Source organism: Thermochaetoides thermophila (genome assembly GCF_000221225.1).
Source record: "Thermochaetoides thermophila DSM 1495 unplaced genomic scaffold scf7180000011815, whole genome shotgun sequence".
Lineage (NCBI taxonomy): Eukaryota > Fungi > Ascomycota > Sordariomycetes > Sordariales > Chaetomiaceae > Thermochaetoides > Thermochaetoides thermophila.
In genome coordinates, this window is record NW_006383031.1 from 323,243 (window position 1) to 459,705 (window position 136,463).

Below are 136,463 nucleotides of genomic sequence, written 5' to 3' on the forward strand. Positions count from 1 at the left end.
ACTTTTCATCTGGAACATGACTCTCGAGTCTTCTGCTCGCTTTTGGCATGGCTGCCGAGGACGTGAGCCGGGCATCGAGGTCGATCATCTGACTCGGTTCGCTGGAGGTGACACTTCCAGAAGCCAGAAGACGGTGGTCAGGGGCCAACACGCCCAAAGTCATGCTCATCCAGACGAGGTCTTGGCGTCATCCAGTCCCAATCGTCGAGTCTCACATCAGCGGTGGCTTGGGGCTTGGCCTGGGGTTCCGCGGCTCCTTGGCCTTGGGATCAGTGGATCACAGCCGATTTGAGTCGTCGCGCGGTTATGCTTTTTTCCCGAAAATTTACAGAGACCAGTTTTGTGCCCACGAGGAACCGTGCTAATCTATCCTTCCACGTCAGAGTTTCTGTTTGTCAACGAGCGCAGGCGCCTGCTGAATCACACCTTCCGTCCTGGCGCATGCCAAGTTTCCAGAACCACGCCTGCTGTCCCAAACCGAAAATGAGCCTCGATCGGAAAGTTGCCGCCCGTCCCCGTTGGTCGTGCTTGGCGTCCAACTTGGGTCGTAATGGCACCGTCTTGGTCATAACCGTACAGCTTTTCCATACCAAGACGGGCATATTTGGAGGCTCTGGCCACTTCTATTCCCCCGGATGTCTCTCGGGATAAGTCCGACGGTTTGTGTATGCCTCATTGACACATCTGTTTTTCAGAAATTGGTTGTGTTTCCATTTCGAATCTCCCAGCGCGTAGTAAATCTTGTAATTGCCCGTATCGTGATTTACAGCATGAGTCGTACCAAAGGTTCGGAAACCGTACACACACGGTGCTCGTCGATTTCGGTGCCTATGTGCTTCCCACGCTGTTGGCAGACAAACCGCAACTTCTCCCGCAGTCCATCGAGTCTTCACTACACAATAACACTGGGCAAACGGGCCGAAACTTGCATGGCAAACACGTCCAGGTGCAGCAGAACCAGATGTTCGCATGTAGATGATGTCGATGGGCTGTCAAAATCCGCTGGCTGCTGTCCCGTACAAGAGTAAATAACATACTAACAATACCAACAGCATCTTTTTTGTTTTCTTTTAAAAAATTCAGGAAAGGTGCGTATTTCTCTCCAATAGCTTCGATATGTTCGACTGCAAGCCATGTCTCAAGCAGAGCCCGGTTACACCAGCCAGGAATCATCAAATTTCCTGCGATGTGCAAAAGATTCGCAAGTAGTGGGCGACGTGCTGCTTTTCGAAACAATAGAATCGGGCTCGGAAGGGTTGCGAGACCCGATCTACCAGGGGCTCGACGCCCATTAAGACGCGAATACGACTCAGTGGGCGCGCTAGCTGCAGAGAATCTGACTAAAGAACAAGCCGGGAATGGAAATCAGCAGTTGCTGAGCGTCATAGCTCCGGCTGACTACACAGTAGTGCCATCCCATTACATGAACCACCACCAGTAAGAGCTGTGTTATGGCAATGGTTCGCTGTCAACATCTCGGCTTGCATATTGTTACAGGCTCTGGGGCGACGAGAATGGGAAAATTCGCCGGGCCCTTCATTCCCCAGTGCTCAGCCCTCTCGCCACAGTATTGGCTGCTGAAAAGTTGCCTACCGGGATCGATTGAAGCTGAGCCCCCATACCAGTAGTGTGGCATAGCCATTCAGCAGCTCCCAATATCCCCGGATCTATCATCGGCGAGACACTAGACCCAATATTTTGGTCAGCATATCGAGGAGCTGACTCGAGCCTATGAAGCAAAGGAGCACAGGAACGGGGTTTGGAACAAGCTTAATCCCGAGCCCCGCCACATGGCACGGGGCCAAGGCTTGCCAATACCGCGCTAAGGCGGGCGATGGCGCCGTGAAATAAGCTTGAAATTCTATCAAAATGCCCCATGACGCTGCCGTTGGTCAGATGCAGGGATCGTGGTCCGCTTCCGTAGACCAGGGCCAAGCCTTCAATTTCTCTCCATTTTTTCCATGCTGCCTGCCCTCTCTCGCCTTAGTTGTAACGTACGGAGGACAAATGGAAAAGTCGATGATACTGTTCGCGTGATGCTAACAAAAAAAAAGCGGGGGTCTTGGAAAAGCCATGATTGTTGGTGGGTTATGGTCAGGGATTGATGCGTTGTTGACCCGGCTTCCGGGCGAAGCACAGGTGTAGCAAACCGCAAGGCTGACCGAAATGAAGGTCCCTCGAGTGTTTCTGTTTTCTCTGTAGCACCGGGATTCCCCGTCTCACTTCATAACATCAGCGACAAACAGAGGGGGTTTGTCGCCAACTTTCCTCCAAGGCATTTTGGCTTTGCTCGGAAAAAAAGCCGTGTCTAGTTCTTTATCCAATAACGGGAAAACAGGACCTGGACTAACCGAATCCTGACAAGTGTTTGCAAGTCGTGCATATTATGGTCTCTGACCGTTGCAGTATATGCTCCAGGTAGTGCTATACGCCTGAGCTGTCACCGTATCGGAAGATAATCTCAAACCTCCGGCTGAGGCAGGCCATATGAACAAGACATATTCTGTGTTGCAGTTTGACTCGTCTCACAAATATCTCCGTCATCAAACAGGCAGCCAGAAGCCCACTTCAATCAGGCTCTGCGATCAACCAAAAAGGTCTTTTTATCCCAAAATGTTATGTAGCCGTCTGACGGATCAGCGGGCTTACGACAGTTGGTGGAGTCGCGAACAAGGTGAAGCTAGTGTGCGTTTAAGGGGCTTTTTTGGGGACCAGCGAACCAGCTGCTTGGCTGCCTGGGCCAGGTTTTTGGGTCATTTTTCCCTGCTGCCGTCGGCAGGCGAAAAAGGAGCAGATCGGCCCAGGCAATGGAATCTCCGTCGGGAATCGATCCATCATCCCCCCCTCCTTCTGACTGACCATCCAGCCATCCTTCCATCAGTCGACCTGGACGTGATTTCTTCCCCTTCCTTCCCCCCCCCCAACCCCCCCCCCCTTTCCCCCAAAATTTCCCCCCTTGCCTCGCCCGGGTTCGACTGTCTGCTAGTCTCATCAAGTATACAAACGGCCCATTATGCCGTCGAGATAGGATCTAGCATCTAGTGAGAACAACCTGGACGACGTTTCAGACGAAAGCCGAACCGGCCGAAGATCTGATGCTCTCACCCCTCCCCTACCAGATTGGCACAATCGGGGGGTTGTCGCAATTGTTCGTCGACTCCACTGCGTTATACTGGCAACCCTTGCACCAACAGAGCTCGGCTGGGGCTCATTGCCCCACTGGCATATCGTTTGGGGCCGGCAAGTGTGAACGGCGAGCGAAAGGGCGTGAAGGCTGCAGCGATGGTCGGTTGTCGGGCTCGCGATTTGCGTGGAGCGTTTGTATCTGGGAAGTGGACACTTAAACACGAAGCGATGGCAGAAAAACAATGCCGATCCTCACAAATATCATGCCGGCAGTGAGATTGCATGCTGCGCACTCTGTGGCACAAAGTGATGAGGCGAAGGACAGCCGTACAGCCGGTACGCCTGTGTAACATGTAATTACTGATTATGTAATGTAAATTACCGTTTCAGGGCACAGTGCAGGTGCTCCCGCTGAGCGGCAGCTGAGGTCGGTCGCTCAACACGACAGGCAATGGGAAAGGTAGACACACCCCTGGTGGATCCCTGCGCGCAGGCCTGGCCGAACTTTAGCTTAGTCTCCCACATCCCGAGACACAATACACGCGAAGACATGCCATGGGAATGCTTGGCGCCCTTTTTTCTGGCTCTTTTTGATGGAGTGCATCGTCATCGACCCGCAGCCGATCCCCACCTAACCAGCCACGAACCGTGGTCCTCTCTTGGAGTCTTGGCCTCGAACCAGCAGGAGAGGGTGTGTGGATTTTGCTGAGTGCTGACTCCGATGGGTGTGGGCGCCAGTGGGTTGGCTGTGGATTTCCAGTGGGAGCTGTGGCTGCCAGCGGGTGCCCGGTGGTTGAGACTGGCAGCGACTGGCCAGCTGTTTGCCTTAATTCCAGGTCTGGGTGAACTTGTATCGCATTTTTCTACCTTTTCGGCCAAACTTTAACCTCAATCCTTTAAATCTCGACCTCACGTCTTCTGCCGCATACACCTCGGACGACTTAGACTGCATGAGCGGGCAGATCCGTAGGGGACGCACTAAGCAACGCAACACCAGTGAGCAGCACAACAACGAGCCAGCAGCGAGCCAGCGAGCCTTGAGCCAACAAGCCAGCCTCCAGGCCGCCAAACCAACCTTTTTGATCCGGGGTTTTAGACAACCCAGTTGGACCTCGACCACATCGGGACGGGTCGCATCGCGAGGTCACATTCAGCAATTCAATCATTGTACCACGAGGCAGCCGCCAACCTCGACCACCCTACAGCTCTCTCTGAGGACGGCCAGAACAAAAAAAAAAAAAACATAGGACTGCTTTCTATCGACTTGGAGCTTTCTAGTCCACAGCTTGCATCTTCCGAGACGACGTCGTTGCGTTGAAAAAGGCTGCAGATCCAGCAGAGAACTACTGCTCGGTATCTTCCTCATACAGGAACTCTTAGGTATGTGTACATCAATCCTTTCCCGTCATGACCCCTCAAATCACCACTCAACACCATAACCTATACACACACTCGTGTTCCCCGCACATCGCATACCCGCAGACAGTTGACCACGACGTCAACCACCACGGCATGAGAGCACCGTCGAACAGTTTCAGATCCTCAGTCCCGAGTGGGGGAGAGCCCAGCAGTTGCGCAAATCACCGATCTCCGATCCTTCCGGCCAAGGCACAAACTCACCTCCACTTGGCCTTACCATGTCGTGTCCCAGTGGATATACAACGTGGCTGTGAGTGCGCCGTGGGAATGTCACCGGGAAAGACCAGAAAAGGAGAAAGAAAACCAGCGCAACAGCAGCAGCAGCCAGCGCCCGCTTCACGCTTTGGTCTCAGGATGCCGCATCAGACGGCTCCACAGCATCCGTGCTGTGACCCTTTGCGTCTCGCAAACATGTCTGCTTTCGATTCGGGCGAGAGGGCAGTCTGCGTGTGCCGGCGGGGCCGTAGGTATGCAGTTGGGGTTGAGAGGAATGCATGGGCGATGGAAGTGAGCCTGTCGTCGAGATCTGGCTGTTCTGCAAGATGTTTTTAATGGGGTGCCAAGGCTGTCAACTTCCCTCTCCCCCAGAACCATGTCCTTGATCTACTGGATCTCCCTCATGCAGTTCATGATCAGTCTTCCGTTTTTTCATGGGTCCAAGAACAGGGTCTGACTCAAGTGCGCAGGTTCTTATTTGCCTCGTCTACATCCCGAGGCTCCTCTTGATCTGATCACTACTACTGTCACTCATCAGGCCCACAGCGTGTTGGCCTGAATGGTGTAGCAGTTCTCGAACTACCGAGAAAAAGGAGGGTTGTACGAAACATAACAGTTTACACACCACTATGGGGGATAGCCTAACATATCAATCCGGTACTCATGGCCGGACGATGATGGAAACCTACTACGGCATCGTCAGGACACCCGTCGATGCCATCAAGCTCTTCGAAGCCTGCCGGCAGGGCGTTCTGCCACGAGTACAACGGCGACTCTCCGAGAAGGAGCGCCAGGCGATTCGGTCGGGATCAGTGTTTGTGTGGGACGAACGCGAGGCGGGCATGAGGAGATGGACGGATGGCAAGTCATGGAGCGCTAGCCGCGTGTCGGGCAGCTTCTTGACATATCGTGAGATGGAGGGCAAAAGGGGTTCTGGCTTCGGCAGCAGCAGGAGAGGAGCCGGGAAGACGCCAGAGTCAGGAAGGGGGAGCGACGAGGACAGGGACGATGGGGAGCCAGACGGATACCGGTATAAGGCTGACGGGCTTATGAAGCAATCCTTCAGCATCACCACCTCCCAGGGTCAGCATCTCCATCTGATTGCCTACTACTCGAGGGGTTCAACAGACCTGCCGCAGCCCAGCACAGATCCAGCCCTCCGACACATCATTCCAGCCAAGGGCATGTATCCCGAATCGAGCCTAAACGACACGCCGTTACCTGCTTTGACGAGAGCGCCGATGCAGCCGCCGCCGCCGTATCCCCATCATTATCCTCCTCCCCCGTATCACGTTAACTACCCTCATTGGCCCCCGTCGCCGATCAGCACACCTCCCTATGGCCACGGCCAACATCCTTACCCGCAACCGCCGCCGCATCACTTACCCTATCCAATTCATCCGAGCTATTCGCATCCGCACGCTCAACCCCCTCATCACAGCTCACCGTATGACCGGCCGCCGTTAGCATTACCCCCTCCTCATCAGACACCGCAACTTCCTCCTCCTCCTCCTCCTCCGCCGCCACCACAGTCGAAGGTCACCCTACCCGAGCCATATCCGCAGAGCCAGCATCACTCATCACAGACGACTCTGCCCCCGCCCCGTCCATCCCTGCTCGACTCGCCCCGAGCACAGCAATTACAAGCCCAAGCTCGCGAGGCGGTCCGGATCGAAGCCCGCTTCGAGTATAGCACCAGCCCTTCGCGCTCGACCGTCCCAACCACCCTCCCACCCCTCCCCATTCCCCGCACTCAAACCAACGGCACCTCTCATCACCCGCCGCCCCCTCCCCCCCCTCTCATCACCACAAGCCCACGCGTCCGCGAGCTTTCGCAATCACCCCCAGCCCAGCCCCGCAGCGGCGTCTCTGACAGCTCGAGGAGTGACCGCACCCCAACAACAGCCAACACCAACACCAACAAAGCCAGCCTTTCTGCTCTGCTCCTGCACGATCCTTCCACAACGTCGACCTCCGCAAGCGCGACGACACCGTCGTCGACAGAACTAGCTAGCGCGAACCCGTTCTCTGCGCCCACGACATCGGCTCCACCGACATCATCACAGGGGTATACATACACCAATACGACGGGGACGTCGCCGAGGGCGTTAGAGCCTGCCCCGACGTTGGTGCCGCCTTTGCCGGCGACATTGCAGCCTGCGGTCGGGACGGTGGGTGCAGTGAATGGGGTGACGGGAGCGGGACAGACGTTAGAGGATGTTAGGGCTATTGGGGCGTTGAATAAGAATTTTTGTGGGTGAGTTAGTTCTTTGTTGACTGGTTAAGAGGGGTTGGTACAGGATCTTGGGAAGGGGGGGGGTGTCCCATAGAGATAGAGAGGCATGGATGGAATAGTGTGGCCAGGGGAGGAAACAGAGAGGAGATGGGGAAAATTTCTGTCATCTCCCTTGTTGATTACGGCACACATCGCATAACAACATCACACCAACTACATCGCACAGCGTAGGCGTTACGGGAATATCTCAATATGTTTGGGATTGGGCTAGGCGTTCAGGATTTTTTTTTTTTATCTGTGGGATTTAGTTTGTTCACTTATTTGTTGTCATCATGTACCTACGGAAGAGGTTAGGGGTGTGGGTTAAAAAAGAGTTAGGAGCATATGGCAGAGTTCATTAGCATTATCACGGGGTGATGGAGATAAAGAAGATACAGAGGGAGATGATACATATGGTAGCATGAATGAGATATGTTGATTTGGTCAATTACCCAAGTTTTCCGGTCGTTTTTTTTTGGTGTGTTTTTCTCCAATATGAATTGTTTGAACTACCAGTCCGAGATCTAAGTTTTTTTTGTTCTTGGAAAGAGGTGCTCCTTTGCGTTTGATCAAATGGTAAGATGGCTATTGTATGTGTCTAACATTGTAATGAACACCTGGAAGATTGAAAAGAAAACAGGGTTCAGGAGACTTAGTGTTTGTTGTTCAGAGCTTGACTTGGGAAGCCGGATAGCACAATCGACTCCAGTTGATCATAGCATAAAAATTTCTTACGACATGTTATAGAATAAGATCCCGAGCTTCGGAGCTCTCGTTTGAGACCGGAGAGTGACTGAGACAGGTCCTACAAGATCAATGACATCCGAGAAATGCATCGTGTTGGGCACAACTACAGTTTAATGCAGTGATACAATGATGCATCATCTCCACGCATATACCTATCTCTAGAAGAGCTATGCGCGGCTACGTTGTATATGCTTCTGGCTCAAGTGTAATGAGTCGATACCATACTATCACGTCCTTTAACATTGGAATGGCCAAACAGTTCCGAAACGGAGGGTGCCTTGGTGCTTGCTCTTAAGTGGCGCGGTTCATTCCCAATCCACCATTAGGTATTATGTGTACGAGGTGCAACAGATGTACGTGCAGCCCAGCTTGTCCAAGTCGTTAATATATGCAAGGACTCTTTGACCATACGATATTCCATGCTACGGCTGAGAAAAAAAAAAAACTTTACACACAGCTGAGCGAGAGGGCGTCAAATTGAACTTAGCATGTCTCTGTGGTTGTGTTTTCCTGTCGAGCCGCCTGCGCAACACCAAGGGGGACTGCCTGAATCCTCACCTAAATAAAGGCTTAGTATCTATCCTGGAGCCGACAGTTGCTAAAGAAGCTCGCGCCCAATTGCCGAGCGCGAAGCCTTGCGAGGAACTTCTGAACAGGAGATTGTCGGAGGTCTTGCCAGCAGCAAGCCTTTCCTTCGGTGAAGTGCTCGGCGCTGCACACTTTCATTTGAGCTGGGGAATCTGCTTATCACTACGTTCCTCGCTCCTAGGGAGGGTTCGCAGTGATGGAACTTGCCAAGCCAGAGTCTTGCAGGATCAAAGCTGGGAGAAACACCTGCGAGTACCCCTTTTGGAAGGGAATCCTGCAAGGCGCTAACAAACTGGGAACGGTCCTTGGGTATGGACCGGGACTTATGGCTTAACTGTGACTAGCCTGCTGCGAGCCTAGGGTAATTATAAGCAATTCCAGTATTTTGACGCCCATTTGTTTGGACCCGCCTAGGAATTTGGCTGAGAAATACATCCACATCCCCGTCTCGGCAGCAGGAGCCAGCAAGCATGGAGCTTGCACATAAACCAAGACAGCTGTCTGTTGGTGTAGAGAACACCAAACACTTCTATTCTCAGCTCTTCCCGAACTAAGTTCTTCGAGAACCATGCGTGCTGGAACATTCTCTCACTGTATAAAAAAAAGTGACGATTCCGTAACCTCCTGAGGTGGGTTCGAAGGTAGCAAACAGGTTGTAAAACCTGTGAAACTGGGGTCCTCACACAGTAGAGTATATATGGTTTCCTGCGGTTACCAGTTTGTTGGTTGACCACTGCTTCTATTGCTGACTGAGGAGGCTTCATCGTGGCTCTGGGGATGAGCGATCCTATATATTATCTATCTATATTCGAGGGTTGTTGATATGCCTTGCCCTGGCATGTAAGTTATCACTGAGCACTTCCTCAATGATCAACAAATGTTTAGCCCGATTATCATCAGTATTTCCTTGGCGCTGATAGTTTTCCAGCCTCCTAATTGGCTACCATCCTGGTCGTAACAGCTGTCTCTCACCGTAGGGTTGCGTTGTGATGGAGGCACGATCGCACGTGTGCCTGTGTCTGCTACCGCAGGCGACACTGATGAGGAATGAGCCGTTAATGATTAGGGGGACGACGTATTCAGTGCGAGGCGAAAGCGACTACTCCCAAGTCGTCTTCGATTTTGCAGCGTTCGGCATTGTCGTTGCAATGTGTATACGCCGTGTGCGGAGGGGGAAAGGGAACGAAAGTTATTCAAGCCCGTTGTTGAAGGTGTTTAAATGAGCGCAGGTCATCCGCGATATCATCGAGATGTTACTGTTGCCCAGGACCTCAAAGCCTTGCCTCAGATCCAAAATGGACAAGATAGTTAAGCAGCTTCTGCCGTTTCTTTCAAGATGGAGTTTGTCGTGGTTCTCTCTCTGTCAGCCGCTGCTGTTTCGGCCGCCCCTGCGCCGCAGCCGACTTCTGTACGTGGAGACCAGGCTAACTTTCACCATTTCCTTCTGTCATTCTTTCCTTTTTTTTCCTTCTCATCTATTAGGGATTACTGGTTGGCAGAGTAACAGCACACATCCATGTATCCCAACCAAGTCGGCTGCTCAAACCTATCTCAACTCTCTAACTGTTGCCACTTCGTACGACGACGGGAATTACAACCGTAATTTATTCCCCCACTGGAACACTGTTAGCAGTACCTGGAATACTCGGTATGTCACCTTTGTTGCGGGAATAATTGGGCCGACGATGGTAGCATGTTGCAGAATGATGGTGGTAAGAGTGAACATGCAAAAAGCTCAAACCCGCAATTGGAGACTTGCATGGCGCAAGGCTGAAAGCAAGGTGGTGGGGCCAATCAAGTAAATGCTCCACTTTACTTCAGCCTTACGCATATTTGCTCGTTGCTCAGCTCCAACTGTCTTAAAAGCGATGAGCGCCACTTGTGGTTGTGTTTGCTACACTTCGCCTATCTGGGTCGCAAATGCCAAGCTCAAGGGTCCTGCTCTCCAATCTTTGATTCGTCACTAACTCTCGACTCAGCGAGAATATGCTCAAGCACGATGGCACCAATGTCGTGGCGAACTTGGCCTGCCAGGCTATTTCTGGCACCTGATACAGCCTGTATGATGGTGCGGCCTTGACTGCAGCCTCTGATGTCAATATCGATCATATGGTGCCCCTGAAGAATGCTTGGACTGTAGGTCTCTCAAAACTTAAAAAATGTGATGGTCGTGATGTGTCCCGCTTAGACCCTGATAGTTATCGCATGTACAGTTTGGCGCCAACACCAGGTTATCCTCGAAGCGGACATCGTTTGCCAACGACATTAACAGCCCACAGCTCTGAGCTGCTACTGATAGCGGCAACCAGTCCAAGAGCAACAAGACCCCTGGCAAGTGGAAGCCTCCTCTCACCTCGTTCTACTGCACCTATGCCGAGAGCTGGATCACGGTCAAGTATAACCACAATCTGATTATCACCTCTGCGATATCAGGATGTGATACGGTTGTGTGCCTGCTGAAGCGGGCTTCTGCCCCACTATGCGGGGTGCCTAGTTTGGAGGGGCACTGGGCCTCACTTGAACTGCTTGCGCTTCAAACTTAACGTACGAAAATGTTTAGCTTTTCTTGAACACCCCTTATGCATGCTGTTACATTTAAGGTGCATGTTTCATGTTCTCATCAAAAAAACTACATCTATGCCTGCAAAGTCTCCTCTATAATCTTCACTTTTGTTAGCGGATGCCCAGAGATAGGGCGGGGCTTGAAGGCTGCTGCTTGCATGGATTGTGCAAACGTCTTGATTTGTCCAACTCTTCTGCAGGACTGTGCCCAGAGCATACTGGGGGAAATGCGGGGATTTGCCTCTCAGACTTGCTCCAATCCAAAGAGCTGACGTTTTGAGAAAGATGTTATGGATGCGCCCAACCTGCAAAACGGGGTTATGTTGTGGATGGCTTGTCATCACATTGTTGGTGTTCGAGCACGCCCAGTTGCGGCATTTCTGCAGCTGTGTGGGCAGTTTCAAGGATTAGTCGCTAGCAGCAGGGGTTTCAAGGCTCTGAATGACAGCAATTGATCTCCAGACACTGCAATGGCCATGTCTCGTTAACAAGACATCCAGCTTTCAGGCCATCTGGAGCATGAGATCACAATCTTATAAACATTTGCTCAAATGAGAAAAGAGAAAAGGAAAGAAAGAAAGAGAAAGAGAGGAAAAAGAAGAAGAAAAGAATAACAAAGAAAATCCTGTATAGTGCTTGGATAGGGCAGACCTCAAAGGAAAAATAGGAAGTAAAATAAAGGGGTATGTTAGTCTCGTATGATCCAGCCATGTGTTCCCGTTAGCTCCGTTCTTTCAAAAACCTCAGAGCCGAAAACCTATTGTAGTAAGATGTATGTGGTTTAACGAACAGAAGACGGATGCGACTGTCTCAAACAGGCCAAAGGCAGGAGCAGGGAACACAGAAGTGCATCACAAACCAGGACCATAAATGCTATCGCACAAGCTCATCAATTCAGCTCATCTACTAGCTGCGAGTCTCGAACAACTCAAAAGCTTGGCCACATATAGCCAATTTTTTCTGCCTTCAACCCAAGCGATGATACTACCCAGAGTTCCAAAAATCCGAACTACAGGTGTTGAGCCATACATTCCAATTGTATATAGTTTCCCCATATTATATCTCAGAGAAGAGGGGAAAAGGAAAAATAGTGCCGGTATCCCAATGCTTAGTTGAACGGCAAACCAGACAAGGATACAGAAAAAAAAAGAGCAAAAGAACCCAGTCTATTCCACCACCTGTCAACCTCAAGCTCAACCCCTCTTTGTTTTACACAACCGGTGCGGCCCTCTTGACATTCTCAGTAGCCTCGCTCTCATAATTTTTTGAAGTTCTCCAGGAACAGCTTGCCGAGCTTCCAGACCTCAGTCTCGAAGCTCTGGGCACCAGTAGTCCAGGCATTCTTGGGGTTGAGTAGTTCCAAGGGCACACCAGGCCAAGTCTTGGGCACCTGGAGGTTGAAGAAGTCATAGGTCTCGTGCTCGACCTTGGCCAGCTCGCCCGAGTGGATGGCGTCAAGGATGGCACGAGTGGACTTGAGCGGGCAGCGCTTGCAGACTCAGCCGGTGTTGAGCAGCCAGGCGTTTGCGTTGTGCTGCTCGATCTTGTCGGTAGACCGCTTGGTGATGGTCGGTTCCAGCCGATAGCAGGTAGTTTAGCATCAGCATAGCTCTGCCCGCCTGGATGTAGTGATGATTGTACTGCTGCGCTTTCCAAAGTGGGATGGATACCCCGGAAAAGACTGTCATCTGGTTCGAGTGAATCTGGCGGCGAACTCTTTAGGGACCAGTAACAAGTCTTGATGTCTTTCCTCATGTGTTTTTCTAAGTGGCACATCCCTTCCTGTTGCCGACAAAAAAAATTCAGAGCTCGAACATGATTAAACCCGGCCAAGCGGATAAGTTACGATATATCGCTGCGACGGAGTGCCAGGTGACCGGTTGCGTGAATGCATCCGGCCTGAACACCCACCACCCGACAGCTGTGCTCGGCAACCGTTCCATCATGGCGAAAGTTTCTTCATCAATTATACATCCATGATCAGGTGGACCAACTCCCTTAAACATTGTTTCCCTCCAAAATGACATCGCGCCTTTCCAATGGTCCTTGTCTTCAGCAAGTAGATAGGCCAGTTCTTCCCGCGATCCCGGGGTAAAGTTTCTTATCCGTAGCGAACTGGCATCAGTCCAATCAACGGAAGGACATATGTAGAAATCGAAACTCTGTCGTTTGGCTCGTTCCTCAATGCCAAAGGCTCGCTCGATATTCTTCCAGTCAACGGCATATCCGGCTGGGTTGTGGTGGAAAAATACTTGGGTGAGATCATGTTCAACTCCTGGTCTTGGATCAGCCTCAAACCAACGAAATCCCCCAGTTGGGGATCCCGAGCGGACGACTCGGACAGGGTAAGTATGGGCAAAATGGAGCGATGTCGGGCTTAGCCGCGTCATCAACTCGGTCCACCCCCTGAAGTGATAGTAAAACCTCACAACAAAGAACAAGGACCGGAGATGGTTTAGTAGGATATCTCGAAAAGAAGCTGCCGCAATAGGATGAAGTTTATCAGGAGTCAAGCTAGCAGGGCAGGACACTGGCACTTCCTGATCAGTCGCTGGGTCTTTTTCAAAATGATAACCAGGAAAGAAGTGCCAATGGTGTTCTTTGAGAGCAAGATGGGCAATGCTATTGATTGAAATCAGCTTGATCTGTAACCCAATCACTTGTGTCCGAAACTTGGGAGATCTTACCCCTGATCCAGAGGATCATAAGCCTTGACATCGTGTAGAAAGGCAACGAATAGCCGGTAATGCTGGGTTTTAGACAAAGGAGGCCCTGACCAGTCTTGTTGCAAGTAAATTATATCGTAGTCGGGGTTTAAGTACAGGATGTCAACCCCGTCTGGGTGAGGAAGTGGAAGGCGCACACGGTAAAACGAAAGTGCCACCTCCCGAGCTTCGTGATTGACGGCAAAAAGAGGACTGGGCACCGTAGGGTGTTGACCATAACCTAGGCGCAACCAATAGCCGTCACCGCTGATGATACGACCTAGTTCATTTCGCTTTGTATAAGAGCGTGTGTCTGAGGCTGCGTCGAAATCCTCTGGCTCCTGGATGGCTGGATATATTACCAAATCAATCATGCGGTACCGTTCGAGGGTTGAACGCCATATCTTGATGCGTAACTCTGTGGGTAGAGAGGAGAACTGTGGCCAGGATGCAAATGGTAGGCCGTTGACGCTCTCATATTTGAGGTACGCGTTGTTGAAAAGCTTGATGGGGACTGTCCGCATCTTCCCAGGCTGGTTCCAGTCGGGAATGGTAACATGTTGCTCCACACCATCGATGCTGTCTAAGAAAAGGGGACGCGGTGTCATTTTTTTTCTGTTCTTTTTTGTTCTTTTTTTTTTTGAGGAGAGATATTTGTTTTGGGGAGAGGTCGAGCCTTGGTATTCTCACACAAACACTGGTCAAGTGCTTGAGCACATAATATATAGACATATCACATCGAGTATGCTTCAAGCTGCAGTCTCAAGGAACATTGGGTGCCTGGCAGGCTTACAGTAGGCAGGTGGGGCTTTTTCAGCCTTCCATTGGCTGATGTTTCCGCTACGGCCGCAGGAACAAACACGGGGACATCAGTGGCAATTTCATGCAAGGTTGAGCATCAGCAGCCTAGGCCATTTATTGCTACCTGGCCCTTTTCCCGACTTCTATGATTCTAACACTTCTTGGATCACACCAACCACAGATCATTGCAATATGGCTTTTTACTCCAGGTATTTTCCCAAGCTTTGTGTACCTTATTCGAGAGCATGACCTCAAGGTTTGGGGGATAGCTCCTCAGTCTACCGAACTTGTTGGATGTATAAAAAAGATGTAATGGGGATAGGATTATTTACTTGGTCATTGCCCTGCAGAACACGCGGCCTTGAGGATCTGTCAAGCACAATGAGGTGCTGCAGAATAACTACGCTCTGCCTTCTAAACTACACACGCGCGAGGGCGGATGAGCATGGCTCTTATAAAAGGTCAATCGTGCACCTGACCTTAGTGGAGCCGGGGCTGACCGAGGTAGGGGTCAGCGGTGACCACACCGTGGTCACTTGCAGCTAACAGGACTCAAAGCTCAACATATCTGACGTGAAGCCTGATGAGGTGTTAAAGGAGGAGATTTTGGCACTCAAGGATCCCGTCTCCGAAAAACCTTCCTATTTCTCCAGTGCTGTGATGATCGGGTTCCTTGACAAGCGAAGAAAAAAAAACTCACAAACGGTCATTAGTTAAGGCAAATACTCATCTTGAAATATTTGTCAATAAGCTGAGAAGGGCTTCCCCGGTCCCCAATGGATATGGGTTTGATATGTGAATGCGGGATAGAACTAAACAGTTCACTGAAGCGTGGTCACACAACACTTTTCATGCAACAGCTAGCCCCGGGGGTAGAGTCTGGGCAAATGCCTTCCCCTGGCTCAAGATCCCTAACAATTGCAGTGCTTTGGCTATGCACATGTCGCCATCTCTCACCTCTAGAAGCGATTCAGTACCAGGCTTTGGCAACAACAGTCAGGAAGACCACAGCGGGGAAGTCAGGTCATCCACGTGTGCTACTCAAAACTAATTGTTTTTCTCGATATAGTTTTCCTCAATACAGTTCTGTAAGACCTCCCACAAATGACAACAAAAGATTCCTCTCCTCATGGGAGTAAGAAGACGAGCGGTAAACGAGGCAAGTTGCATCGGCAGGCCAGTCTCGCTAAGATCCAACCCCGCAAAGATCTCTGTCCTACCTTCGCTTAGAGACCCATGATATACTCAACTTAGGCAGATGGAATGGAAATAAGGCGGATTGTTCAAAGTCCCTGTCAGGAATTGTGTTATGGTTCAATTATATAGTTCCATCAATCGTTGTTACTTGTTGCCAGTGCGAATCCGATACTCGGTGCTAATCCTTGAGCCGGCGCCCGCAAAGCAACAGCCTGGTTCAATGCCGACAGTTCGTGTAGGTTACTGAAGTTAACTGGCCTTAAATGCGGTTAGGTTGATTAATGGGTCAACCCCAGACTGCGTAAGTTGCATCTTTGGTGATAGGGATAAGGGTCTGTTAGCCAAGTGTTGTACCAGGCCGCTCACTTTAGGCTTACACTGGTCTGAGCTGGTGGTGGCTTTAGGAGTTGTGTCGATCAGACAACCATTTTCTCAAAGGCCAACAATTGAAGCTCATGAACTATACTCTAGAGGTGTCAGTCGATGTTGATAATGAGCAATTCTCTGCACTCACTAGCTATGGAAGAATGACATCAGGACTGGCACTAAGATGGCCAACAAGTCGGCATTTCAGATGGCCTGATTAATCAAGGCCACCTCCTTTACATGGTCTTGGACAACCGGACGACCATGGCCAACAGGTCGAAGGATCTGGACCAATGTGTGACAGGGTGGCACTCAACCACTGATGTACCCACCCGCCGCCTACGCCCTATGCTTGCTCAGCTGACGTTTGAAGGTTAGCCAATAAACACCACCCGGGTTGCCCATGGCATCCTACAGTAGTGGGATCAATTCAAGATGTCATCGTTGCTGAACCAAAGACGATATTGGCGAAGAAAACGACCATTCCCGAGGCCGCTTTCGATGGTTTCATGATAATGCTCAGCAACCGTGTTAGACCCGATGCTGAAACACCATCATCTCACTTTCAGCCGTCAAGGATATGGAGGATGACAGGTTCATAGTGTAATGACACTTGAAAATCTTTCAGCAGAATAGGTACCTAGGATCTTGATGTAGAGAGTCTCTGGACTATATAATGCAGATCTCCCATTCATCAAAAGAATGCTGTGGCAGCATCAATAATTTGAATACAGAGAGGATTAAGAAATTTTGTGGTTCCAGTTGCACAACAAAGTCTTACACCTACCATATTCACGTTCGCGGTATAATTGGAGACACGACGGCGCAGATTGATATTCGCTTTCGGTCTGAACATGGCTTCAACAGGCTCAACACCAGGTGTACCACATCGTGCACCTAATGAATCTGAGAGTGTGGTCTTCGTCAATATTAATAAGGTGAAATCGGCTAAACAGAACCAGGATATCTACACGATGGCGCTGTTTACCTGCGTTGGTATTATTGCATATGGCAAGCCAGCACCAGATGGAACGAACAAAGTACTGGCTCATTTCTCAGCCAACGACATTTTGAAGCTAAATAAGTTGGAAGATTTCGAAAGACAACTAGCAAACTCTCGAATCATCCCAACAGCCATTGTTGCCAGTCTTCCATCTCGCTCTCTCTATAATTGCGTCCCGGATGCACAGTTGGAACCAGGCGCTGCAATGACATCCGGACAACCAGTCGATCAATCAATCAAACAGCAAATTGCAGAGCAGAAGCGAATGTGGACCCAAATAATTGCAGATCAAAACCAGAGGGTCGAATATTTTGTGAGGACGCTCGGAAACAAACATGAGGCCAGTGTGAGAGTGATAGAGCGAGAGAAAACACTGGGCACATGCATGGGTGCCGCACCGTGGCCTTTGGAGACCATTTATGCCACACGGAGTCCCAATGGCAAAGTATTTGTGGATGGCAAACTTGTTGGTACGATTCCTGATCCGATTCCAGGTTTCATAAGCACGTCTTCCGGTGGGCGCGATGCTACTCCAGGTTCTGGCAGCTATGGGGGCGGTTCTTACGACTACACGCCAGGCATACAAAGCGGCCAGCTGTCAAACATCGGGGCGAGCTACCTGAAGACAGGCATGGGCGGAGAGTATGGGGGCGCTGGTACCCCAGGAGGATACAGCAATTCCCAACGTGGCAGCAGCAACAATCAAGGTGGCCGAGGAGGGCGACTCGTCCCCGACAAGGCCGTTGTGCCTGCAGCCACAAACAAAGTTACTGCCACGAAAGCTACGAAAAAGCCTGGTGCTAGCAATGACCTCGCTGCTGGGCTCGCAAACTTGAAGCTTGCGCCGTCTCACTCGCCTGGCAGCGCCAAGGCAAAACCTCTGTCTCCAGTGGCCAACGGTGCTTCAGGCTCAGCTGCTCTCGCGAAGAAGATTCCGCCCGAAGCCAGCAAGGGCGCAGCGTCTGGGAGCGCAAAGGTTAGTGCTGCAGGCAGCAGCGCCTCCTCTTCGAAGAAAATCCGTCCTTGATGGCCCGTGAGTCGTTCGGAGAGGGCGGGCCCTTGACTCCGACGTTGTCTTCCACGTCCTGACTACATTACAGTGCCGCTGGCCGGTCCTATACATCATTCGGTTATTAGATACGATATCGGATGGGTTGAGTGTTGGTGTGGCGTTAAGGGGCACTTGACAGGTGTCACACCGACGGAGATAGCGACTCATCAGCGAGTCGAATTTGAGAAGCTGAGAGTTGAAGTGGGCCCTCCCCAGTCGCTCGTTAGTATTAGGCACTCTATGCAGCTAGATGAGAATATAACGGCTCGACCGGTTTTCCAGATCTTTTCTCAAGTGATAAATTGACAATTGTTAAGTTGACCTATCCTGCCCAAAGCCGCAACGAAGGGCAAGCCTGTCAAGACCCGGAAATATCTACATTTCTCAGCATTTAGGCTATTGGAACGCCAGACCTTAGAAGCATGAAGAGATAGATACTTCGTGACGAATATTGCCCTAGCATAGGAGCACGGAGGAACAGGGGCAAGGGGGCTGGTCATGTGTCTGAGGACTGGACGTACCGCACTAATTCCCACGGTTAACGTGGACCGGCCTGTCAGCTCTTTGCCTTCTCTAACGTCTTCAAGCTTTTCTATTAACACCTTATTCATCGCCCGCAACCGCATCGTCATGTTCTTCTGCCACGCCGAGATTCTCTCGTCCACTGAAAATCCCCCTCCCTTAGGAGCGTTCGGTTGTGTCCGAACCGGGGCAGCTGTTGTCGTAGCTGAACGGTGTGCACCGTTTCCTGCTGTGACAACACAGAGGTCTTGATGGGCTGGTGTTGCTGGTACGGATGTCGTTAGCGTTGCCCTACTCATTTGTATCTTCCCCCCCGCCGCCAGCGCAGCAACATAACTAGGATTCAACGACGCCGGCACGGGCTTGGTCACCGTCTCGGGTGCTGTCGGAGTCTCCGACGCCGTCATATCCGTCTGCCCGATCCCAGAAGGCTGCCCGATCCCTATGCCCGGCAGGCTTAAACATCGGCGCTGGCATAACCTTGACACTCTCACCCCCGACGGCGGGATTCCGAGACGAACACTTCCATGCCTGCCTGTAGTACCAACAATTGGCGCACGCTCCCCCCGTGCCCTTAAGAGTGTGCCCATCATCTTGCACGCGCACACACTCCGTGTAAATGGTGTCCGACCCTTATAAGGCAGCGATCACAGCGTTTATCCGCAGGCATGAGGCCACCCGAGGTTTGCATGAGTAAGGAAAAGATATTTTGTAGATGAGCATCGTTGAAGGATTTGTCCTAGACGAGGATGGGGAGACGTTTTACCGGGCGGAGGGCGTGTTGGATTGGCCGCGGTTCGGGTGGGAGTTGGGGAAAATTTGGTGGTAAGATTCGATGGCGGCTGCGGGGAGTCAGCGCCTAGGTACTCATGACTGAGTGAGTTTGAAGGAAACTCACTTTTTGGGAAGCGTGGGAAGGTTGATGATGTATAAGCCAGGGGTGATTCTTCTGGGACGGTGAATTTCTGCTTCACATATCCTGTCCGAGCCGGCTGGTCATCTTCGTCGTCAACCACATCTTCATCCCCCCCTTTGCCTTCATCTTCTTTCTTACTCCGAACTATTGGACTCTGTCCAAGAAATCTTTGCTGGGTAACAGCCATTATCACCACTAGGAGATCCTTCCCTCTTGGCACCCCCAGGCCGGTTCTATGTTTGGCTGGAATTGCTCGTTTCCACCTGGGAGCCTGTTGGCATATTCGAAATGGTCTGAACAGACTCGGAGTCGGAGTCATCCTCGTACTGAGAGCCAGCTTCTGAGTCGGACTGTGGATGCAAAGGAGGAGGCATTGTAATGCGTGTTCTGCGGATACGAGAATGGCTTTTTTTTTCTTATATCGGATTTTTGTCTTCGATTGTGAGCTTCAAGTTTCCCAACCCTAAGACGTATGATGAGGAGATGAGACGGAAAGTCGAGTTTACTGGTGTAAATGTTGTCTTGACGAGCTGAAGAGGTGGCTAATCACAGGACAAACTGTACAAGATGAAAAGGTAGAATATTGAACGAATTCCCCCCCCCCATCGGCTGGAATTTATAAAGGCATTTGGTCGAATAATTTGAAGAACGCCAATCCGGCGATGGTTGAGCCTTCACGCTGTGACAAGGCCCATGAGACTGGTCGCCACGCGCGTGCGGTTGGACCGCAAAGAATGTTCATGCGCAGACAGGGATCTGGGAAAGTTGCGATGAAGTGAAGGTGAGCGTTATGTCGTCTTGCCACTCAAGCCCCTGGGAACTCCAAGGGGCTACTAGGAACAGCTCGGGGGTTGCTGGTTGGGAAGGCTGATCATGCTTTGTAACGTTTTGATGTTCTCCGACTGAGTATGTAATCGTCAGAGAACTCCAGTGACTGCCAATACCCAGCTTCTGAGCTATCATTTGAGTCATCCGTCGAGAAGCGTTCTTGCAACGGCTGAATTCCCGGGAGACGGGTTGCCTTCGTTGTCTGTCTGGATCAACTCGGTCACCAGATAACAGGCTTTAACAACCTCGGTCTCGCCATTCCACGCAGCCCAACTCAACGGCGTTCGGCCTTGGCTGTCTCGTCGGTTTGAATCAACTCGGCCATCAGATAACAGAGTATAACAACCCACGTGTGGCCATATTCTACAGCACAACTTAGCGGCGTTCGGCCTTTCTTGTCTTATCGGTCTGGATCGATTCTCTCTATTTCGTCGTCATATGTTCAGGTGATAGGGCAAGGTTCGGCTCCTTTTCCTTAGAGTCGCTTTTTAGCTCGTTGAGTGTTTTATGAATAAGCTTTGCGCGTACTTTATCCTTCGAGGACTCTATGAAGAGGTGAGCGAGCAGGAACCTAATTTTGTAGGTAAACATATACTCAACTGGATCATTAACTCATGGTTTATAGGATAGTGTGACTTTACATGCTATCTGCGACACTGACAATGTAGCTGATGATCTCATGTTTAAGCTCAGGGTACTTTGAGACAGTGCACCAATTAGACATCTGATTGCGCATGTACCTCTCGATGTCCTTCTTTGGGGTTAAGACTTCAAGGCGGGAGAGCCCATTGAAAGCTTCCACAATATCAAGGTACAGGGCAGGATGTAGCCAGGAGATTGACATTACTTTCCTTCGATTGAAGGCGCAGTAATGCTTCAATGAACTTGAAACGAACATTGTCACCCATTTGACACTCGTCCAGAGCATCAACAATAACGAAGACCCCATCCTTGTAAAGTGCGGCAATAGAATGGAATATCTCGTGATCGTCCAACAATGGATGTGGTCTTTGCTTCTTGTACTGATTATAGGCATCCATGACTGCGGATGGCGGTGGAAGCTTGCTCCTGAGTAGTTGCTTTACGAGGTTGTTAATGAGCCGCTCTACTGTTTGATCGTCTACGCGCCGGAGGATATAGTGTGGGTACGCGATTTTGAAGTCATGGTCTTTCAAGTTACTTTGCAAACAATCGATGACGATGGATACAATGATAGTCTTCTCGGCACCAGGTATGCCGAGACAGAAGAGAGCTACTGAATTTCTGGACAGCCTGTTGGACTGATTAGCCTAAGGGAAAAATAGGAACAAAACAGGCATGAAGGAAACAAGGACTGTACCATTCCTGACACGAGGAGAGTGTAGGAACAACTACCCTGTGCCTTCTTGTGTCTGGAATAGAAAGTCGTTTTGTTGTTTCGAATAGTCTCCTTCGGGCAGGGAAGAGAGCCAGCTGAGGATATCTGAATCTTTTTGCTCCCGTGGAACAGATGTCAACTCTAGATCGGCCACCAGACGACTACTCGCAAACTAGCTATATCAAGGCTCAGACAAACCTGCTTGGTGATAGTTGGTCACCTGCGATTGAATGTAACCAAAAACGGTTTCAGAACCAATGTGCTGGATGTTACCATTGAACTGAATAATAACACTAGGGTAGTGCCAGGGGAGCCAATGGTGTTGACAGCAGAGCCGGTGTTGTTGTTGGCAGCAGTAGAGCCAATGTTATTGGGCGCAGGAGAGTCAATATTGCTCATGGTGGGTGGGGGGGGGGCCTGGTGTTGTTGACAGCAAGGGAACCAGTGACGTTGGCAACAAGGCACCAGTGTTAACGGCAGGGGGGGGGGCCAGTGTTGGTAAGACCAAAGTATTGCTCGGCCTGGATACTAGTGTCCTTCAGGTCTTCGAGTAGGATGTCTTAGAGAGTGAGAGCTTTTCAAGTATTTCGCTTTCCACTCCCGAGCCTAGTGTTGTGGCACCAAAGCACGAGAGCTTAGAGTTGCAGCTGTTTTCCCTAGGCTCAAAAAGAAGCAGGATTTCGAAAGTTGGTTCTGGTCTAGGTAGGATGTACTGTCGTGATGAAGGGTAGAAGCACGATGAAAAGGGAATAAGGAAGGAGAGTTATGGAGAATGTTCGCTCATCGAGTAAGGGCGTTGGCAAATAGGACATCTAGCATGAACAAAGACAAGAAGAAAATCTCGGCTCCAAAACAAAGAGGATGCAAGAATGTCTGAAAACGATACAGCCTAAGGGGCTGTTCAAAAGAGTGATACATTCCCAACAACCCGACATAGTGACAACGGGGGGTAAAGCTGAGTCATAGGCCCAGCATGCATCACAGCTGCGACAGAGAGTTCTTGTGCAGTTGTGTGACTTAAACAATGCTATGACTTACGACAGATGCACCCTCGCTACAACTTGATCCAGCTTCTTGCAGCTGGGCAGTTGATCTATATCGGTGGCATACTACAGAATGAGAGGTAAACGTGTTCAGAATGATTAGGCTGCAATCGGCGGTTGTACGGCCCGGCTGTGGTCGCCCGACATGACAATGTTGTCCTGGCGGTGTTGGGGGCGGTAGGGTTGCCAGCCATTTTGCCACTATGTTGATGTTGGCTTTGCTTATGATAATTTTTTATTCTGCCGTGATGACGATTGGAATATCTTCCAGCGGATGGGTAGTCAATGTCAGTAGTGGCCTCAGTTGAGAAGTGGAAATCCGTGTGCTGTTTGATGCGAGGGAACGAAAGTTTTATCAATTGTCTGCTCAAGCGATTTGTGATAAAAGAAGGTGTGTGTGGGTGGGGGGGGGGGGAAGGCGGTGGTGTGGTGATGAGTATGGGCGCCGTCTAACGATTGAAGCCGGAGATTGGCCCAACATTTCTGGCTGGCTGATTGTTTACGGTGAGCGGCGCAGCACGAGTGATGCAGGAACAAGTCCAACACAGTTCGAGAAACGCTGCAAAACGGTCGGCGACTGCATTGCAGTCATCGCAGGCACAGCGCATCATTTTCGTGAGGGATGCGACGCTTGTCAAGGTTGTCTTGGGCGCAAGCAGTCCAGCTGCGCGCTCAGTTGGAAATTGGGAGATAATGCAGACCGCTCCCATCAGACAAGGCAACGAATAGCAGATAAGAATGAGCAGGCATTGACAACAGGTCAGTCTGCATGCAATCGAGGAACACGCAAGCCAGGCGCGTTGCGTGGTTCAGACAAGGACGGCCGGCCAATCCCATAGGGATGGGTGGCAGACACATCGACGCAACATCATGGCTGCTGGCAGACGCCGATGCCCAATTTGCGGTACCCCTGGCGAGGACCCGCACAAAAATTGATGAAAAAACAGAGCTCTGTGAGACGCTGACACGATTGACACAGTTTTAATGCCTGTGAGAGACTGGATTGTGCGTGGTTGGGGTAGTTGAAACACGACACTGGGTGAGGTGCGGATAGCTTCATCTCCAAGGAGCTCGGCGCAAGGTCGGGCCCCGCACACCATCAGGAGTGACTTTGGAAGTACGTGAGCCGACCACAACACCAACCTAGAATTATGGCAAAAATGAGAACTTATAAAATAGCGCCGACACGCGGGAAGCAGAATAACTTAATTTGATATGGCGATGCAGGGGTTATTGGGAAGCTATGGCGGATGCGCCAGACAGTGTCGCGGAGGCCGATGGCATCGCGACCGGGCAGAACGCGTCGATGGCAGCATGTCGACGACGAGTCGGCACGCCGGGGGCGACAGCGATTTGGCCGGGTCGGGTGCGGCCGGAGCGAGGCGGGAAAATTGAGCAAAAAATGGCAGGACAAAGAGCAATGGCAAAAGCACCGATATCAGCGCACAGAGAGGGGCGGGAAAAGAGAGAGAGGGAGAGAACGGAGAAGAGGACGAGGACAAAGGGGGGGGCACGTTGAGGGATCGAGGGCAGACCGCGATCAGAGAGACAGATGTCCGCGGGGTGCGCATGATTGACAACGGGAGGTACAAAGTGGATGGCCTGCGGTTAGCCCGGCCAATCAGAAATTAGGGTCGCTGCCGGTTTTTCGATGTTTCCGATTTAACGTGCCGCCCAAACAGGGAAAGCGCGAGACGTAGCAGTGGCAAGTGATCCAGATGTGCTCGCAGCAGAGCTGCCGAATGCTCGCAGAGAGCAAGAGCAACAGAGCTTTCTTCCCCTCAACGACTCACTTCGCCCACCTTACCACCTCACACCTCACACCTCACACCTCACACCTCATACCTCATACCGTCCACCGAGCTGGCGCCATCCATCCCAGCTGCTCATGCTGCCCCGCGGATGTCGAGGTGTCAGCTGACGCCGGACGGCCGCGATGACGACACCTAGCAGTCAGATAGAAATGATGATAGAGATTCAAAGCTTGAGAGCTCTAGTTGTGAAAAACATAAAACTTCTGTAACGACGACAATAGCTCTATAGCTCTACCTTGAGTCGAACTAAAGACAAGTGAAACAAAACAATGGCCCAAAGTGCGTCGGGCAGCGAAACGGCCGGGCTATGTGTGAGGTTGGGCGATGAGATCAGAGAGATGAAATCACACGGAAAAGTGTGATGAGAGGGAAACGCAAAGCCCTGGACCTGGGGGGGCTCCCCTCGGGCTGTGCTACCCGACCCGAAAGGCAGAGAGGTACCAATGACACAACAAAATCAGGGTTAAAAGCGTGCTGGCCAGCAAAAAATCGGACGGGTGCACGGGCCAAGTACCAGCCCAGGGCCGGGGTACCGGGCACAATCAGCGCAATCACTCGAGCTTGGAGTCGACGCCCCGCTGCCCATATATAAACACGGGGCATGCCCTCCCCCCCCCCGAGCGCGACGCCCTCCCACCCCCCATTCCCGCTTTGCTCGCCCATCTCGAGTTCTCGCGTTTCGCTGTAGACGATCAGGTCCCAGCTTTCATCCGATCCTCAATCCAACGCCCTGATTCAAGAAAAAGCTCGCGCTCCTATCCCATTTAATAACAGTCATCTCAACATCAATCGCAATGGCTCCCAAGAAGGCTGCTGCTGAGACGAAGAGTGAGAGCGCGCCCGCCGCCGCTGCTCCTGCCACCAAGGAGACCAAGGATACCAAGGACACCAGCGCTCCGTCTAAGAAGACTAAGAAGACGCCGAACCATCCTACCTATCTTGTATGCGACTCTTGAATTTTTCGCGCAGTGTCAATGTGCAGTCACTAACGCGTCGTAGGACATGATTACGGATGCCATTATCGCGGTAATTATCCCCGCCCCCTCAATCAGCGCTTTTGGTGTCGCCATGCGGTCGGCATCACGACGCGACGCGACACTCGGCGCCATGTCGCCTTTTCGTTTCTCTTGACGCATTTTTACTCGAATGAATGTACTGACACGCGTTATCTTTACCCGCACAGCTCAAAGATCGCAATGGCTCCAGGTAAGCCTCACTCGCCCACATAGGTGGCCGCGACTCATCTCGTGACACAACAATGACTAACATGCTCCAGCCGGCAATCCCTGAAGAAGTATGTCAAGGCCAACAACAACATCACTGTGTCGGACAGCATGTTCGACTCCTTGTTTAACAAGGCCCTCAAGGCCGGCGTGAAGAAAGGCATCTTTGAGCAGCCCAAGGGTATGTTCCTAACTCATATGTGCACTCTGTGACTCATGTCTAACTTGAACAGGCCCCTCTGGCGGCACCAAGCTCGCCAAGAAGCAGCCCGCTCCTAAGAAGGCTGCCAAGAAGGAGGGAGAGAAGAAGGAGGGCGAGAAGAAGAAGGCTGCCCCCAAGAAGGCCGCCCCCAAGAAGGAGGGTGAGAAGAAGGAGGCCAAGGAGAAGAAGGAGACGAAGAAGGCAGCTCCCAAGAAGGCCGCCCCGAAGAAGGTGAGTTGATGTCATCACTATCGAGACTGTCTAGTCACGCCTAACACTATACAGGCCGCCGCTGAGAAGAAGGAGGACAACTTGACCAAGACCAAGTCTGGTCGCGTTACCAAGGCCGCCCCCAAGACTGCCGGCAAGAAGGCCGCGCCAAAGAAGGCTGCTGCCGGCAAGAAGAAGGAGCCCAAGAAGGCGGCGGAGAAGGCTGAGAAGCCCGCTGAGGCGCCGGCCGCTTCGTCGTAAACTCACCATCTCTTCACCCTTTTCTCGCACCCACCCTTAGTCATGACGGCATCCTGCTTTTCTCTTTCTGTGTGATGTGATGGATGGGTTTCTTGGGTTTTTCTGTTTGGCGTTCCGGGGAAATGGTCTATCAGGGAAATTCTTGTCTTGATCCTCTGGCTTTTGGCTTATTCATTAGGCGGCAGGCAAAGGAGAAGGGAGCATCTTCGGGCTCTTCTGTTTTGGTCTAGGCTCCAAAGGAAGAAGGGACGGAGGGGAGATGGGCTTGGCTGGTTGGCGATACTGGCTGTGCTTGAGTATTGCTGGCGGGCGGTTTTGCTTAGTGGTTTTTAGTATCTTTATTCTGCACATTCTCAATGGGAGGTCAAGTTGAGCGAAGAGCGGATTGACTCATCTTGAGACCCTGAGAGCGAGCTTATGAACTGCCAAATTGGCCCTGCTCTAGCCGGAGCTGAGTGGAGGGGTGGGATGAGCGACGCGTGAGCGCGACTTCTTTGTTTACGTTGTGATGGACCCTGTCGACGGGCGTTGCCGGTTTCGGCAATATACGGACTTATATGTAATGTTATGTAATTACTGCTAACGAGCGAACTACTGTGACGTCGCCAACTGACTTGCAAACCCAAAAAGTTGGATCAAGATTACCGCAAGAGACAATTGCATTGTGTCTGCAATAAATAAGCACCGATAACTTTTTTTCCAATTTCATCCATTCTCATTTTCCCCCTTCGACCACTTCTTTGTCCGACTATCTTGAAACCCACCCCACCGTTACACCCTCCTCCACCGTACTGATACGATGCGATGGAATAAAATAAGAGGCAGCACAAGACCCTGGGATTGATCCGTGCACGATGATAACAAACAGTCTCTTGCCTCGCATCAGTACGGTGCATCATTGTTGTGTGTGGGGCTGGCCCAGCAGCACCTTAAGTTCTGGAACTGGAACGGCGGATCCTGACCCCCTGTCATGGCAACTGTTTGTCTAGCGGAGGGGCACGGTCCAATGCTTGGCTTGGCTTGGCGGGGTGAGATTTGAGGTGACCCCACCTTCGTCGGGTGGGTCTCGGTCAGTCGGTCGCGGTCTCAGATGATTGATGGGAGGGTGACTCCGGATCGATTGCGCTGCCTGCCTGAATGCGTGCCTGAGCTGCTTGCTGCTGGGAGGGGATTTGAGTTGCTGTCTGGCGCGCGCTGTGAGCGAAGCTAGCTTGAGCCACAAATACTTAAAGTTTTTTTTTTTTTTTTTTTTTTTTTCGGGGGATTGCATCCATCGCCCTGACTGCTTGTACCTCTTACCACTTTTGATGATCCACAGCGCTGCTGTCAGCGAATCCCCTTCCTAGCAATTGACGATCTTCGCCCATCGCCCGCCCTATCCCCCATCCATTTCGCCGACCGACCAACTACTGTCCGTTGTTTGGTCCCCCTCACGAATGCAATACTTAGCCCAAGCCAGCCCACCAACCCGTTGCCCTTACGACGTATCGTCGCCAGCTCTCGGTCTATCGTTCGCTCGGCATCTCGGAGCATCATATGCCCCGCCGCTGACAGGCCAACCCGCCAACCCTCCCGACGGGATCGAAGCCATCGTCGCCGAAGTGACGCGCATGTTCCAACATCGTCCCTAGTGCTCAGATTCAGCAAGCAAGTGCTCAGATGAAGCATGAACTTTGACGTTCACATTCTTGAGAGACACGATAATAAGTCCAGACTACGAGCAGAACAAGAGAGCGTCGCCGGATTCATAGAATGCTCCGCCGACGCGGAACTCGACTTCGACACACCCCATACCCATACCCATACCCAACACTTGTACCGCTGTTATCGTCAGAGCCATGACCTCACGAGACCACCAACAACAATCACAGGGTCACGCCCGAACGCCGTCAGTTAATACCAATAACCCCTTTAGACGCCGCGCTGCTGGGGGCTCTACATCCGCGCCGCTCACGGTGACAGTCCCGGTTGCGGCGGGGGTTTTTGATGAGTGGGATAAGGAGCCGGAAGTAACATCGTCTATACCGACGACGACAGAGCCATATCGATTTCCCTCTGCCGCAGCGCAAGGTACAGCAGATGGCCATCCCGTTCGATCCAACGCCCCGCCTGCTCCTCCTCCTCCTCCTCCTCCTCCTTCATCGAGTTTCCGCAAGGAAGGAAAGGTCGTGAAGAAGGTTAGGGTGCAGTCACCGCCGCCTTCGTCGCGTGAGGATTCGGAGGGGGAGGATGCAGGGCCGAGCGAGGGACATAAATCACAAGGGAGGAATGTAACATTGGACGAAAGGGGAGAGGAAGATCCATTCGAATCTGCGGACAACGAAGGTGATCAAGTATACTGCTCAGACTACGATAAGGAAGATGGGACCAAGCCGCCGCCAAATCCGTTCCAAAGGACATTACAAGATTTAGAAAGAGAGACGGTGAAGAAAGAGGGGGTGAATAATACGCTGGGGCAAGAAAAGAAGGCTACTTTGGATGTCCAGGCATTCAAGAAGTTGTTGCTGACTGGGAAGGTTGACATCCCTGAGTCTGAGACGGCACAACAGCAACAGGGGCCGGGAATGCCACCGCGTAACCTGGCCAGTCATGATACAACACTGTCGATTGCCCACGACTCACCACGGGCTTCGCTCGAGGGGACAGGAGAGGGGGATGAGCGCCGGGGTCTCGTCAGCCAGTCACCCGTACCACAGCCCCACCCGACACCAACCGCACCGCCGAAAAAGAAGCCCCCTCCCCCGAGCTCACGACATGGGAGGTTAATACGTCCTGGGACAGAATCAGAACCATCGCCGACTGGACCGGAGTCTACCCTTGGGACAGTTAAATCTCCCCCGCGCCCACGACTCGGTACCTCGGCGGGGCCAGACGTCTACGTCAACAAGTCCCCGCTGCCGCCACCAAAGCGCTCTCCTGCTGAGGAGGAATCAGAGAGCGCGTACAACCGGCGGGCTGCCGGGAAGGTACCTGAACCGGTTGTCGAAGGCGGCCTGGGTATTACGCAGATTACGCAGAGCCCAGCTCCGGCTACACCCAGTCCTGGGGTGCCAACGTCGCTATCGCATCAACAAACGCAGGCCCTGAATACGAGCTCCAACGCGAAGAAGCCCGCTCCTCCTCCACGCCGACAACCGGGACATTCTCGCTCAGAAAGCCGTACCACATCAACGTTGCCCATCTCACCTACCACACTCGTACCAGGGCCGCAGGCTCAGCAGCAGGATGATGCCGGCGACAGTCTACGCCGCGCATCAATGGACTCCATCCTCTCACGCTCGTCCAGTCTACGCGTGAGTGTCAGCGGCGCAGCACCGCCTGCCCCGCCTCCACCTCGGAGAGCGAGTCACGTCCCAAAGGGGTCGGTATCTCTCTCCGTACCCGGGACTGCCCCAGGCGCCGGGCTAGATGGCACAGCAGATGCTCCGCTAACACCCGGAGGACTGGCCGAGGCCCCATCCATCGTCGCCGGTTTAAACACCAACCTCGCTCCTGTAGGAGTCCCCCCTCGGCCGCCGTCAAGACAACAACACCTCCGTGCCCCGAGCATAGCCATCAGCCCTACTTCTACCATCACCAACAACGGAAAATCGGCTCCTACGCCACCGCCTCCCCCTCCGACGAGGCATTCCTCGGTGAGGGCCAAACGCCCGGGGAGTAGTAGCTCCAATGCTGCGACCCCCGGTCCACAGGTGACAGAGAGGAAGGGAAGTACAGCAGGATTGCCGATGACCCCGCCACCTCCCCCACCACCGCCGTCGAGGAGGAGAGGGACCGCCTTGGGGTCTGTGTCGTCAATTGGGGGAATGGTTTCTCCGACGTCGGGGATTGCACTTACGCCGAAGACACCGCCTGGTGCCGTGCCGGGAGCAACGACGACACCTCCGACGGGTGCTGCGACCGGCGTCCCGGGAGCGGGTACGACAGGGGTGAACGGTGTCGCGGTGGAGGAGGCCAGTTCGAGGTTAGCTGTTTCAACAGCACGAGGTGAAGTAGAAACGGGCAGCGTGGATTTTGAAGTGCCGGAGTCGGTTGCGGGGGATTTGCTGGCAGATTTGAGTGAGTTGCAGAGGGAGGTTGATGCGTTGAGGGGGAAGTTGGGGACTTGAAGGGAGATTGCCTGGAGAAAGGTTGTGTATAGGACTAGCTTGGAGTACACATGCTTACATTGGGTTGTTTTGATTCGGCGACGTCCGTGTCAAGTGATGGTAGGTGTTTTGAGTACTGGTATCAGAATCGTCGGCATAAATGCTGTATCCATTGGCTCGGAAGCCTGTTTTGGACCCTGTATAGCTTAGAACCATGGTGTATGAAAGGTCGACTGATGGGGTTTACGAGTGGCTTAAGATGGCAGATATATCGTTAAGAGGTAGATAACCACGGCAGACGATAGATACTGAGCTGAACTGGAGGCCCATTCCATGGCTTTCCCTTACTCAATCGGCGCTGATTGTGATCTTACAGCTCATCATAATCCGACCTGTGTCCCATCTTGCAATGATAAAAAAAATGCTAGGCATAATCAAGCTGGACGCATTTGACATAAGGGAGGAAAACTCGAGGAACAATCAACCGGATTATCCTGGGTTGCTTGATCCACGAGCAACAGCGCTCCACGACATGGTACAAGAGGGAGCTTCTTCAAGCGACACTAGCCAAGTATGATATCTCGTAAGCAACAGTGGTGACGTCCTAAGATATCCCTATTATAATTAGGTGGAAATGCTTTTACCAGCCATAGGTACCTATCCTCTATCCCACATATACATCTTTAAAAACAAGTAGAGAGCACACCCGAACGCCAATCCACGCGCCATCGCTATGTCGAACAAGTCTTCATGCTTTCGAGATTAAATCAAACCCATACATCGTCCAGCAAAGTCAATCTCCAGTTATCTGCCCGCCCTCACCCCAACCACAGCCCCCAACTCCTTCTGACGTCCCGTCACAACCTGCCGCATCTGCACCACCGCTTTCGCACTACGACTCTTCCTCCCCTCCCCCGTCGACAAATAGTCGTTCAACCATTTCTCCTCCACACCCGTCAGCGGCAAGCTAACCAGTTCCTTTGCCCGCGAAGCGGACCTTCCTGCGACCTGACCGCTGCCATGTTCCTCCAGCACGCTAGCGACCAGCCTCTCAAACAACAGCTGACGTGCGCCGTGGTCGGGGTAGGTACGTGAGAAGGCCAGCGCGTCGGTGACGCTGGTGCGCGCGAGGGCTGCGAAGAGGTTTTCTAAGGCAGACGATGTTTGGAGCACGGGGCGAACCGCGTGGTAGTAGGCTAGCGGCAGCGAGTAGTCGCCTGTGGTGTGGCCGTCCCGGACCAGGACGGTGATGATCTCGTCGGCAAATTCGGCGGGGAGGGAGGGATGGGCTAGATGTTCGAGGGCGAACTGGATTATCAGTTAGCGAAGGGGTCAATTTGGGTAAGTATAGTAGTTTTTTTTTTTTTTTTTGTTTGTTGTTGTTGTTGTTGTTGTTTTGGTTGGTGGTTGGGGGGGAGGGGGAGGGGAAGCACCTTAAACTCCTTCCGATCCATATGCCACAGCCCGCGCATCAGAATCTGATAATTTGCTGGTAGGCCTACCTCCTCGGCCAGGGCATCCGCCAGCTGGGAACGCGAGCCGCGGTGTTCGTCGTGATCGAGCAAAAGGTAGTACAGCACGGAGAGCTTCGCGTGGGCCGACACCTTTGCAGAGCACACCTGTTGGTGCAGCGCGCGCAGGCCGGCGTCGCCGCGCGGTGGATAGGCTTTGGCGGCGTCCGGTAGGCCGAGGGCGCCTAGGACGCGGTCGATGAAGAGCACGCCATCGAGAGACTTGCGGAAGGTTTCGGTCTGGCGGACGAAGTGCTGGTCATACGGCCGCGGGCCATCGGTGGGGAAGACCTCGGGAAAGTGCGTGAAGTCGAGCATAGTGGTGGTGGGTGGTTATGATGAGCTCGAGTGTTGGTGTCGCGAGTGAAGCTTGGGATTCGTCAATTCGGTGATGCTTGGAATGTTGATGTTGATCACTGTATCGGGGTCTTGGCATAATGATAAGGGCTTATCGCTTGTTAGATAAAAGTGAGTGGATCCGCTAGGCTGAGACAGCGGGGCTTGGCACGTGCGACGGATTGTTTACAATCAAATCAAAAGTCAACACCCGTCGGCGGGGCCACACAGCGAAGACAGCACAACAGCAGTGGCCTTGACGCGCTGAGATACCTTACGCGGCGACTTCCAGCAACCCTATTCGACCAACGAGGATATTTATCAATTCATTCATTGTTCTTTTTTTTTCAATTTCATCTAACAGCAGGACTGTCGCTCATCGACACTCACCATGTCGACGCGCCCAACACGGCGTGCGGCTGCTGCCCGCCGTAAAGTTGTTGAGTCCTCTGACGAAGAGATGGCCGACGCACCGGCTGTCCAAGAGGAGAGCGGCGACGACTACACACCAGCCCCAGAGCCCGCACCGCGCGCGACGCGCCGCAGGAGAGCGACCTCCAACGAGACGCCCGCCCAGACGACGCCGCCTAAGAGGCCGCGAGGACGTCCGAAGAAGACCGCCACTACAGCCGCCGCGAGCACCTCCTCTGCTGCCGATACCAGCGAAGCCATTGATCCCGACCAGACCGCCGCATCTGTCGCGTCGGCCGCCACAACAGCGACCAATGCCGCTGATGCCGACGAGTCAGTAGCCCCTGCGCCGAAGAGGCGCGGTCGTCCGCGAAAGACGCCTCTGCCAACCAAGCCTACTGCATCCCAGCCGGCTCCTCAACCGGCTCCTCAACCAGCGCCTCAGCCAACGCCCCAGCCCGAGGCTCAACCTGAGCCCCAACCTGCTCCCCAGCCCACACCACAACCCAAGGACCGGCCTAAGTCTCCCGAACCCGCTCCTGAGCCCGAGGATGCGCCAACACCCAAGCCGAAACCGCCGCAGACCCCGGCCCCGAGTCGCGCGCTGAACGACATCACTTACGCCACGGTCAACACGCAGCGGTTCAAGGGCCCCGACGAGAACGACCTGCTCGCGACGGCGGTCAAACCGGTCAAGGCGATGGACGCGATCCTGGAGAAGCCAATGGACATCATGCTCAAGTCGCGGAGCTTAGGCGTCCCGCAGCCGCCGGTTGAGGATACGGGGCCGAAGCCGCGCATCGTGATTACGCACCTGGTGCTGACTAACTTCAAGAGTTACGCGGGCAGGCAAGAGGTTGGGCCGTTTCATCCTTCGTTTACGTCCGTTGTTGGGCCGAACGGGTCTGGCAAGTCGAATGTTATTGATTCGCTGTTGTTTGTGTTCGGTTTTAGGGCCAGCAAGATGCGCCAGGGAAAAATTTCGGCGTTGATTCATAACTCGGCGCAGTACCCGAACCTGGACTACTGCGAGGTCGCTGTGCACTTCCATGAGGTGCTGGATCTGCCTGGCGGAGGCCACGAGGTCGTACCGAATTCGGAGCTGGTCATCTCGCGCAAAGCCTTCAAGAACAACTCGAGTTCATACTTTATCAACGGCAAGCCGTCCAACTTCACGACCGTCACAACCCTACTGCGTGAGCGCGGCGTCGACCTGGACCACAAGCGTTTCCTCATCTTGCAGGGTGAGGTCGAGTCTATCGCGCAGATGAAGCCTAAGGCGGCCAATGAACACGAGGACGGTCTGCTTGAGTATCTGGAGGACATCATCGGCACTTCGAAGTACAAGGGGCCCATCGAGGAGGCGGCGGCCGAAGTTGAGGCACTCAACGAGATCTGCCTCGAGAAGAGCGGCCGCGTCCAGCACGTCGAGAAGGAGAAGAACAGTCTCGAGGACAAGAAGAATAAAGCGCTAGCTTATGTGCGCGACGAGAACGAGCTCGCCATGAAGAAGAACGCCCTCTACCAGATTTACGTCAGCGAGTGCCAGGACAATATTACTGTCACCGAGGAGGCCATCAGCCAGATGCAGGCCGAGCTGGACGCTGAGCTGGAGAAGCATCATGGCAGCGAGCAGGTCATCAAGCAGCTAGAGAAGGCGTATGCCCGGGGTAGCCGCGAGGTCGAAGCCTTCGAGAAGGAGACGCAGGCCCTGATAAAGGAGATGACGCGCTTTGATCAGGAACGGGTTAAGTTTGATGAGAAGCGCAAGTTTTTGGCAGATAAGCGCAAGAAGCTCGAGAAGACCATCGCCAATGCTGAGCGGTCTGCTGAAGAGGGAGAGGAGACCATTGCCCAATGCACCAAGGAGATTGAGCGGCGCACGCAGGAGATTGCCGAGCTCGAGGAGCAGGTCAAACAGGAGGAGGCCGAACTCGCTAGGATCAGGGAGAGCCTCAAGGGCAAGACGCAGCACCTGTCCGATCAGATCGCTGCGAAGCAAAAGTCTCTTGAGCCCTGGAAGGAGAAGATCAACCAAAAGCAGTCGGCTATTGCTGTCGCGGAGTCTGAGATGGCCATCTTGCGCGAGAAGGCTAATGCCGGTGCTGTGGCTCTCGAGGAGATGCAGGCCAAGATTGCCGCCATCGAGAAGAGCCAGCAGGCTAAGCATGAGGAGCTGCAGAAGCTCCAGGTCGAGAAGGCCGCCCTGCAGAAGGAAGGTCGCCGTGCCGTAGCCGAGCTGGAGCGTTTGTCCCAGGAAGAGCCTAAGCTGCGCGCTCAGCTGTCGAACGCGCGGCAGAAAGCTGACGAGGCACGCTCGAACTTGGCCGCCCAGCAGACGCAGAGCAGCGTGCTTCAGGCGCTGATGCGCATGAAGGAGTCCGGCCGTATCGAAGGCTTCCATGGGCGCCTGGGTAACCTCGGTACCATCGACCAGATGTACGATGTGGCTATTTCGACCGCCTGCCCGCAGCTTGACAACTTCGTCACCGAGACGGTCGAGGCCGGTCAACAATGTATCGAGTACCTGCGCAAGACGAATCTCGGCCGTGGTAACTTCATCTGCCTGGACAAGCTGCGCGTGCGGGACATGTCGCCGATCCAGACTCCTGAGAACGCCCCCCGCCTCTTCGACCTCGTCAAGCCCAAGGATCCCAAGTTCCGGCCCGCCTTCTACCATGCCCTGCAAGACACTCTTGTAGCCAAGGACCTCGCCCAAGCAAACCGCATTGCCTATGGTGCCAAGCGCTGGCGCGTTGTGACCCTCGCCGGCGAACTGATCGACAAGTCGGGCACCATGTCCGGCGGTGGCACGACAGTCAAGCGCGGACTGATGTCCTCGCGTCTGGTGGCCGACACCACCAAGGAGCAAGTCACCAAACTGGAGGCCGACCGTGATACCCTCGAACAAGCCTTCCAGGAGCACCAGGACCGCATGCGCGAGCTGGAGAACCGCATCCGCTCGCTCAAGGAGCAGATCCCGGAAATTGATACGCGCATGCAGAAGATTAACCTCGAGATCGAGAGTTCGGAGAGGAATCTGGCTGATGCCCAGCGCCGGATCAAGGAGCTTGCGCGCGAGCACCAGCCGTCGCAGAGCGATGATACTCGGATGGCGGTGCTGGAACGGGAGATTGCTAAGCTAAGGAGGGAGGTTGAGAAGTTGCATGGAGAGACGCAGAGCGTGGAGGATGAGATCAAAGAGCTGCAGGACCGGATCATGGAGGTCGGTGGCGAGAAGCTGCGGGCCAAGCGCGCGAGGATCGATGAGCTCAAGGCCGAGATTGCCGAGCAGAACGAGGCTGTTTCCGAGGCCGAGGTGCGCAAGGCTAAGGCCGAGAAGCAGAGAGTTAAGCTCGAGAGGGACCACGCCAAGGCGTCTAAGGAGCTGGAGGCGGCCATTCGCGAGTCAGAGAGGCTCGAGGAGGAGATCCAGAGTCAGGGCGATCGGGCGGAGTCGTTGAAGAGCAAGGTTGAGGAGGCCAAGGAGGCGCTCGCGGCTAAGAAGAAGGAGCTCGCGCAGGTCAAGGCTGAGTTGGATGAGAAGACGGCTGAGCTGAATGCTACTCGTGCTGTTGAGATCGAGATGCGCAACAAGCTCGAGGAGAGTCATAAGATTCTGGCGGATAACCAGAAGAAGCTCAAGCACTGGGAGCACATGCTCTCAAAGCTGACCCTCACTAACATTGAGGATCTCGAGGGCGGTAGCAGCCAGCCTACTCAACCTGCTCAGCCTCCAGCCCCTGCTCAACAAGAGCCTCCGCAATCGCAACGAAGCCAGGACGAGGACTCTGACGTGGAGATGACTGACGTCGACCTTGAAGAGGAACAAGCCCAGGGAGCCGAGCCCGAAGGCAACTCTGTCGTCAACGAAACAACCATTGGCCCGGGCCGCGCCGCCCCTCTGCAGTTCCCGCGCTACACCAAGGACGAGCTGGCCGACATGGACAAGGAACGTCTCAAGGGCGAGATTGCCGCGCTCGAGGAAAAGACGCAGAACACACAGGTCGACCTCAGCGTGCTGGCCGAGTATCGTCGGCGTGTCGAGGAATATGCCGCGCGCTCGTCCGACCTGGCTACAGCCGTTGCCCAGCGTGACGCCGCCAAGAAGAGGTGTGATGAGCTCCGGAGGATGAGGCTGGAGGGCTTCATGGAGGGGTTCAGCACTATTTCGTTGAGGCTCAAGGAGATGTATCAGATGATTACCATGGGTGGCAATGCTGAGCTCGAGCTGGTTGACTCGCTCGATCCGTTCAGCGAGGGTATCCTTTTCAGTGTCATGCCGCCCAAGAAGAGCTGGAAGAATATCAGCAACCTCAGTGGTGGTGAGAAGACGCTCAGCTCGTTGGCGCTGGTGTTTGCCCTGCACCATTACAAGCCCACGCCGTTATACGTCATGGACGAGATTGATGCGGCGTTGGATTTCCGCAATGTGAGTATTTGCTTCTATCCTCGGAGTTTGAACAATCCTGACAGCCATAGGTGTCCATCGTGGCCAACTACATCAAGGAACGCACGCGCAACGCGCAGTTTATCGTCATCTCGCTGCGCAACAACATGTTCGAGCTCGCCTCCCGCCTCGTCGGTGTCTACAAGGTCAACCACATGACCAAGAGCGTCACCATCGACAACAAGGACTACGTCATTGGCCGGGCGCCCCCTCGCGACCAACAACAACAACAACAACAACAGCAGCAGCAGCAGCAGCAGAAGGCTTACGGTCCGCATCCGCCCCCGAGCCAGATCGGCATGACACCTGCCCCACATAGGATGATGATGATCCCGCCGTCCACGGTTAAGCCGCCGTTATCGTCGATGTTTTTCCGTTTCTTTGGTGGTGGCGGGAGTCAGCAGCCGCAGCCAAGTCGGTCTCAGCAGCAACATCAGCAGAATTTGCTACAGGTTCGTAGTCGTCACCCAGATCCCTTGAGTACTCCGTCAGCAACACCCCGACCGCATCAACCCATCCAGAGAGGGAACAACGGCACCTCTGATAATGATGACTCAAGTGATGTTACTGTTCTGACGCACCGTCCGAGATGATCCATCCGGACGTTCTGGCTCGTTTTTTCCTTTCTGTTTCCCCTTTCCCCTCTCATGTCACTACATAATTATCCACCCATTTTCTTTGAAGGAACAAGTATTAATCATATGTGTTTGTGTTTTTTGCGTTATAGAGTCCATCTGCTGCGGTTCAGTCGAATCGGTTTGGCCAGTCTTGAGCGAGTCTTGAATGATCAGTCACCCAGGTTTGTTTGATGGGCATGAGGGACTAAGGTTGTTCATAACCATGATATGGGTTCGGTTTCGGAATGACACGGGAGATTGCTTGAGTTGGGTCTGGCACTGGTGCCGATTCAGGATGATGGTGTTGTGTACCTAAAGCCATGATGGACATTTCTCGGTTGTGTACCTGCCTACCTTGGTGTTTGGGTCAGAAGGAGAGGGAGATTAGGGCCGATGATTGGTTGGTTGGCTAAGAAGTGCTTGACCTTGTTTGTTTATTTCTGTCATGCTGTCTATGTCTATTCTGCGTATGATGAGTTGATGTGTTTGTAGGTGGCTGAGGCTGCATGGCGGTGTGCGAGTTATCCCTCAAGGCGTTGATACTGTCGCGTCGATAATGATCTGTTTTCACTGCTTCAGCCATCGCCTTGCCAAGGGTGACGATGCTTTAGGGTCGTTTCGGCTTGACCTTGGTTCTTGAGTTCGACGACTAGCTCGTGTGGCTTAGCCCCGGTATACAACAGTTCGCGAGCAGTGTGGAGGAAACTGTGCATATAACCTTGGTTTCAATAACTGCGACCTTGACATGCGGACGCATCCCTATAAGTTGGAATGGCCCAAACACTTTCGAAACGGAGGGTGCCTTGGTGCTTGCTGTCAAGTGACACGGCTCCTTTTAGTCCGCCATTAGGGATCGTGTGTGTGAGGTATAACACAGTAACGCAGCGTATTTTCGAATCTCTTATAAAAATATTGAAGCATAATCATCCCCAGCGCGAGATTTCTCATAAAAGTCTTCTGCGTCTGCTGAATGGACTCGCCGCAGTCAACAAAGCTATCTCGGTACCGTAAGTTGATTCCGTTGGGCTTAGCGTCCGCCTCCTGGACCACTCTCGATCCAGCCGTTAGTAAGCAAGTAGGTATTCCAGATTTACCTAACTCTTTCGTAGGTCGCCAACTTCATCCATCCACACAATGCCCTTTCCCGGCTATCTTACAAGACATCAACTTTTGAAGCCTTCAGGTAAACATTTTGAAACAGGACTGTACATGTTGGGCCTCGAACAGCGGCCATCTCTCCGACATAATGAGTGATGCAGCCTTTCGGAGGGCTTGGCGAGGAGTCTTGTGGCGGGTATCAGGCGGCAATCCAAGCCACATGGGTTTATTGGGGTCTTCGGCTCCAGCACCGTGTTGATGCATCTATCGCAAATCAGAGCACAAGAACTCTGCCACGGATGTGAAGCGTGCTAAGCCTACGACTCAGCCTGATTCCCACATTGTCATCATATCATATTGGTGGGGCATACATCAGGCACTCTCTTCTGAACAACCTCCTTGCTTTGGGTTCTACAACCAAAAAGCAAGTACCTGAAAGACTCTTTGGTTAACGAACCTGTGGGAGCCCTTTGAATGATCTGTCTATATTGGTTGCTGCGATTGCATTCTTGCTTCCTGACTGAGAACACTTCTCCTTCAATCCCTTAAGAGCGTTGGCTCTTTTCTGCATCATAATCTCTTTGTCAACATCATTTGCCATCCGACCCTCTCAAATACTGCTCTGCTACACTCGAGTATGCTCTCACAAAGGCATCGCCGGTGTCATCATGGTTGATTCTACGGGTATCGTCGGCGTCATCGGCGTGGCCGGCCAAGTTATTCAGTATATCTTCAAGTTTTGTTACAACTGGAGGGAGGCTAAAGAGGAGGCCGGAAGTTTCATTCAAGAAGTACGGGCCCTCAAAACCACCCTACAAAATGTTCATGATCTTCTCTCGGACCCGGATTTTGCGAACGCCTTCAAAGACATATCTTCGGCATTGCTTTCTAAGCGTAATCCCCTGCCCAATACAGGCCCTACTGACACGGGCCAAGATGAAAACGACTCAGGGAGAGCTGGAACTGGATATCAGCTCGCTCTTATCTACCTGTGAAAAGGAGTTACAACGTTTACTCTCTGACTTGAAAAGGCTGGCAGGTGGTCATCGGTTTGGATGGGAGCGCCTCAAGGCTGCACTTGTTGGCAGGAAAGCGCGCGAAGCTGTCGAAAACCTCCATCGACAATGCCAAACATTGACTTCGCTTCTCGAGTTTGACCAGCTTAAACTTCAAAATAAGATTCTAAAAGAGGCAATCGAGGCCAGAAAAGATCGGAACCGAAATCATCAGGCCCAGATCCAAAAGCTCCAGTCTATTGAGCAACGGATGGATGGGATTGAAGCGGGCGTCAATATCTTTTTTGAACAGACATATACTGCTGAAGCTCGACAAAAACATGGAGAAATGCTTGAGTGGCTCTCTTCAGTGGACTATTCGTCACAACAAGCCGACTTTCTACGCCAAAGACAAGAGGGCACAGGACAGTGGTTCCTCAATTCTCCTCAGTTTCAGGAATGGTATATTCTTGGTTTCCTTCGTATCTGTCTTATTCCTATTTTTTCCTCTTACTAATCAGTCCACCAGGCTATCCAGGAAGCCAGTAACTCTCTTCTGCCCCGGCATACCTGGTGCTGGGAAGACTATACTTGTATCTATCGTTATCGATTATCTCCAAAGGCGCTCGCGAAACCGTGACGTTGGCATCGCATACCTATACTGTAACTTCCGACGCGTAGACGACCAAACCGTGGAGCAGCTCATTGCCAATCTCGTAATATAACTGCTCAGGGACATGTTTCCACCTCCACCCGCAGTCATGGATGCTTATACTCGACACGAGAAGCACGGATCACAGCCATCGTTGAGCGAGTTCGAGGAGATGTTCCATGCTGTTGCCGCACGGTACAAGGATGGGGTCTTCGTTATTGTTGATGCGCTGGACGAGTGCCAAATGAACGACGATGTTCGTTCCAAGTTCATTGAAACACTTTTGCACCTTCAATCCAAAGGAGATAATGTCAACCTCCTGGCCACATCTCGCCCTGTACCTGATATTGTGGAAGCTTTTGATGGGCACTCCCACCTTGAGATCATGGCCCAGAAGGACGACATCGAGCGATACATACGCAACCGGATGTCCACTTTGCGCGCGGTTTCAAAGTACCCGGACCTTCAGCATGAGATCATCAGTTGTATTGCCAGTGTCGCAGATGGCATGTAAGTTATCAGTGTTCCATGAACAATGGGTCATTGATTCAATTGAGCATATGCTTACTTCAACGTTTAGGTTCCTACTCGCTCATCTCTTCTTCGAGTCCTTGAAGGATAAAGTTAGCGCAAAGCTTATCCGTAAAACACTGAAGGAGCTTCAAAAGGACTCTCAAGAAAACGAGCCAAAGCTTGCCCTGTTACGCCGGGCATATGACAACGCAATGGAACGAATCAATGGACAACCAGCTGGATTCAAGGCGCTTGGCAACCATGTGCTATCTTGGATAATCTGCGCCAAACGTCCTCTCAAAACGATAGAGGTTCAGTATGCATGGGCTGTCAAGGACAGTGAGGATGACGAGCTTGATATGACTGCGATTCCGGATGTCGAAGACATGCTTTCGGCATGTTGCGGGCTCGTTGTCATTGACAAAGAAAGCGAAATCATTCGACTTGTCCACTATACAGTTCAGGAATATTTCCAGGTTACTTTGGCTCGGTGGTTTCCGAACGCTCACCATGATATCGAAAGTGCCTGTGTATCATACCTTTTGTTTAAGGACTTTTCAGGTGGCCCTGTTAAGACATATCAGGAAGCGCGTGAACGACTTGAAGAGCCTCTCTTCACCTATGCTGTCGATTACTGGGGATATCATGCATCTGCGTGTTCAGCCTGCAATCCTAAGCTGCTTGAATTATTGACAAATCGGGAATGGGTCAGCATGGTAGTACAATTTTGTGCCAGGCTTTCCCAGATCAGAGAGCCTTGGGTCCTTAATAATCGATATATCAGTTCGAAGTACTCGAGGACATCATCGCAGAATGCATTTCACATTGTTTGTTTCTACGGGCTCAACAATATAGTCAAAGTGCTCCTTACAAGCTCCCAGGATATTGATCCTGACCAACTAGATCATCGAGGTCGAACGCCGCTGAGTTACGCTGCACAGAAGGGTCATAACGAGACTTTTCAAACTCTATTCTCCGATGGCCGAGTTGATCCGGACCGACAAGACATGTTCGGTCGAACGCCGCTGAGTTACGCTGCACAGAATGGCCATAACGAGATTTTTCAAACTCTATTCTGTGATGGCCGAGTTGATCCGGACCGACAAGACAACGAAGGTCGAACGCCGCTGAGTTACGCTGCAGAGTATTGCCGTACTGAATCATTAAATCTCTGTTATCTGATGGACGAGTTCGTTCAATGGGATAGTCAGGACTAAATTGAAATCGGCGTCATTCTTTCGAATATTATTTAGTTATTTGATTTATACAAGTCTCATATATATAGCATTCCCTTGCTCTTCCCTTCCGAATTCTATGTTGTCTTGCTCGCAATAATATTTCTATGATGAAGTGACCGCGCTGTGGTCACCGTTGACCATGCTCATCCACCCTCACGCGTTTGTAGTTTAGAAAGTAGAGCGTTGTTATTTCGCGGCACCCATTGTGCTTGACAGATTCCCTTAGGGCCGTGTGTTCTGCAGAGATTGTTATCGATTATCTCCAAAGTCACTCGGGAGACCGTGACGTTGGCATCGCATACCTATACCGTAACTTCTGGCGCGTAGACGACCAAACCGTGGAGCAGCTCATTGCCAACCTCGTAATATAACTGCTCAGGGACATGTTTCCACCTCCACCCGCAGTCATGGATGCTTATACTCGACACGAGAAGCACGGATCACAGCCATCGTTGAGCGAGTTCGAGGAGATGTTCCATGCTGTTGCCGCACGGTACAAGGATGGGGTCTTCGTTATTGTTGATGCGCTGGACGAGTGCCAAATGAACGACGATGTTCGTTCCAAGTTCATTGAAACACTTTTGCACCTTCAATTCAAAGGAAATAATGTCAGCCTCCTGGCCACGTCTCTCCCTGTACCTGATATTGTGAAAGCCTTTGATGGGTACTCCCGCCTCGAGATCGTAGAACGAAAGGATGACATCGAGCAATATCCGCGCAATCGCATGCCCAGTTTGTACTTGGTCTCAAAGCACCCAGACCTCAACATAATATCAGCTGCATTGCCAGTGTCGCAGATGGCATGTAAGTCACAGTGTTATATAAACCATGAATTATTGGTTCTGCTGAGCACATATTTACTACACAAAATTAGGTTCCTACTCGCTCACCTCTTCATTGAGTCCTTGAAGGATAAAGGTAGCGTAAAGTGCATCCGTGAAACACCGAACAAACTTCAAAACAACTCTCAAGAAAACGAGCCAAAGCTTGCCCTATTACGGCTGGCATTTAATGACGCATTGGGGAGAGTCAATGGGCAACCGGCTGGATACAGGGGCTTGCCAATCATGTGCTATCGTGGATCATCTGCGCCAAACGTCCTCTCAAAACAAGAGAAGTTCAGTATGCATGGGCTGTCAAGGATAGTGGGGATGCGATTGATGAAGCTGCAATTCCTGATGCCAAACCTATGCTTTCGGTATGTTGCGGGCTCGTTGTCATCAACAAAGAAAGCGAAATCATTCGACTTGCTCACTATACAGTCCAGGAATATTTCCCGGATACTTTGACTCAGTGGTTTCCAACCGCCGATTTTGATATCGCAAGTACTTGCGTGTTATATCTTTCGTTTAAGCACTTTTCAGGTGGCCCTGTTCAGACGTATGAGGAGGCGCATGAACGACTTAAAATACCGCTCTTCTTCTATGCTGTTGACTACTGGGGATATCATGCATTTGCATGTTCCTTCTGCGCTCCTCAGCTGCTCAACTTATTGACTAATTCGGAATGGGTTAGTATGGTGGTACAACTTTGTGACACCTTTTTCGAGGTCAGAGAGCGGCCTTGGACTTCTTTAGACTATTTATGGCCATCTCAGAATGCCATCTCAGAATGCATTTCACATTGTTGGCGTCTATGGGCCCAAGAGTTTAGTTAAGGCACTCCTCGCGCATGCCCGGGATTTTGATCCAGACCAGCAAGACAACTATGGCCGAACGCCGCTGAGTTGGGCTGCAATGATGGGTCATACGAAGGTTGTTGAAACTCTGTTATCTGATGGCCGAGTTAGGTCAGTGGCATTCGTCGTATTGTAAGCCTTGTGTAACGGGTGACTTGGTCTCGTGCAGGCAGGGATCGACAATGGGTCAAATGGGTTAGATGATGGCCACTGACAATATGGGGTGCATCAGCGAAGTCAATTACTACGTGTAATAATCTTGCTTGGTCCTGTCTCTGGTGTCCCTTGTGTTGACAGTCGGGGACATCCCTTTCCTTGGGCTGCCGTGTCCATGTGACACCTTGCACTAATTCTCATACAATTTGTTATCTATACCATTTGAAGCTGAATATTTTCTCAGTAGTTCCAATGATATTGTGTCATCTATGTAAACGAAGCTGGCTCTGAGCGAAGTGGAAATGGGTAGCAATTTTCCAGCCAACTAGGCTGAAATCACGATAAAATAGAATGCTACTTGCGATGATTCCCCAACCTCCTGAGATGGGCTCAAAGGTAGTGACCATGCTATGGAATCTAAGAGACAGAAGTTTCTCACATAGAATACTCTTGATTGTGGTCATATGTTAGGGTAACTAGCTGTTTGCATTTCTTAGTATGGAGTTCTCATGGGTATCATCGAACGGGTGGCGAGCTACATCCTTATATACAATATTGATCATTCTCCCGTGATGGTTATCACTGTTCTGTAAGTGATTCTTGTGCCTGTGTAGTCAATCAATACTCTCTTGGTTTGGCAATCATCAACGGGACATGCGAGCTCTCATGTGCGAGGCAGTTCCGGCTGTACCCCGTTAAAGCAGAGGCAAGACAAACCGTAAGGTGAAGAAAAATATTTTTCGGTCCATGTATTATGGAAATCTTGGTTCTGCAGGAACTATGTATTTTAATGAAGTCCTAAAATCGTATGGCGTCTGGCAGGGGATAGGAAAAACAGTTAAATTAACACTACAGCCTCAAATGTTAGTCCACATACACAGTGAGATGAGGTTAACATGCTATGGCTGCCTTGCTCACAGCGGCCGGTCTTGAGGATTGGCTTTACCTCTCTTTTTCTCGTTTACCGTGATTGTAGCACCGAAGCTTACTCGATTCGAATTGTTAGCCGCAAGTGACCACGGTGTGGTCACCGTTGACCTACCTCGGTCAGCCCGGGCTCCACTAAGGTCAGGTGCACACTTGACCTTATATAAGAGCCATGCTCACCCACCTTCACGCGTTCGTAGTTTAGAAGGTAGAGCGTTGTTATTCTGCGGCACCCATTGTGCTTGACAAATTCCCCTCAGGGCCGCGTGTTCTGCAGGGCAACGCCCAAGTAAATACTCCCATTCACATTCACCTTTTTCTTTTACATCCAACGCGAAATTCTCAGGGTGCCGGAGGAGTTGGGTGTGAACTTGGTCATTCCAGAAATCGATTAAAGAAGCTGCCCTGAACCAAAACCCCGCCAAATATTGTACGGAGATCAATTTGAGCCTTTACGTTAGAAGGGATATCTTTTACGCGACTCCACAGCAAGTCTCAACTGTCACTTCAATCTTATCGATGGTTAAGGTGGGATTGAACTGGATCTCTTGAGTTGCTTGTAGAAAAGGGTTCTGCCAAGTTGCAGTTAGTGGATAAATGGTATGTATAAGAATATGACAATTGCCCCTAGGTTTATGTTAGGGATATCAACCTCGGGCCGGTCCCTTTGACATGCATGGCTCCCATGTTAATCTCCATTTCTCCTGTTTCTCAGTGCGCTTCTGTCTTGTCTCCCGTAAGATCGTATTTTCAAGTAAACACCAAATTATAGTGTCCTTCACTCAGAAGGCAATTCAATATCCGACTATCTAATACAGTCAGACGCAACGAGCGAGACTGAATTCGAAGATCGATCGACTATATTGCTTGATGGAGCAATAGGCAAGTTTGTTCCGCTTGAGACCAGCGAAGCTATGGAAAGTAATAGAAAGGAGCAGGTCCGGGTTCTGGCTGGAAATCAGTTTTCCGAATGGAAAGTGATTGGGGAAAATAATGTTCCTAACTGCTTTCGGTTGAGGAGCATACCGAAAACAGACACAACGACTTCACCATCCGATCAATGTGTGGTTGTCACATGGACACGGCAGTCCAAGGAGAAGAAATATCCTTGACAGCCAACATATAGAACACCGGTGACATAAGAGCTGACAAGGGCAAAGGCATATCTGATTGGTAGAGCCCGGGGAATATGAGGGGGTGGCAAGAATGAGTTAGATAATCTTGCCACGCTGAGAAACCTCCTGAAGATCCCAGGAGACCGCGAGTTACTCACAAGGACGAAGGGATTTTATAAGGGGGGCTACTTGGACACGATGAAGGATTTCTCTTGGGCTTTCCTCTCCCCAACACAAGGACACTGAGGACCAAGAAAGATTATTACACATAGTAATTGACTTCGCTGTGCACCCCACATCGTCAGTGGCTATCATCTAACCCATTTTACCCATTGTCGATCCCTGCCTGCACCAGACCAAGTCACCCGTTACAGTGGTCCACGGCGTTGGTTCTCTCTCTGATCTCCTCTTGTGCATAGAAGACCCTGTTGCCAAACTTATCAAATTCGGCAAAAGTAGAGATGATGACGACAGAGACTTTAAAGCCTATCTTCCTGACCTGCGATTACTCCCAGAGAAGAAACCCAAAAAGCATAAAAACGAACCAGCGAATGACCACACCAAGCGGCTGCCATATGACCACATAGGGGCTGTCATTCTGCCTTGCATATTGATGCATATTGATGTCAGCTCTCTGTTTAATAGTTCAGGATTCTGAGCAGGCTTCATCATCGTGAGAGCACGATAGGGCAGCGAGTGTGAACAATATCATGGCTCATCTTTGGAAATTTTACTGGAGTTTGGAATGAGTATCTTGGATTTCGGATTTTGGCAGGACTCATCCAGAAGCATACGAAAGAAGCAAGGAAGGAGTTGGGGGAACTTCATTACACAGCCGCACGAAAACTAGAAGAGTTGCGGCTCCTCCAACAGAGAGGGCCGGGAGAACCTACAATAGACCCATCTCGGCTGGAAAAATTTGTCTCAGCAGACATGGAAATATCCGGAATACAGCATGAGTATATCGAGGCAGTCTTAGGGGGAGCTCCTGTGGTATGTTGCTCGACTCAGGGGGCTGAGAGCTGTATTAAAGCCGTTCTGGGAAGTGCCACACAGAGTAATGAGCGGCTTTGTTAGAACACGACATGGGTTAAATAGCGCTTTACTTGTGGTTTCACTTACATCGGCGATAGGAGGAATGGTGGTTGTACTGCGGATGATGTGAGAATATGGGAACTGCCCATACATTGACTACGGGTCTCCAAAGATGCTGCAATCTGAGAATACTGAGATATTTTCTTTGTACCTAGAAGAGCAGAACAAATCAGAAAGATGAAAGTGGTTCAACCTGGGCCCTGCTCAATTGCTCTTAGACAGCTGACCAAGATTGCCGCTGAAGGGGTGTTGGACGAGAATTGAGCAAGTCGTTCTTCGTAACCCCCATCGGAATCCGACCTTCAAGGGTCTGAGTGGTCAACCCTTTGACCGTTACATCCGTTACCTAATCCTCTCCTCCGATCCGATCCCGGTGCTTGTCTTCCATGGCTCAGCGGAGCGAATCGCCTTCAGAAGCTGTATGCAAGCGTGAGCTTAGAGGGGTTTCACAGACCCCCCGACCGCAACGTCACTTGTCCTCTTCTCCCACAAAATTTGCCCAATTGACCCCAATCAGCGCAAATTGATATTAATTGACCCATCACGACCCCCAAACTACCGCCATCAACAAGGCGACACAGAATCTTTGCGCACGTCGAGAAAAAATTGCCGGAGCAAATCCCCTAGAGCTCGAGACTGAACCCCGCAGCCGTTAGACCCCACGGGCATAAGGTGTGGATACACGACTGTGAGCGAGCGGGCTGTGTGAACGGGCTCTGATGCCGTCATTGGACCGTCACGTCGCACCCCCGTGGGGGTCATGATGGGCATTCTTGACAAGCTGCAGGCAGTATAGATGTGAGCCGTGGAAAGCCGGTGGAAGCCCTTCGGAAGCCGGACAAGATCGGAGCTTGGACTGAAGAATGAAAGAAGGGTATATCAAGGGGGTCTGCCCTAGTTGTTGGAGAGTATTTGTCCTCTTCCATTTTCTCCCTTGTCCGTCGTGACACAACCCATAACTTCACCTTTACCTGCCAGAGCTTGCCACACGAGTCCAGCTCGCATCAAACACCTACCACGTGCGCTGCACTTAACCCCCCCCCCTGCCTCTTAAATCCTGGCAGTCCTCTAACCACAGCCCACCAGACAGGTTTACAACCCACGTCTGTCTGGTACATACGGTGACCCTATCTTTGTTCCGAAGATGAGGAAGAAGACATGACCCCGCTGGCTCGGGGCCCTTTCGATGGTGTCCTATCCGACAATGATCAAGCAAAGCAAGATGCAAGCAGCGCGGTCACGAACATGATCCGGCTGTCGCAGTGAGATAACAGTGCATCTAACATCTTCAGAGAGGTAACTATCTGAAGACTGAAGTGCATGGGCCGGTGCCAGTCTGGTGTACTGTCGTCGCGTTTCTCCCCCTCCCTCTTGGTCTACTGAGGGTCAGTCACACACAGGGGAGAGAACCGACAACAGCACCCGGATTCGGCTGAGATTATACGGCTGAACTTGATCTGGATAATACCAGCGAAAGGATCATGCCTTCTTCTTCCCCTTCTCCCTAATCCTACGTGGACATAGCCTAACTTTCCTAGGTACCTACCTCTTAACTCGACATGGCTCCCGCGGCTGTCTCTCCTACCCAGAAGCCTGCCCAGCTGGCCGTTGCCCCCGGCCTGAAGAAGCCCTTCAACGGCCAGGACGTTGCGGTCGAGCATGACGGCACGCTGAGCAAGCCCCTGGCCGACATGCTCGGCAACTGGGAGCACTTTACCTTTGCGCCGATCCGCGAGAGCACCGTTTCGCGGGCCATGACTCGGCGGTGTATGTCCCACGCACCGTAATAGACGTTAAATGACGCCTACTGACTCCCTCAAGACTTCACCGACCTGGATACCTACGCGGAATCCGACATCGTGATCATCGGCGCAGGCTCCTGCGGTCTATCCGCGGCATACACCCTCGCCAAGCTGCGGCCCGACCTGCGCATCGCCATTGTCGAGGCGGGAGTTGCCCCCGGCGGCGGTGCGTGGCTGGGCGGCCAGCTCTTTAGCGCGATGGTGATGCGCAAGCCAGCCGACGCATTCCTGCGCGAGGTGGGCGTGCCGTACGAAGATGAGGGCGACTACGTGGTGGTCAAGCACGCGGCGCTGTTCACGAGCACCGTGCTGAGCAAGGTGCTGGCGATGCCGAACGTCAAGATGTTCAATGCGACTGCGGTCGAGGATTTGATTACTCGTACAGATGCCGAGACCGGCGAGGTGAGGGTCGCAGGTGTGGTGGTCAACTGGACGCTCGTGTCGATGCACCACCATGACCAGAGCTGCATGGACCCGAACACGATTAATGCGCCGGTGATTATCTCGACGACTGGCCATGATGGTAAGTTATCTGCGTAGTTTTTGGATGTCAAAAAAAAAGCAAAGACTGACAAGTTTACAGGCCCCTTTGGCGCCTTTTCGGTCAAGCGCCTGGTCAGCATGAAACAGATCGAGCAGCTTGAGGGCATGCGCGGTCTGGACATGCAGCGCGCTGAGGACGCCATTGTCAAGAACACCCGCGAGATTGTGCCCGGTCTAATCGTCGGCGGCATGGAGTTATCCGAGATCGACGGTGCCAACCGCATGGGTAGGCTCTTTTGTGTTCCTGTGCAACCTACCCGGGTCGGAAAGCTGACTTTTGTTTGCTATAGGCCCGACGTTCGGCGCTATGGCGCTGAGCGGTGTCAAGGCTGCCGAGGAGGCGCTCCGCGTGTTTGAGCTGCGCAAGAAGCAGAACGCTCTGTGATTGCCTGTCTTCCGGCTCGATTTCGGTGGCATTTGTTTTTTCACTTTTATGTTCTCATGAAGTAGCATTGTTGTTCCCAGATTGACCAGGATGAATCGAACCTTGTATTCCCGTTTTAAGAGAACATTATTCCATCGTGTGCTCTGTGTGTCGTAAAAAGTCAGCCAACGCTAGCCTCTCAAAACGATGGACTCACCAGATGCCGCTATCTTAGTATCACCAGCCCAACATATTATTTCCCAGAACCATGGATCAGCATTCTCGTCTATCCAAGTCATCAGACACTCATCCCCTACTCAACCTCCTTCCCAACTGCTTCCAACGCCCTAACCAACCCCTCAACAGTCCCCCTCCTCGTCTGTGCATTCACCACAACCCTAAAGAAGCTTCCCTTCTCCCCCGGCGCATAATCAACCATGTACCCCCTCTTCACTAGCCCCTCGACCATCTTCCGCGTGCGCTGGGTATTTGCCTCTTTATCCTCGCTCAGCGAGCCACCAGGGGCATGGTAGAAGCACACCTGAAGACACGGGGGAGGGTTCGTCGAGACGAGGACAAAGTCCGGATGCTTGTCGATCAGGTCGGCCAGGTGAGCGGCCACGTCGAAGGCATGATCGATCTGCGTCGCGAAGCCAGAGGCACCGTGGTAGACCCAGCTGAGGTAGAGCTTGAGCGAGTCGGCGCGACGACCACACTGCAGGGTCAGGTCGGCCAGGTCCCAGACCTCCGGGGGCTCAGGGTCGGAAAAGACGGCAGCCGCTGGTGATGAGGTGCCATTTGCCTGTGCCTGAGCATCGGGGCCGTGGAAGAGGTAGCCTGCTGGCAGGGTATTCGCCTTGTGGAAGATGGCCATGTCCGGACCGAGCAGGAACGAGCATGTGACCGGGACGTTGAGCATTTTATGCGGGTTCACCGTCAGTGAATTCGCCAGATGCGAGCCGGCCATCTTCCAACGATGTTTTTTCGAGAAGATGGCTGGGCCGCCCCAGCTGGCATCGATGTGCAACCACAGACCAAACTCACGGCACACAGCCGCAATCTCCTCGAAGGGATCGTACGACCCCAGAACCGTGGTGCCGGCTGTGGCATTGACGTACAGCGGGGTCTTGCCCTCCTCCCGAGCACGCACAACCAGTTCGCGCAGGGCTACCGGGTTCATGCGACCAGTTTTGTCAACGGGGACAGTCCAAACGGCAGCAGAGCCCATTCCGCAGATGATAGCCGCTTTCTCAACCGAGTAGTGGCCGTGCTGGCTAGTGAAGAGCACGAAGCGGCTGGAAGCACCGGCATTGCCGTTGATCTTGCATTCTGGGTACAGCGTGTTGCGTGCAATGACCAGTGAGGTGAGATTCGACGAGCTACCTCCTTGGCACGTGACACCGCCAGCACGGGGACCCGTGAAGCCAAATAGGCCGGCCAGGGTCTTGGCCGTGTGCTTCTCGATGACGGTGAGGGCGGGAGAGACTTGGTAGACGTGAACCTGTCTGGGTTAGGCGAGTCGATGAGTGAGCGAGAGGGTGGCTTACATTGGTGTTGAGCACACCCAGGAGAAGCTCGGAGACCACACCGACCTGTTTATGGAGTCAGCCGGTTGTGAGTGATGAGATGCTGTCACGGGATACCTACAGGATTGGTGCTGGCATAGAGCTTATCCATGAAGCCCTGATCCCAGGTGTTCACACTATACTTGAGTACCTGTTGGATGGCATCCAGCAGACCCCCAGCGCCACGGCCCTCTCCCGCAGGCAAAGAGAGGGCCATCTCCTGGGCAAGGTCCTCGGGCTTCCGGTAGTCGACGAGGGTATTCTCGACAACGCCATTGGCGTTAGGAAGCAGCTCACCGACAGCCCGGGATGGCACAGCCTCATCGGCCGCCCGGATGAAGGGGATGATCAGGGCTTTGACGGCATCGAGGAGCTAAAAAAGGGGGGGGGGAGTTAGCCATCACTCTGTACAACCTTGGCGATCAAAGGGCTTTTTTTCACTGACCCGGTCAACCTCATCGGCCCTATTCAGAGCCTTCGTCCCGTTGGTGATAGTCATGTTGATGTTGACTTAGCAATGACAACCCACACAGCGATCTGGGGAAGTGGTCGAAGAGCAACGGTCGGGAGCCGGGGCGTGGAGTCATCAGTCAGAAGAGGGATGGATTTTGCAGCGAGGCCCGGCTCCATTCGGCGTCCGATCCCGCAACGCTTGCAGCCGGGGGCTTAGCCACACCCAGGCCGCCCTGGCCAACAAGGTTTATCATGCTTTCGCAGCACGTCAGCCCGGCGTCCGGTGGGATGGGCCCCACTGCCGTCACAGCCGAGCAGACGGAAATGGCGCAACCCGGCAGCATGGTGCCCTGAACTGTGCGACCACGGAGACAGGATCCCCCCTGGCCGCGAGAGGGGAAGCAGAGCCACTCCAGTTGGTGCGGCTGGCCAGAATGACCTCATCGCGAGCCAATGCAATTGCGTTCAGATGGTTGTCCCAGCCGTGTGGTGTTGTCCTAAGGGAGAGACGCTGTGGGGGTGGAATTATTTTCGTAAGCGCAAGCGAGAAGTGTGAGATGCGATCCAAAAGCTGAAGATTTCGGGGTCGAGTCGATGCCTTCGAGTCGATATCGGAGGTCATGGCCATGCATTTTTGCTTTTTCTCGCATGAGAATCCCGTTGAACCAACATATCGATTTTCTTCTTTTTCCCTGGTCCCTCTCCCACTTTATTCTTCCTGGCTTCGGTCAGATCCCTCTTCAACAAACGCATCGTCATCAAGGATCGGCAGAGCCACACTCAAACAAACTTCACAGCCAATGTCGGCAAAAGCACGTGGAGGAGGGGATGGTGGAGTCGAGGTCCTGGACGATGAGGAAAAAGAAAAAAATTTGGCTTTGGGTCCTGGGCCCTGGCCCTGGAAATTTCCCCGCGTTCCAATTCTCTCATGAGTGGGGGGCACCAGGCCCCCGGAACGGTGATCGCCTGCTTATCGAGATGAGGCCATACAATGCTTTATTTTTATCTTTGATTGTGGACGAGCTTGCATGAACCGCAGGTCGTCGGGCACTCCGATCTCGAGATGCTGCGGTTATCCGCAGTCAAGACTATGCGCTGTTGCTGTTGTTGTCGTCGACGTCTTTGTTTTGCATTTTGCTTCTTCCGGCTTGCGTGTTAGGCAATTGGCGTGGGGAAGTTGAGACAAATTGCGGGTGTGATGAGATGTGATGATGGATGGACAGACAGACTTTGAGTTGGCGAGCCACTCAAATCGCTCTCCCAGAGCCGTGGGAAGCAGAGTGACCTTGCCAAGCCACAGGGCTAGGACAGGGGGGTTCCATCGGTTTGGCACAATGACTGGTCCACGGTTTGGCCCAGACCCCAGGGTTCAGCCAGCGTTGGCTCCAAGTTGGTCAGGGTTAGCAGCGGCGCTAGAACCCCGGCAGAAATTCCGTGCAAGGATTGGCGAGCTTGACCACTGAGCTTGGGAAATCCATCCGTTGTACATCGGACGATTTCTTTTCCTTCTGCTCCTCGATTCATTTTGTCCCCTGCTCTGACGTCCAGGAGAGACAATAAAGTTTTGTAGATCGAGAGTGGAGGAGCTGAAAGCTCTGCTGGTAGGTTGTTCGGATGGACGGGCTCTACCTGGCGTAAAATCATCAGCATTGCTGGCAACAGGTACAGCTGTTCACCAGCAGCATGCTTGACATCAGTTAGCGTGAAAAATCAGCAAAACAAGATCAACAAGGCGCGAAAATAAAGCAGCATAGACCAGGTGACAGCCAACCGGAAAAGCAAGCGGAAGACGGGCGCCATGGTGGCATTGCGGCATTGACTGGCTCTGGGGCCTCTGGCTTCCAGCTCTGTGACCCCTGTACGTTGCATCTGCAAGTCAACCGCTGGTCCTCTTCCAGGCGGGCGGTCTTGGTGACTTGGTCTCGCTAGCGCAAAATCGGTCCCTAGCCTCTGGACTTTTTACGTCCTGAGCTCCCGCCGCCTTTTGTCCTTCTGTTCTCCCTTAGATTCTTGAAGGTCCAAACACTTCTCGACTCAGCTGCTGTGTTTTGTTGTCGTCTATTCCTCTGCGTCTGCTGCTCTGTGCGCGCTACTATCGGCATTCCATTTCTGCTACTGCCGGCTTTGAAGAGTCTTGTTTACCACTCCGTCCAGCCCCACACTGCGCGGCTCATCCCCAACCTCGCGCAACATCTGACCGACCATTTGACCGACAACGCAACTGCGCAACACAACAATATATTCGACGAATCTCGGTTTCCTCATTCAAACGCGCTCTTGCTCCTAGCTATCCAGCGAATTTCTTTTTTAAATATCATCCTAAAATCGTCCTACCTAGCTGCGAATGCGACACCACCGCCTGACCGACTCCCACCGCTACCGCACTTCCCCTAGCAACAGCAAACACACCCACCAAAAACACCCCTCGCATTCGTCGTCAGGCACAACCACAGCCGCAGCCATGAAAAAGCTCCACTCCCCCACAAACTCCATTTCCTCTCCTCCCCCGGCCTCCGACCAGCCGCCGATCCCGATCAGCATCACTATCTGCGGCGACGGCGGTTGCGGCAAGTCCTCCATCACCCTGCGTCTGGTCCGCTCGCAATGGACGTCCGAGTACGACCCGACCATCGAAGACTCCTACTCAACAACCCGCCGCATCGACGGCGTGGTATACCACCTTTCCATCACCGACACCGCCGGCCAGGAAGAGTACCGCGGGATGTGGGCGTCCTCCTCCAACCTCTCGGCCGACGCGTTCCTGCTCGTCTACGACATCACCTCCCGCGCGTCGCTCGACGCCCTCGAGTACTTCAACGAGCTGATCGACATGGAGGCCGAGACGCGAGCGGACAACGCTGCGCGCGCAAGGAAGGCCGGCATCTTCCCCACCGTGCCGAGCTATCCCGACGCCAGTTCGCCCCAGTCCGGGGGTAAGACCGTGCCGCCCGTGAAGATGGTGGCCGGAAACAAGTGTGACCTGTCTGCGCAACGCGAGGTCCCCGCTGCCGTGGGACTGGAATGGGCGCGCCGCAGGGGCTGTGGGTTCATGGAGACTAGCGCCAAGCTCGAGGTTAACATCGAAGAGACCTTTGCGCTGCTTGTTCGTAGGGTTGAGGAAGCGAGGAGAATTGCTGCTGCCGAGGCTGCGGCCACTGCTGCTGGCGTGAAGGGCGGGCTGGCGACTCATGGTGTCACTAAGCCGCTTACTCCGCTGCCTCCTCCGGGCGATGATGAGCGGGAGGATAACAATGAGAAGAAGAGAAAGCCCCGCAAGGGAGGCCTTTTGCGTTGGCTGCGCTGCTGGTAAGGCGTACTGGTTTGGTCTTTTTATGGGGAAGGCAAGGGTGGGCCCCCCGGGGGGGGGGGAGGGGAAAGGGGGAAAGTGGAAACTGGCAACTGAGCCGCCAGCTGGAGTCCCCCAGGCGCGAGATACCACATTTGTTTGTTTATTTGTCGGTTTATTTGCTGGCTTGAGAGATTAGGGGCTCGATCTGGTCTGTGTGGGCTGAGTACGGGATCTTGGGGGAACGTGATACCACCTATACCACAGGCATTGGCGTTTGGCTGGGTCCGGTAAAGACGGGTATGGGATAATGATGGTGACGGTCAGAATGGGTGATGTAGAGTTATGTAGATCGGGAATCAAGGGCATACATCAGCTGATATATGATATTTAATCGTAATGCGGCATTAGGTCAAATACCTTCAATCTTCAGATGAACCCTTCGCGTGTCCCCGTACCTTTCGTGATATAACCCACCGATTAGCCGTTCTTCCAGCTCCAGCCGTCTAACCCAAACTCCGCACGTCTAGCTCACCTCAGTTCGCCCCCTGCTTCTCAACCCAATCCCGCCACTTCTTGAACTCCGCATATTCCAGCTTATTCTTCTTTCCCTGATACCTCACCACCTTCATCTCCACTTCCTGCCATTTATCCTTCCTCCCTCCCCAGCCCGCCTTCCTCATCAAGCTCACCACAGTCTCCTCCTTCGTCCAGCCCTGCTCAACCGCCACGTCCGGCAGATATGTCGCGCCGTACCGGCGGCCCCGGTCGACAAACGAGATCCTCAACCCATGCTTGCCCAGCTCCCAGTCGAACGCATCTGCCGCATCCTCAAAGTCTGTCAGCAGCGTCACGGCAACCTGTAGATGCGGCAGCTCTGCCTTCGAGATTGGATTGAACCGCGTGTCCTCCAGCGCCGAGATCAGCGCGTAGTCCGACAGGCCCTGGTCGAGCGGCTGCGCCTCGAATGTGCCGATACAGCCGCGCAGCGTCCACCCGTAACGTGGGTGGTTGATGTTCCAGGTGACGAAGAGGGGTGATTCGGTGACTTCGTCCTCCTTCTCTTCGTCTTCGTCTGAGGCTGGTGCTGGGGTTGTTGAGACAGAGGTGGCTGGGGTTGAAGAATCCAGGGAGAGCGTGCTGTTAGAGGCAGAGGAAGATGAGGATGAGGAGGACTCTTCGGCCAGACGACGGAGAGCCGGAGCCTGTTTTGTTGCTTTCTCGGAACTGCTGGCTTCGGCTTCATTCGCGCGGACGTACTCGGCCCATGACTTTTGGATTTCGGCGAGGGTCAGGGGCTTGCGCTTCTCCAGGTGAGCCGCGAGGGACTCGAAGCAGCAGAGGCAGTGCGGAATGGTGGCCATGTCGATGGTGAGATCGGGTTGCCCGGGTCGTGCCGCCGGCCGTGATGAGATGAGTGGTGAGAGTGATCACGAGAGCGTAGGTATGAACTCAGTGACAGAGGGAGGTGAGATGGACGTCCGTGTCAAAGATTGTCAAAACGTCGAAATGGCAGAAATGAGTGCGGCGCGACTCGAGGCAACCCCGTGGGGTGAAGGATGAATGAGTTGAGGGGGTTGATGAGGGGGTTGGAAGGTGCTGGACGAGTCACGACTCGTCGGATGGGAGTAAAAGAGGGCCTGGGACGGTGTCTGGGTGGGGTTGCGCAGCTGACAGCTGCCAGGCGGCAGCGGGCATCCGAAGCCATCAAGGGTCCATCGCTGCAGGGCGTGGCCTTAGCAGGGCAGCGGTTATTCGATAAGCCTTATCAATCAGCTTTGCCCCACTCGCCGTTTGGAGGTGGGGCTATAGTTGTGGATCTAGGAACTTTCATCACGACAGCTAAGGTCGTTCCACCTTCGTCGTCGCGTTCTCTGTCGTGGAATTTTGGTTTCTCCGATCCAGTTGATCTGCCCCGGATTCATTTCCTGCCTGAGTCCTGGCCAGGCTTCAATTCGAAAGAATAGGCTTCAATTCGAAAGAATAGCCTTCAATGCCTCCGGCTCTGCCAGCTGTCGACAGTTGCGACAGGCCGTTACAAGCTCCGTGTTTCAGGACACGAAAGCGCGCCAAAAGAAACAGACATCGTCGAGGTTCTAGACTCCATCGCTGCCAGCCCTAACTAGCCCTGCCCATGATTCAGATGCACTCGCAAAAGGCTGCGACGCAGACTCGGGATCCCCTCCCCGACTTCTCTGACAGTCAAGAGCCGGATTTGCTCATTCCGAGCGTTTGCTGAAGCCCCAAGTGCCCTGGCATGCAGCCGTTTCCAATGCGACCCCTCGCCCGTGGGGACTTCGCCGGTTTCACCCCCCTGTATCGAAAACCTTAGATCTCCCATCTGAGATGCCCAGATTCCCATCCCCGTGCGATTAAACACAGTTTAGCCTCCTCCACTCGCACTCGGGGTGTCCATCTGATGGTAACATGCCACCAAGCTTAACGCCTTGATGGCTGAGTAACATCAGCTGCTGCAGGCTCTTGGTTTTGTTGACATATGGATCGGCCAAGCTCAGAAGTCGATGCAAGGTTGGACGTCGCTGACTTGCGCCATGCTCGACGTCTCAGATATATCATCAATGTCGGTTCAACAAAGGCAGGTGTCAAGCCGATGTTTCCCCTGATCCAGCTCGGAAGAGCCCCAAGGCCGCGTAGGAAGCGCTTGGTGGCGTTGCTGCGGTTGGACGGCAGCACAGCTCCCGACATGGGATATCTGAAACGCATGTCGTCCGTCAGTCATCACGGATCCTGATCGCCAGCTTGCCACTCGGCGTACAAATACCAGTGCCTATTAGATCGTCCCATCCTCCTCCCTTCTCTTCTCAACCAATACCGTCTGTTTCCAGCCGTCTTGCCCTTTGTCTTCTCTTTGTCCTGTCGCCGGCCGACGTTATCATTTGTTCATCTGCTTCTTCATTATCTAAGTCGTAATACCAATCCTTTAAACTGCCAAAATGAAGTTCTTCGCTGCTGTCCTTGCTTTTGCCGCTGTGGCAGTTGCTTACCCCTCGGTGCCTGAGCATAATGGTGGGTTCTTCTCTGGTTAATATTACAGACAACACTGGTGCTGACCTTCTTGCAGCTCCCGTCAAGCGCCAGAACATCGTCACCAATATTGACGTCTCCGTCCCGGCCATGACCGACTCCCAAGGGAACGTTGTTCCGTTCGACGCCACTAAGGTGTACCTGGCCGCGAAGGCAAATGGTCTTTAAGTCTTTAAGACAATATCTGGATCTTTCATTTCGTACATCACAAAAGAGAACCCCTTACGATACCCACGTCGAACAACGGGCGACGCTGCCATAGGCAAGGAGGAACAGGTGGACAGAGAGCAAAGTATTGGGCATGGTTTTCGTTTACGACATAGTGAATGGGTAAATTGAACATTTGACAGCATAATCTACTTCTAATCAAGACCTGGTCACGGTTTTTGGTTCGAGAGCTGTCCTCATTCCGGGTGTTTTTTTGTGCTTGTCCATGGTCCATATTTAACCCTAACCCTTTAAATAACACAGCCCTCCAATCACCATCATTGAGCAGATAACAGCTGATCTTGACTTTTTTTTCTAGTCCTCTCAATTCACGCAGAGGAAACTGACAAAAGGGCTCCATATTTCACCAGATATTTAGATGAAGTATGATGTAGAACCTAACCTCGCGGGCTGCGAAGAAGTCGACCCGGAAGCTTTCTTCAGCTGTCGACCAAGCCTCATCGCACAACACACCAAATTTGGGAGAATAAAGCCACTGAAGGGCAACGCCCAGATTTAAGCACACTATTAGCGAGACCGAGCCGCAGCTCAACCCGCAGCTTGTCAAGCGATCCTTGGGTCCAGCCGCAAGAACCCCACACAAGCGAGCATGCATCCCACAGCGATGTTGCGTCCCAAAAAGGAAAAATGGGGGCGGTTGGGCTGAGTGTGCCCGCTTCGTGGTCCCGGGATCCCAGCTTGCTCGATGAGGGAATGAGCAAAAGAGTGGATGAAGGGGAGGAGAAGGCAAGGCTTGCTCGTACTGAGTACTGATAGGTAGAGACGGGATTTGCGGCGTTGCGCCGCACGTTGGTGCCCATTCAGCTCCCAAGCCGTTTGAAAATGACCGCATCCCAGCATCAAGTGTCCTGGAATCCTTTGCCTCCAGTTGCGCCTTTCGTGCTTTCGAGCGTATCTCTCTAGGGCTAGGGACCATCTGCTGGTCACCCGTTGCGCGTGAGGTGAACATCCCTCCGGATGCCTCGGCGCGCGCCCTACATTCATAGAGAGTGCATGCATTGAGCTGGATGACAGTATGGCGACCCCCGCAGCTATCGACCTTGACCAGGTTCTGTATGCACGCGCAAGATGGCGCAAGACGATTCTGATCCCGCTATGGACCTTCCAGATGCTCGTGTTGCTATGTCTCATGGGCCTCTTTGCCTACCGTCTGGCTGAGACTTTTGACAACTGGGAGCAGGAGATCGCAGAAGGCAAGGTTCCCGTCGTTGAGGTTGTGTACGTTTCCCCTCCTCTGTCCCATGATGATGATGATGATGAACCGACCAGCTAATGCCTCACAGATGGGAAGCCACAAACGTAGGCTTCAACACGATTGCCCTCATCCTCAACATCATCGAAATATCGCGCAAAGCCACCGAGTGCCTGACCCCCTTCCTCATGGTCTGCACGCACATCCTCAAGTTAACCCTATCCTTCGCCGTGCTCGCCCTCGACATCGTCGCCGTCAGGGAGAAGATGGATAATCACTACTCCACCATCGGCCTCTCCCTGGACTGCGGCCTGCTGGCAGCCACCCTGTCCTCCTTCGTCTACGCCGTGCACACATACCGCCGCCTACTCAAATACGAAGACTACCACCTCACCGCCAACGCGCGCCAGCAGTTATACGGCCAGCTGGCTGAAGATCGCAGCTCCACACAACTCGGGGGCAGGCGAGTATCAAAATTTTACAACCGGACCTACACTACCGAGTACCACGAGGACTACGCCGACTCCTTCTACACGCGCACCGAATACCCCTCGCAACTATCCCGGGTCTCCCGGCAGTCTTTGACATACTCCCCTTACTCCTCCTCCATCCCCCAACAAGCCCCCGACCCCGTGCCCCCCCCGTCCCTGACAGGCGAGGAACTCAAACGCCAAATCGACCGTGCGCTAGGAAGCGAATTTGGCTGGGACAGCAACACGGCCGCTGCGGCTGCCGCAGTCGCCATCGCGACACGTGAAGTCAGCCCGACCAGCAGCGACGGGCAACTGCCGCCGACGCCGAGCACGACCACGGCAGTGACAGCTACAACAACCGGTGGCACACCCGGCACAACGTCAGTGATGATTCCGACGCCGACGTCATCGGTTGCGCCGTCAATAGCCGCTGCTGGTGCGGCCTCTGGCAGTAGGAGGAGGTCTGGAAGCGTTGTAGTTGGGAGCGGGATGGCGCCGGTTAGGCATGTGCATTCGGAGAGTGTGGATGATGGGGGGGTGAGGGTGGATAAAAGTAAGAGTGCGGAGGTTGTTTTTGACCGGGGTCAGGAAGGGGGGGAAGTGAGTGAGGTGTAGAAGGTGGGAGATCATGGTTTTGGGGGGTTATTGTGTGCTCGTATTGGGATATGAGGTTTTGGATGGGGCTCATTGGGCAGGTTATGGTTGGATATTTGATGGGTAGTTGCATGGTGGACGACAATCGATGGGACTGTATTAACTCGGGTGATGAAGAGATATAGTGACGAATATCAGGGACGAATGAGGTGATGAGATATCTGAACAGGAACGTTTGTTTATTGAAGTGATATGTGACTTCATGGATGTATACCGGGACATAGCAATATACGAATATACGTTTTCTCTTCAACAGGGCGCTTTGGCCCTGTCCCTGGATGGTGTGGCTGAAAACGCACATCAAAGTCGGTTCTAAGAGGGGGCGATCGGCTATCACAACTTGTGTCGGACAGCCTCCGAATGAAATCTTGATTGACGCTGATAACGATGCTTGATTAGGTTGATACCGATTAAAAAAAGAAAAAAAAAAAGAAAGCACCCTTGAACGGGCTGCCTTTCGTACACTATGAGTCTACTCGTCTTATAGGAAGAAACCCTAGGTTGCCCGAGAATCGCCTGCTCCTTACGCCATCCGCTCTCAAAGCCATGCAGTGTACTGACTCAGCCAGCTCCGAGTCTAGTCCAATCCAACGCCTCATAATGCGTAACCGGTCTACGACCCCCTCTACGAACTCTCATCCCTCGGACTCCTCCCATTCCGATACTCCCACAACCGACTCAACTGCTTGACCTTCAGCCTCCTATCCGCACCCCCCAACTCATCATCGTCATCATAAACGATAACCTCCCCCTCCATGAATTTATTCCCCTCGCTCTCATCCAATCCCACGGGCACGCCATTTTCATCCCTTAACAACTTCCCCGTAACAGGGTCCTTCTGCAGCGGGAACATCCCATCCAGGTAGTGCTGCACGAGGAGGTGACCTGGCCTGGGATGAATAAATACGCGGCCGAGGAAGCGAGGTCTTGTAACGAGGTCGGCCTTTTGTGCATTGAGGGGGGTACTTTCTGTTGGGCTGGTGATGGGTGTCGGCATGACGAAGCGAAGGATGCCCCAGAGCGCGACGAAATCGAGGGTGTGGGCGTAATGCTCGATGTGGGAGATCGCGCGGCCGGAGGGGTGCATCTGGCAGGGCATGTGGTTGCGGATCGGGGAGGAGGGGGAATGGCTGGGGGAATGGGGATGGCCGAAGGTTTGGTCCTGCGCGGCCAGGCAGCGATGCGGGTTGTTGAAGTGGTTGGCTGCATTGCCGAAGGAGTAGACTTCGAGCTTGGCGAGCAGGTCTTGTGGGAGCTCTTGCAGAAGCCAGTCGAGGATCAGACTGCCTTCGATGGCGCCCTGAGAGTGGAGGATGAAGATGATCTTGTGGTAGCGCTGGTCGTAGAGGGTCTGCTTGATGATGCGGTAGCCGACGCGCACATCTCGAGTCGCGTAGCCCCAGTTGCGTTGGACCAGGCATTCCAGGATGTCGAAAATCATGCCAGAGCTGAAGGGTCAGCATTTGAAGGTTTTCTCGGAGGCTTATGGGGCTTACGTTTTGTTGTGAATGCCAATTACTGGCCGCTTGAAGGTCACTGCCAGACGGTTAAGGTTCATTTGCATCCAATGAGATCCAACAGACACTCCGTTGATGTAGATCCACCGCTCGCCTGCATGCTCCGGTCTCTCAGGCGCATATTTCTCTTCGCTTCGATACTCCACGCCTTCGCCGTTGAGCAGGCTAGCAACCCCCTTGTTCACTAACAGAACTCCAGTAATCACCAACCCCGCAACCCACACAGGCACAGCGACGAGAAACGGCAGGCCCAAGAGGAACGCCGACTGCAGCACTATCAGCACGGCATGGATGCCCACACACCACAAGTTCTCCTTCGTGGGCGAAAGCTCGCTCAACTCCTCGGAATCGGCCGGCACCAGAGGCCAGAGCACGTAGGGCAGCGACCACAGATAGCGGAAGAAGTAGTACGCGTCTGACAATATCAGCCGCCACGGCATGTCCGTATAGCTGTAAGTGACGGCAGTAGTGCCGCCAGGCTGGGACGCAAGGAAGCGTGTTGGCTCTAGCCGAGTGGTGTCTGCCATGTTGGCGGCGTGAGGGAGTCGTTCTCAGTTGTGATAAGGGATGGCGGGCTCGGGTCGGGACGACATGTGAGATTCCCGGATAGATTGACCACGCGAGTGTCAGGGCGGCCAAGATCTGCCTCTATATAGGTGAATAATCCCCCACCCATGGCGGATTGAAGTCCCAGCTGGCGCTTGCATGGCGGTTCTCTGGACGGTTTGAAAAGTCAGCAGGCACTTTTGTGCGTGGCTTGGCAGGTGTGAGCAAGACAAAGGAGGGAGGAGGAAACGCCGTCGTGATTGGTCCTTCTCAGCGTCGGTCAAGTCACGCAAGGAAACGGTTGTAACAGGAACCGTGTTATTGGAAACCGGGAACGGCTGCAACGTTCCAGAAACCGGGCAGTTGGTTGCGGGACACAGAGGGCAACTGACACAGCCTGGATGTTACCAAAGCTCTATCCGGCTTTACATGACCCGGGAATTTTTACACTTGGTCGATTTGGGGTTCAAATTTGCCCGCATATCACTGGCATGTGGTATCAAGATTTAGGCAACCGCCGGCTTTGGTCCAAGATCTTGTCAAAGATCGAGATGGATGATTGGATATCCCTAAGAGCACTATGTACTATGCCTGGTTGATCTTATTGAAATTGTAGAAACGACTAGACAGTATTTATTTCAACTTGAAGGGCGACATATGGGAAGTAAAGGATTCGGTCACACGGTTGAGTGACAAGTTGAAGTCAGAGTTATGTCGGCCTTGATCTTGATTTAATCGAGATCGACCCCTCGGAAGAAACGATGGGTCGTCTGATGTTGTGGGTTAGGGTTTTGTATGCATGTTGGAGCCCCACATTGCCCCACACGGGGCATGGCATCAGATAAGATAAGACGGACATTTTTGCTGGACCTCTTCCGTGCCTTCGACCCCCAACTGCACCTCTTTCGACATCAACACATTGACTGCGCATTATGGGTAAAAACAGGAAATCCAAGCGGCAATTGATCCGTGACGAGAAGCGCGCCAAGAAGCGCGAGCGTGAGCTTGCCGAGGAGGAAGAGCGTCAGGCAAAGCGCCAGCGCCGCGCTGAGCGTGACAACGCCGAAAACACCTACGATCCCAACGCTGATTATATTCCGCTCGACGATGACTTCGACTCCAGCAATGGCCCGCGCGGTGCGGGCAACTTCCAGCGCGAGTTCTTTGGTATGCTCGGGGATCAGGAACAGGAATACTTCCGCCACGCCGACGAGATGCTCGAGCTGAACGACTTCCCCACGCCCGAAGACCGTGCTCTCTTTCTGCAGAATGTGTACCGCGAAGCCCGCGGAAAAGAGCTAAAGCTCGCCAGCAGCCAGTCATGCTCGCGCCTGATGGAGCGCCTGATTCTCCTGTCGTCCACGGCCCAGAAAAAGCGGTTGTTTGGCGCCTTTGCTGGCCACTTCATGACTCTCATCACCCATCGCTTCGCCAGCCACTGCTGCGAGAAGCTGTTCCTCATGAGTGCCCCGGTCGTCACCCAGGAGTTGAGCGGATCTGAGGAAGCCAATGGCGACGTGGAGATGACCGATGCTGAGGATCCTGCGGAAGTGACCGAAGCGATGAAGACGTCCATGGAGGACTTGTTCCTGCTCACCCTCGACGAGCTGGAAGAACATCTGTCCTTCCTGCTCTCCGATCGCTATGGCTCGCACGCCCTCCGAGTGTTGTTAGTTGTGCTCTCAGGCCGCCCCCTCGACCAAGCAGGCACCAAATCCTTGCTGCAGAGCAAAAACAAAGAGCACGTCACAGTCGAAGGTGCTGCCGCTAGTCTTAGCGAGCTTACATCGCAGCCTAGGCCGGTGCCGGCATCTTTCACTGCGGCCATCGAGAAAATTATTGCCGATTCAACCGCTTCCATGGATGCGACCGCGCTCCGCGTTCTGGCAAAGCACCCGACCGGCAACCCCACATTGCAGCTTCTGCTAGAGCTGGAGCTGACCTTGCTTCTCAAGTACAAGAAGGGGAAGAAGGACGGGGATAAGGATGCGGATGAGCAGAACAATCGGCCATCGCTTCTTGAACGGCTATTACCAGGCGCGCCAGCATCGCTCAGCGATGAAAAGTCCCAAGCATGTGAGTTTGTCAACGGCATGATCTATGATCCGATCGGATCGCGTCTCCTCGAGACTCTCATCGCCCATTGTCCGGGCAAAGTCTTTAAAGGTCTCAACCATCACGTCTTCGGGCCACGCATCCAGAGCTTCTTGCGCAACGACATCGCGTCGTACCCGGCCATCAAGGTGCTCACACGCCTGGGCAAGGATGACCTCGTCAGCGCGGTCGAAAAATGTTTGCCAGAAATTCCTACCTATCTCGAACGAGGCCGTCTGAATGTCATTAAGACGTTCTTTGAGAGGTGCCACGTTCGCGGCGCTACCGCTGAACTTTCTACACTCCTGCAGGCTCTCACAAAAGCCTGCGGCAACGACTGGAAGCACATTGTGCCGAAATTATGTCTACTCGATGAGCCAGAGCCCAGCCATCAGGAAGACAAAAAGTTCCAACAACCCGACGCAAAGAACCGCAACGCGCTCATCACTCACGGCAGTCAGATCGTCTCTACTCTCCTCTCTATCCCCGGCCAGCCGTCTAAGGCCATCCAAACTTCCCTCCTCTCCCTCAACCCCGAGCATCTCCTTCGCCTTGCTACTTCCTGCCCGGCCTCCGCAGCCATCCTTTCCAAGGCTCTGTCTACCCCGGCACAAATAGCCCATTTCCACAAGCTTCTCGTCGCCAACCTCGTCCCGAACATCTTCGACATCGCCACATCCTCTTCCCATAGCAGCGCCATCGTCAACGCCATCATCTCCACGCCTTCCCGCGTTACCGTGGACGAGACCCAGCAGGAACAGCAGCAAGCGAACAAGAAGGGCAACAACAGCAACAAGAAGGACAGTAACAGCACGCCTGCTGTCCCCATCGTGCCGTTCCACCTCAAAGAAAACATCATGGCGCAGCTGGAGCGACGCCAAGGCGAGCTGCGGTCTACCTGGCTGGGACGGAACGTTTGGCGCACGTGGCGGGGTGATATATGGAGTCATAGGCGGCCTGAATGGGTGCGCTGGGCGAAGGAGACGGACCCGGAAGATGCGAGGGTGGCGGCTGTGCCGAAAAAGAAGGAGGTTGTGGAGGAGGGGAAGGGTAAGGAGAAGGGGAAGGCGAAGGAAAAGAGGGACAAAGTCCAATCGGGAGAAAAGGAGCGGGAAAAGAAGAAGAAGAGTGACGAACGGAAGAAGTCCACGGACACGAGGGACGGAGAGGAGAAGCAGGCTAATGATGAAGACCGGAAGAAGAGAGAAAAGGACAAGAAAAAGGAGAAGAAATCCTCTGGTTAGCAGAAAGTCCTCGCAGAACTCGCTGGTCAACCAACTGTGTGATGGAATAACCAGCGTATATCAAAAGCATTGAGGTACTATGCCGCACAATCGTTCCATTAAGAGCGGGCAGTTGACAGTGCTTTGTGAGACATACGGAGCTGTGTCGCATAAGACAACCAGACATATGTACGGAATGCGGCTCTCCATTAGTAATACTTATACCTAGGTACCTTGATGGGCCGCGCATCACTATGAACTCATAGAAGATAAAAGATTTGTTCCAGATCGGCCAACCTTCGCAGTTCAGATTCCTTGCCCCTACTGTGAGTAGGAAGCTGGCGCAAGGCAGCTGCAGCTTTCCGCACTGTGAGAGAGCCAGTCCCTGATCAGAACTTAGAGGGATGTTGCCCCGCATAAGTGATGATCCACTCTTGTGACCAGGCCAACTGATCTGCCCTTGGTCTTCTGAGCACGTGGACGTTACAACCTGTTTGACCAATTAACGGGGCGATATATACTTAATTGAGATAACAGCTTAGTTGTTTCAACCCATCACTTACCTCTCTGAGGCGAGCTTAAGTAAATTAATCAAACGCCCACATGTGGTAGCATTGTAGCGGAGCCCATCCTCAGTGCAGCCGTCTAAGCTATGGCGCTGATACCGGCCCGCATCCCTGGATGACACAATCTGAAGGATACCCCATTGCTGTATCGGCTATCTGTCGTTTCTTGTCGCCAAAACAACAATCTTCTGGTTGCGTAATCAAGCTCATTGTCATGTGTTAGGAGCTTCGCCCGTAATATTTTCCGAGGGTACAGTTGGTATAGAGCTACTATACATGGACCGCGTTTTGAGCCACTCGCTGCAAAGCTCACATTTAACCCTCGCCCGTTACGGCTAGACACCCGGTCCAAAGCAATACTCCAGACTCTTTTAGCAGCGTTTGGTCTATTGCGAACAGATGCTTGTCTAAGTAGCTGTCAAGAGTATCTGAGCAAGGCCAGGCCACGACGTCGCTATTTCAGGCGACACAGCCCAAAACGAAGACACCGAAAGATCAGACGCACCCTGGAGTAAGATTTAAAAAAGCTTGGCTGAAAATTTTTTTTCAAAGGATATATTTCCGATTCGTCAAACATCTTCTTGGCGTCACATCCGAACGGTTCGGATGCTGGCTGATCTACATACGGACCGGGAATGTGGAACGCCAAGAAGTAATCCCAAACCACGTAAAACTAGAACCTCCGGGCATTACACTAAAAACACATTTACATTGACTGGTATCACGCTCCACGGTATCTATCCGCAAATGATGGAAACCTTCTGCACGAATGAACAGGTTCATAATTGACTAAAGAGGTGTCAAGAATTTACCATATCCAAAATAGAGTTTGCTTCTAGGTGTAGTCCAAATCCTCGACGATGTACACACATAGTCTTCTCTCACGTGCCAGTTGGTCTGTCCGTCGTAAAGGGGAAACTATCCATGTAGAGGATTTCCAGCTTTTTGTGAATAGATACGGTATCTTTTTGTAGGCCACTAACTGTCCGCAGTATTGGCATCCAAAGGCAAAGCGCGATGCAGCAGATCATCAACTCACCATGTGGAACAGTGTTAGCGGTTGATCGCAAAAGGAGGGAGGGAGGGGGGTAAATGTTGTCCATAGGAGAACCAGTAATCTTCCCAAGTGACCATGCCAGGGTGCTCCTCTTTATTTAACAAAGTACACCGCCTTGATGAACATGTCCTCTCCTTCGAAGTAACACTACTCTTCTTTTGCCGGTCGTTGTCTCAAGTGTTGAAAACCTCTACCTTCATCTCTCTTATCAGCTTTGCCCATCCCAACCGATAACTAACTGCAGACATTGGAAGAAATTCTTGAGGATAGCAGGTATGCGTTCACTTCCGTACGGAAGACTGGCCAACGCATTATGGCACAGATTTCGGTCGCGCTGCCTTCCCTCTCTCAACTCTCAGTCTTTTTACTATTTGGCACCATGTTTATTGCCTGATACAACAAGTCAGCTAGCTGGAGAATACCCTAAACAGGGATCCCACACCCATATTCCCATCGGAGTAATCTGCCAAAATGGGTCGCTCTGGATATGAAATGACAGAATTTACCTTCCGTCTCTAACATAAGCAACTGGGGCGACGCAAGCTCTGCAATCTGCTGCCACTACTAAGGTTACTCAGAAAGTTCAAGATCTTACTGCATCTTGAGCCATGCTCATAGTGACTGTTCATACTGATCACTTTTACGATACCCCTGAAAGTCAGGTCAGTACCTGTCATGATCAGAAGGTTGCCTTTAGTATAGTCTGACGCTGTGTTCGACGTCCAGTTAAGAGCGGTGCAATCGTCCCGTTTCTTTCTGACTTCCTCTGTTTTCTTACTTTACCTTTTTTCTGCCCCCCACCCCCCCCCCTCCTCTCTCTCGCTTGTGTCATTTTTGTTCTTCTTTTAAATGTTTGGTCATGCATTCATACCATGAGGCATTATGTAAGGGAACCTAGGTTATATGTTTATTACACAAGGCTAGAGTTCATTCGTACAATCCTGTCAAAGAAGGTGCATACTCTACTTACCTGTGAGATGAACTTAAAGTTTGGCTTTTAGCATAGGGCCAACAATAGACTCTACAATCACTTATTGTTCAACTAGGTTCTTTTTTCTCGTCTGACTGCACAACACCATACATCGATGTATACTCATAGGGACACCGCTGATGAAAGACCTTTATTGGACGATTAACTGCATACAATAGGAGGAGATATCGACGCCAATGTTCCATTGTCCTTCAACCATGAACCACCCGCCTGGTTCCTCCCTGTGACGTATTAGCAAGGAACTAGATCCTAGGCCCTGGGATGCAGGAGCAATATGTATCCCTTATGGGCACCACAGTGCTTCAGGTGTTCAGTGCAATGCACTCTAGATTCTCTCGCGCACTTGTTTTGCCAGCATCACTTCTTGGGATAATCTTGACTGAAATGGAACCTGTCCACTGGGTTTCAGTTCCTCTCACATTAGAGGCATTTCAGCTACTTGGAACATGGCATGTTGCCGGCCACCACAGAGAACTTTGTGGCTTGCAGAGTCTGAGGTCAAATGACCCCGTTCGGGGCAATGATCGGGACACTCCACTGCATAGGGGACTTCCCGGAGTTTCTTGCCTTCTGCGGGCATTGCAGTCCTCATCCAGGTGGGGAGGTCCAGCTGTGACATATAGTATTTCCTCCTCAATCCAGCCATTCCATATCGAAGTCCGACTCCCATCTGTTGGGACGGTTGATGCATGGTTAGGGAAAGAGTAATATGCTGTGTCTGACTCAGAGCCGAAGCTGGCGACGGTAGATCCCAGAGGAGAAGGCAAAAGAGGAGGTTGATGCAGCGTGTCCAGGTTTGAAACTGTCGAGCGCATCTCGAGGTAAGCTTGCTCATCCGGTTTATTTTGCATTCGGGGCCAATGACACCTGTATGAGCTTCAAGGGAGTCCCTATCCATCGTCAGTCCATAACGGCTCTTTGAGACTGTTGCTTGTCGCTGGTCATTTCCTGTCCAAAGGGACGGATAAAGATTGCAGTCAGGATGTCGCTCGGCCGGAGTGTCAGTAATAATTGCAACACGCTTAGTGTCTTTGTTGGAGAGCTGTACCACCTTTCCCCTCCTTCGCCTTATTTTGCTTGCCAGCTGAGAACCGCCGACTCGAGCGGATGCCCGCAGAAGTTCTTGATTTTCCCGAACTTGTCGGTTAGTCCTGCGCCTGTTGCGCGACGGAGAAAGTGGCTCTTCATTGTCAGACACGTCTGGCACATAGGGCTGTTCAGCTGCTTGATTATTATCAAGATTCCAGCCACTTAACTAACGCGAGGGTAATTAGTTAACGCGCATGTGGACGCGCAAACCTGTTTGATGATTGGCCATTCCGCCATAGCCTTACCTTGTGACGATTCTTAGCATAAAAGCCTTACTAGAATCTGAATAACTTGCCATTTACTAAGTTGTCATTTAATAAACTTGCGCATAGAGAGATTGCCAAGTCAACACACTCTCATCAATGTGTTTGCCAAAAATAAGGCAAAAGTTTGGTTTTGGTTTGATAACGATAAATCGGAATTTTACAGCAAAACAATGGCAACATTTGTGGGTCGAGCTGGCCGGGAACAGTACCCGAGCGGCGGTCCCCACTTTCCCGTTTCATACCATTGGCTGCCCCGGGTGTAAAATACCCATTCCGTAAACTTGCCCTCCGTTTTTTCGCTGATTTTTTCCTTCAAGTAAACAGCACACAGCCCATGACTGTGCCTCGGCAACAGCGGCTTCCAAAAGGGACCCTTTGAATGTTTTGAGCTGTCTTATCAACTTTAACTTCTTGGCAAAAATATAAGTCGGTCCTGGATATAGGTGGATAAAGGCCAGGGCCATCTGACCACCCAATGTTGCAAGGTCGATATCTGACCTCGTGCAGCTATCCGTGAAACCCATTATCAAGGAGACTGCTGCGCAGTTTAGCTACGGTAGTTTTTAATATTAAGGAGACAGTCTTGTAGTGAGTATCGGGATATGAGTCAGTACGTGTAGCCGAGGCAATGACAACGGATGATAGAGCGTAGCAAGGTCTTTCATCACCATGATCGGCGCCAAGAGAGAGCCGGAGACTGCATTGTTAGCTTCTTGGAGCTCAAAAAGGTAGCGGATCAGTCCCCTGACCTCTGCGTTGCGCTTGCCAGGTATGTAGCACACCTGGTGGGAAGTGAGGGTGCTCCCTTCATCCTACACATCTAATACCACCTAGTTTTCTCCTTCCCAACCTCGTAACAGGCCACGTTAAACATGAAAAGGCGAAATTCTCTGGAAGACAAGACGTCGTAAAAAGTCGGGCTCGGCTAGTTTGTGGTGATAAACGAAGAGCCACAAGCCATGAGCAAAACCGAATGCCGAGAAAGACGATATAAGGGTAAAAATGTCGAAAAATGGCCTGTTCAGGCCGATGTCTCCTCTAAAAATAGAGAACTCCAAAATTGCCTATGACAAGTTTGCGGTGTTTTCGGAACAACTCCCGAAGGAGTCCTCACAAGACCAGGCGGAGCTGTTCAAATCGATGACCAAGTAGGTGAACTACATATATTCGACGGAGCTCAAGCACAACTTGCACAAAAGCCGGGACAATCTCTTACGTCTCCTTAATGACTTCCAGGATGTCCTTGACAAACTCCTCTGTCGTGGAATCAACCTGCCTGACGGCACGAGTCCCGTCTACAGATGATGGGATTACATGTTAAATAAGATCGAATGCCGGCACTGAGCAGGCATCCATGCTGAAATCATGGACTCGTTCTATGCATCCTTCAGCAAGAATTGGATTTACTAAGAGGGGCCTCAGCCCTCCTGCACCGATGAGCGTAAAATCATGATTTTGCCACTGAAAACAAACATAACAACGACATAGTGGTTGGGACGCGTATTTTCGTCCATGGTGGGCTAGGGCATCTCAAGTAGGTACAGCTTCTAGGAGGTAGTCCGCACAACACTCCGTATTGGTTGCTGTTATCGTGTATTCGGGTCTGCAGTGACCCCGGGAAGGGGGGGGGGGAGGGGCCCTAAAAGGAATGCACGCGTCGAACGTCCGAAGTAGTCTTCAATAAGAGTTGATCCGTGCTCATGTCTGCTTTACCGGATCAGTGCCCACATGTGCTGGTCAGCACAACTCCGAGCACCTATCCTTTGACGTCCTCGACAGGGGTGGTGATCTCATGGATCAGATGGAGGTGCATATTATCCTCAATAATAGCGTAGCATTGAGATCTGCCTGTTACTGCAGAATTCTAAGTCTGCCCAGTCTCAGTTTCAGATACATCTACGAGCGCTTTTTGCTCCTTTCCCCTGCTCCCTCGCGATCAGAAACTTTGTCCGTTTCGTCAGTCACAGCCAGTACAAAGCATCTTCGTCACTAACTGCTTCGCATCCGACTCTAATTCGATAATTTTGGTAAGACGCACCTCAACCAATCGTCTTTCCATTCCTGAACCCTCTAAACCTGCGCCGTGACTACTTCCGTGGCAACCACGATTTCGCTTCTCCCGGCAGCCGATATAGCCTCTGATCTCTTGTCCTCTTCCTTCGACCCTCCCTCACCCTTAACATCCCCTCCTCCCTCAATACCATCGAAATCGACCAGAGCAGCCCACGAATCATTACTCGGCGTCGCGGTTCCCGCCCCTACTCCCTTCGGCGAAGCCACAACCGACCGAGGGGTCTTCTCCCTACCAGCCTCCTTATTTTCCCAATGAAATGACGACAGATTCTTTGGCAAGCCATCAACGCCATCCCCATTCCCAGCACTACCCCCAGGCGCATCATCGAACGAGAATGCATCCAAAAACCCCCCAAAATCGCACGCCCCAGCCCCGTGACACTTCCCATCTGCCCCTCCTGCACTCCCTGCATCGCTTCCTTCGCGCTGCTGCTGTGGCGGTTGGCCGTTGCTGTTGTTGCTATTTTCGAGATCTCCCGTCCCGCTGCCAAACTGCAACAATTCGCGAGCCATGGCGGCAGCGGCAGCGTCGTCCCACCATTGCGGCGAGGAAGAGTCCGTGTTGGAGATGAGCGACGGCTGAAGGGACTGCATGCAGGGCCCGCCTGCTGGATCAGGGGAGAAGGTGTAGGCTGTGGCTGGGACCGTGGTGTCGAGGGAGGCGAGGTTAGGACTGGCAAGGACAGCGCTGACAAGGCTGGCTAGGACGTCGGAGTCGGAGAGATTCATGCTTAGAGGGAGGTTGTTGGAGGATGGGGCCTGGTCTTGGGAGTTTTGCTCGCCGCTTCTGGGCTCAGCTGGGGGGACGCCCGAGGCAGGTAACTCCCCTCCCGCAGAAGCATCCCACACGAGAAGAGACGGGTCGGTTGGAGGGAGTAGTTCTAGTCCTGGCACCATGCTTGCGCTGAGTGTGGGATTGAGGTCTGTTGCGGGGTTGGTCTCGCTGAGAATGCCGGCGACTGTCCAGCGGCGAGGTGCTGAGGCGGTGGATCCCTGAGACGAGTCGGCAATCTTGGAGCTGGACTGCGAGGTGGCCGATGATGAGGTCAAGGCTGAAGTGGAAGAGGCCGACGCTGATCCCGAGACCGTGTTAGAGTTAACGCTGGCTCTCCGAGAGCTCGGCCGCGCGGTAGGCGATACAGGACGCGACTGAGGGGTCGGCGCAAGGGGGTATGCAGTAGGAAGAGTCGCTGCCGTGGACCCCTGGGTACTTTGCTGGCTTAGCTGCGGCATAACCGCCGCGGCAGCAGCTTGATGCAGCCGATGATGGTGATGAAATCCCAAGGACTGCTGCGGGAGCATCTGTCCGGGCAATCTCCTTGACGAAAGCTGCAAATTTGGGAACTGCTCCGCAAACCGCCTCTCAATCTCCGCATGGTGCGCGATCCTCGCCAAATCAATACCCCCCGTACTGGCTCTACCAGCATACTTCATCCCCGCCACTGTCCCTCCCCCAGCTCCCGCTGACGACGTCGACAGCAGCTCCCCGACCCCAAAATGCGAACCAATCCCCAGTCCTAGCCCTAAAGCGGCAGCCGCCCGAAAGCTCCGCGGCAGGTCATCATCCTCTTCTTCGTACATCTCCTCGCGCATGACAATGTCACGCGAGATCTTGAGGCTCTTGCCAGTACGCTGCTTATGGATCTTGGACGCGCGACGGGCCGAGTGCAGGCGGGCCTCCGGGTCGCGGTCGGTGCGGCGTGAGGCCGCGATGAAGGCGCGCTCGACGTTTTTGAGATTACGCTGGGTCTTGAGGAGGGGGTGAGGCAACGGTAGTCAGCGAGGGTAAATTTGGGGGGAGGCTCACGGGAGGGACATGACGTGCCTTTTTCACAGGGCGGCCAGGGGATTGTTCGGGGTCTTTGGCGTCTGTGTCCATTGTGGTCGAGGCCATTAGGAGCGCTTGACGATTGATGGCGTCGTCTGAGCTGCTTCCGTGAGCTTGGTGGTCGATGAGTGGGACAATTTCAACAAATGTGCACCAGAATCTCGAAACAAGGTCCAATTTATGGATGTTACGTCTATTCTGACTGGTAGCAAGGGAAGTTGAGTGACTGAATGTGACAAACTGATAGCTGGCGTTTCAAATCTATCTGCATTCTCATCGCCGCCGGCTGTGTAATGTTCATTCTGCGAGGGGCAAGTGACGCGACAGCAGGTTGAGATCTCGATCTGGGCCATGTGCCTCCTCTGTTACGTCAGGGGCCCAGTCGCCGCCAGGTAGGAGAGTTCCTCATTTGTGGAGGGGGAACGAGCCATCCATGCAGGCCTTATCGATGGGTTATGGCGCGCAACTTGACGTCGGTTTGGGTAAGCTGTGGAAGATTTGGTCCGTTGGATCACGTAGGTGTTTCCTACGGCGACAATGGCCTTGAAGAAAGGCTGAAGGGGTACAACGGCTGGTGCCATCTAGCGGCTATTGTGGTGCGAGTTCACAGCTGAATTTTGGGCCTTCAAGCTCGTATGCAAAACTGGCCGTTTCAGTCCGGCTCCGGAGCATTTTGCCCGCAATCATACCAAGCAGTTCATGTTTTGCCTTGCCACGAGCCAAGAAGCACGTTTCAGATATTATATCCCGAAACAACAACTACTCGACCCTGTCAATGATGCGATATCCTCGTTTTCAGTCCCTTCCTTCAGCATTCGTTGGCTTGTGCAGAAGTAGGTGAGCGAAAGCCCAGCGTAACATGGCGGCAGGGTGGTTTGGCAACGTCATCTAGTGTTGGCGTCACAATGACGTACCCGTGGGGGTGAAGCAAGGTTGCAGCCAATCACTGGTGAGCTGTGTGCCGTAAACGGCAAAAGTGAGGAACTGTAAGCTTGCTGGGTGGAGACAGGCAACGGCGAAAGAGCTAGGGCTAAGAGCCACACAAAACTTGCTGGTAATTTACACGGGCTATCTGACTGAAAACAAATGAATTGAAGCACAAGGTTTCGTGCTTGCATCGGCATTGTGCTACGTTGATGCAAAATCTCCGAAAGAATCTGGTCCTTGACTGTGGCTTTATCATGCAGCCTGATCATGCGGCTGTTCCGCAGAGCTGGTATTACCAGGGTTAGGGCTGTCGGCGATCGGCTGCTAGGCCCGAAGATCGCGAAGCTTGGCAAAGCTTGGCGTATAGGTCCCGATCTGAGTGTGGCTATTGTGGCTGAAGCCTGAGCTCACGTGAGCACCCTATGGTTACACATTGGCTGTCACCAAAATGTCGAGCTTTTTGCTTTTTTGGCAGACTCCTTGTTGGTCACAATCATTCAAAAGGGCAGCTAGATCGTCGATGGGGATTGAGCCAGCATTGGAGGTCGCAGTTTCGAGATGAGGAAGATCTTTGAAGAGTCTCAGGCTCTCCCTGTTGAGCAGGATGGGCGGCGCCTAGAGGGCTGAGGCTAGGTGTTGGTCGGGTCGCTAGTTGCAACGCCGGGTTGATGGGCGATGGTGCGGCGGGACGCTTCACAGTTTCGTGAGTATGATGATGTTGTCGTCGTCAAAGGGGATGGCCAAGTTCTAACCTCTGATAAGGTTTGAGTCTTGAGGCAAAAGTCGGTGACCCCCACGTCAGGCGATCGGATGGACGAGGTGATAAAGATGGAAGAGACGGCCCGATGGCATTGGTGGCAGGCTGCCGAGCCCAAAAGATTGGGTTGGGGTGACCTCATCGTTTACTGGGTGGTGAAGTTGACAACTGACGACAAATGTCTATCATGAATGCGGCTGAGGAGCCCAACATCAAAGAACGGTGGGTGGTGTGATGCTTGACAACTACTTCCAGCCCTAGGTGTGGCGGGCAGCACAGAACAGCTCTTTCTGCAGCCAACACGAGGTGTCGACCATTGCGGAGCGCCCCTCTGTTGAGCGGCCGCTACCGATGCACCTTACTGGCCCGCCGTTGGTCTGTAGGGGCTGTTCGAGAAAACCCTAGACCTTCTGACATTTGAAAATGCTGCCCAGTATCTGGCTTCCGGGTCGTCCTCGTTCACCTGATATCAGAACATTAGAAGAAAAATGTGACATGGCGATTGCGTGCACAGGATAATATTGGGCACTGACCGACTTTTCTCACGAGAGACTCTGACAAAACTCAATGCGGCAGTCGTTAATCGCTATCATTCTTGTCGAGGCTTAGATCAGCAACTTTCTTGATGAAGGTCAAAACCTTCGACTCCGCCGAACCTGTCACGCAAGCACTAGGCCCTACTTCAGCACTGCAGATGCACGTCGACTCCGTTGATCGACGTCATTTGGTTCTCGATCGCTGGAGGGAGCGACGGAAGCATAGAGAAGCGGGACAGGACGCTGCTGTCAGGTTATGGAGGGGAGCGTTACATCGCTGATTGGCCACCGGAGCAGGCGCAGGGCCTGCCGCGCCCGCGATGACAGCAATATCAGACCACCAGTTCTGCACGGTCTGAACCTCCCTTCTCGGTTCCTGAGCGGGCCAATCCCATCCCGACCAGCATCGAGGTGTCACCTTTCCAGGGTCGCTCGGTTGCATCGGTATCGCCTGGACTCGTTGCCGGGCTGCATGTCCCCTCGAACAACAACATGCGTAATGGCTATCGCGGACGGCAGAAACAGGTATTTGCGTAACCTGCATGCCACAAGCGCACAACTGCTGTGGTATTCGAGAATGTGTCACCGCGGCGCTCGCCTGAGGTCGGATTGGAATGCAAATTTCTCGCTTGACGTATGTCAGGTCATGGTGATGCTCGTGGGAGATGGTGATGCCAGAAATATATGGGAGTCACAAATATAAAATGGGCGAAGACGTGATCCTCCCAGAGCGCCTTGTGACCAGACACTTTGGCAACCATCAAGGTGCCAGAAGTTGGCAATTGCATCAACAGCACTCTTTGTTTATATCATTCGACTGAGCACAACCACCGCTGAGAGCACGATGGGCGACTCAATCGAGTCCAGCCAAGTTGAGAGCATCAGCCCCTATGGCCCAGCCCGCTCGACTATCCAGGGGGAGCCCCTCACTGATGAGGAGCTCAAGAAGTACAACGACTGGTTCAAGGCCAGCTTGTATCTGAGTCTGGGCATGATCTATCTGCGTCAGAATCCCCTTCTCAAGGAGCCCCTATCCAAAGAACACCTCAAGGCTCGTCTGTTGGGCCACTTCGGCTCGTGCCCTGGCCAAATCTTCACCTACATGCACTTCAACCGCCTGATCAAGAAGTACGACCTCGACGCCATCTTCATCTCCGGCCCAGGCCATGGCGCTCCTGCCGTCCTGTCCCAGGCCTACCTTGAGGGAACCTACTCCGAGGTCTACCCTGAGTGCTCCGAGGACGAGGAAGGCCTGCAGAAGTTCTTCAAGCAGTTCTCCTTCCCTGGCGGCATAGGCTCGCACGCAACCCCTGAAACGCCTGGCAGTATCCACGAGGGCGGCGAGCTGGGCTACTCGCTATCCCATGCCTTCGGCGCGGTCTTCGACAACCCCAACCTGATCGCCCTGACGATGGTTGGCGATGGTGAAGCCGAGACCGGCCCGCTGGCCACCTCCTGGCACAGCACCAAGTTCCTCAACCCCATCACCGACGGCGCCGTCCTGCCGGTGCTGCACCTCAATGGCTACAAGATCAATAACCCTACCATCCTGGCCCGTATCAGCCACAAAGAACTCGAGAGCCTTTTCATCGGTTACGGCTATCAGCCGTACTTCGTCGAAGGTGACGACATCGAGACTATGCACCAAGCCATGGCTGCGACACTTGAGCATGCCGTGCTTGAGATCCGCCGCTTCCAGCAGCAGGCACGCGAATCAGGCAAGGCCTTCCGGCCGAGGTGGCCTGTCATTATCTTGCGCACTCCAAAGGGCTGGACTGGCCCGCGCAAGGTCGACGACAAATATCTCGAGGGCTACTGGCGGTCGCACCAGGTACCCATCACCGACGTCCACGAGAACGAGGAGCATCTGCAGCTGCTGGAGCAGTGGATGCGCAGCTACGAGCCAGATCGGCTGTTCCCGGATGGCAAGCTGCTGCCCGAGCTGAGGGACCTGGCTCCGACCGGCGTGCGCCGGATGAGCGCCAACCCGGTCGCGAACGGAGGGCTGCTGCGCAAGCCGTTGAAGATGCCCGACTTCCGGAAGTACGCGCTCAAGGTCGATCGGCCAGCTGGGACCAACGGGTTCAGCATGGCGAACATGGCACGGTTCCTTCGCGACATCATGACCATGAACCAGGACAACTTCCGGCTGTTTGGCCCTGATGAGACCGAGTCGAACAAGCTGGCTAGCGTCTATGAGGCGGGCAAGAAGGTCTGGCTGGGCGAGTACTTTGAGGAGGACGAGAACGGCGGCAATCTCGCGACGGAAGGCCGTGTCATGGAGATGCTCTCGGAGCATACCTGCGAGGGCTGGCTTGAGGGCTATCTTCTGACCGGCCGTCACGGCTTGCTTAACAGCTACGAGCCGTTCATCCATGTCATTGATTCGATGGTGAATCAGGTACGTTTCCCTCACTTCCTACTATCCACCCTTTATTTATCATCACCGCTAACACCCCCCGAAGCACTGCAAATGGCTCGAAAAATCCCTCGAAGTCCCCTGGCGCGCGAAAATCTCCTCTCTTAACATCCTCCTAACCGCCGTCGTCTGGCGCCAAGACCACAACGGCTTCACACACCAGGACCCCGGATTCCTCGACGTCGTCGCCAATAAATCCCCCGAGGTCGTCCGCATCTACCTGCCCCCGGACGGCAATTGCCTGCTCTCCTGCATGGACCACTGCCTGCGCTCCTCCAACTACGTCAACGTGATCGTCGCCGACAAGCAAGAACACCTGCAATTCCTCTCTATGGACGACGCAATCGTACACTGCACCAAGGGCATCGGCATCTGGCCGCAGTTCAGCACCGATCAGGGAGGCGAGCCGGACGTGGTGATGGCCTCGTGCGGCGACATCAGCACACAAGAATCCCTCGCCGCAGTCGACCTCCTCCTCTCCCACTTCCCCGACCTCAAGATCCGCTTCATCAACGTCGTCGACCTCTTCAAGCTCATCCCTTACACGGACCACCCGCACGGCCTGACCGACGAGGAATGGGTTTCCCTCTTCACAGCCGACAAGCCCATCATCTTCAACTTCCACAGCTACCCCTGGCTCGTGTACCGCCTGGCGTCCAAGCGCCCCGGCGCGAACCAGAACCTGCACGTGCGCGGGTACCGCGAGAAGGGCAACATCGACACGCCGCTGGAGCTGGCGATTCGTAATGGCACGGATCGGTTCAGTCTGGCCATTGAGGCGATTGATCACGTGCCGAGGCTGAAGAATCGGGGTGCGGCAGCTAGGGATGCGCTCAAGTCGGCGCAGATCAAGGCGAGGAACGAGGCGTTTGAGAATGGTGTCGATCCGCCGTTGCTGAAGAATTGGGTGTGGCCCCATACGGGGTTGTGGAAGCGGAGGAGCGAGTCGCCGGTGGAGATGACGGATGTGATTGGTTAGGTGTATAGTTGTGTATAGTCGGGAAGAGAGTAGGGGTATCGTTTGACAAGCTAGGATAGATAAGGTAGGAGTCACTGGATCCTGCAGTTTCGTTTTACTTTTTTGTTTTGTTTTGAGTTCATGTAATAAGAACAGACAGTTTTGTGTATATCAAGACTTGGAAATAAACACAACGGTAGCACAATACAATGAGGGTATATAAGATACATTAAACAACCACGAAGATCACCCAGCTCCACTCACCATGCCGTCACATAGTCCATCACCAGTAGCACGATCGACCCAAGCTGAAGCCCGAAAACCTCGAAACCCAAACTTTGCGTTAACTTTACGTAAGAATACAGGACAGAGTGGTATCAAGATAGAGGTCATACCATACACACACACACACAACAAAAAAAAAACAACAGGAAAGCCAAAAACTTGGAAAGATAATAAGAGGGGAAATGCGCAAGGGAAAAAAAAAAAAACCAAGAGTTTGCAACCAGAACAAGGCACAAGTCAACGAGTCAACACAAGTAAACCTTTCTTCTCCAACCATCGGAGTACATAGCTTTCCCACACACCAACAACGACCCAGGCAATAACCAAAAGTCAAAAGAGACATTACAGTGAGTGTAAGAAGGTAATCCCCTCATCTCCAAGTCCAACCCGTGCGCTGTAACCAAAATGGAGTATGATCCAAAAAAAAAAAAAACGAAGCCAACTCCAACAAACACCCAACCCGTCGCGCTAGTTCGTATCAGATAGAAGGATATGGCGGTAATATAACCGATGAAATAAATAAAGGTACCGGAGGGGGGGGGGTAAATGACAAGGGAGAAGGATAATTAAGGGAATTGGTAGATGGTAGATAGGTAAGTAGGGGTAACTTGAAGGAAAGGCAATGAAAAAAGCACGCTCATAACGTTATCCATCCATACCGACATCACACCCACGCGACACAACGGATCCAAACACCCACAGACACACACAACAAAATCACCCGCAGAGACCGCACCCGAGCGCCCAGATCGTACAAAGCAAACCCAGCCCAGTCCAGCAAGCCCGACCCAACGCGACGAGGAGGAACAACCAAAAAAAAGGGACATTACCCAGACACTGTGAGATTGAAGCAACCCAAGACGCCATTACCGTACCGAAAACCGCCCAGTTGACCAGCCAGCCCCACGTAGCCATTGAGAGAAGACGAAGGAGGCAGGAGGTATCGAGAAGAGGAAAAGAGGTGATGGGAACAGCCATGACAGGGCAGTCTACCACCCTTTTTTCCGCGCAAACCTCTTATTAAGCAGCGCCAGCACCTTGGAAACATTGAACTGGACATATTCAAGATCGAGAGTTTCCTGGCCGTCGCGTTGCATCTCGAGAAGGTCATCAAGCTTAAGGTCTAGCTCAAGGAGGCCACGGTTGCGTCCTGCGTCGGTTAGCACATGGCGAACGACAACGGGAAACGACGGCGAACCACTACTACCAAACGTACCCCTATAATGCAACGAGATCACGAAAGTCCCCGGCAACGGACTGGTAAAATTGAAGTAGATGTTTGCTCTCCGGTTATCCGGCACATTGCTCTTGGCAATGACGCCCTCGCGTTCGAGCTGCTGGTGCGTGAATTTGTACGGTCCCAAGACCTGATGCTTCTGCTGCTTGCGGCGGTTGCCCTCGCTCTGCGAGCGCACGTTGTGCAGGTAGCTCTTGTACGTCTCGAGCTGGCTGACGAGGTAGGCGTTGTGGTCGCGGATTGTCTTGTAGACCTCTTCGAGCTTCTTGATCTCGGCCAGCACGCTCTCCTTGAGCGAGCCGAGGTGCAGAAGCTCCTGCTCGACCTCATCGCGCAGCAGGGCAAATCCGTCGTTCTTGTTGATGACACCCATCTCCTGCAGTTGGCTGAGCAGCTCCATGGCGCGGATGCCCTTGCGCACCATGACCGCATCGTTCTTGGAGGTCGCGGCCGCGTCGGCGACGCGCTCAAGACGCAACGGCCGCTTAGCCACGGCCGAGTTGGCCGGGATCGCGCGCAGGATCTGCACGAAGGTGGACTTGGCTTCCATAAAGTACACTTCCTCCTGAGTGATGTCCAGCGCGGCGGTCAGGTCGTCGATGGCCGTCTCCCACTTGCTGAAAAGCGGCAGGGTAATGACGCGGTTCTCCTTGCGTGGAACGAGCGCCGGCGCGGGGCCCAGCTCGGCCATGATGATCGAAAGGTGCGAATTCTCGTCCTTGCACAGCTCGGCCGAGTGTTTCTCGATCAGCTGGTGCATCGAGTAGATTTCGTTGATCGTGATGGACAGCTCAAGGTCCTTCTTGGACAGGGCCACGTAGTTGTCCATCTCGAGGCTCTCATAGAAATCCTGCACTTCGCACAGATCGAGCATGAACTTGTTGACGCGGTCGCGGTTTTGGTAGATGAAGGGCTGCAGCTTGGCCATGTAGGGCTCCTTCGCGTACGACGGCTTGTTGGCCAGGTTCTGCAGCATCTTGGCAATCAGGGTAAGAGTTCTGCGCGGCTTTTCGGCCGGAGTGCCGTCGATGAGCATGTAGGACTTCGGGGTGACGATGGCCGGGTTGATGAAGCGGAGGAAGAAGAAGCCGCCGATGAGCGTGCAGATAACCTGGTCGTTGGCATCGGGATACTTGCGCTTGGCGAGACTGCGAATCTGCTTGCAGATCCAGCGGATGCCATAGGGCGTCTCCTCGAGGCCATCGATGATCGTAGTCAAGAAGCCGTTGGCGAGTTCCATGAGCATTGTCAGACGCGGCTCGATGATCGCCTGGACCTGGGGGTTCTCGGCAGCCTGCTCCTGGGTGATGCCGCGGGGCATCGAGGCGGGTATGCTGCCAGTATCTTGCTCGATCTGCTCCAGCATGCGCTCGTACACCTTGAGCGGGTTGATCTCCAGGTCGAGGTCCTCGAGTTCAATCAGGCTGTTGATCCGGTCCGCCAGAACGTGCTTCAAGAAGGTCTGGCCGGGGCCGCGGCGGGTATAGGTCGTCATCATACGGGAAACAGGGGTATTCGCACGGAGAAGGGACGTGTACTCGGGAGTGGTATCGAACTGGTAGGTAAGAACGGACTGTGGAGATGTCAGCATTGCCATCGCCTCACCAAGCGAGCAGACGCACCTGGAACATGGTGAGAAGCAGATGCTCTTCACGGCTCTCGTATTGGTTGCCGTAGATGGTAAACATGACGGTCTGGAGAAGCGAGTCGATCTCAGCCATCGAGACTAGGCGGCAGAGGTGAGCAATGTGGCGAGGCTCAGACTGGAGCAGGAACATCAAGTTTCCGTATTTCTGCGTCTTCTCGTCGCTAGGGAAGGATCCCTCCTGCACTTCGCCGGCGTCTTCGAGATGGCTGGCCATTTCATTTTGCTAGACACGTTAGACCGTCCACAAAACCGTTAAGATTTGTAGCATTTACCTCCTCCAGAGCCATGCGGTTCTGAATCAGCAGAGCAATGCGCGAGTCGAGGTAGCGCACATCCTTTTCGAGGACAAAGTTCTTTTTCGATTGCGAAGAGATCTTGGCCTTGAGATCGCGTAGTTGTTTTTGCGCTGCAGACAGTCAGCCATCCATAACCTCTCAGTTCCTCGCATCAACTCACCTCTGGCCAAATCATCCTCAATCACCAGATCGGTGTCGTTGGCCGACATCGACATGTACAGAGCGGACATGGAGTACCGCTTCGACTGGCGGGCGGACCGCGAACCGTCATAGGACGACATGGTGTTCTGACGGGATATCGGCTGGAACGACGATGTAGAAGCGGTTGAAGCTCTCGACGAGGCACCGAGCATGGTTGCCATGGTAAGCTATTTGATATGATAATCAGGGGGGGAAAAAAAGGTCAGGTCGGCAGGCCCGAGGCCCTGTTTCGCTGTCGAGGAGCCGGCGGCGATGGGGAGTCGACGCTGGCGACGCGCTGTCTGCCACCAGATTGATGACGAAGACGGCTTCTTTCGTGGTTTGGAGACTCGGCAGCGAAAGACAGATGCGCGCAATGCGATGATGGTGAAGGAGCGGGTACACAAGGGGTGTGGGAGTGTGGGATTGTGTCGGGAGTCCACGTCTACGGTCGCACTGCGAAGGGGGCCGTGAGTCTTGTGAGTTCTGTGCGCTCCTCTCCAATTGAGCAATACACGATGAAGAAAAAGACTAGCGTTGGCGACAAAACCCCGATGAGTGATCGAGGAAGTCGGCCAATTGCTATGATGTGATGAAAGTGGTGGTGGTGGATGAAGAGGATAACGAGGACTGATTGTGGTGGTGAACGGGTGGATGGGTGGTGGAGGATGAAAGGGTGGGTGCTGTCGGTCGGCGAGCGGGACCCAGTGTGTGAGCAGCAGAGAGCGAGTCTTTGTTTCGTGCTCTGGGGTTGCGAGGGCCGGGGAATGGTTCGTCAAAAGGGCCCTTGAAAGTGGAGAATTTTTTATGGAGACTGGACCCGCTACTCTCGTGCGGTCCCGTCCCTCGCAGTCGGTGGGGCAGGCACTGGATGCAGACAAAGTCGTCAACGGAGCGAGGGTTTTTGCAGGGAAAAAGATGTCGAGACCGACAAGAAGGATGGATGTTGGGAGAGGAAAAAAAAAAGGTTTTGGGAAAAGCTGGAAAGAAGCGGCCCGCTGTCAGCGTCCGCCTGGAATGTGCTGTTTCACTTGACAGACGTAGGCAGGGTTGGTCGGCGCCTATCCCGTCTGGGTTTCTGGTGCCTTTTTTTTGGCCGGCTGAGGTTTGTTTGGGTCATTTTGGGAGTTTGTTGTTGGCACACGAGGAGCCGGCTGTAGGATGGAGTGCTACCGGTGGAGGTGGGCAAAATGGAATGCTGGAATCCTGGTCTGCGATTGGGGAGTCTTGCCAGGTCCCGCATTGGACCGAGTGCCTGCTGGGGGGTGGGACCTGGAGCCCGCGTCAGGGCTCAGGGGCAGGTTCATGTGGGTCCCGCTCCCATGCAAACCAGGAATCTCTGGTTGGGGTTGGGGTTGACTGTGTGAATTTAGACTTGAGCATGGGTGCAGCCGACACTGTATGGAAGCAAAGCGGGTGTCGATCATCACGCCAGCAAGCTTTCGTCAGTTCGAGCGACGGCGAAAACGGCCAACGTTAAACAGCCAGCATTCGATGCTACACATGTATGTAGAGGGCAAAGTCAAAATTAGAAGAATCCTGCGACACCACGCGTCTTGCTTGGTGCGTGTATTGCAAGAGACTGGCGATGGTGGGGATATTTCGCAGGGACTCGACCCCTGCCATCAGCTCGCCTCCGTCTTGAGCTCTATCTAACGCGGCTCCACACGACTGAGATCTTATCGTGAGATACCCGTCTGTACGAGGCCCCAGGACAAGAGACCAACATGTTACCTTTTTCACAGACGCAACGGCGCAACCATCTTGATATTTTGGGCCATGTCGTTTCCCATCTCGGCATCTTATCCCGCTTGAGAGACCTGACAATGCCAGAATGAGATGGCCAAGCCCGATACCAAACGACACTGTTAGTCAGAATTACGCTGGTGGTGTGCCCTACGCTATAGACTCCGCGGCATCCGGCTTCGGCTCTGCATTGCGCTGCTACTATTGCTGCCCTGTCGATATTCTCTCGCTGTCAAATCACAGTTGCGCCGCAGAACCGTTGAAGCACCACGGCTGTTTCGTCTCAGCGTTCTGTTTGGCTGGCTGCTCCCGTTGGAGCGGGCAAACTCCCTAACTCGTGCCCTACGCCGACGGTGTGCGAGACGACCGCTGCTGCGACCACGATACGAGTTTACGATGATGGCTTTTTTTTTCCCACCATGATAGCACTTGGTGGAGAAAATTCCTTAGAGGTCATGGCAGTGGAAGTTTTGCAGGTCATCAGATCAGCTCAAACTCCGAAATCCGTTTTTCCCAGCCAACCTCGCCGTGCCATCCATCGCTTTCATCCCTTTTTCCTGAAACCAGACGAACGATCAACGAAGTGGAGTGCACAGGCTCTGGGTTGCTGGCAACTGCTGGTTCCTGCGTGAGAAGGGAACGCCGTTTCGGTTCACTCACTCACGCGTGCGCTGCGGTGCTGCCATGCATCCCGTCGCATCAGCGTCGACGCTAGCCCGGGATGTCCTTACCACATGCACAGGAAAAAATCAGGAAGTCAACCAGCAGGCTTGGCCGTAGACAACCCTCCATATGCCAACGACCTCGTCGATCAGCGTCAGATTGGGCGCTGCGTGCTCACCGCGGTTGCCGCCCACAGTACGTAGTAGCCTGAGCATCAGATATGCTTCTGCTGTCGACAACATTCAAGCAGAACGGCTGCTTCGTTGCAGTAAACCACCATCACTACCCATCGCCGGCTATAGGCTATATCAGTGCTGTTAATGTTTCGGGTTCCTTGTGGAGGTGGGGGGGAGGCGGCCAAGCCATGTGAATGCTGCCGAATCAAGACGCCCGAACAGGGGGGGCGGGCAGACCAGGGCCCAGGTGACAGGGGATGAGAGGCTTTGATTGGCCGGATCTGCACTGACCACCCACTGGGTCTACCACCAGGCTAGCCTAAGGGACAGGGGGTCAGGGGCGTTTCCTGCCCCTCCAAGAATCCCTCGTCCTCTGGCATTTTTTTTGGAGGGGTGCCGTTCATGGTAAGTGGCGTTGAGGGTGCTGCCACAGGCACCAGCCACTTTTGACTGGCTGTGAGACGATGTGTGTGTGTGTAGCAGCAAACATTATCACGCCAGAAGAGGAAGTGCGGGAAGGCCAAAAGACCTCAATGACATCTTGTAAGCCCGACACCCTGACACCCCGACACCTCGATCACATCACAAAGATAGCTAGAGCGAGACTCGGCCGGATCGGAGGCAGCACGGCCACGGCCCCTCCCATTTCGGCTCGGCGATGTGTGGCTTCAAGCTTGCCAATGTGGATGTCGCGCGCTAACACCCCGCAGTCGGGTTGCGAGCAACGACACCGTAGCGGGGTACTCGCGTGCTCGATTAATTACAACCTTTGGCGAAAAAGGATGCCGACGAGTCGGCTCAATCCGGGCACGGCAGCAGAAACAGAATCTTCCACTCGAGGACGCAAAGACGGGACGGAAACGGCAAACAACGACACAAGCGCCTCGAGGCGAGCGTTCCTGCAGGCTGCCGACGGCGAACAATGAGCGCGAGCGTTTGAACCGCCCTTCGCCCGCTCTTTACCTGCTCACTTTCATCTCCATCCACAGATCGATCGTGCCCGGATGAGATCGACGCCCGCTCTGGTTTCGCGCTGCGCCTGGCGGCTGTTTCGAATAATGATGTCCTGGATCGACAATTATGCTCGCGCGACCGGGCAGCATGAGTTTCATCCAGTCATTTAGAGCCGTTGTGTCGCGATAGATGTGTGCGGAGTATCTCAATATCCGAGGCTAGCCATTATCTGAGCCTGAGCCCGAGCCTGAGCAACTATCAACAAAGAAGCTCTCTCTGTGTTATGGTGGCACACATCCGAGATGAGGCGAAGCGCAGGATCTCTCCGTCTCGGCTACCCGTAGCACAGCGCTGTTGCATGTCACTAACAGCACGTTTTGTGCCATCATTTCTGTGTTGCCCCTTCATCATGGGGAGGGAGACGGCCATAGCTCCCAGCATTTTCGACTCTCATGCGGTCATGCATGCTGCATATGCCCCTCGGCATTCGATAATTAGACACCATTTCTGCACTCCATCTGCAAGTTCCTGCGCATCGTTATTGTAGGCGCTTTTTCTCGCCGAGAATGGCTGCACGGCACGAGCGGGTCGCAACCAATCAGCCCCCTCTACCATTCCCTGTGCGCTGCCGCAGCCCCTGTCAGCATTCATAGGTTTCCAGTCTGCTGGGTCGTTTCATGCCCACTGCAGGTCTAGATGGGAGCTGACAGGCGCCGCGGCATAGCGCGATGCTGTAATCTGGCAATACTCCATTGTTCGGACAGGTGAGCCCTCATCATCACCAATCCGCTCCTTCGGGTTCGGGAAATCGGGCTTGATGTACATGGTACATCATGAATATATACCGAGAGATTGTCGTGGTTGGCTGGAGTGCCGGGCCGAAAACTGCCGTGCTGCCTTCTATGTACTAGGAGGAAGGGGAAAGGGACAGACAAAGGCAAGCCCAATAAAGCCGCTCGCGATGCTTCAGCAAAGGCGGACCGCCTAGGGAGGGAGGAAGATTCTGTACGGTCCCGTCAGTCCAAAAGAGGGTCCTGTCTGCTGGGCGACGTTGGGACGCTTCGGTCCCGGCAGTGTCGCACAGAGTCATGCACTCGTGCTCATCCCTATCAGGGGACTTATCACTAACGTCCAATGGCTTGGTGTGGGAGTGTCAATACGACGCCTGAGGGAGGAGTCAGCTTGCTCATCATGCTTTGGCCGAGTGACACGTCTAGTAGTGAACGGCAGAGTTGTTGGCAAGAATTATGTTTAAAGTTCCTCGTCAGGATCAACCACCAAAGTTTATGGATACAAACAAGCTTTAGTTCATTGGGAGATTAGCGAGCAAACAATGCCGTTGGTTAAAATCCAGGGCTTAATGGGCGAACTTGCATGTTGTGACACGGACTAAGGACCGAGGATAGGTACAAACAGGACAATGAGCCGCCTTTGCGAACAATTTGAAGAGGTTGGCTGTCCTATGCTTAACTTAACGTTCGGTCTTTTTATTGTTGTTCAATTATGCCGTCATGTATGAATATGAAGTTTCATATCCTCAACCCCTTACCCTCGGTTCCTCCCGCCTATACCCCAGCAACAGGAAAAAAAAAGAAAAATCACGACCAAACTTTTTGCAAGATCAGCCTAACAACAAGAGGGAAGAGGGAGGGAGGGGGGGTTGGTGGGGGAAAGGAAAGAAAAGCAAAGGAAACCCCAATCCCTCACTGCTGCGGCACAATCAACGCTTCAACATCCGGCCCCCATCCCCCATTCCATCCCCTCACCACAATCTCATTCCCTCCCCCCCTCCTCAGTGGCACATGTACCACGCTACTTTGCACCTCCCCCCTCGTCCCAATAAATGCCACCCTCCCCGGTATCTCTCGTCCATTCACCACTAAGCTGGCGTACCGTGCCTGCGAATCCCCGTTATGATACCGGAACCAGATCGTCGTGAGCTCTTCCTGAGAATTAGATGACCCAGAGCCAGAGAAGTTGATGTTGTAGAAGGTCAACACCCCGTTATTTGGCCCCCCGATGTATCCCGCTGCTTTTTTGTTGGCACAGTTGTTGCAAGTGACTTGCTTTGCTGCGCCGGAGAGTCGGGCGTTGGAGCTCGACAGGGCGTTGTACGTCGTCGCGGCGGGCGCGGCAGCCCAGGTTGTGCTCGCGCCGCCGGTGGGGGGGTTCAGGTTGGGGATCCAGGAGCCGCGGTTTTTGAGGGTTACTTTGGTGCCTTCGATTGTTAAGGGTAGCCAGATGTAAGAAGATTGGTGGAGATTTCCTGGTCGCCAGCGGTCGCCTAGGTACATGAGGTTGCTTGGAGAGCCGGGGTATTGTAGGATGTAGGTTGTTTGGGAGTGATAGGTGTTGGAGCCTTTGTCGGCAAACGTTTGCCAGGACGACCAGCCTGAGGAAAGGGAGGTTGAGGTGCTGTAGACCTGAGGAAAGGTTAGTGTTAGGTGAGTGAAAGCCAGAAGCGGAGGGGACTTACGTTGTCATTCGGGTCCCAGCCGGTGAGGTGGCTGCCGAAGATGTAATAGCGGCCGTTGAGCTTGATCATGGCGGGGGACTCGATCTTTTCGGACCATTTGTAGGTTGCTTCGGCGACGTCAAGGTAGTCGGCGGTGAGTTTGTTGATGCGGAGGCCGTTTTGGCGCTGGAGGGGAAGGGGGGGGGGGATTAGGTCATGATGATGATCAAGGGAGGAGGGGGAAGGGGAGGGGGGAGGGGTAGTATGGGAGACGTACATCCTCGGTCAAAAGGTAGGCTGTCCCATCATCGTCCTTGAACAAGCCCATATCGCGGCTTTGGAAGCCCAGAGGTCTGAAGCTGCGGAGGTAGCCTACTCCTGTCAGCATCCCCTTTCCCGAAACCCCAGCCAGCCCATGCCAGTGAGACCTACGATAAGATCCACACACTTGATCCCCCACCGCAACACCAACCCTCGCGTCCTTATAATCGCTGCTATCGATATGCATCCACATCACATACTGCCTGGTACGGTCATTGTAAATCACCTTAGGCCGCTCGACAATCCTGTTCGGGCCCAGGTCACCCGACCCCTGACGACTCAACAGCCGTCCCTCGAACTTCCATTGCACCAGGTCCCTCGACGAGTAGCAGTTGATGTTTTGGAAGGCTGAGCCCTGCGCCTTGTCCTCGCCAATCAGGTAGAAGGTGTCGTTGACGCGAATGATACCGGCACCGTGGGCGTTGAGATGTTCGCCGTCAGACTGGGAAGGGGAGGGGGGAAGGACAGGGGTTAGTTGGGGGTAAGATAGATGGGCAGGGAAATAGGAAAACGTACGGCTGTCCAGCTTGCACCGGGGACGATTTGCAGGCTGGCTTGGGTCGCTGCTGGGAGAAGCAACGCAAGCAATGAGCTGCTTAGATGCATCTTAATGACTTACTCGGTCGGTCACCTCTGCTAGGTACAATCTTCCTATCAGGCTCTCACAACGCTCGTGACGCCTACGGCGATCTAACAACAGTGAGCCCAAGATAGATTTCCCCAAGACATCATGACACTTTTATTCCACCTGCTTCAACCTCCCCTCCCCCTCAAGTCCTCCAGCGCCAGTAACCCGGTCCGCGGACAATGTTTCGCCGCGGGCACGGCTTAATATCGCTCGGGTATATAGTAAACGGCTAGGTTGCATTTCCCCGCGTGGTAGAATGCCCCCTTCATTACGCTGTATCCCGCGTGCGGCGCCAGTCTGGCTCCGTGTGCCGTTTTGGGTAAGAAGGTGAAACATGAAACATCCCTCCGGCTTGTGTCCGAGAACACCGAAACGGCAGGACTGATTTGGTATTGGAGAGGCAGGGGGCTTTGGCATCGGCCTTCCGAGGGGATGAGCCAGGTCGACCGGTCTTGGCAGCCGTTACGCCGGTCCGGGGCCGAGAGAGAGCGGGGTCATTGTGCGGTTGTCGGCACTCGCCGAGGACCACTCTCTATGCCAGAGCTAGCTCCCGCCAGCTATCTTTGTGGAGCCTAACTTCAACAGATCAGGACTGAGAGACGAACTGTTTCATTTATCCTACTCACACCAGGCTTGCGATGAGCCTTACTTTTACTTTATCTGCGATGAATCATTGGTATCGCAGCTGTGACGATGACGTAGCTCACTAAATGGTCGCGTTGTACAGTTCAGTGGAGAGAAATATATTGAGAACCGCCTTATCAAGGGTGTTAGGACGAGATGGCAGCAGTTGACGCAGACGAGGACCAACGTAAATCAGGTAAAGATTGGCCCCAGCAGGATAATGTCAGCTTTGAGATCCAGCTGAAGACAACGATGGGTTGGAGCTTTGATTCTGACATCTGCAGTTGGCTCACCTTGCAGATTCCTCCGGGGTGAGCCTTGGAGGCCATCCTGCATGTCGGCCGTGGGATGTCTTGTCCCTCTAGAGACCACAAAAGCTCCGAAGAAGATCAGATGATAGAGCACAACGGCCAAGACTTAATATACTTCCTCCTTAGCATACGAGCGTGCGGCAGGCCACGCAATGCACAAATGCACTTCTGTCGCCAGGAGTGGAGCGATTTCGGTTGCCCCATGCCGATGCACCGAAGTACATCATCGACTCCGCATCGGGGCGGCGCTAGTGAGGCGGTCTGTATGCCGAATGTTGCCTGTTGCATTCCGGCGTCAGTGCTAGAGGCTAGATGAGCAGAGCCCACTCGGATTAACAATTATTTCTTTTCTACAACTCTTGTTGGTTTTTCTTTAAATTTTTTTTTTTTTTTTACTTTGATTCTGTGTTGTTATCGTCTGGGTGTGCTTGTCAGCAGAATGGTCCAGAGTCTGATGAACACTTGACCCGTCGTAATACATACTCCTTCTGATAGGCAGCGTATCAACCTCAAAATAGTCACTCATACGGCGCCCATCACTCCCCATCAGTTTCCCAGCCCTAATGGCCAGCGACACCCACAACTCAGAGCTTGAAAAACAGCTCCCACACTCCCGACCAACTCCTCCTCCTCAAGAAAGCCCCCAAACGACGACAGACGGCGCCCCCTCATCCTCATCCACAACTCTCACTCCCGAACAGCCTCAACCCGACCCCCAACGTCTCCCCATCTCCCCGAAGGATGCCTCTTCAGAAAACCCATCGCCAGACCCTTGTCTCCCTACTCCTAAGCCCCCCGAATTCGAACTACCCGCCTCCCTCGCAACTCAACCCCACCGCTGGCCACTCTGGTACCGTCTGTACTGCGTGGCGACCGTCTCCTTCGCGACGTGGATCGTCATCCTGCATAGCACAAGTTATACCGCAGCCATTCCCGGCGTGATGGAGCAGTTTGGGATCAAGTCGAAAAGTGTGGCGACGCTGGGGTTGACGAGTTATTTGCTCGGGCTGGCGGCGGGGAGTGTGGTTGTTGCGCCGGCGAGCGAGGTTGTAGGGAGGAGGGCGGTTTATTTGGTTTGTTGGGTGGGGTTTTTAGTTTTCATTTTAGGATGGTAGGTGTCTCCTGGCGTTAGCACGGTCATTTGGCGTAGCTTAGAGAGAGGTGATGAGTGTGGGCGCGTTGATATGAAAGTGGGATGTAGTTGTCTCATGGGACGAGAGTATCCGGAAGAAAGGGGGCCCTTCCCTCGTATCAGCAACAGCACTAACCTTCTGCAGTAGCCTCAGCACCTCCCTTACCCAACTCATCATCCTCCGTTTCATCGGGTATGTCCCCCTTCCCCCATCCCTCTACCCCTTATTAACCTCTCACAGCGCCCTCTTCGGCGCGGCCCTCCTAACCAACTCCCCGGGCACGATAGTCGACCTCTCCGACGCCTCCTCCAACCCCACAATGCTAGCTCGCTTCAACTCCTTATACAGCATCGCGCCCCTCAACGGGCCCGTCACAGGCCCCCTCATCGGCGGCTTCGTGTTTGAGTACCTCGGCTGGCGATGGGAGAACTGGGTGTCGCTTTCCCTGGCCGGCGTCGCGGGGGTTATGTTACTCCTTGTGAAGGAGACGTACCCTCCTGTATTGATGAGGCGGGAGGTGCTCAAAAAGAGAAAAGAAACCGGTGATGAAAGGTGGTGGTGCCGCTACGACCGCGATGAGCAGACCTGGCAGGATGTAGTCAACATGGTCGCCAGCAACCTGGCAAGACCATTCAAACTCGCCGCCACAGAGCCAATTCTCTGGTTTTTCAACATCTGGTCCGTCTTACCCCTAAACCCCCTCCCCCTCCCCCCCCCAAAAAAAATAACCCAAAAACTCTCCTCAAACATTATTATGCCCCTCCCCCCTAACAGTCTCCTGATAGGCTCTCCCTAACCTATGGCGTTCTCTACCTCTGCTTCATCGCCTACCCGATAATATTCACCTCCCACCGTCATTGGTCCCCCTCTCAAACTGGCCTCTCCTTCCTCGGCATTGGCGTCGGCACGCTCCTCTCCATCCTGCTCGAACCCATCTGGCGGAAGTATCTCATCTCACCCTCCCCGAAACGCGACCCCGATAACCCGTCCCTCCCCGCGCCCGAAGCAACCGCTCTCGTCATGTCTCTCGGCTCGGTGCTCACCGCCGTAGGACAGCTCTTGTTTGCGTGGACATGTCTGCCGAGGACGATACACCCGCTGATCCCCATCGCGGTTGCCGGGGTCCCGTTTGGGATGGGGAATACACTTAGTTTCATTTACGGGAGTAATTATTTAGCGGCTAGTTATGGCGAGTGGGCGGCGTCTGCGCTGGCGGGGAACGCGGTGGCACGGAGCGTGATGGGAGCGTTTTTGCCGCTAGCGGGGCCGAGTATGTACGGGGGAATGGGACCGAGATGGGCGGGAATGATGTTGGGGGTTTTGGAGGTGGTTTTGATACCGGTACCTGTGGGGTTTTATTTTTGGGGGGACAAGATTAGGGAGAGGAGTCGGGTTATTGAGCACATGAGGAATGAGAGGAGGAGGAGGGAAGAAAAGGAGAAGGCTAGTCAGGTATAGGGAGAGAGGTGTGAGGTTGAGAGGGGTTAATGGCGGCGATTGACTGGAGAACATCACGGAAGGCTGAAATGGGACACGAAGTAATGATACTCTGGGTATGAATGGCCATGATGTAAATTTAACTCTAGCATTAATATTTGTATTTTCAGTTAGAATCACGACAAGGTCATAAATTTTATCCTATAGCTAATATTTTAGTCTTAGACTCGGGCAGAACCACACCTATGTAGCACATTATCCCCCCCCCCCCCAAACCCTCCTCCTCCTCTACTATCGGTTCTTGAGTCCTCGGAGACACAGTCTGACAAAAAAAAACCAGGCCGGCAGTGCCCCAAACGCACAATTAACCATCAAACCACGTCCGCTTACCTTCCCTTCCACCTCTCCTTCCACCCACCCTTCTCAAACAACCACAAGGCCTCTGTGGCATACGCTTTGGCACTCAAATGCCCCTTCCCATCAGGCTGCCCAGCCTCCCACTCCAATATCTCGATTATCCTGCCTTCCTGAAACAGTCTCCACAGCGCAAACGCCAAATCATCATCCTCTCCATTCCTCCCTCCTTCTCCCGTCCCAAACTCCCCAATCCCCAACCGGTACAAAATCCTCCCCAGCGTCTGATACGCAAGACACCTCTGCCCCGGCACCGCCGACCTTGCTAGGCGGGCCAGCTCCGGGATAGTATACCCCGCCGCCTCGGGTGCCTCACCATGATGGTGCAGCCCTTTTGTCACGGGTATAGTTCGACTCACCCTCGGCGGTAACAACGCGCCGCGGAAATCGAACCGCAGCGCGGAGATCGGAAGGGAGTCCTGTCCGGGATAGTATGGGCTCTCTTTATCGGCATCTGAGTCCGGCGTTGGGATGGGCGCCATCCAGGCTAGCTTGGAGGGATCAGCGGGTAAATCGGGGAAGTACTTTTTGTGGAGGTTCTCGAGGAAGTTAGGGTCATTGGGGTCGAGGTCAGGGACGCGTGGGGGACGGGGGAAGTGGGTTTTGTGGCTGTGCGAGAGGTTATCGGCGTCGTCGAGTTGGCTGCGCTCTTCAGGGCGGGCGATTTTCTTGGTGCTGGGTTTCGTCGGGGGAGGGGGATTAGCCGCGGGGAAGAGGTCTTCTGGGGGTATCAGCGGGGCGGCGTCCTCGTCGAAGGTGACGGTTTTCTTGGGTTTTGCGGGCTCGGCAGATGAGGGCTTCGTATTTGTAGCGCTTGATGATCCCATCGGCATCGATGTCTCTGCCTGTTTCTCTGGTGCCTTTGGTGCTGTCACCTCATCTGGCGCGTCCTCAACCGTCACTTGTCTCGCTTTCGGCTGCGGGCCTGTGGCTGACGACGGCTTCGATTCTTGAGCTGCCGCGTCAATGGGCTCAGGAATAGTTGGCTCGTCGATCCGGGCACGGCGCAACAGTGACTGGATGAAGTTGGGGTCGAGCTGGCCAAATAGCTGCCTACGCGTCTCCTCGATCTGCTCGGGCGTCATCGAGTCGAGCAGCGCCTGGTTCTCCTCGTGAATTCCGCGGCGCTCGTCGAACCATGCATTGTTCCGCAATGACGACTCTGGAGACTTCGGCTGTTCCTTCGCGGCGGATGCCTTTGCCTGTCGCTGCTTGAAGGCCGACACGCGCTTTTTGTGGGGGGGATATCCTCCGACCGAAGGCGCCGACGGCTGTGGGAAGCTCGGCGGTGTGATCTCGCTAATGTCCCGTTCTTGAACGTCAAATACCTCCAGCGTTGACTCCATGATAATATGTGTCGTGGGCGTGGATGGTGGCTGTCGAGGTGTGAGGAAACAATGGTCCGAAAAAAATCGGGTCCGGCTGTCACAGGCGCGATCGGATTGCCCCCGCATGTCTGTGCCTTATCTTATCCATCTGACGTCAACCCCACCTTACCCCACAGCGCACCCTGCCCGGCGTCTTGGGTCCAGCTGACAGCCGGAATGCTGACATAATCAATTCAACGAACAACAACACACGTTCTGGCAAAACCGCCGCCGTGAACGGGGCCATTCCAGCGCAGGACAGCGGGATGAGCTCCTTTTGACATGCAGTTCCATTGCTTGGGTTTGTGTGACACAAAGGGGGGGGGGGCCAGTGGGCGGACAATTTCAGTTAATCAACGGCCGGGCTCTGAAATTGAACTCTCGTCAATGTTGTGGCGAATCAGTGCGGGCAGCCAGTTCGCCGTTCATGCCATGCGGGCTGCCGCATACCTACCTTCGTAACAATTTGATTACTATTCAACTGAGTGAGAGATTCTAAATAGATAATAGTACGCCTAAAAAGACATCGACATCATCAAGCTGCCTCAAGTGCTTGCATGAGGTCTGCAGGTGGTGACGTGCGGCTCGCTACCGTGTGGGGCGGTTTCTGCTCCGATGTGGCGTCGGCCTCAGGCGTGAAGCCAAAAATGTCACACCTAGATTCAAAACGGCGGTGGGGTGCTCTGCTGGTGCCAGCGTGGGGCCTGTCCCCGTCGGCGGTCGGTACGTACCAGGTACCTGACCGGGGCTCATGCTCTTCTCCAAGCCCACCTCATCTCCATGATTTGCATCTCTCGGCGCCCGATGCACAGTGCCGCACAGTAACGGCGGCAGACGCGGGGTTGTTCGCACTGTAACACACACGCGAGCATGCTTCGCTGCTTCTTCTGCGAGCGAAGAACACTACGGACGGACCCAGTGGTGAGGTGGGGTGTGGGAACAGCCGAACTGAGCCTTGGCGGTCTTGGCAGCCTTGTGTAATGCAGACAGAAGCGCAGCCGCTATATCCTCACTGCCAGCGTTGGCCGGGTCCTGCATCTTCGTGAGGGACAAAGTACTCCTGTGCGGTGGTACCTCTGGGCTGTATCAGGATAAGGTATTATATTGTGCTTACCCCGTGTAGCGTGACCGTAGAGATTTAGGTTATTGTTTTTCTCTGCTGCTCCAACCTGGTCCAAAACCTGGCTCCAACGCAGCCCCAGCTCCATGCCAAGTCCCGCGTTTTGATGCTTTGTTCGGGTTTGTTCGATTTCCCCATTGGACCCAATCCACACACCCCTCTCTTCCGCTCGCTAGGTCCCATGTTCCCATCGGTTCCCATGCAGCAGCATGCTCCCTTGTTCCCCTGTTGCGGCCTGCTTGGATCTCCCTATTCCTACACTATCCGCGGATTTGCCTTTTACTTACAAAATGAAATCATTTCCATTCCCTTGCGTCCGTGACGGTCTACGATTACGGTTAGCTTTACTTTACGGGTCATGACCACGGCCGCCCGGGCCACTGGACACTGGACACTGAACGGATTACAGTTTACCGCTGTAATCCATAGAGCCACCTAGGCCCCAATTTTCCTTTCACGTTCTTCGCCTTTTTCGCTTTTCCCCTACCCCCCTTTCCAGTGTCCTAACTCAGATCGCTTTGCAAGCACGCAGGGCAGGCAGCTGGCAAAGCGTTGGAACCGTGAACCGTTCCAAAAACGAGCCCATTCCCCGTCATCTTGTTGCCCCTTTGCATGCGCTCCCTCACCCCCCAATTTTTCCCGTTTCCTCGTCGTCTTTTCGCTCCTTTTTTTTTCTCCCAACCCAACTTCACCCTCGATCCTCAACCTCTTTTCTCTCAACAACCACGCTTCTACACCCACCGACTTTTCGCCCGCAAACTGCAAATCCATCAAATCCTCATCGTCGCCCGCGCGCCGGCATCCCCAAAACCCGATTTTCGGAAACTGCGTGATTCTCACAATTGACGGCTGCACTTTTGACGCTGACATCCTGCACGCGCAGGGCAGTGCGGTGGCATTTTTTGCATCGTCGTCTGGTGTCGGCCACGGGGGCTTTCAACGTGGTGCAGGTGAAGGTATTCCCAGCCGGGAGCTCCACTCTGCACAGGTGAAGCCAAAAAGTCAGCTCGCACTTCAGTCACGGGCTCGGCTGTCTCTTTTCTTGGTCTATTCCCGCCCTGGCACCACCCGACGCACGGGCCATATTTGGGCGGACCCCCTCATACAACATCACGCCTCTATCTTATAGCCCCACTTCCAGCTAGACCGCAGCTGCCAAGCTCAGCCTGCCATCAGGCTGTCAGTGCCTGACAGGTGAAGGCGACGGAAGGCAGCCTATCAGAGACTAGGCTGCTTTCCGCCAGCAGCCTATCCCGTTGCTGCAGCGCCTCATTTCGAAATACTCCCGTTTGGATCATTGGGACGGGCGCGACGAAAGAGGCCATTTCTTTACCCACTGAGGTGAAGTGACGGCGTAGCGGTCTTTGACAGTCACAACATCTCTTTCAATTGTTGGTCGTTCTTTGAGGGACGCTGATTTTCTGCGCAACATCGCAGTACACGAACCCTCAAAAGTTATTCCGCATCTTGCCGCCCTCCCTTCAGCAGGTTCGTCCGCTGGAGCAGCGACAGCATGCAACACTACAGCCCCGCGCCATCGTCATCGTCGGCATTGTCGGAGCCTGGCTCCCCCACTGCCCGTGTCATCAGCGCTGGCCGGGCCAACATTGAGATGGACGAGATCATTGTCGACCCCAGCTCGGCACAGCGCTACAGCATCATGCAGCGCGAACAACCCGCCGAGGAAGCTCCCAATGTGCCCCTGACCGCGGCCGGGCTGCCGAGAAAGAAGCCCGGTCGCAAGCCTGGCAGCACAGTGAAGCCAAAACCACCGGCCGATCCGAATGCCCCCGAGCAGCAGAAGCAGCGCCGTCCGCGTAAGCCTAAGGACCCTAATGCCCCTACGGTGCAGCGCAAGAGGAAGGCTGCCGCCTCTGATGCTGGCGATGCGACCAACTCGGAAATGGACGCACGGTCGGCTTCCGGTCCGGCCCGTGAACCCAAGATCACCGAGCTCCCCTCCATGAGAGGCCTGGCTGCCGAGGCCCGTTCCGTTCCGACAGAGAAGACGACTCCGACGACCAGTTTTAGCCATTCCGCGCAGAAGCCGATGCAGATGCAGAACATCCTAAACGAGGAACCGCCGAAACCGCAACCTCCCCCGCCTACTCGGCAGATGTTTGACCCTGTCCGTGGCAACTATGACCCCATCCGCGAGTCGGCTAACTCCCTGGGCTCTCCCCGTGCCCCAACTTCCCAGAGCGCCACAGCAATTAATCGCGCCAGCGCATCCCCTTCTATTGCGAGCCTGGTTGATCCCCAGCCCGGCTTTTCGCCGGCGCCTAATCAGTCATTCACCAACCACTCGACGCAGTCCCGTTTCCATGAGCCTTCCTCGATGCCCACTTCGCCCTCGAATGGTATTCGGACTACGACCCAGACAACGAGTGCTCTGCCCAAACCTGCCCTTGCCGATGCCCGAAGACCGCCACCGCCACCTCCTGCTCCTGCTCCTGCTCCCAAGCCCGAGTCGAAGCCCACCTCTTCATTCACCAGCTTGACCTCAGTTTCTGCCTCTTTGTCAGCATCGGCCACACAAACCCCTGCACCCACATCAGCCCCTGCCCTGGCACCGCCTCCGGCGCCGGCTCAGGTTAATAAGAAGGTCGCTGCCGTCGCCGAGCAGGAGCGCGAGTCGCGCAAGAAACCTCGCAGCAGTGTCGCGTCATCGTCGCCCAAATTTGCCTCTCTCAAGGACGCGCTGCCCCCCTTGCCCGGCGAAGGCCGTTCCATCCTCGACTTCGGTAAGGCCCGTCCGGGTGAAGAGATCCAAGCGCCCAACATCACACTGCACATCCCGCTCAAGCCGGGAGAGAACAACGTCTACGTCAACTTCATGCGCATGGCCGAGGAGCGCTACGGCTGGGATGCCCTGCACCCGCGACTCGCAGCCAGCCGCGAGCGCAAAGCCCGTATCGCGGCCGCCACTGCCGCTCTTGAGCGCGAGAAATATGGCAAGGAGACCGCCGACGGCGATGAGGAGATGGTCGATAGCGATCTTGGCGGCGACAGCAATGTCGAGATGGTCGACGCGCCGCCCGTCAAGCCCCGCAAGAAGCGCCATTGGCGCGAGGACGAGTATGATTTGGACGACGATTTCGTGGATGACTCGGAGCTGCTGTGGGAGGAACAGGCGGCGGCTAGTCGGGACGGTTTTTTTGTTTATAGTGGCCCGCTGATTCCAGAGATTGAGAAGCCTGCTGTACAGGAGGATAGACCTAGGCGGGGTAGGGGGGGCAGGGGGAGGGGAGGCAGAGGGGGTGGTGGGCGCGGGGGAAGGAGTAATAGTGCTAATAATACCGAGAATAATGGTGAAGAAGGGGAGGAGCAGCAGCAGCAGCAGCAGCAGCAGCAGCAACAACAACAGCAGCAACAGCAGCAACAGCAACAGCAGCAGCCGGCGAAAACGTCGGGCAGGGGAAGAGGTCGTGGCAGTGGGCCTGGTTCGCGTGGAGGAACTGTAAGGAAGCCTAGGGCGACAAAAGCCGAGAAGGAAATGAAGGAGAAGGAGAAGGTGGGGCTTTTGGCGGCGGCTGCTACGACGAATGGCGGTGGCTTGTTGGGATTAGGTGCTGCGCCAGGGAGTGCGTTGTCTACTGTGACGATGTGAAATCTTTGTGGGGGTTTACGTTTGGTTGGCTCGTCCGTCCGTCTTGAGTTTCTGCCTTGGTTTGGTATGGTATGGTCTGGTTTTTTTTTTTATTTTTCTGAGGGATGGGGAGATAAGGGGATACATCACATACGGCGCATGCACGTTTGACGTTTTGTCTCGTACATGTCAAGTTTCTTCTGTTGTACGGGTTACTCTCATACTCATTCAGGTTCATACATACAGACATACATTTTACCGGGACTATTGATACTTATTGCTACAGTGCTACTAGGAGGATCGGGTTGTTGGTATGGTATGTATTGATGGTTAGGGTGTCGTCTATTAGGTATCATAGCATAACGTAATACGCCGATGCACTGTTTGGAATTGGGGTGACCACGGTGATTTAAAGGTGATATGAGATGTGGTTGGGATAGGGATAACTAGTTAGCGGGTAAGGCAATGGGATAGGAGTTTCTACCTTAACGGCGCGTTGCTTGATGGGTTTGACGAGGTTGTGTGCTTAATTCTAATTCGTAAGCTCCTTTTTATCTTAATCTCTACCCAAACAGGCCATGAATAACACGCTTGAGATCACGATTTCCTGCTACAACTGTGAGGACCTGTGATCAACGCCGTCTATGCGCCAGAGCTAACCCGGGATAGACGTCTCAAAACCCCGTATAAACTGTTGAGGTCGGTACCTAGCCCTTATAACATCAGGGAATTATAAAGACTCAACTGGCAGGAAAAACTCACTCCCTCTGCTGTCCCCCCATAGATAACTTCGATGCTGCAACTCACCAAACCAAGCTCCCCAACCACAACCCACGCCCCGGCCGGAACCCCCCAACGACATCTTTCCCACCCCAGCAAACCCCGCCCCGCTCGCACTCTGCTCTTCACCATCCCTATCATCCTCATCCTCCTCCTCATCACCATCTGAATCCGGCATCGCAGACTCTACCGGGTCAATCTCCCTCGTGCATGTCCCTGTCTCCCCTGTCTCAGCACCAGCAAAAGAGGAGGCGTATGACATTGTTACTCTCATAACCACTGGTGTTGTAACCAACAGAGCGAGAGTCTCGCTTGGCTGGGGGTTGGGGTTTGCTGTGACGCCAGTGCCGGCGTGTGGGCCGCAGCCTTGACTTTGTTGATAGGGCTTCAGTCGGACATTAACCCTCCTTCTGGGTTGAGGGATGAAGTTCAGCACGGTACCGATGTAAGTTAATTTAGAGCAAGTCGTGCAGGGATGGTAGGTGAGTGTGACGGCCGGGTCAGGACCGTCAAGTTGGGGTTGGGATGGGACTGGATGGCCTGGTGCGAGGAGGGATGGGATAGCTCCGTCGGTGATGATCTTGGTTACGCAGGAAGTCTATTCATCTTGTTGATTAGTTCGCAGCCGGTGGTGATGATTCCAGCAGCTGCCCGCTCAGGGGGCTGCTGAGACAGTTGGGTATGGAGAGGGAAGGATATGCTTACAACTTCGACGGTATATGGCATCTGCCTTGCCGGCGGCGGCACCAAGCTAAACAGCCCCGAGCACACAAAGATAGAATGAACGATCTGGGAGAGCGGTCATGCAGATTTCTCGGGTGGTGGCGCCCGCGCAGGAGGCGAGGGTTTGGATGGTGCCTAGGTATGTTCAGGGTTAGCTGCACCACTGTCCACTGCTCGAAGGTTTTGGCAGACAAGACAGGGTTAGAGATGAGTAGGGATAAGGGACACACCATTCTCCTGCACTAGCTCTGTGACCTCGATGAGATGGATCTCTTTGACGCCGACCCAGGCTGAGCATTGTGGGGGGAGGGAGTAGTGCTCGTCGATGGGAACTGGTAGTGATCGGTCGGGGGAACTGCCCAGAACAAGACTTGCCAACGAGACGAGCCTTAGGAGGTGGCCAGGGGGTTTGGGGGGGGGGGGGGGTGGGGGGACATGTTGGCTGGGATGGGAGGGAGGACACAGGAAGGTAGTCAATGTTGGTTCGTTATATCTAGGTCCCTGTTGAACGCGGGAGCGTTCTAGAGGAGAGTCGGAAATTGTACCAAGGAGCTCCGAAAGGTCAACCTCCTGTTTGAGAGGTTGCTATGAGCCGAGATGTTGAGAGCCTACCAGCACGGAAAAAAAAAAAAAAACTTTAGGGCATTTCGATACTGGTAAACAAAAGCAGTCAAAAGAACCAGCTCTGTTGAGCCAGACGATGAGCAGCTCTATTGATTCAAGTGTACAAGCCACCATCGTCAGACGGAACGCCTCAAGCAACCGCTCCAGAGTTCTCAACTGGAAATTTCTACATCATCAATAGCTTAGGTTCTTCGGCTACATCGTGGGACTTGAGACGGTTGGGATGGTCGCTTTGTGGATCTGCTTCAATGATTCAACCTGCTAGCCCTCGAATGGAGTCAACAGCATCATCATCAAAAGACTGAACCCTGTCTCCCTTTTCGATAATGACGAGAGTTTTGTTGCTTAACGCTTCATTGGCTGCCGCACTATCTCGGAAATGATTAGCAATACAAATTCCTCAACAAGCAGGCAGGACACGCTGCGAGGCCCTCACCGGCAGGCAAGGCCAGACCGGTCAAGCATCAACTCCAGATCCAAGCTGACCCGAAGGGCACTAAAATGTGACCGTTCGATCGCACCCTCGGTCGAAATTCCCCCGAGCAAGCTCCAGCTGAACGTTTATATATAAATGCAAAAAGTAGTGACAGCCAAGCCGACCGAAAAGAAACGTTTCCCTCCCTCTCGACCGTTACACAAACGCGGTTCACGGCCGATCCGGCCCGCGATTACACTTCCCGGTCCCAGTACCCGGTCCTAGATCTGTTATGTCAAGGGGGGCGATCTCGTTTACTGTCCATTGAGCGTTTTCCAAACCCAAACGATCGGCAGACTGAACTACGGAACTTACCATGACTGCCGCTTATCATGCCGCTCCCCCCCTTTAAGCGTTTGTTTCTTCAGCTGCCGAGGCTTTGGCGTCCAACCTTGATCCGAAACAGTGGTAACCGGTTCTGGATAAGACTTTTAATTTGCCATTACCTGGGTAGCTTCTGGTTTTGTGTGCAACAGAGGAAAGTAACTGGCCAGTGCGCCTACGCCGGTACAAGCATATGCGTGTGTGTCAGTGGCACAGGTAACGGGAACGGTTTGACTGCCGCCCGTCGCGATGTAAACACCTGTGTCACTGGTGCGTCGGCTGGCTGCATATACAGTACCTCCTCAGGGGAAAACCAGAGGGAGAGAGAGAGAGAGCAGAGTGAGGGGGGCTGCCGAAACACGCAGCGAAGTTAGTCGGAATGCCGAGGGACAGACAAACAGCCTTCTGGGCTGAAATACGCAGTGTGGCGAGAGCATGATCCGATCGTGATAGGCGGTCCGATGCAAGATCGGAACAGGGAAGCTTGGCTTGCTGTCCGAAGGAAGTTTCCGCGATCCTAGACCGCGGTGACCGCGGCAAAATTGTTGTGATCAAAAGATGAGAGAAGGCAAGGGGTTTTGGCTTGCAAGCTTCGATTCAACCTCTCCGCATGTCAACTGGGTCAGAGCCTACATGGAACTCTGCATGGGAACAGCAGCTAGCGAACGCTCATTGGCAGTTGCTGCGTTATGGATATGCAGAGGCCACGAGCTGCGCACTGCAAGCTGACAATGTTAATCTGCCTGCAGGCTAGTTGAGCGGCCGCTTGGGAGGCCTGAAGAGTAAACTGCCCCTATTGGATCTGCCTCTGTAAAAGAATGCGTCCATAATATCACGTCGAGTTCTTTTACAAGTGTGGCCTTGGCTCGATAGGCCCCAAGATACGAAGATACGATGCCGCGTGCCGATACCCCGGAACGGTCCGCACGGGCTAGTACCACTGCTCTGGGAAACGTCGTTGGGATCAACACTGGAGCTATCGGAAAATTGCGACCAATGCGATCCAGCACAGCGGTTGCAACGAGACATGTGCCTTGGGGGATTGTCGATCTTGATCGTCATTGCACATCCGCTCTGTGCCTGTCACCATCAGGCCGGTTCCTGTTCCAAATCGCGCGCCAACCAGTCACAACGTCCATTGGCAGGCTACCTTTCGTGAAGGCGTATGTGACCGGTGGCTCTTCAGCTTCTTCTGGCCCCCAAGATCGCTCTCAACGATTTGTGGCGTCCTATCGGCGCTCCTGGATTTCGATCCGTGAAATGCAATCTTTCAACCAAGATTGATCTTGCCCAATGGTCGTGGCCGTGACGGCCAGGGCACGACAGGCTCCTGGTATTAGAGATAGCCAGATTCCTCCGTCGCCACCGAGCTTCAAATGTCGGCACCCCTTCAACATGCGTGTGCTGGCCACAACATTCAGCTTCGGTGTCCCGTGTTCTTGAGCTGGGAATTGAGCACATACACCCACCCAGAATCGAGAACTTCGCCAACTCCTGCGAAAACTCTGAATGGATTCTTCATGGCTGAGCGGTATGCTCTGCTCAGCAATATAAATCGGTCTAGCAGCATGGCGAAGATGGCAGTAGACAACTTGACCATGTCTTGGGGAATCTCCCCTGCCGCGTGTGTGGTCAGAACACTCATCAGAAGGATGGACCAGGGATCAGAGCGCAGTACGTTCGACAGGTATCTCAAAGCCACCCATGCGAGCCATGCACTATTGCAGCCGGATGGGCGGTATAACAATATTCCAATGGTATGGCTCCGTTTTCCGTGCTTGTTATATCACTCGCTAACGCAGCCAGGCACTGGCGACTCTGCTCTTCCTGGGCGGAACAGCGGCCCAGATAGATGCCGCGTTTAATTCGATGAAGGGTACCGTAGCGTCGTGGGAAGCTTCTCCGCGAAGTATCTCAGACGAGGAGGACCGGTCACGCTTTCTCGGCGATATAAGGTATGTGAAAGCGCTTCGAACACTAGATCAGCCGACTAATTCTGCAATCTCCCAGATTTCAGGTGGCCTTTAAAGCATATTTCGGCATGGAGATCACCAAGCTGGGCAACAGCAAGTCTCTCGTAATTTCTCAGGTCTTTGGCACGTCGAAACCGCTCCTGTATGGGCTCTTTGCCGGCGTGGGACGGCCGCTAGCATTGCTGAGCGACAGCATCGAGCTGCGGACAGCGCTGCTCGTGATACAAGCCCTCACCCTGTCAGCCGTCGACTGGATGGACTCGATGTACGAGCTCATGACGCATCCCAGCCTATCTGTCCCTCTGTTGGAGCATCTGTCGCCGGAAGATATCCTCAGCCGAGTTGCCCACGACGGCCGCTTCAGCGGCATCATGCGAGGCTTTGGGCCCAGCTTTCAGGCGTTACCGTGCATCTTTGCGAACGCAAACGCCAAGCTAGCCCTGGTTGAGTACGTCCGAATGCTCGACGTCAGCAACCTGCCGCTAGTCCTGCAGCAGCTGTCGGCTCTGTCGGCGCTGTTGCTTTTGTGCGACACACAAGCCGGACCAACCGGCGTTCGACTTCTACCTCGGCCACCTCCCGACCTGCATCCACAGCACCATGATCATTCTCAACAATCTTTTTAAACAACGACAACCACAAGGTTCTTTTGGTCAGGGGAGTTTGGCTGCTCATGCTGCTAACCTATGTGACCCAGCTGCGGCCTGTGTTGGACGTCAGACTGCTGGAATTGGATGATGCCCCTGATGAGGAGACGGGGTGGGAGATGATTCGACAAGATTTTCTCGTGTTTGCCCCGTTTTCGGGCAAATACAGAGATATCGAGTTCTTGAGGGCTTTGCGGAGCTTGTGGGAGCTGTAAGACATTTGGCAGCGTCCATGGAAGGCTGTACTTTAACGCCGCGTGGAAGCTGGTCATGCAGTGGCAGGGCTGGACAGGATTGGGCGTTGAGAGGGAGGTGATGTTAAATATTCGACTGTAGAGCAGCCAGAGTGGAAGTGCCGTGTATTTTTCGCATTACAAGTTTAGTTGAGATATCCCCAATCTTCGCAAAGAAAGTTTGTTGGTCCAGTTAAACAGGTAAAAAAAAAAAAAGAAGAAAAGAAAAAGCCAGGGATCAGATTAAAAGGTGCGTTAAGGTCGGAAAGATTGTTTTGGCATGTCGCAATGCTGTCGATCGACTGCTTTCATCTGAACCCTGGAATCAATTCTTATTAAAAATTAGCATGATTTTGTCTCGACATCTAGCACGATTAAAGACCGACCGATCCGAACACTCCTAGTAATACCCCTCTCCATGACTCCAGCTTCCGTTTCGGAACCACATCCCAGCCTCGGTATATCTTAACGGCCTTCCTCCTTGTCCCAGGAACCCGAACCGAAAGAACTCGTCGGCCGTATTAAGGCCGCGTTCCCTAGTCCACGAAAACATCATATCTTCTAGCGGTTTCTCCGCGAACCAGCCTCGAAACCGCTCGACGTCATTGACCATAATGCTCAACCCTGTCACCGCCCCCGAACGGATTGCTTCAGCCTCTGTCAGCGTGGCGTTCTGAGGCCACTGGAACTTGAACCAAATGCCCCAGCTCTTGGAGTATCCGGGAGCTACCTGCTTCACCATGGGAGGGAGGACCGTGGGGAGTAGATGATGAGCACCGGGGAAGGGTTCTGGGGTCGACAGTTGAAAGGGGTTCGGCTTCAAAACAGGCCCTAATCCTCCGTCAAGCGCCATTCCCGAAGTGAATATACCGAGGCAAAATGCTATTATGAACCACCAGCGATGCTTTGGGGCGAGAAGTGGGAGAAGCATTACAAAAGCAAAGAATTGCCATGAGAGATAATTGCTCTTCCAGTTGGGATCGATGGCAAGTGCGAGCAAGGGAGAAACAATGAGGGCGGCAAACAATGCGAGTCGGTGCCAAAAATAGCCGTCCAGCAAAGCAGTGCACCCTGTAATCGCCCAAATTATGATGAGAAGCAGCCAGCCCTTGAATGCTTCGGTGCCGTGGTACCCAAGAAGGGGGGTAGTCGAGCCAAGCCAGAAAGGCAAGAGCCAGCTGCCAATCTTGACTAGGGCGGCAGACGCAGGAAACGCTCGAAGAGGGTATCGAACGATCGTCAAGTAGAGGACGCCTGCAATGCAGAGAACTGAGGGTAGGGATGAAGAGAACTTCGATACCCTCAACGACATATCAGTAACACCTGCTGTAGCAGAGCGGATGAAAGAGCAGGTCGTGTAAACGCCTATGAAGGCTGAGAAGAACATGAGCGCTGGGGAGGTAGTCAGAAGAGAGATAATAACGGTGAAGACGATAGTAAGCGGGAAGGCTATCTTCATAACTAGCGAGCCGGGAAGGGGGGGACAAATGTCAGTCTTCGAGACCGTGAACGACAATGGGAAGTATGACGGAAATGATATCGAGTCGACATTGTTCTGAGAAGAGTTGAAGAACTGATAATACTCTCCCGTCAGAGTCACCTTGCCGCATCCATCCTTGAGCCCAGCATGCACGGCCGCAGGGCAGATGAACGAGTCACCCCGGTATGGGCTCCCAGCACCTCCGCCGATGACGAGCGGGCTGCGGTCAACGACGAGACGGCCGACGTGGTAGGGATCAAAGTGAGTCTTGTTATCAGTGCACCAACCGTTGCACCGGAAGACGAAAGACACGTTGGAGAAGGGACGGCAGTTGGCGCCGTTCAGCCCACATCCTTCGCCAAAGGAACCCCAAAGTGAATCAGTACAATCGAGGTAACGCACAGGCAGACCAGCGTCGACAGATGTACTGGGGACGACTCTGGGCTTGCTCTGGATCTCTTGATCTACGAGATACTTGAACGTGGAAGCCCAAAGGACAAGGAAAATGGCCGTCAGCAGCGCTCGCCAACCTGGCCGGGGCACTAGATGCAAGAATAGCTGCCGTGGAGCTGCCTGCCAGGCACACGCTACGCTTGTGCCGTCCCATTCTTTGAAACCCAAATCTCTCAAGGTTACGTGCCGCCATTCGTCATCCCAACGACACACCCAATTTGGCGCGTTGCTGCGCTCCCAGCAGCACCATAACACGTCGACGTCGTTTTCCCCCTGATTCTGCTGCCGTTGCTGACCCAGTTGCCGATGGCAATGTGGGCACACCCCTCTCGGAATGGGACGCGATCTGTCATCGAGCTCGTACACATCGTAGTCCTCGTCTGCGAGCAATTGGGTCTCCTCGTCATTTGCTTTGGAGCTTTCTGCTAGTGGCTTTGTGGCCATCTCGCCCTCGCGGTCGCTTAACGTCACCGCCGTGCCTATTGCTGGATGGCTTGCTGGGGTTGGGGGGGTGAGGGGTGGATGGGTGATGGAAATACCCGTTGGTATTTGTATCAGGAAGATGAATGTCCGCTGAAGGCTGAAGCAACAATCACGCCTCGAGATAAAAATATTATGAGCGCACTGCAATCGATCACGAAAGACAGAGATGACCCTGGACCCGAGAACCTCCGAGTCGACTGAGGACCTTGATGGCCACTAACAGAGACTAGCAAGGGACGTCCCTCAAGAATTGAAGGGAGTGAACGAAGACAAACGTACCAGTTGCACCTTTGAGCAAAGAAAGGAATCAACGATGAGACAGCAACTTACGTGAGAACCGGAAAAGGAGTGTCTACATATCCATTGCGCAAGTTCTTCAACGTGTCTCAATCATCTCCAGTTCAGCTGGGGCGCATCTTTAGCGACAAGAGCGTCATCGCCGATCAGGCCACCCAGGCCAATGGCAAGCGGTCGGGTTGCATGCGCAGCCGGGCAGGGTTGGAGGTATCGTTCGCGCTCCGTCTTGGTATTGATATAAACACCCCACCGTGAACTTAGTACCAGGCAAGTACATTAGGCTGAGGATAATCCGTATGGTTTCTAGAATTATGAAGCAGTGCGATATGTGGGAAACGCCTGTGAGGGACGATGAAAAGGCCCTCTAAGTAATTATGACGACCCTAGAGAGGGACGTTCTGCATGTCACAGGCAATCATGACAGAATACCAGTTGAGCTTGTCCGGCAGGTTGGTGTCTGCTGATTGCTTTTTCTCTTTGGAACATGACAATCCCACTACCAGTATTCTATAAATTTAACAAAAACATTGAGGTGCACCAGGAAAAGAGTATGGCAAAGCAATCCGACAGAACAACAAATACATATAGTGACCGAGAGCGGTCACCATCCAAAATATCACTAGACTCCGAACCGAACATTCATATATACACTCTGAGTACAACACCACCTGGCAAATACGGACCATATAATGAAATCGCACATATACGACTTGATATAATTAGTTGGAATCCTTTTAACAAGTGGGGGAAAGCTGTTTTAAGACAAACCAGTAATTATTGGCTTAACGTGACGATCAAACAGGCCTCCTGAGATGGGTTCAAGAGGTACCAGGCCGCTGGACCTGAGAGACAAGGGTTCTCACGCAGCTGATTGATAGCTGCGGTCATCAGTGAGTAGATAACCGTTTGTATTACTGACTGGAGAAATTCTTCGGCCAGGTGACCCTACCCTACCTGGAAACTATATACATCCTATATACTTTTGTGACTTCCTTCGCTCCCCCCCCCCCCCTCAATGGCATAGTCTGTTGAGGGTCAATTTCTTAGGGTGTTGAAGGATCAATGCCTCTTGACATCGAGGAACGCTTCCTGGTTTCGATTGGCCATGGCACCTTTTGCTCTAATTAATTGGCTGCACGGGACCCACTCTTTCAGATCGAGCCCTTGTTGGCCATGACACTTAATAGAGCTACTTAAAAATAAACCCTAACCCTAGTATTAGTATCACTTGCAGATAATACCCAGCAGCCAATAAAGCCTAACCCTGGTCCAGGACTAAAGGAATGAGTACTCACGACAGGAAAGTTGCCCGAACAAACGCGTAAGAAGCCGTTGACACTGACAAATAACTATGTTAAGTAAGGTACAAAGTTCGTATTGACATTTCACCCAGCGCCGCTCCGTTTCAAAGAAAGCTTTTTTTACCAGCTGGGTCATGATTCGAAGACGATCTGAAAAGTACCAAAATGCCCAGAGTTCGATCTTAGCTACGAAGAGAGTGTTGAATATAAACCATGCCATTATCCATCCCCGCTGGGCGGCAGTGTTTTTCCTAGTAGAAGCTGGCTTATGGGTCCATTGATGGTCTAACAGATTACCAACATGGCAAGTGATAGGATAACTTGACTTCCAGCCGGCCCAAATCATGTGAATTTGGCTATTTTGCTGTAAAACATGCTCTTTGGAAAGTTTGATTCTCTCTTGAAGTGGTTGCAGCTTGGACCATTAATGATTTTATAGGGCGGCCGATCCAGCAATTCGATCCCCCTGAGAGTAATCATCTCCTTCGGCATCCCTTTAGTTCCACTGAATGAGATGCTATCTAACCCTCCTGGGTGTGCTTGATCACCATTGGAATTCGATTCCCGCTTCACTTTCCAGCGGGCAACAGCGAGATGAGCTAAATAACTTTCCCGCGTAAAGTTTTCATACATTTCCCAGGAATTATCGAACCACGTTGGCTTCTCTAAAAAATTCCACTCTTGCTGGATAAAATAGCCAACTATGCCGTTTTAAAAAATGGAAACCGGCGTTTAGCTTCGACTGTGTTGCGAGTCAGGAGACAATGTCGAATACTCAACATAACACTGATATTAGATACTAATATTTGAGGTTGCAATGCTGAGGGAATCAAGTCAAAATATTCCTTTCAAGTTAGAAACTATAAACTATTTAGACCAATCAACTACAAGTCGAAGGAACTCCTGTGCCGCGTCAGCGGCTAATGGAGGGCAGCTATGCCTAAGCTAACTGTTGCCGCGGGGGGGGTTGGATTTGAGGTGGTTAATGAACCGTTTAGGGAAGCAGATGACAAGGTTGCGCGCTAGGTAGGGTATTGCAAGAGTTGACGCGCGCCAACACTGCAGCCAGGTATAGCGCCTCATAAGCCTTCAGGAACTTGCATGGAGAGGCCTTCGGACAATCAAGTAGATGTTCTATGTGTCATGATAATGACAAAACCGCACAGTCAACAAAAGTTTTGAGCTGCAGTGAGATTTGTGATAAAAGGGCAGTTGAAGAAAGTTAAGGAAACTGTTCCATTTAAGCGCTGACCTTGATTATTCAACAGCTCATTTTTTTGGCCATTTATAGGACAATTATAGTGCATTTGAGTGCTGCGGAACATACCAAGACTGGTGGACATTAGATGGGCGCTTACCCAATTGCTAGTCAACTGGTCGTTTCTGCAGGCCCGACGAGTAACTAGTGCACCTTCTCTGGAAAACTTGAGCTCGAGTCAGACTAAATTTAGGAGTAAGGCAACAGCCGAGGAGATGCTTTCTTGACGGGACAATGACTCGCCGCATTCAACGTCCGCACTTGCGTTATCTCGAGGACCTAATCTTCTCGTATAGTACATCATTAGATTCATCATGGATCCGGCCTGTCCTGGGCCTCTATCGTACATCTGTCATTGATGAATCTAGAAGAGTGGTAAATGTAGAGAGGTAGGTAGTATTACAGTCATAAACCCACAACATCATGGCAACCATCCAACCCCCAACCCAGAACCGATTCCCGTCTTCCCCATCCCGATTTGTCTACATAAATGTAGATACTACTCATACAGCGTCCGCCAAGATCATTTAGGCATCAACAAACTTCTTGACATTGTTGAGCCAGTCAACATATTCGCGTTGCTCCTTGATGTCCATGTAGTCGGGGACAAACATGGCCAGATCCTGGGAGATGCCACGCTCCTCCAGGTAGCGCTCCATGAGGATCTGCAGGTCCTCGTCGAGGTTGCCGAACGGAGGACCGGGGTAGGCGTCCTGAGCGGCGTGGACGGCCTCGGGGCTGGCGCTGTGGGCCAGCTTGGCGTCCTTGTAGTAGTACAGGTTCTCGACGACGATGGCGCCATCCTGAGCGAGAGCCTCGATGTTAAGGGCGCCCTTGCCAGCCTTCTCAATGACGATGTTCAGGCGGCAGGGGATCGAAGCCTGGTCGAGGTCGGCCTCCAGGCTCTCGTTGGCCTCATTGGCGTTGTCCTGGGAGCTGCGACCCTGGTCAAGGTCAAGATCATCCTCCATAGCCGAGTCGTCGAACAGCTCGGGCTCGTAGTTGTGCAGGTCAGCGATAGAGAAAGAGACGGTGATCCTGGAGGTAAGTTAGCCTTCCACATGCCAAATTTCAAACTGGCGCAAAACTCACTTCTCGTTGCCATAAGTGCGCTTCAGGTGAACCCACTCCTGGCCGGGCTCATCAACGAGCTCCCACGGGCCGTTCTGGAGAAACTCAGAGACGCTGGCAGGCTCAGGCTGGTCATCTTTGACCTGGTCCTCGAACTGGATCTCGCTAGCCAGCTTGGCCGACAGCTCCTCGTCCACCTCACCGCCCTTCCGCGCGCGGAGGGCAGACGTCGAGAAGGCAGAAGCGATCTGAGGGGTGCGGAGGACCGGGCTGGCCTGGGTGCGGAGAATGCTGGCGCTCATGCGAGGGAAGCGGGACATGGAGGTGGCCGAAATGCGGGCCAGCGCGCGGGGAGCGGTCCTCGCGATCGAGCGAAGGGACATCATTTTGATTAGGCGGTAATTAAAGGTGGTGGGAAGTAAGGAGAGGGCGACGGAGAGGTTCTGTCAAGAAAGGGATTGATGAGTTGGGACGAGGAAGTTTGGAGGCTTGAGCTTCCAAGGTTATCGCTGGGTTTGACATCAAAGCCGCGAGAAAAAATCGAGCGCACGGGCCATCGCAGGTGTTGGCCGTTGTGGTACGATAAGATAAGATAAGAAGAGATAAGCGATCGATGACGTAAGCGCTCGCTGCGCAGCTTCAACGGCGCGACTGACACAACATTTAAAAGGCAAGTTGAATGATTAAGAAACTCAGGTTAAGAAACTCTGTTTTAATAGATGAAATAGATTGGCTGCCGAAAAGATGAACCGATTTTGCATTAACCCCTTGAGGCCATAGGCAACCAGGTTACCGTCCCACCAAGAACACCAATAAACCAGACAACGGAAACAACCCCAACGCCTGTTCATCTCATTAACCCCGCCATTTCATATTTTCGGTATGAGCTATCATCTCCTCCAGCCCAAAGATCCAGAGCCCAGGTGAGCCGCCCCCTTGACACCCACGCCTGGCCACGAGGTATATGAGTATAGAGCCCTTGAAGCCAATGCTCTGCTCTTCCCTCTTCGTAAGCGCTCAAACTCCCGACTTCGTTCATGGCATGCCCAGCAGTTCCTTGTGGTAGCATCTCGCAGACATGAAACCCCTCCAGCACAGCTGCCAAAGATGCCACTTGCCCGTGCGGCTGGGCAGAGTTGTTCCGATATGAGGACGGTGTCTTCTTGTCGGCAAGGAGGACAGATGCGGATGTGGGTTGTGTAGGTACACATGACGGCAGTAAAACCAGGTGTGCTTGGCAAGAGATACTAAGTGAGACCGTAAGAGACGGATTGCAGTGGCTTGACGAAGGTATGCGGTCGTTCAACCGTCAATATCTGGGCTGTGAGAAGTGAAGATGAAAGAGATTTGATCAGATGGCTTGAAGTTCTAGGTCGATTGTGCTGGGAAAGGCATGAGCTTCTCTGAACAGGTTCGAGAAATGCAGATCGTTTAAGCGAATGACAGGCCGCCTTGAATATATGGATCCAAAGGTGGACGGATGGTGAAGTCTGACAAAACGGAAAATGTAGAGTGTTTGCTTCCAACCACTTCCGCTAAGCCCAGACAACAAAAAGAGTGAAAAGCAAAAGAGACAGGGACGGCAACGCCAACTCAACATAGCGGCCATTATATTCTCCTCGCGATTCACCCTCGGCTTTCCGTCCATCTTGAACCGATCAAGCACGATTTGCGGGCCGCGTCACACTCCTTAAGCCAAACTTCATCCTCGACCGGTCGTACTCCAGGCTCCAATCCCCCATTTGTGGGAAGAAGATAAGCAGAAACACCTCTCTTGTGCTCCTTCGTCCCGACCACACGGATATGGCGCCGTCTCTTCCGTGCATTCAAAGCAGCATCGCCGTTGCACTGCGGCAGACAAGCATGTGGTGGGCTCTTCGAGTCCTGTTATCGGTTCTTCGGGCCAACCATGCCGAGCTCAACGTTCAAATGCCTACCGCAAAGCCAAGAGCAGCGTTGTGGTGCCGTTAGAACAATGACAGGGACGCACAAGGCTTGCTTCCTAAGTGCAAGCACCCGTCCCCCTCCTTATGCATGGGGCTGATGGTAGATGCCATCCACACAAACGAAAAGAAAGAATGCATAAAAATAAATGCAGGCAATCGCTTGGGTGGCAGACAAAACGGTGATAGTAATAGAATTAAAACTCGTATTTAGGTCTAGGACTGACTCGTAATCGGCGGAGATAGGAGTTACGTTGCCTTGTCCCAGGAGGGGGGAAACTGCCAAGGATGACAAGAGATTCCAAGAGATCCGATCGCCAAGAATCAGGCTGCTCGGTCCGTGGGCATCAACCAGGGCTGCTTGTCGTCGCTCTCATGGTCGGGAGCACAGCGCTTACCACGCCCAATTGCAGCACTGCGACGTTCCGGTCTTCCTTGGGCTTCCTCGTAGGCTGTCAGGGCCTTGACGGCACTCCACGATTACCGTAGTACCCGGTGACACAACAGCTTGTTGGCAAGCAACTGACATGGGCATTGGAGAAACAAAGACACAGGCGCAGCAGCAGGCCTGGGTTACCCAGTATACGGTTACGCCTGGGATGGCGTGGCAGCGGGGCCTGCGGGGCTTGCATGGTTGCGGCAAGAGAAGAGCCCGTTTCAGAGACGCATGGTATAGCGTACTGAGAATCAGCGGCGAGAAATGTGCTTGAAAAGAGTTTCTTCAGACACCCGGATCATGCAGCCTGAGACGGCAGGCTGCAGAAAGGGGGAGTGCTCGCGACCAAAGAAAAGCTGTCAGGACACCGGAGAGGAAGTCGAGACACCGGAAGTACGACACGAATGTGCGCGCACACATCTGCCGTCAGAGCTGTTCGAGGCCCGACGGTGACGCGGAATGTCTCAGTCTGCTTGCTGTTAACGGCTGGCGTAGTGAAATCATGGTCGTGATTGCGTGGTCGGCATGGTGGACAGCGACACACACACATGAGGTGTGAGTGGGCCCTCATGGTAAGGGAAGAGCCACATCAGAGGGTCTGAGGAGGGAATTTGGCGGGCTTGACGGCCCCTGAGGCGGAGAGCCGGACCCAAGTGAGGTTCGTCAGATAGGACCAGTCGCCTCCCCACTTGTCCAGTAGGCTGACGGTCTCCGCATGACTTAGATCTGGCATATCTGGGCAGCTACTGTCAGTCAATGTAAGTTGGGAATCAGAAGGACAAGGCGTACAGAAGCCATCCTGATATTCTTTCTGAAGCTTCTCCATCTTCATCCGAAGGAGATCCTCCTTGGTGGTTGGTGGCCGCCCAGGACGACGCGCCTTCTTGAGCTCGTTATACTCCTCATCAAACTGATGCACATACCTGGATACACTGTCAGTTGGTTCATGCGGGTTACACCAGGCAGCTGGGTCACTTACTCCTTCACCTTAGCATGAATAGCTTCGGCCTCCATGGGCTTGAGCCCGGCGTCGCGGACTGCTTGCTGGAAAAATGAGGCACGGCGAACTTAAAGTCTGTCAGCAATGACTGTTAAAGGAAACAAATACTTGGTTAACTATCACTTACGCAAGGGTTGATCCCTCTTCTTCCTAGCCTCGGCCAGCTTTTCTAGACGCTCATCGCGCACCTGGGCCTTGTGCAGCTTGCGAGCATCACGGCTCTTCTCGTGAAGGGTGCTGAGATTCCCCTTCTTCTTCTTCGCAATTTCCTTTCGGGTCTTCTCGAATGTTTTCGGCATTTCGAAGGGCTCTGTTTGGCTGAATGTTGCTGTTGAAGCTGATAATGTCTGATGTCTAGGCGACCATAATTTTTTGACAGTAGAGAGATGTGGGGTAATTTTTCGTCCGATAAGCGCTGGTTGCCGTGGTAAAGTGTTTGCATGGGCCATGTCCTATTTTGCACACAATGTCGCCCTCTTTCCACGAATGGGTCCTAGCATAAATTTTGAAACTACTTCATGGACTGACTATTTAGATTCGTTGCAAAAGGTCTCCTACAGATTAATCGCTTAATCTTATTATCGACTTATCGAATTGGTTGAAGCTAGGAAAACAAAACCCCCGACCAAATGTAAACAATGACTTTGTTAGGGGTACATCGATACCGTAATCGGTACAGTATGTCATACCGTCTTTTGGCTCCCGCGCCGTTAAAACCCACAAACGACGGGCTTTTATTCGCTGAAGAGGGAACTTCAGCGCTAACCCTTCAGCCCCGCACTGGGCTGAACAACACTGTGGGTCGTCGCGGGGGTAACGCGGGCTCGCAACGTTCTTTACGACGCGGACCCGTGACGCGCTTTCCCTGCCAACGTTCCAGGGTCTGGCTGTGGTGGTGCCTGGCCCCAAATTGGGGAGACCTCCACTGCATGCCAGGAAGGCATTGTGCGTTGTTGCGCACTCTATTCAGGCGCAAACTAAAGCACTGGATCCATCCATCCTTCCCTTGCCTCACCCCCCCGGCAACCGTAGTCCGGGTCTCTATTGAAGCCGACCAGTTTTTCCCTCTCTTCCGCCATTGTGCGAGCGCAACCAGTCCAGCGGCTTTCACATCGCTTGCTGTTTCGTATTCTTCGCCTCATAGCGTTGTCGACGCGCACCTCGGCCCGTGCCAAACACGCCGACATCTGATCCGCACAGCCGCGTTAAATCATCTTAAGTATCACGGATTGTGTATATCTTTGTCTTCAACGCCTGGTACCGGCCAAACCTTTACTCGCAGCCCACACCGACCAGCACACAACCAGTAACCAGCCGCTTCGGAGACTCATGGCCTCGGCCTCTGCGTGAGAGAGCTTCGCTTTCACCGTCGAAGCTTTTATCCCCAGCCGTCATTCTTTTGACACAGACCTTCTTTTTGATCAACTCACCAGCGGTCTGTCGTGAACAGTATCCAGGATGGGCATTCAAGGTACCTTTATGCTCAAACCTCGCTCTCATTCATGACCGCCGTTTCTGACCCAACAACTCTGCAGGCCTTCTCCCGCTACTCAAGTCCATCCAGCGCCCAACTGAACTCAAGAGATATGCTGGCGAAACTCTGGGCGTCGACGGCTACGGCTGGCTTCACCGTGGTGCTGTCGCCTGTGCTATAGAGCTGGCACAGGGCAAGCCGACCCGAAAGTAAGTTTGGTAAGCCATTATGCTGTCTAATTAGCCGCTAACTTCGTTGATAGATATGTTGACTTCGCCATGCACCGAGTCAAAATGTTCAGGTATTTTGGCGTCACCCCGTACATCGTGTTCGATGGTGATTTCCTCCCGAGCAAGGCAAAAACGGAAGAATCCAGGAAGAAGCGCCGTGAGGAGGCGAAGAAGGTCGGTCTTGAGCTTCTCCGTGCCGGAAAGCCATCTTTGGCCTTCAACGAGCTCCAGAAGGCCATCGACGTTACTCCCGAAATGGCGCGCCACCTCATCGAAGAACTCAAGAAAGAGGACGTCCCCTATGTCGTTGCGCCATACGAAGCCGATGCTCAACTTGTGTACCTGGAGCGTAAGGGCATCATCAGCGGCATCGTGTCCGAAGATTCGGATCTTTTGGTGTTCGGCGCGAAGCGTCTTTTGACCAAGCTGGACCAGCATGGCCAGTGCGTCGAGATCAACCGCAAGGACTTCTGCTTGGTCCGCGAAATTTCCCTCACCGGCTGGACCGACAGCGAGTTTCGACATATGGCCATTTTTAGCGGCTGCGACTACCTGGAAGGCCTGAGCAATATTGGCCTGAAGACCGCGTACCGCTTGATTCGCAAGCACAAGACGCCCGATCGCATCGTCAAGATGCTGCGCTTCGATGGCAAATACCAGGTCCCGCAGAACTATCTAGAGGAGTTCAAGCAGGCCGAACTCACCTTCCTGCACCAGCGCGTGTTCTGTCCCGAAAAGAAAGACATCGTTTTTCTGACCGAACCCGATCCTTCGCTCAACATCGATGAGATGCCCTACATCGGAGCGCCTATTGAGACGGAGTTGGCCCGAGCCATTGCTGTGGGCGATGTCAACCCGATCACGAAGCAGCGCATTCTGGTTCCTCTCTCGCCACAGAAGCGGACGATTAGCCAAGCGTTGGCTCCGGCTAGCGCACCTAGGACCCTTGGGAAGCCCATCGACCAGTATTTTAAGGAGCGTGCAGACTATCGTCGGATTCCATTGGGAGAGATGGACCCGAACTGCTTCCAAGTGGACCCTAACCGCGAGCCCACTGATGTCCCCCGTCCTATCGTCTTTCCGCTCCCCAGGCCTTACGTGGAGGGCGCCGAGGAACCGGCGTCTCCAACAACCCGGAACTATGTCAATGCCGGTCGTACACTCCGTCGGCGCAGCGAGCCGATCTCGAAGCTTCTCGACCGGATGGATCCCGAATCTTCGCATCGCCGGCAGACTGTTGGCCCTAGCTTCCAGGTGTATCGCGATCCCACGGCCTCCACTACGCCGCCAAAGAAGGCGCGGTTATGTGAGGAGGTTGAGCTGCCCGAGGACAGAAGTGCGACGACACTGGAGAAGAGCAAGTTCTTCCCTTCAAAGAAAGAGAAGCAGCCTGCCCAACCAAAAGATGACTTCATTCTGCGGTCCGATGATTCTTTCGAGGAGGCTCTCAGAACCCTTCCTGAACACGACGCGGGGGATCCCAAAGAGAAGCCGGCGGCCAAGGAGATAGCCATTTTCGAAGAACAGCCCCCTTCCAAAAAGGACCTGGCTTCAGCGTTGGAGAGCCAAGAACAGACCGTCGATGATGCTATCTTGATGCCTGCTTCATCTCCGATCCAGCAACGCGCCGCGCAAGACTCGCAGGACTCTCAAGCCTCGGCCACGCCCCTTGCCGACGCACTGCGAAGCTTCTCATACGAAGCAGGCCGGCCTCAAACTCGTATTGTCCGTGGTCTGCCCACACCTGCATCCAGCATGCCTTCAGGGACTCCGAAGATCGCCAGCCCAACCAGCTCACAGACTCCCCTGCCGACTCCTCTTCAGCGGATAGGCGCCCGTGCTCTGCAGCGCAGCAAGCCCTCCAAACCTCCTGTGCCCCTTAGGAAGCCTGTGTCCAACAACAGCACTGACAACCTCGTCAACCCGGCCATGATTCCCCTCCCGAGAGTGGATCTGGCGGAGATTGAAGCGCTTAACAGGCCCCTGGGCAGCGAGGACCAGCTTCTTATTCCGGCAAGCGATGATGAAGACGATGGCGATAAGAGGCCTACGGCTGTGCCATCCGCTCGGCGTCTCGACCTGTCCCGGTTTCGGTATTGTTGAATGGCCGCGGTTATCTCACGCCAAAACCCAGTTCTATGGTTCCGTCGGGCTGCTGGCTGTTGTCAATTTTGTGATGGCAGGGAAACAGCAAAATATTTAGAGCATTATACCCCGGAGCATATGGTATGACTGGTAGAGTTCTTGGTAATGGGACTCATCTTATTTCATGGATTCGGTTAACCATGGGCGTTTAGGTTGTGGCTTAGTGGATGGTCATGTGAAGGGCTTATTCGACCATGGTCATAGTTGCTGGGCTATGTTTAAGCAAGGTATCATATGGGCGTTTGGGGCCAATCAACGGGTTGTTTGTCATTGTGGCATTAGGTCTCTTAACACGGAAAGAAAAGATGGACAAGTACCACAGCATTAGGCTTGAGGATAGGAATCTCATGTAGATTAGGTAGCAAACAAGACAATACCAGTTGGTTCTAAGTATTCAGTGCGGTTGATGGCAGCCCGGGATCGGGCCTCATTCACACATTGACTTATCCAAGCGACCTCCCCGAGTCCATTCACCGCCCGGCAGAATCACTTTGCGCTGCAATTCTTGGCATTGTGGGGCACTCAGTTGTTGTCTCCACCTACACCCAAAAATTCAGCGGCGATAAAATTCACCCACCTGCAGCTCCCACCTCAACATTTTCCTCGGAACGAGAGATCAAGAACGTCGTTGATCCGTGGTTGGTCGCCTTTCCAACAACGTGGAATGCGGGGATAATACCAGTCGCCCTCAAATTCCTTTCTTTTTGCCTATTTTTCCATTATAAGACGATTTCCAACACCCCACAGAGCAATCATGTCCGACGAGGATACATCACTGCAGGTATGGCGGTCGTCGCTCTGTTCGACTCACGTCGCCCATCGTCAATAGTGCGTGTGATGGCTGATTTTGTGCTTGTTTGATACAATAGGAGCGCCTGCGCGAGCATGCCCGGGCCTTTGATGGCCTTCTTTCGCTGATCCCCGCTAAGGTGTACTATGGCGACTCGAACAATGTATGTTATTGTCGTTCCTAGCACGGCGTGCCAACCGGGGCCGGATACACCTGAACTCCGCGTCGCCGGGGTGTGCAGACCCGCGATCTCGGGTTTCATGTGGCCGGACCCGCGCGCTCGAATCCATTGTTAGCTCCTCCTGCGTCCTCATTTGCTGATGCGTCAGTTACATGAATAGGATAATCAGTGGAAGAAGAAGAAACAGACCAAGGATGAGGCCAAGGCAGCCAAAAGGGGAAAGCTGGACCCAGACAGTGAGCTCAACCGCAGTGCTAAGGATGTGATGGATGAGCGCGCCCGCAATAAACGCAAGCTGCAGGAACTCGAGGCCGATGAAGCGTCCGCCAGTTCCGATCAGGACGACGATAGCAGCGATATCTCCATTCCCGGAATCATCAAAGAGAAGCCTGGTGAAGGCTTGAAGAAGAAGAAGCCTAAGCTGGCCGAGGATGCTGAGGAAGAGGAGGAACCTGAGAAACCCGCTGCCGACAATACTACTAAAGAGGAGCATGAAGCTCCCAAACAGCCGCTCAGCAAGAAGCAGCAGGCTAAGGAGGAGAAGAAGGCACTGAAGAAGCAGCGCAAAGAGGAAGCTAAGAAGCAGAAGGAAGAGGAGGCCAAGGCCACCACCCCCAGTACTACCGACAAGGCTGAAAAACCGAAGCAGGATACGGTCGAGAAGACCCTGAAGAAGGAACAGAAGAAGAAGCCTAGGCCTGCCGAGGATGAAGCCGAGAGCGACAGCGAGGGCGAGGAGCCCACAGGCAAACAGCCCGTCAAGTCGGTCGAGGCAGCCGAGAGCGATAGCGAGGACGATATGGCACCCATCGATGTTTCCGGCCTTGACTACAAAGACGAATCAGCCGACTCTTCCCAAGAATCTGCCACTAATTCAGTGTTTGATGGCAAGATCACCTCTACTGAACCCGCTAGCACTACGACCTCGATGTCCTCTGCTGTTCCCCCCTCCGAGAAGCCCAAGTACCTGAAGATCCCCGCTGATACTTCTGCCCTGCGTGCTCGCCTCGAGGCGAAGCTCGCCGCTCTGCGCGCAGCCCGCAAGGCTGACGATCCTGAAGGCAAGCCGATCCGCACCAGGCAAGAGCTGATTGAAGCTCGCCGGCAAAAGCAGGCCGAGCGCAAGGCGCGTAAGAAGGAACTGCGCCGACTCGCCAAAGAGCAGGAGGAGCGCAAGCGTGAGGAGGCCCTGGCCAGCGCTCGCAACTCTCCAGGTCTCAGCCCGCTCCTGGGTAAGGAGGAGATCGACCCCGGTGAGACCCATTTCGCCTTCGGCCGGGTAAACTTCAACGACGGCACCCAACTGTCTCATGACCTCACCTACGCCAAGAGTGCCGACAGCGAGAAGAAGAAGAAAGGCCCGTCGGATCCTAAGTCGGCTCTGATGCAGCTCGAGGCGAAGAAGAAGCGCCTGGAGGCTCTGCCGGAAGAGAAGCGCAAGGAGATCGAGGAGAAGGAGCAGTGGCTGGCAGCGCGCCGCCGTGCCGAGGGTATCAAAGTGCACGACGACGAGTCGCTGCTCAAGAAAGCGCTCAAGCGCAAGGAGGCTCGTAAGAAGAAGTCTGAGCGGGAGTGGAAGGAACGTATTAAGGCCGTGGAGCAGTCCAAGCAGGAGCGCCAGCGCAAGCGCGAGGAGAACATCCGCAAGCGCCGCGAGGAGAAGCTCGCCCGTAAGGCGGGCAAGGGCAAGCTTAAGGGCGTTCAGACAAAGAAGAAGAACCGGCCTGGCTTTGAGGGCGGGTTTGGTGGCGGGAAGAAATGAATTCAAGTGAATTAATTTGAGAGGGAGGTGAGGAAGGGGGCGGGGGCGTGACGGTCTTTAGGGATTGTGTCTTCGCGGTGTTTTCTTCTGATCATCTGGTGCCTGGCGTTTATGATTTGATACCGATGAGAGAACGGTATATTTGGTGGGGAGGGGCTGTGTTTTCTTTTGTAATGTGTTAGGGGCATATGATGGCTGCATGTTCTCACATCTGGGAGTTAGGCGGGTAGGTAGGGGAAAAAAATGACATTGCTTGTTTTTAGAAGATCTACATTGAGCATATCCGTTTTGCTCGTGTTGTGAACCTACCTCGTGTCACCTCAAGTGGCTTGACACAGAAACACCAGGATAACTGAATCTTTGGGACGCTTGATATTGAAGTAAACATGATTAAATTGAAAAAAAAACCAATCACCAACAGCAACAAAGAGTCAAAAGAAGAAGCCCGTTTTGCTCCGTTTTGCCCACGACTGACAACCATGGCCAAAGGAAAATAAAAGAAAAAAAGAGACTGCGTCCACTTAAGCCTACACCTTACTGAAAGTAAGCCCACAGCCGAACTGAACCTGACATCCTGAATCCGTCCAGTGCACCGTTGGTTGTACTGAACCCGGCCTAGTTGACCATCCCACCCCGTTCGTTTGGACATTTGCATGTCCACGCTTCCAGGTGTGACCTAAACCTGGGCGGGTAGACGCTGCCCTCCTTGTCTATCGTATCTGTCTGTTTCGCCTTGTTAATGAGTTGTATTGCGGTATTACCGGCTGAATAGCCTGCAGTCGCATCTCCCGGCCGTGATGGCCCTCTATCCCCCAATCCCTAAATAGGGATAAACCCGAGACATGCCATCACCCATGCCTACCAAGTCCTTAAGTATGCATTCTCGATACCAAAACCAATTCTATTAAGGCATATGACAGTCATGCCTGATATCCTAGTCCGGATGGGTGAAATGGCGCATGCAGGGAGAGACTATAAGGAAGGACCAAAGACCGGGAGACAGACGAACAGCAGGTGAAGAAAAGAGAACGGGGGTATCGCCTGAAGATAGAAAAAAAGGTCGGATAGGGAGGGAGGGCAGTTTCTTTTGTTCACCAGTGCATCGCCTTCCACAACGACTCGGAGCCGGCTCCCCCTCAGAGCAGCGAGTCGAGGCGGGTGAAGACAGCGAGGCAGGCGGCAACGACCTCCAGCTGGAGTTCCCTCTCGGGGTACTTGTTGACTTCCTGTAGGATGGTCAGGACGGGATAGTTCGCCAGCGGGGGATGGGGAAAAAAAAACGCACCTCAGCAATCACCTGTGGGAGGTTCTCCCCGATCTCATTATGCACAGCCTTCCGGCCAAATGGCCACTGGCTGTAATCCGCAAGCAGCTCATCGGTCTGGTTGAAGGCGCGCTCGCGAGCCTCGTGGCCGAGCGTGGACAGAGCGTTCTCGAGCACGTTGGCCGCGTACGCGGCGCACACCATGGCGACGGTGCGCAGGTAGCGGAACTCGAGGCCCTCGGGCAGCCACTGTGATGGGTTCAGCACGACGGTGCGCTGCGTCAGCACGTTGCGCACGCGCCGGCGGATGTCCTCCTTCGCGCCGGTATCGACGACGGGGTGTGTGGCCATATCGAAGAGCAGGAAGTTGCGCTTCTCGGTACGCAGAATGCCCTTGTCAACAAGGCCCTTGGCCAGGCGCTCGCGTACTTGCTTGAGCTGGTAGCCAATCTTCATGAGGTTCCATGTTTCACCTGTGAAGGAGTATGTTTAGTCGATCAATCGCAAAGGTGGCACGGGATCAAGGGGGATGTACCGCTCATGAGGTCGATCCAGTTGCTCACGCTCATCTTTTCGCTCGTCTTCATCATTTTGAGGGCCTCATCCAGCAGCACTTCGCCGGTGAGGGTGTCATCGATAACCTCGATGATGCGATCGGGCAGGGGGAAACTACGGCGCGAGGGGTTCTTCTGCATGGCTATACGGCCACGGAAGGCCAGCTCGAGGACAATGCAGCCGCGCAGCGCGTATGAAATATTGTCATTCCAGAAAGAGAGATAGCCCTGCACGCGTCAGTATCGTTCTCTAGTTCAGACGCAAAGGTAGAACAGGACAGAAACACACCTGCTTATCCTTCAGCCCCAGCAGCAGCACCTCCTCCATGAGGGTAAGCTTGGGCTGCTTGCTGCGTTCAGCGCTCTCGCTGATGTCGTGGGGGTCATAGGCGATGCGATGCCCACTCTCGCCGTTCTCGTAGCTCGTAATCGGCGGCCCAATGGACGGGGTGGCGCGCCGTTCCTCATCCGCGCCCGATCCTGCCCCTGACCCCGCGCCGCCGCCCCCTGCTCCCCTGCGCCGCGTCAGGCCGGACGTTGTGGTCGTCGCCATTAGATCTGCTTGTTATAATCGTCTAAGCTAGAGTCGTTCGGGTTCTGTTTCGAGCGTGCACGCTGCCGTGGTCCTCGGTGTTGAAGATGGGCTGTGCAGCCGGAGGACCGTAACGGAAGGCGGTGAGTGGGTCTTGGATCGTCTCGCTCGTTTCAGACGGTCCGCGGTCCGCAGCGATGTCAATCAAGCGATGGTGAGAATGCTGACGATGATGGAGGACGCCGGTGCGGCCGGTCGTGCAAGGTTGCCTGTCCTGTGCGAGGGTTTGTCTCGGTGTCCCGGCGTCGGTAGGCTGGTGAGCTGAGAGAGCCTGAGGCTAGATTTCAAGATTTGGGGGTTAACTGGTTGCAGATGCTTGGCGGAGTGGCAGCCCGACAACCTAGCAACCTGGAACCTGGGAACCGAGAAGGGGAACACGGGCGACAACAATTCCCAACAAAGGAATGCCCTTCGCGATGACGATGCTGGGCGATATGCAGCTGGCCTATAGAAATGACCACAGATAGTGAGATATGAATGACCGCGATGTGGGGTCGGCTTTGTGTGATCCCAGAGGATGAAAGCCGCCGTGTCGGGTGCCGTCGTGGAGTAGGTGGTGGTCTTTTTTTTGTCTGACCTTTATTTTTTTGTTGCTTCTCCTTTTTGCAGCTCGGCCAGCCTGTCAGATCTGCAACCTCGAGTTCGCATATTGCGGGCCTGATTGCGTGGCACCCCTAACCCTTAAGCTGAATCAGGTGCATCCCTAACCCTTGATTCTCCAGACCACCCAGGTCAACAGCGCGGAAATGTTCAACCTTATGTTCTGCCAGTGTGTTGAAGTCCTCATTTGGATGCATGCTACGTGAACGTGAAGTTGAATGCTAGTCTGATATAACCTATCTCCCTGTCTATATGCTCAATATCCCAAGCCCATATCCCGACGTCTATGCGTGTACTCCCCCTGAACCTGTCTTACACCAAGATCATCCGTGGATCCTCTCCCTCACATTCTTCATCCCGCCGTTGAGCCGTATATGCCTCCCCTTAAGGAAAACCAAGGATCCCACATGTACACACATGTACACAAATCATTAAATCACAAAACACCGAGAAAACGGAATTTTCTCTCACCTAACGCCCGTCTCCAAACACCTTAAAGAACCCCCTCCAGACTCCACTCCCCCCTCTGGGCCCGCCTCAACACTTCCCTGCCTTTCTCGGTAAGTGTCGGCTTGCCCGCCGGGTGAGTAGCCTGTTCGAAAAAGACGGGCTTCCAGACCTCACCCTTGCGATCACGCTCACGAGCCTTTTCCCTCTGCTGCTCCTCCAGCTCTTGCTTGAGAGCGGTCGCCTTCGAATACTGTTTCGCTAGGATGGCCTTCGTCACCTCGCCCCAAAGACGTAGCGACTCGTTGGGCAGCATCTGATCGGCCGGCGGCAGGGTCTTTTGGGCGACGGCCAGGGGGCCAAGGTCGACAATAGTAATTTGTTCTTCTGGGGGGTGGTCGGACTATGATAGGGTTAGTCGCTGGATGCATTACCTATAAAAAATTGTGACTCACAATGGGCTTAGGGCCAAGGGTGAAGACAATCTTCTCCTTCCAAGCACCGCCAAGCCGGACCAGGATATCCTCCTCGGGCACATCGCTGATCTTCTCCTTGTCGTCGTTCTCAGGGTCGTAGCGGAAGATGATGCCTTCCACCTTGTTGGTGCTTCGTCCGAGCCAGCCCTCATCGTAGTAGTACAGGATCGCCTTCAGCTTGGTCTCCGGGCAAGTGATATAGGCCATGTCGCTAACCGTGACACCCAAAGAACCCCTGAGGATACCACCAAGATGCGCCGGAGGATGCTTCAGCTGATACGTCTCATGGTTGCGACGCTCGACTGTGATGAAGATGCCCAGGTTGTGCTCACCTGGCATGACCTTGATAGAGGTACCAGTAAACTTGGCCGAGATCTGATCGAAACCCTTCGCATGCAGGCCTTTCTCAGGGCAGTCGATGTAAAAGGCACTGACCGGCGGATGATGCGATGTCTGCTCCGTCAAGTACGAAATGCGCACTGGCTTCTTCGGGTTAGGAGGTGTCTGCGAGATGGACACGCTGGAGGAGGAACCGGAGTTAGTTGAGCCCAGGCCCGTATTGGGGACCGTAACCTCAACAGACCTCGCGCTGGAGCTGCTACTGCTCGGCACATTGCCATTCCCCCGGAGCGCCCGCGTATCGATCAGAGGCGCATCGTCTTCCGTCTCCCAGTTACACCTAAAGAACTCGCCCAGGCACGAATTATACGGCTTACAGGGCTTGCCCTTGACGTACTTCAAGTCCTTGGTAAACCAGAATCGCAAGACTTCCAGCATGCGATCGACCGGATCGTCCGCGGTGCCAATGGCGACGAAGGCATTGGGGGCATCGAGATAGTTCCAATATTCCAGATTGGGGGTTGGCTCGAGGAGCTGCGAGGGAAGCGAAAAGCGAACTGAAGCAAGGTCCGACACACCGATGAACCTGCGGAGGTACTATTAGCCAAACAGTTCGGGGTACTACCTGACACTCGGGAATAGGACGATCGACTCACTTCCTCAAAATGCTGAGAAAAGTTTTGAAGCGGCCGGCCTCAGTCTGGTGCTCCTCATTTTCGTCATCGGCCACCCTGGCGGGCTGCGGCTGTGAGCCCCACGACCACATTGTTAAGACTATGTCCTGGTGAATGTCCTCGGTATACCTATCTTGGTGGTCGCCGCCGGTAAGAAGCCGTGAAATGCAGCAGGAGTCAGCAAGCCCGACAAAAGTATATACCACCAGTAGAGAAGAAGGGGCGCCAAAACAAACACCAACCGCCCCTTCAGAACAAATCTGACGTTTCTAGCGCAAAACAAAGCTTGGGATGAGATTGTCAGCGTCGGCTCCACGACCGATCCGCCACCGCTGATAAGGAGGTGAGCCTGGCCGATAAGAAAAGTCGGTGGAGCCTGGGCTGCACAAACAGTTTGTTAATCGCTTGTCGTCTCCGCATGCCGTTGGGTTCGTGCGGGGCATTCACTCCCAACAATTGTGAACACCACAATCAGCGAAAATTCAGCTCAAGTCAGAGAAAAAAAAATTCTAAATTTCATAATGCAAGCATGTCACCCTCAGTGAAAATGTCCAACAAAGCAACCTACGCCAGCCAGCTGCAACCTATCTGAATGGCTCATTGTTGTTGAGATGGTCGTTCGGATTAGCAATCAGTACCTCTCCTCAGCCAATCACCGACAGCAACCTCGGCATCGCATCCATCATCTGACCCTTCCGCCAGATGCCTACTGGGCTGCCGGAATGGGTCTCCGGCACTGGTTGTCTCTGGAGGCTGTCAATCGACCAATCATCGGCGTCAGCACCGACCCACATCCCCTCTTAGTCGACAACCAAAGCATTCGTGAGTAGAGCCCAACCGAAATGGCTACTGGGATATGGAAAATTCGAGAGTATTGCCGGTTGGTTTGCTGTCTGGACTCAGCCCTCCGTGTGTATGACGAAACACCGCAGTAAAAGGCAGATACACGGCGAGGAAGGCTTTTTGAGGAGAAGGTCCAAACAGATCCCCTAAATGCCCCATGTTTTTGACACATCTGTCACATCACCCCCGCCTTATATCAGATCTCAGCTGCACAGGAGCCCACACTAGGGCAGGACAATCTGAAACAAACAGAGCTGTCTAGCCCATGTGGAACATCCATAGGATGTACAACAGCCCACAAAACGGCCGGCCGAATCCCTACCTGCCGACTGAGGTCAGAGCCGGCCCGACCGTGGATCATGATCATGCTTGATAAGGGTGTGTTCAAACAATAGCATTCCTCGTATTTCCGTACTCCCTCCAATGTGTGAGAAGGTCGGGCACAAGGCTGCAAAATACGAGGCGCTAGTGGTTGCTGAAAGATGGCGAGGGGAAGATATCGAAATTCGTACAGCTGTGTGTGCCAGCTGACTAGTCATCCTCGAGCTTCATACACTAAGCAGAACGGCGGGTGGGTGTGATTATATCCACTGGCATGGTCATTCCTTGTCTGCGTGGAGATCTTTCACCAAATGCCGTAGAATTACACAGTACCTCCTCTTGATCTGAGGAAAGGGTCAATTCGACGGAACACTCTCCTCAACCATTTGAGGAGAATCAGAAACGGTCGTCTTGACGGAGCACCGGTACAATACGTTTACGACACGTCACGTTAGGTTTTTTACGCTCAAGTTTGAGAGCCTTACTTTTGAATATGCTGCCAGATGAGGCAGCTCTCGCGTTTGCCCGTCTGCCAGCCCTGTACGCATCGTTTGGATAGCATGCAAAACAACTCCTTGACAATGCTGGCACAGTGGCAGCGAGAACCGCACACCAGCCAAAACCGCGTTCCAAACCGTCGACCGCATCTCCCACAATGACGTCACCGGTTCGGCCCGCTAGACAACAACTAGGGCTCTCCATTCGTTATGATAGCACCTTAGTTCGGAGGATATCACTAGCCCGGAATATCCTGAAACAAGCGGGCCGGGGCAACAGCGTTTAGCTGGCCGAAAAGACGCATGCCATTGCCGCAGATCTGTCGATCTGCTTAGAGCCCGGGGAATAATTACTGCTCCTGACAGAGGCATGGGATTTACTGGGAATTCCCCATCTGACGCAGTGTGCTCAAATCGAGATGGCGAGTCATGTTTCTGACGACTTCCAGAACGATTCTGAGCCCAAAACCAAGGTTCAGCTGTCCAAAGAGCGCCTCGTGCAGGCAGCGTAGCGTCGAGGGTGGGTAGCGGGGAGTGTAGCAGCGAAGACGGAAAGGCGAGGAGAGAGAGAGCCCGAGACGTCTCTAACGTACAATGGAGCCACTCAGATCCAGGCCTCGAGGCTCAAATGAACGACCCGGGGCACTGGATCAGTCGCAAGGTGACGACGAGGTTGGATGATCAGGAGAGGTACGCAAGATGGGAAGGAGAGCCAAGACTTTGCGGACCCAGGTCAGCTGATGACGTCATCCGCCAAGACCACCGAAAGCCCTTTAGAAGAGGATAATTTTCTGTCGGTGTAATTCGGGACCGTAATGTGAGTCGGGACGAGTCGAGTAGTTGTGTCGAAGATTTGAATCAGTTACGATCTTTCTTTTTTTTTTTTTTTTGGGCTTGACGATAGTTGATCTTCAGCTAATATCAACGCAAGGAGCAGGGTGCCCGAGTTGGTAGTTTGCGATGCCGACCGTCGGTAGGATCCGCACCCACACAGACACAAGGCAAAACTCTAGAAATTTCTCCTCGCTGCTCTCATCACATCAGATCCCCTCCTAGAGGGGTTTACACCACCAACGCATTGCACCATATCGTTCCGCATAAACATCGCAGACCACAGCAACGATCTGGCCACGCTCCGCAGCCTGGCGGGGACGGTGGACGATTGGTGTCAAGTCTGCGCGCCATCGTGCAGTCTGGTGTGGATGTGAACTTCCACTCCAGCCACCAAATCTCCAGATAGGTGTTTTGACGTTGGGGCCATCGAGAGGAGGGCTTTTTTTTCCCTCGCTCGCCTTTGCTTTCCTCTGTGAGTGATACGAGGGGATCCGTCGTGACGTCATCGCGCATTTTGCCGATGCAAGCGGGATCCCCTGTCAGCCGAGCCGTGAGCCAACAAGCCCAACAAACACTCAGCAAAGCCCCACATTGTTCATTGCTGTCGGACCGTTAGTCGCCCCGGTGAGGGTTGCGACGGCTGTGGGTGTCTGCGACACGAGACGGATCTCGGTCAGCGAGATGTAGTATTTTTGGGGCATATCGTTGCCGGGTAAATGTCTGAAATCGCAGATGGGTAAAGTAAACAGATGAGAATATTTACAACTCACCAGCGTTTATCAACGGTTGCGGATGGCACAAAGACAGCGGTGTGCATCTGCGAAAATGAGCAAATCTGTGGACCGGCGGCTGATGCGAGTGAGGATGGATCGAGGATCGAGTAGGTGGGGACCGTATCTGTGGTTCGGACAGTTCTGATCACAGGTCACGGTACATGGCGCGAGGACTGCTGGCTGTCACACGGTCCGTTTTCTGCTGGAGGAGATCGGCGAACCCACGAAGTCGCGCACTGGTAACGAACAACGTCACTGGGTATCGACAACACGCACCAGATCCTCGCACTGCTCGTTCCTATTGGTCTGAGGCGATGCTGTTGTGGCTCTCGGTCGTAATCGTGGCGATATGATGGGAGCACAGCCATGGTGTCGTATGTAACGTGCGATGGGCGGATGTGCGAGACATCCATCGACGGGCGATGAGATTGGTGACGACCGGTCTTTGTTCATTTTTCCACGAACCCTTTAATTTTCAACTTTGGCCTATAGTTCAGGGCCCAGATCCTCTCAGTTGTTGCCACCTGTCTGAGTTTCAGCTCTCGACGAATCTTTTTTGTTGACTATTGAAAGTAGATACAAAACTAACCAAAACAAACGAACTGCAATACTGGCGCGAGCACACCCTTCCGCGGCATATCGACCCTTCGATCCGTTGCATGATGCAGACAGCCAAAACGAAACCATTTACGCAGGCAGGCAACGATACTGGTACCGGTACCAGTACTAGAACATCAGGCCAGTGGTCGCTGGTTCGCTGCTCGCTCGACTTCGGCGTGCTTCCCCGCTACCCCACCTGCCCACGGTCCACGGCCCCACTCAGTGCCATCATCTCTCCGCTTGACTTTTCCACTGTGTTCCTTTGCCCCCCTCCGCGCCATTCGCTCTTCCATCTGTCTCCCTATCTGCATGTCTCACAGAAGAGTCAGAGTCATAGCAGCCAGCAAACTACCATCTGTAAGTTTACTACTTAGCTGTCTGTAGCTGTTTGAGCTGAGGGGAGTTATCATTTTCTCTGCTCCTAACCCCACCTCCAAGACGTGAAGTGGCCGTTGTCGTGATTCCCCCCCCTGCTGTGTGTGCTCTAAATAGGAAAAATAGAAGACAAAAAGCTGTTCAAGTGGGGAGCGCATGCGCACCACGCAACAACGGTGTCGGGACCCGTCCTGACACGCGCGTATCGGTACAAGGGTGCCTGAGCCCGAGTGCTCTGGTCCATTTGATCCACGGGTGACGACGGGTGGTCCCATTTATAAGCTTAAGAAAGGGAGACACCTCAGACGCCCTACCCGACCAAGCATCCGACCATCCGCATCACGCGCCTCCAGTGCCCCAGCCCGACCCCAAACTTTTTTTTGTTTGCGGTTTGCGGGGAGTCAGCCAATTCAGTGGCTGTCAGAACGGCCTTCTTTTGCGCCGTCATATCCACCTCTTCCTCTCGTTTGCTACGCCTGCCCTCTGCCGTCTGACACCTGTCCTCTGCCGACGCTCGTTTGATCGGACTCGACTTTTCGATTCGAGAAGACTCGTCGCATACCAAACGTCACGGCACCTGGTCACAACAAACAGCTACTCATACAGGTATACGTGTGTTTGCGACAGCCATCAGAACCATAGCGCCGAGAACCGATCTTGCGAGTATTCGGACGAAGTCTACGGATTAGGATAGAGATCGAATACAAAGACACAGACGTCAAGTTTCATCGCATTACAGACCATCATTCTCATCCGTCCTGTCTATCTCTTTGGTCTACGTTAGCCTTACAAGGCCCATACATACAATAGCAATGTTCCGTCAAAGGCAAGTCAACAAAGATCATTTCGGCTTGCGTCGTCGCAGCAGCTGCTGACCCCTGCGATATAGGACAAGCTCACGAAAACCAGGCGAGGACCTGGTGGCCAACTTCAGACAACAGTTTCCTGAGGTGGTCGCAGCCACCTCGACAACAGGAGGACCAGCAAGGACAGTGACAACCGGTCAGCCAAGTTTGGCTGGTCCGGATAGGTATGCGTCACCTAGATAATATAAGAGTTTCGGTCAAAGACTAACATCGCCCAGATCCCAGTCCCTGAGCCAGGATATGTTCCGCGATCAGGATCCGACTCCCAGAGCCTCCAACGAGCCATGGCGGTTTACTCCGACATTACTGGACCCTGCCTCGTTCACCTTTAACTTCGCCAACTACAACTACTACACCGCGACGACCCCTGGAGGGACGAATACGCTCTACCATCCCCAGGCCGGCGACCTGCACACGCCGACGCTCGGCCTCGGGATGGGAACACCGCTATCCATGGCAACCTCGGGGGCCGCCATGCAGCCAGGCGCGACTTCGATGGACATGTCGTTCAATAATGGCTTTCCGCTCCCTCAATTTCCCAATCAGTTCAACCCCTTCGTCCCGACGACTGAACCCCAGCCTTCGCTCGCTCCGTCACATTTTCTGAGCCAGAACCCTGGCTTTGAGGCCATGGACCAAGACACAGCGCAGGCAGACTCGGATCACGACCAAGGCGACGATCAGTCAAGCACGATCGAGACTGCCTTTCAGCCTCAGTCGATTCCCGCGTTCCAGGCGGGGTCGTCCGACGCCGACAGGACAGCTCTACCCCCTGCATTTGCCGAAAAGTTCCGTTTCCACGCCGTCCTTCACGCCCCGACCGCGATGATCAGGCATCCCGATGAGATCCCTGTAACATATCTCAATAAGGGACAGAGTTATACCATTACCATCACCGACACCAACCAGCCTAGTCAGCCCATTACTCCAGGAACACGCTTCCGTACATACATCCGCGTATCGTTCGAAGAAGAACAGCAACGCCAGAAGCCAAACGTGTACTGGGGCTTGTGGAAGGAGGGTCGCGGTACCAGCGAGGCTCATCAACGCGGAGGCAAGCTCCAGGCCGTAGAATACGTAGAAACATCGTCGTCGCAGGTCGAGGACGACAAGAAGACGCGCATCGAGCTCGAAAGCTCGTCGTTCGACGGTTTCGCGGTCGTCTGGACGCCCCCGGCGTGCGACTCCGCCCCTGAATGTACCATCACCGTCCGTTTCAACTTCCTATCCACCGATTTTAGTCACTCCAAAGGTGTCAAGGGTATACCTGTGCGGTTATGTGCCAAGACCCAGCAGCTTCCCCCATCACAAGACTCGGCTGCTGCCTCGTCCTCGGATTACTCACAAGAAAACTCGGCCTACGAAGCCGAAATCAGCTACTGCATGGTGAAACTCTTCCGTGACCACGGTGCTGAGCGCAAGCTGTCCAACGACGTGGCCCACGTCCGCAAGATGATCGACAAGCTTAAGCAGCAGATCGCGCAGGCCGAGGCAGGCATGAAAGACGGCTCAAAACGGAAACGGAGCGCTGCGTCCCAGGCGCTAAAGGGAGCGCCTGACCTCCAGCGCCCTGGGAAGGTGCCCAAACATAAGCGCTCGTGGTCTATGTCATCTGTTAGTAGCGCCACGGATTCGGGACAACAGAGCCAGGGACAGCAGGGACAGCAGGGACAGCAGCAGCAGAGGATGAGTTCCCTCGAGGAGGATCTCAATGCCAAGTTGCAGTCGTTGCAGGATATGTTTACCAGCACGCGGCCCGTGTCGGTGTTTAGTTTGCGCGGCGACGCTTTGGATGATCCCGACCTGCACCCCGTCACCTTACCAGGCACAACCAGCGACGTGCACATCGACTTCCGAGACAATAGCGACTGGCGCAGTCACCGCTCATCGATCGCCGCCGACTCCTCGCTCTTGTCCCTCTCCCCCAGTTCAGCATCCATCAACTACCCTCAGCAAGCACAAGACGGCAACTTCGACCCTGACCAGCAGACGACTCGAGTGCCGAGACTCAACTCGAATGGAACGTCGATTACGGGATGGATTGATGCCCTTGGCGTGGACCCGTCGTATCGTCCGCCCCCAAGGCAGACTCCCAAGCCGGTGGCGTGTTTCTATGTTGCTCGGAGGAGTGATGGGCATGAAGCCTCAGGAGAGAAGATGGTTTACCGTGCCGTATACTTGTTCAAGAGGACGGTTTCTGACCTGGTGGAGAGGTTAGCGGGCAAGTTTGGGGGGTTCGATGCCAGGCTAGTTAGCCGGGTCGTTCGGGAGGTCGAAGGGAAAGGCTTGGAAGTCATCGTTGATGATGATGTCGTCAGGGAAATGAACGAGGGGATGGATTTCGTGATGGACGTGCGGCAGATTCCGAGCAATAATGGAGTGAATGGGATGAATGGTAATGGAAGCGGGGTCAAGAGGGAGAACTCGGAGAGCGAGTGGGGGGACGAGATGGTGCTGGATATGGATGCTGATGGGGAGGCGGATCCCTTATCGGATGATGGTTCGAGTCCTGGTGGAGGGGTGAGAGGGGTGAGGTATGAGATTCGGTTAAGGTGGTGAGGTTGATAAATGAAGAGTTTTGGTTATGATGGATTTGGGAACATGGTAAAAACGGCTGATGGATCAAAGCGAGTTGGGTAAGGTGCATTTCGTTTATATTTCTTTGGGTCTTTCAGATACCATTTCCTATCTCTCATTTAGTCCCTTTTTTTCTTGTTTTTTTTTTCGTGTCTCACACACGGAACGATGATTTCTTTCCTTTATCACGAAACGACGCTACGCATGGTTACGAGATGTCGGGAACATTTATGAGGCTTTTTTTTTCTTGCTATGTTGTTGATTGGAGCAAGCATACTCGTTTTGGTTACAAACATTGAAACACGCCCCTCCCTTCCCCTTCCACTCTCATGTATTCTTATGGGGTTCCTTTCCCCTTCCTGTTCATGGTTTTGTTATGATGCTCTTTATCATGATGATTGTATCATGATGATTGATGAATAAGCACGGAAACAGACGGAGAAAGATGATATGTATTTTCATGCATGACTTAGACAGATGGTTCGCACTACATGTACTTACATTAGGTATGTACTATGCGATGATGATGCTCATGAGCTTCAGAGATGGGAGGTGAGAGGGGAGGTGGACTTTTTGTTGACTAGGTAGGCAGGCAGGTAATGGTATTAATGCTCTGAATAGTTTGTGTGCTTATGGGTGTGATATATTTGGTGTTCGATGTGCTCAAGAGATGGTCATTTCACTATTTGAACTTTCCTCCCTGACGTATGTTGGCGAGTTATATATATCCTGCGTTGGGGGTATTCCCATCAATGGCCCCGATGTTTCCCGTCATTGACGGAAATGATGTGTCATTGTGAACCTGTGTAACCGTCCAGGAGTTTGCGTCTCTGGATGTCGAGGTCTAGTTTGATTTTCGGACAAAAAAAACTAAAGGTTGTCAGAGAAATGTTATACTCCTAAGTAGGCTAAATCAAAACGAGTGAGCCAGCAGTATCATGTTATAGCAGCGCCTGAGACTGCTCCTGGTAAAGCTCATGTAGTCTGCGGAATTTGGTTGGTGCCAGCTTGATGCTTCGTCAGCCGGAAACCCCACGAGCTGCCTTCCCAGCCATGTGGTACACCAGCCAGCACACGTCCTCTGAGTGTCGTAGTGTCCACTGGACACAATTACACGGGAGCACCCTAGCTAAACTACCTAGCCATACCGGAACACTACGACGTATTGTTTGGGCAAAGTGAAGTGTGGTCACGTTAGATAAATTCGGTGCACGACGAATCTAGCATTAGAGATGGCATCTCCTGTAGCAGCTGGCCCCGTCCTTGGCCTTTAGCTAGACGGTGTAGCCAGAGCTGACGCTAAACCTGGTGAGGTGCGCTTCCAGTTACACAACGACCCGACCGGCTTGGTTCGGCATTCGGCAATGGGAGGGCCAGTGGATGCGCTCTAGGAATCCTTG

At 53.4% G+C, this 136,463-nt stretch overlaps 35 protein-coding genes across 35 annotated transcripts; 20 read left to right on the forward strand and 15 right to left on the reverse strand.

The window, feature by feature from the left end:
* Positions 1–5,390: 5,390 nt before the first annotated feature.
* CTHT_0017060 (uncharacterized protein) lies at positions 5,391–7,022 on the forward strand (the record flags this gene model as incomplete). Its single annotated transcript, XM_006692145.1, has 1 exon — positions 5,391–7,022. The coding sequence occupies one exon, from the start codon at positions 5,391–5,393 to the stop codon at positions 7,020–7,022; it is 1,632 nt and encodes a 543-aa protein (XP_006692208.1).
* A 5,166-nt stretch (positions 7,023–12,188) lies between these two features.
* CTHT_0017070 (uncharacterized protein) lies at positions 12,189–14,246 on the reverse strand (the record flags this gene model as incomplete). Its single annotated transcript, XM_006692146.1, has 3 exons — positions 12,189–12,422; positions 13,471–13,555; positions 13,621–14,246. 3 exons carry the CDS (start codon positions 14,244–14,246, stop codon positions 12,189–12,191), a joined length of 945 nt encoding a protein of 314 aa, XP_006692209.1.
* Positions 14,247–17,210: 2,964 nt separating this feature from the next.
* Positions 17,211–18,032, forward strand: CTHT_0017080 (uncharacterized protein; the record flags this gene model as incomplete). Its single annotated transcript, XM_006692147.1, has 1 exon — positions 17,211–18,032. The coding sequence occupies one exon, from the start codon at positions 17,211–17,213 to the stop codon at positions 18,030–18,032; it is 822 nt and encodes a 273-aa protein (XP_006692210.1).
* A 7,298-nt stretch (positions 18,033–25,330) lies between these two features.
* Positions 25,331–26,432, forward strand: CTHT_0017090 (uncharacterized protein; the record flags this gene model as incomplete). Its single annotated transcript, XM_006692148.1, has 6 exons — positions 25,331–25,477; positions 25,536–25,562; positions 25,720–25,742; positions 25,813–25,940; positions 25,993–26,192; positions 26,247–26,432. 6 exons carry the CDS (start codon positions 25,331–25,333, stop codon positions 26,430–26,432), a joined length of 711 nt encoding a protein of 236 aa, XP_006692211.1.
* Positions 26,433–28,270: 1,838 nt separating this feature from the next.
* Positions 28,271–30,541, forward strand: CTHT_0017100 (uncharacterized protein; the record flags this gene model as incomplete). The annotated part of the gene is made up of 1 exon (XM_006692149.1): positions 28,271–30,541. The coding sequence occupies one exon, from the start codon at positions 28,271–28,273 to the stop codon at positions 30,539–30,541; it is 2,271 nt and encodes a 756-aa protein (XP_006692212.1).
* A 783-nt stretch (positions 30,542–31,324) lies between these two features.
* On the reverse strand, positions 31,325–32,349 carry CTHT_0017110 (uncharacterized protein; the record flags this gene model as incomplete). The annotated part of the gene is made up of 2 exons (XM_006692150.1): positions 31,325–31,828; positions 31,954–32,349. The coding sequence occupies 2 exons, from the start codon at positions 32,347–32,349 to the stop codon at positions 31,325–31,327; spliced, it is 900 nt and encodes a 299-aa protein (XP_006692213.1).
* A 409-nt stretch (positions 32,350–32,758) lies between these two features.
* CTHT_0017120 (uncharacterized protein) lies at positions 32,759–37,821 on the forward strand (the record flags this gene model as incomplete). The annotated part of the gene is made up of 2 exons (XM_006692151.1): positions 32,759–37,210; positions 37,261–37,821. The coding sequence occupies 2 exons, from the start codon at positions 32,759–32,761 to the stop codon at positions 37,819–37,821; spliced, it is 5,013 nt and encodes a 1,670-aa protein (XP_006692214.1).
* A 1,790-nt stretch (positions 37,822–39,611) lies between these two features.
* Positions 39,612–39,938, forward strand: CTHT_0017130 (uncharacterized protein; the record flags this gene model as incomplete). Its single annotated transcript, XM_006692152.1, has 1 exon — positions 39,612–39,938. One exon carries the CDS (start codon positions 39,612–39,614, stop codon positions 39,936–39,938), a length of 327 nt encoding a protein of 108 aa, XP_006692215.1.
* A 761-nt stretch (positions 39,939–40,699) lies between these two features.
* CTHT_0017140 (uncharacterized protein) lies at positions 40,700–41,104 on the forward strand (the record flags this gene model as incomplete). The annotated part of the gene is made up of 1 exon (XM_006692153.1): positions 40,700–41,104. The coding sequence occupies one exon, from the start codon at positions 40,700–40,702 to the stop codon at positions 41,102–41,104; it is 405 nt and encodes a 134-aa protein (XP_006692216.1).
* A 1,644-nt stretch (positions 41,105–42,748) lies between these two features.
* Positions 42,749–43,250, forward strand: CTHT_0017150 (uncharacterized protein; the record flags this gene model as incomplete). Its single annotated transcript, XM_006692154.1, has 2 exons — positions 42,749–43,145; positions 43,216–43,250. 2 exons carry the CDS (start codon positions 42,749–42,751, stop codon positions 43,248–43,250), a joined length of 432 nt encoding a protein of 143 aa, XP_006692217.1.
* Positions 43,251–48,871: 5,621 nt separating this feature from the next.
* Positions 48,872–50,042, forward strand: CTHT_0017160 (uncharacterized protein; the record flags this gene model as incomplete). Its single annotated transcript, XM_006692155.1, has 4 exons — positions 48,872–49,079; positions 49,134–49,637; positions 49,698–49,883; positions 49,948–50,042. 4 exons carry the CDS (start codon positions 48,872–48,874, stop codon positions 50,040–50,042), a joined length of 993 nt encoding a protein of 330 aa, XP_006692218.1.
* Positions 50,043–50,334: 292 nt separating this feature from the next.
* CTHT_0017170 (glutamate decarboxylase-like protein) lies at positions 50,335–52,085 on the reverse strand (the record flags this gene model as incomplete). The annotated part of the gene is made up of 4 exons (XM_006692156.1): positions 50,335–51,506; positions 51,586–51,613; positions 51,669–51,959; positions 52,032–52,085. 4 exons carry the CDS (start codon positions 52,083–52,085, stop codon positions 50,335–50,337), a joined length of 1,545 nt encoding a protein of 514 aa, XP_006692219.1.
* A 2,415-nt stretch (positions 52,086–54,500) lies between these two features.
* On the forward strand, positions 54,501–55,349 carry CTHT_0017180 (uncharacterized protein; the record flags this gene model as incomplete). Its single annotated transcript, XM_006692157.1, has 1 exon — positions 54,501–55,349. One exon carries the CDS (start codon positions 54,501–54,503, stop codon positions 55,347–55,349), a length of 849 nt encoding a protein of 282 aa, XP_006692220.1.
* A 512-nt stretch (positions 55,350–55,861) lies between these two features.
* CTHT_0017190 (uncharacterized protein) lies at positions 55,862–56,689 on the reverse strand (the record flags this gene model as incomplete). The annotated part of the gene is made up of 1 exon (XM_006692158.1): positions 55,862–56,689. The coding sequence occupies one exon, from the start codon at positions 56,687–56,689 to the stop codon at positions 55,862–55,864; it is 828 nt and encodes a 275-aa protein (XP_006692221.1).
* A 1,590-nt stretch (positions 56,690–58,279) lies between these two features.
* CTHT_0017200 (uncharacterized protein) lies at positions 58,280–58,538 on the forward strand (the record flags this gene model as incomplete). Its single annotated transcript, XM_006692159.1, has 2 exons — positions 58,280–58,352; positions 58,408–58,538. The coding sequence occupies 2 exons, from the start codon at positions 58,280–58,282 to the stop codon at positions 58,536–58,538; spliced, it is 204 nt and encodes a 67-aa protein (XP_006692222.1).
* A 1,075-nt stretch (positions 58,539–59,613) lies between these two features.
* On the forward strand, positions 59,614–60,878 carry CTHT_0017210 (uncharacterized protein; the record flags this gene model as incomplete). The annotated part of the gene is made up of 2 exons (XM_006692160.1): positions 59,614–59,816; positions 59,882–60,878. The coding sequence occupies 2 exons, from the start codon at positions 59,614–59,616 to the stop codon at positions 60,876–60,878; spliced, it is 1,200 nt and encodes a 399-aa protein (XP_006692223.1).
* Positions 60,879–61,542: 664 nt separating this feature from the next.
* Positions 61,543–62,961, reverse strand: CTHT_0017220 (uncharacterized protein; the record flags this gene model as incomplete). Its single annotated transcript, XM_006692161.1, has 2 exons — positions 61,543–62,365; positions 62,414–62,961. 2 exons carry the CDS (start codon positions 62,959–62,961, stop codon positions 61,543–61,545), a joined length of 1,371 nt encoding a protein of 456 aa, XP_006692224.1.
* A 951-nt stretch (positions 62,962–63,912) lies between these two features.
* CTHT_0017230 (uncharacterized protein) lies at positions 63,913–66,318 on the forward strand (the record flags this gene model as incomplete). The annotated part of the gene is made up of 1 exon (XM_006692162.1): positions 63,913–66,318. One exon carries the CDS (start codon positions 63,913–63,915, stop codon positions 66,316–66,318), a length of 2,406 nt encoding a protein of 801 aa, XP_006692225.1.
* A 6,018-nt stretch (positions 66,319–72,336) lies between these two features.
* Positions 72,337–74,218, reverse strand: CTHT_0017240 (uncharacterized protein; the record flags this gene model as incomplete). The annotated part of the gene is made up of 2 exons (XM_006692163.1): positions 72,337–74,088; positions 74,147–74,218. 2 exons carry the CDS (start codon positions 74,216–74,218, stop codon positions 72,337–72,339), a joined length of 1,824 nt encoding a protein of 607 aa, XP_006692226.1.
* A 3,013-nt stretch (positions 74,219–77,231) lies between these two features.
* On the forward strand, positions 77,232–79,785 carry CTHT_0017250 (phosphoketolase-like protein; the record flags this gene model as incomplete). The annotated part of the gene is made up of 2 exons (XM_006692164.1): positions 77,232–78,788; positions 78,853–79,785. The coding sequence occupies 2 exons, from the start codon at positions 77,232–77,234 to the stop codon at positions 79,783–79,785; spliced, it is 2,490 nt and encodes an 829-aa protein (XP_006692227.1).
* Positions 79,786–81,038: 1,253 nt separating this feature from the next.
* On the reverse strand, positions 81,039–83,592 carry CTHT_0017260 (putative GTPase activating protein; the record flags this gene model as incomplete). Its single annotated transcript, XM_006692165.1, has 5 exons — positions 81,039–81,199; positions 81,266–82,859; positions 82,909–83,157; positions 83,207–83,340; positions 83,391–83,592. 5 exons carry the CDS (start codon positions 83,590–83,592, stop codon positions 81,039–81,041), a joined length of 2,340 nt encoding a protein of 779 aa, XP_006692228.1.
* A 5,060-nt stretch (positions 83,593–88,652) lies between these two features.
* On the reverse strand, positions 88,653–90,331 carry CTHT_0017270 (hydrolase-like protein; the record flags this gene model as incomplete). The annotated part of the gene is made up of 4 exons (XM_006692166.1): positions 88,653–89,372; positions 89,426–89,590; positions 89,682–90,167; positions 90,242–90,331. The coding sequence occupies 4 exons, from the start codon at positions 90,329–90,331 to the stop codon at positions 88,653–88,655; spliced, it is 1,461 nt and encodes a 486-aa protein (XP_006692229.1).
* Positions 90,332–91,851: 1,520 nt separating this feature from the next.
* CTHT_0017280 (putative resistance protein) lies at positions 91,852–93,879 on the forward strand (the record flags this gene model as incomplete). Its single annotated transcript, XM_006692167.1, has 4 exons — positions 91,852–92,399; positions 92,569–92,613; positions 92,662–93,099; positions 93,207–93,879. 4 exons carry the CDS (start codon positions 91,852–91,854, stop codon positions 93,877–93,879), a joined length of 1,704 nt encoding a protein of 567 aa, XP_006692230.1.
* A 365-nt stretch (positions 93,880–94,244) lies between these two features.
* On the reverse strand, positions 94,245–95,618 carry CTHT_0017290 (uncharacterized protein; the record flags this gene model as incomplete). Its single annotated transcript, XM_006692168.1, has 1 exon — positions 94,245–95,618. The coding sequence occupies one exon, from the start codon at positions 95,616–95,618 to the stop codon at positions 94,245–94,247; it is 1,374 nt and encodes a 457-aa protein (XP_006692231.1).
* A 556-nt stretch (positions 95,619–96,174) lies between these two features.
* Positions 96,175–96,677, reverse strand: CTHT_0017300 (uncharacterized protein; the record flags this gene model as incomplete). Its single annotated transcript, XM_006692169.1, has 3 exons — positions 96,175–96,295; positions 96,411–96,490; positions 96,555–96,677. 3 exons carry the CDS (start codon positions 96,675–96,677, stop codon positions 96,175–96,177), a joined length of 324 nt encoding a protein of 107 aa, XP_006692232.1.
* A 1,595-nt stretch (positions 96,678–98,272) lies between these two features.
* Positions 98,273–100,369, forward strand: CTHT_0017310 (uncharacterized protein; the record flags this gene model as incomplete). The annotated part of the gene is made up of 1 exon (XM_006692170.1): positions 98,273–100,369. One exon carries the CDS (start codon positions 98,273–98,275, stop codon positions 100,367–100,369), a length of 2,097 nt encoding a protein of 698 aa, XP_006692233.1.
* A 4,557-nt stretch (positions 100,370–104,926) lies between these two features.
* CTHT_0017320 (uncharacterized protein) lies at positions 104,927–106,109 on the forward strand (the record flags this gene model as incomplete). Its single annotated transcript, XM_006692171.1, has 4 exons — positions 104,927–105,031; positions 105,081–105,229; positions 105,285–105,732; positions 105,945–106,109. The coding sequence occupies 4 exons, from the start codon at positions 104,927–104,929 to the stop codon at positions 106,107–106,109; spliced, it is 867 nt and encodes a 288-aa protein (XP_006692234.1).
* A 418-nt stretch (positions 106,110–106,527) lies between these two features.
* On the reverse strand, positions 106,528–108,504 carry CTHT_0017330 (uncharacterized protein; the record flags this gene model as incomplete). Its single annotated transcript, XM_006692172.1, has 1 exon — positions 106,528–108,504. One exon carries the CDS (start codon positions 108,502–108,504, stop codon positions 106,528–106,530), a length of 1,977 nt encoding a protein of 658 aa, XP_006692235.1.
* Positions 108,505–111,926: 3,422 nt separating this feature from the next.
* On the reverse strand, positions 111,927–112,856 carry CTHT_0017340 (uncharacterized protein; the record flags this gene model as incomplete). The annotated part of the gene is made up of 2 exons (XM_006692173.1): positions 111,927–112,437; positions 112,492–112,856. 2 exons carry the CDS (start codon positions 112,854–112,856, stop codon positions 111,927–111,929), a joined length of 876 nt encoding a protein of 291 aa, XP_006692236.1.
* Positions 112,857–115,438: 2,582 nt separating this feature from the next.
* Positions 115,439–116,148, reverse strand: CTHT_0017350 (uncharacterized protein; the record flags this gene model as incomplete). Its single annotated transcript, XM_006692174.1, has 4 exons — positions 115,439–115,584; positions 115,639–115,772; positions 115,829–115,916; positions 115,977–116,148. The coding sequence occupies 4 exons, from the start codon at positions 116,146–116,148 to the stop codon at positions 115,439–115,441; spliced, it is 540 nt and encodes a 179-aa protein (XP_006692237.1).
* Positions 116,149–117,307: 1,159 nt separating this feature from the next.
* CTHT_0017360 (5'->3' double-stranded DNA exonuclease-like protein) lies at positions 117,308–119,656 on the forward strand (the record flags this gene model as incomplete). Its single annotated transcript, XM_006692175.1, has 3 exons — positions 117,308–117,320; positions 117,385–117,532; positions 117,586–119,656. The coding sequence occupies 3 exons, from the start codon at positions 117,308–117,310 to the stop codon at positions 119,654–119,656; spliced, it is 2,232 nt and encodes a 743-aa protein (XP_006692238.1).
* A 796-nt stretch (positions 119,657–120,452) lies between these two features.
* CTHT_0017370 (uncharacterized protein) lies at positions 120,453–122,431 on the forward strand (the record flags this gene model as incomplete). Its single annotated transcript, XM_006692176.1, has 3 exons — positions 120,453–120,479; positions 120,568–120,651; positions 120,830–122,431. The coding sequence occupies 3 exons, from the start codon at positions 120,453–120,455 to the stop codon at positions 122,429–122,431; spliced, it is 1,713 nt and encodes a 570-aa protein (XP_006692239.1).
* A 1,136-nt stretch (positions 122,432–123,567) lies between these two features.
* Positions 123,568–124,802, reverse strand: CTHT_0017380 (putative vacuolar protein sorting-associated protein; the record flags this gene model as incomplete). Its single annotated transcript, XM_006692177.1, has 4 exons — positions 123,568–123,657; positions 123,717–124,168; positions 124,231–124,477; positions 124,539–124,802. The coding sequence occupies 4 exons, from the start codon at positions 124,800–124,802 to the stop codon at positions 123,568–123,570; spliced, it is 1,053 nt and encodes a 350-aa protein (XP_006692240.1).
* Positions 124,803–124,824: 22 nt separating this feature from the next.
* Positions 124,825–127,469, reverse strand: CTHT_0017390 (putative oxysterol binding protein; the record flags this gene model as incomplete). The annotated part of the gene is made up of 4 exons (XM_006692178.1): positions 124,825–125,118; positions 125,944–126,291; positions 126,344–127,289; positions 127,360–127,469. The coding sequence occupies 4 exons, from the start codon at positions 127,467–127,469 to the stop codon at positions 124,825–124,827; spliced, it is 1,698 nt and encodes a 565-aa protein (XP_006692241.1).
* A 3,838-nt stretch (positions 127,470–131,307) lies between these two features.
* Positions 131,308–135,045, forward strand: CTHT_0017400 (uncharacterized protein; the record flags this gene model as incomplete). The annotated part of the gene is made up of 3 exons (XM_006692179.1): positions 131,308–131,602; positions 132,530–132,650; positions 132,705–135,045. 3 exons carry the CDS (start codon positions 131,308–131,310, stop codon positions 135,043–135,045), a joined length of 2,757 nt encoding a protein of 918 aa, XP_006692242.1.
* Between the last annotated feature and the right edge of the window lie 1,418 nt (positions 135,046–136,463).